At 36.3% G+C, this 119,946-nt stretch overlaps 21 protein-coding genes, 1 long non-coding RNA gene and 9 pseudogenes across 61 annotated transcripts; 17 read left to right on the forward strand and 14 right to left on the reverse strand.

The window, feature by feature from the left end:
* Positions 1-1,049: 1,049 nt before the first annotated feature.
* Positions 1,050-3,573, forward strand: LOC104773154 (putative serine/threonine-protein kinase PBL2). Its single transcript, XM_087508466.1, has 6 exons — positions 1,050-1,465; positions 1,730-2,076; positions 2,180-2,315; positions 2,397-2,533; positions 2,622-2,745; positions 2,960-3,573. Exons 1-6 carry the CDS (start codon positions 1,402-1,404, stop codon positions 3,427-3,429), a joined length of 1,278 nt encoding a protein of 425 aa, XP_087364592.1. The 5' UTR covers positions 1,050-1,401; the 3' UTR covers positions 3,430-3,573.
* LOC104773131 (protein IQ-DOMAIN 28) lies at positions 3,544-7,159 on the reverse strand. 4 transcript variants are annotated; one of them, XM_010497682.3, is made up of 7 exons: positions 6,950-7,159; positions 6,150-6,293; positions 5,830-6,057; positions 5,546-5,734; positions 5,369-5,449; positions 3,883-5,245; positions 3,544-3,789 (listed from the first exon to the last, which is right to left on the reverse strand). In XM_010497682.3, the coding sequence occupies exons 2-7, from the start codon at positions 6,237-6,239 to the stop codon at positions 3,758-3,760; spliced, it is 1,983 nt and encodes a 660-aa protein (XP_010495984.2). In that variant the 5' UTR covers positions 6,240-6,293; positions 6,950-7,159; the 3' UTR covers positions 3,544-3,757. The 4 variants fall into 4 exon arrangements, with proteins under 4 accessions (XP_010495984.2, XP_010495995.2, XP_010496004.2 ...); XM_010497693.3 differs by having other exon boundaries at positions 6,909-7,152; XM_010497702.3 differs by lacking the exon at positions 6,950-7,159 and adding an exon at positions 6,727-6,931.
* Positions 7,160-9,287: 2,128 nt separating this feature from the next.
* On the forward strand, positions 9,288-12,332 carry LOC104773161 (putative LRR receptor-like serine/threonine-protein kinase At1g14390). Of its 2 annotated transcripts, none has more exons than XM_010497744.3 (5): positions 9,288-10,904; positions 10,988-11,109; positions 11,188-11,434; positions 11,517-11,710; positions 11,801-12,332. In XM_010497744.3, the coding sequence occupies exons 1-5, from the start codon at positions 9,653-9,655 to the stop codon at positions 12,170-12,172; spliced, it is 2,187 nt and encodes a 728-aa protein (XP_010496046.2). In that variant the 5' UTR covers positions 9,288-9,652; the 3' UTR covers positions 12,173-12,332. The 2 variants fall into 2 exon arrangements, 1 of the variants encoding a protein (XP_010496046.2); XR_015595227.1 differs by having other exon boundaries at positions 9,426-10,904; positions 11,198-11,434.
* Positions 12,333-12,510: 178 nt separating this feature from the next.
* Positions 12,511-14,659, reverse strand: LOC104773170 (ubiquitin-conjugating enzyme E2 1). The gene is made up of 6 exons (XM_010497752.2): positions 14,118-14,659; positions 13,459-13,594; positions 13,334-13,359; positions 13,157-13,246; positions 12,973-13,061; positions 12,511-12,877 (listed from the first exon to the last, which is right to left on the reverse strand). The coding sequence occupies exons 2-6, from the start codon at positions 13,581-13,583 to the stop codon at positions 12,749-12,751; spliced, it is 459 nt and encodes a 152-aa protein (XP_010496054.1). The 5' UTR covers positions 13,584-13,594; positions 14,118-14,659; the 3' UTR covers positions 12,511-12,748.
* A 1,531-nt stretch (positions 14,660-16,190) lies between these two features.
* LOC104773176 (single-stranded DNA-binding protein WHY1, chloroplastic) lies at positions 16,191-18,072 on the reverse strand. The gene is made up of 7 exons (XM_010497756.3): positions 17,717-18,072; positions 17,395-17,495; positions 17,189-17,281; positions 16,940-17,034; positions 16,787-16,860; positions 16,617-16,705; positions 16,191-16,524 (listed from the first exon to the last, which is right to left on the reverse strand). Exons 1-7 carry the CDS (start codon positions 17,955-17,957, stop codon positions 16,405-16,407), a joined length of 813 nt encoding a protein of 270 aa, XP_010496058.2. The 5' UTR covers positions 17,958-18,072; the 3' UTR covers positions 16,191-16,404.
* Positions 18,073-18,264: 192 nt separating this feature from the next.
* LOC104778718 (F-box/LRR-repeat/kelch-repeat protein At1g09650 pseudogene) lies at positions 18,265-19,397 on the forward strand (annotated as a pseudogene).
* Positions 19,398-27,376: 7,979 nt separating this feature from the next.
* LOC104778719 (F-box/LRR-repeat/kelch-repeat protein At1g09650-like) lies at positions 27,377-28,763 on the forward strand (annotated as a pseudogene). The gene is made up of 2 exons (XR_015595230.1): positions 27,377-28,032; positions 28,113-28,763. The product of XR_015595230.1 is annotated as an F-box/LRR-repeat/kelch-repeat protein At1g09650-like (transcript).
* LOC104773181 (putative pectate lyase 3) lies at positions 28,663-30,694 on the reverse strand. Its single transcript, XM_010497761.3, has 3 exons — positions 30,379-30,694; positions 29,601-30,288; positions 28,663-29,464 (listed from the first exon to the last, which is right to left on the reverse strand). The coding sequence occupies exons 1-3, from the start codon at positions 30,573-30,575 to the stop codon at positions 28,982-28,984; spliced, it is 1,368 nt and encodes a 455-aa protein (XP_010496063.1). The 5' UTR covers positions 30,576-30,694; the 3' UTR covers positions 28,663-28,981.
* A 99-nt stretch (positions 30,695-30,793) lies between these two features.
* Positions 30,794-33,502, forward strand: LOC104773190 (aldehyde oxidase GLOX pseudogene; annotated as a pseudogene). The gene has a single exon (XR_015595229.1). The product of XR_015595229.1 is annotated as an aldehyde oxidase GLOX pseudogene (transcript).
* Positions 33,503-37,379: 3,877 nt separating this feature from the next.
* On the reverse strand, positions 37,380-39,736 carry LOC104773199 (zinc-finger homeodomain protein 4 pseudogene; annotated as a pseudogene). Its single transcript, XR_015589114.1, has 2 exons — positions 39,093-39,736; positions 37,380-38,558 (listed from the first exon to the last, which is right to left on the reverse strand). The product of XR_015589114.1 is annotated as a zinc-finger homeodomain protein 4 pseudogene (transcript).
* Positions 39,737-45,483: 5,747 nt separating this feature from the next.
* Positions 45,484-46,816, reverse strand: LOC104773205 (NADH dehydrogenase [ubiquinone] 1 beta subcomplex subunit 3-B). Its single transcript, XM_019243445.2, has 2 exons — positions 46,519-46,816; positions 45,484-45,684 (listed from the first exon to the last, which is right to left on the reverse strand). Exon 1 carries the CDS (start codon positions 46,768-46,770, stop codon positions 46,549-46,551), a length of 222 nt encoding a protein of 73 aa, XP_019098990.1. The 5' UTR covers positions 46,771-46,816; the 3' UTR covers positions 45,484-45,684; positions 46,519-46,548.
* A 271-nt stretch (positions 46,817-47,087) lies between these two features.
* Positions 47,088-51,960, reverse strand: LOC104773207 (protein STICHEL-like 1). The gene is made up of 6 exons (XM_010497793.3): positions 49,300-51,960; positions 48,980-49,199; positions 48,247-48,759; positions 47,696-48,170; positions 47,531-47,612; positions 47,088-47,445 (listed from the first exon to the last, which is right to left on the reverse strand). The coding sequence occupies exons 1-6, from the start codon at positions 51,367-51,369 to the stop codon at positions 47,362-47,364; spliced, it is 3,444 nt and encodes a 1,147-aa protein (XP_010496095.2). The 5' UTR covers positions 51,370-51,960; the 3' UTR covers positions 47,088-47,361.
* A 3,382-nt stretch (positions 51,961-55,342) lies between these two features.
* On the reverse strand, positions 55,343-57,875 carry LOC147946621 (uncharacterized). Of its 3 annotated transcripts, none has more exons than XM_087508469.1 (3): positions 57,864-57,875; positions 55,594-56,626; positions 55,343-55,539 (listed from the first exon to the last, which is right to left on the reverse strand). In XM_087508469.1, the coding sequence occupies exons 1-3, from the start codon at positions 57,873-57,875 to the stop codon at positions 55,367-55,369; spliced, it is 1,218 nt and encodes a 405-aa protein (XP_087364595.1). In that variant the 3' UTR covers positions 55,343-55,366. The 3 variants fall into 3 exon arrangements, with proteins under 3 accessions (XP_087364595.1, XP_087364596.1, XP_087364594.1); XM_087508470.1 differs by having other exon boundaries at positions 55,343-55,506; positions 55,576-56,626; XM_087508468.1 differs by having other exon boundaries at positions 55,343-56,626.
* Positions 57,876-59,194: 1,319 nt separating this feature from the next.
* On the forward strand, positions 59,195-62,626 carry LOC104773212 (pentatricopeptide repeat-containing protein At1g14470 pseudogene; annotated as a pseudogene). Its single transcript, XR_015595232.1, has 2 exons — positions 59,195-60,949; positions 61,944-62,626. The product of XR_015595232.1 is annotated as a pentatricopeptide repeat-containing protein At1g14470 pseudogene (transcript).
* LOC104773256 (ankyrin repeat-containing protein BDA1) lies at positions 61,758-63,685 on the forward strand. 3 transcript variants are annotated; one of them, XR_015595233.1, is made up of 3 exons: positions 61,851-62,535; positions 62,684-63,548; positions 63,640-63,685. XR_015595233.1 is itself a non-coding variant. In XM_010497835.3 (2 exons), the coding sequence occupies exons 1-2, from the start codon at positions 61,935-61,937 to the stop codon at positions 63,460-63,462; spliced, it is 1,380 nt and encodes a 459-aa protein (XP_010496137.2). In that variant the 5' UTR covers positions 61,758-61,934; the 3' UTR covers positions 63,463-63,614. The 3 variants fall into 3 exon arrangements, 2 of the variants coding, with proteins under 2 accessions (XP_010496137.2, XP_087364593.1); XM_010497835.3 differs by lacking the exon at positions 63,640-63,685 and having other exon boundaries at positions 61,758-62,531; positions 62,680-63,614; XM_087508467.1 differs by lacking the exon at positions 63,640-63,685 and having other exon boundaries at positions 62,684-63,614.
* A 172-nt stretch (positions 63,686-63,857) lies between these two features.
* On the forward strand, positions 63,858-65,741 carry LOC104773245 (ankyrin repeat-containing protein BDA1-like; annotated as a pseudogene). The gene is made up of 3 exons (XR_015595234.1): positions 63,858-64,008; positions 64,189-64,795; positions 64,880-65,741. The product of XR_015595234.1 is annotated as an ankyrin repeat-containing protein BDA1-like (transcript).
* Positions 65,742-65,859: 118 nt separating this feature from the next.
* Positions 65,860-66,953, reverse strand: LOC104773237 (AT-hook motif nuclear-localized protein 28). The gene has a single exon (XM_010497819.3). The coding sequence runs from the start codon at positions 66,756-66,758 to the stop codon at positions 66,066-66,068; it is 693 nt and encodes a 230-aa protein (XP_010496121.1). The 5' UTR covers positions 66,759-66,953; the 3' UTR covers positions 65,860-66,065.
* An 872-nt stretch (positions 66,954-67,825) lies between these two features.
* Positions 67,826-69,221, forward strand: LOC104773231 (ankyrin repeat-containing protein BDA1 pseudogene; annotated as a pseudogene). The gene is made up of 2 exons (XR_015595236.1): positions 67,826-68,422; positions 68,524-69,221. The product of XR_015595236.1 is annotated as an ankyrin repeat-containing protein BDA1 pseudogene (transcript).
* Positions 68,388-69,221, forward strand: LOC147946622 (ankyrin repeat-containing protein BDA1-like). Its single transcript, XM_087508474.1, has one exon. It carries the CDS (start codon positions 68,518-68,520, stop codon positions 69,196-69,198), a length of 681 nt encoding a protein of 226 aa, XP_087364600.1. The 5' UTR covers positions 68,388-68,517; the 3' UTR covers positions 69,199-69,221.
* Positions 69,222-69,336: 115 nt separating this feature from the next.
* On the reverse strand, positions 69,337-71,852 carry LOC104773220 (PHD finger protein ALFIN-LIKE 7-like). Of its 4 annotated transcripts, XM_019243447.2 has the most exons (6): positions 71,690-71,852; positions 71,431-71,540; positions 71,198-71,230; positions 70,516-70,744; positions 69,989-70,115; positions 69,337-69,881 (listed from the first exon to the last, which is right to left on the reverse strand). In XM_019243447.2, the coding sequence occupies exons 2-6, from the start codon at positions 71,519-71,521 to the stop codon at positions 69,615-69,617; spliced, it is 747 nt and encodes a 248-aa protein (XP_019098992.1). In that variant the 5' UTR covers positions 71,522-71,540; positions 71,690-71,852; the 3' UTR covers positions 69,337-69,614. The 4 variants fall into 4 exon arrangements, with proteins under 4 accessions (XP_019098992.1, XP_087364598.1, XP_087364599.1 ...); XM_087508472.1 differs by having other exon boundaries at positions 69,337-70,115; positions 71,690-71,806; XM_087508473.1 differs by lacking the exon at positions 71,690-71,852 and having other exon boundaries at positions 71,431-71,662.
* A 1,330-nt stretch (positions 71,853-73,182) lies between these two features.
* On the forward strand, positions 73,183-75,761 carry LOC147946623 (E3 ubiquitin-protein ligase SP1-like; annotated as a pseudogene). The gene is made up of 9 exons (XR_015594646.1): positions 73,183-73,206; positions 74,063-74,136; positions 74,225-74,277; positions 74,360-74,469; positions 74,564-74,659; positions 74,773-74,910; positions 75,005-75,070; positions 75,182-75,300; positions 75,384-75,761. The product of XR_015594646.1 is annotated as an E3 ubiquitin-protein ligase SP1-like (transcript).
* On the reverse strand, positions 75,646-78,149 carry LOC104773285 (phytosulfokine receptor 1 pseudogene; annotated as a pseudogene). Its single transcript, XR_015595231.1, has one exon. The product of XR_015595231.1 is annotated as a phytosulfokine receptor 1 pseudogene (transcript).
* Positions 78,150-81,553: 3,404 nt separating this feature from the next.
* Positions 81,554-83,676, reverse strand: LOC104773301 (inositol oxygenase 1-like). 2 transcript variants are annotated; one of them, XM_010497884.3, is made up of 9 exons: positions 83,398-83,676; positions 83,072-83,192; positions 82,706-82,992; positions 82,552-82,611; positions 82,426-82,478; positions 82,227-82,349; positions 82,073-82,142; positions 81,808-81,968; positions 81,554-81,692 (listed from the first exon to the last, which is right to left on the reverse strand). In XM_010497884.3, exons 1-9 carry the CDS (start codon positions 83,432-83,434, stop codon positions 81,666-81,668), a joined length of 939 nt encoding a protein of 312 aa, XP_010496186.2. In that variant the 5' UTR covers positions 83,435-83,676; the 3' UTR covers positions 81,554-81,665. The 2 variants fall into 2 exon arrangements, with proteins under 2 accessions (XP_010496186.2, XP_010496191.2); XM_010497889.3 differs by having other exon boundaries at positions 83,072-83,186; positions 83,398-83,610.
* On the forward strand, positions 83,549-86,794 carry LOC147946624 (uncharacterized). The gene is made up of 5 exons (XM_087507192.1): positions 83,549-83,630; positions 84,667-84,737; positions 85,784-85,986; positions 86,164-86,357; positions 86,679-86,794. The coding sequence occupies exons 1-5, from the start codon at positions 83,549-83,551 to the stop codon at positions 86,792-86,794; spliced, it is 666 nt and encodes a 221-aa protein (XP_087363318.1).
* A 4,382-nt stretch (positions 86,795-91,176) lies between these two features.
* LOC104773315 (protein TOM THREE HOMOLOG 1) lies at positions 91,177-94,066 on the reverse strand. 6 transcript variants are annotated; one of them, XM_010497902.3, is made up of 12 exons: positions 93,682-94,064; positions 93,420-93,510; positions 93,281-93,333; positions 93,086-93,178; positions 92,938-93,009; positions 92,703-92,775; positions 92,565-92,610; positions 92,253-92,316; positions 92,110-92,163; positions 91,942-92,019; positions 91,665-91,784; positions 91,177-91,388 (listed from the first exon to the last, which is right to left on the reverse strand). In XM_010497902.3, the coding sequence occupies exons 1-11, from the start codon at positions 93,874-93,876 to the stop codon at positions 91,692-91,694; spliced, it is 912 nt and encodes a 303-aa protein (XP_010496204.2). In that variant the 5' UTR covers positions 93,877-94,064; the 3' UTR covers positions 91,177-91,388; positions 91,665-91,691. The 6 variants fall into 6 exon arrangements, with proteins under 6 accessions (XP_010496204.2, XP_087364603.1, XP_010496200.2 ...); XM_010497898.3 differs by having other exon boundaries at positions 91,296-91,532; positions 93,682-94,066; XM_087508477.1 differs by lacking the exon at positions 92,938-93,009.
* Positions 94,067-94,290: 224 nt separating this feature from the next.
* LOC104773325 (peroxidase 4) lies at positions 94,291-95,928 on the reverse strand. Its single transcript, XM_010497907.2, has 4 exons — positions 95,581-95,928; positions 95,276-95,467; positions 94,956-95,124; positions 94,291-94,859 (listed from the first exon to the last, which is right to left on the reverse strand). The coding sequence occupies exons 1-4, from the start codon at positions 95,779-95,781 to the stop codon at positions 94,468-94,470; spliced, it is 954 nt and encodes a 317-aa protein (XP_010496209.1). The 5' UTR covers positions 95,782-95,928; the 3' UTR covers positions 94,291-94,467.
* On the forward strand, positions 94,710-95,245 carry LOC147946625 (uncharacterized). Its single transcript, XR_015595237.1, has 2 exons — positions 94,710-94,849; positions 94,946-95,245. It is a non-coding gene; the product is annotated as an uncharacterized LOC147946625 (long non-coding RNA).
* A 2,483-nt stretch (positions 95,929-98,411) lies between the features above and the next one.
* Positions 98,412-99,980, forward strand: LOC104773326 (peroxidase 5-like). Its single transcript, XM_010497911.2, has 4 exons — positions 98,412-98,691; positions 98,772-98,963; positions 99,086-99,254; positions 99,436-99,980. Exons 1-4 carry the CDS (start codon positions 98,479-98,481, stop codon positions 99,825-99,827), a joined length of 966 nt encoding a protein of 321 aa, XP_010496213.2. The 5' UTR covers positions 98,412-98,478; the 3' UTR covers positions 99,828-99,980.
* A 1,936-nt stretch (positions 99,981-101,916) lies between these two features.
* Positions 101,917-104,471, forward strand: LOC104773340 (mitochondrial carrier protein CoAc1). 6 transcript variants are annotated; one of them, XM_087499680.1, is made up of 8 exons: positions 101,917-102,758; positions 102,928-103,013; positions 103,101-103,157; positions 103,241-103,308; positions 103,408-103,531; positions 103,706-103,890; positions 103,982-104,116; positions 104,202-104,471. In XM_087499680.1, the coding sequence occupies exons 5-8, from the start codon at positions 103,486-103,488 to the stop codon at positions 104,292-104,294; spliced, it is 459 nt and encodes a 152-aa protein (XP_087355806.1). In that variant the 5' UTR covers positions 101,917-102,758; positions 102,928-103,013; positions 103,101-103,157; positions 103,241-103,308; positions 103,408-103,485; the 3' UTR covers positions 104,295-104,471. The 6 variants fall into 6 exon arrangements, with proteins under 6 accessions (XP_087355806.1, XP_087355808.1, XP_010496229.1 ...); XM_087499682.1 differs by having other exon boundaries at positions 103,247-103,308; XM_087499688.1 differs by having other exon boundaries at positions 101,942-102,758; positions 102,933-103,013; positions 103,247-103,308.
* A 669-nt stretch (positions 104,472-105,140) lies between these two features.
* On the forward strand, positions 105,141-109,158 carry LOC109124448 (plant UBX domain-containing protein 7). 2 transcript variants are annotated; one of them, XM_010497939.2, is made up of 10 exons: positions 105,141-105,322; positions 105,439-105,587; positions 106,070-106,194; positions 106,323-106,430; positions 107,238-107,454; positions 107,535-107,612; positions 107,981-108,049; positions 108,155-108,404; positions 108,484-108,758; positions 108,846-109,158. In XM_010497939.2, exons 2-10 carry the CDS (start codon positions 105,486-105,488, stop codon positions 109,011-109,013), a joined length of 1,392 nt encoding a protein of 463 aa, XP_010496241.1. In that variant the 5' UTR covers positions 105,141-105,322; positions 105,439-105,485; the 3' UTR covers positions 109,014-109,158. The 2 variants fall into 2 exon arrangements, with proteins under 2 accessions (XP_010496241.1, XP_010496249.1); XM_010497947.3 differs by having other exon boundaries at positions 105,218-105,326.
* Positions 109,159-111,584: 2,426 nt separating this feature from the next.
* Positions 111,585-115,094, forward strand: LOC104755756 (protein indeterminate-domain 6, chloroplastic). Of its 9 annotated transcripts, none has more exons than XM_087508479.1 (5): positions 111,626-111,776; positions 112,230-112,475; positions 112,781-113,177; positions 113,657-113,719; positions 114,071-115,094. In XM_087508479.1, the coding sequence occupies exons 2-5, from the start codon at positions 112,256-112,258 to the stop codon at positions 114,897-114,899; spliced, it is 1,509 nt and encodes a 502-aa protein (XP_087364605.1). In that variant the 5' UTR covers positions 111,626-111,776; positions 112,230-112,255; the 3' UTR covers positions 114,900-115,094. The 9 variants fall into 9 exon arrangements, with proteins under 9 accessions (XP_087364609.1, XP_087364605.1, XP_087364604.1 ...); XM_087508478.1 differs by having other exon boundaries at positions 111,639-111,776; positions 112,227-112,475; XM_087508481.1 differs by having other exon boundaries at positions 111,742-111,970.
* The last annotated feature ends 4,852 nt before the right edge of the window (positions 115,095-119,946 follow it).

Genomic DNA, 119,946 nt, shown 5'->3' on the forward strand with positions numbered 1-119,946 from the left:
TTTGAAAGTTGAATCTCTCTATTTGTATGTGATATTAACTTCTATCATTCATCATCTGGCCAACTACAAGACGAAAATACCACAATATTTGTTATCAATATGATGGATTTGTTAAATACTGTGTATCAGTGTATGTATAAACGCTGTCGGCACAAGTTTTTAAATTGGAGATCGGTTTTTTTAGTGTTTAAACTTCAGCTCCAAGCACACTATCTTAATTTCTTCGCTGTTTTTCATTTGATTTGATAAAAGAAAAAAAAAAAGTTTTTCATCTGATATTGTGAGTCTATATATGACTCTTCGCATCGCAGGTACATACTTCTGCCCAAATCTGAAGAATATAGTTTTGGTATTCGGCGTCAAATGATATACTGAATTTTTAATCTTCACCAACAACAAAAAACTGATATCCCTCGATCGCTATTAAATACCTTTGCTATACTGAATGATGGCTTGATTAAAAGGGTACGTTATCTACTAAAAATTGTGAACGATATATAGCAAGTATTATTGCCAAAATAGCCATCAAAATTTCAACGATGTGGGCGATCCAGAGACCCACCACTCTTTTGTCCCTTAACAGACGTCAACGACGACCATCACTGGAATTGGAATAAAACAACAAACCAATACCATATAATTTTATTTTTTTTGTTCCATACTGGAACTATATTATAGATTTATCAAAACGTGTTCTAACAAAATAGTAATAAACTATTTTAATATGAATTTAATTGTAACCTGAGTTAGTTAATTATGATTATGAATTAATATATTCATATCTGAAGAATTTGAATATCTTCGTATAATAAAATCTGAGTGACACAAGATAATATCTGACGATAATAGATGTGAATACGACTTTTTCCATAGTAATTATCACTCGAGATTACTGAATGAATCCATCGGCAAAGCTGTCGCATAATTTTAATATAATCCGACATTCATTGGCGTGAGCATGACGTTACCGTACTTATAACATAAAAATTACAAAACTATCCTCATAATAGTCTCTCTACTTGAGGGCATTTTTGTCATTTTCATAAACTATTATGAGAATTGAGAATCAAAACAAGAAGGACACGACGACTTTGTATCATTTATGTACTTTGGCTTCTGATCCCATGTTCTTCACCTTCCTTGTTCCTTCTTCTCTCCTTTTTTTAGATTTTCCTCTCATGTTGTAATATTTTTCATTCTATTTGCGTGTACATATATTCAGCTAGGCAGACACTGCGCCGCCGTTAAGACTATAAAAGATAAAAACTATTGTACAAGAAAACAAAGCTTGTTTTGTGTTGTTGGTTTCTTCGAGACTCTGTTCTTTTGTCTTAAATCATCTGTTTCCATTGTTCCAAGAGAACAGTAGCTTTGTCTCTCCATATTGGGGTCTTATCTGAAATGGGTAATTGCTTAGGTTCATCAGCTAAAGTGGATAGCAACCATAGCTCCCATGCTAATTCCGGTAATTAGTTCATCTCCTACTTATTTTGGTTTCTATGTTAAGTTTCTCGGAGATTTCTTCTTTAATTCTCAAAATGGTTTTTTTAAGAATAGTTTTGCGGGTCAGAGTTAAAATCTTTGTAACTTTTTAAGTTATTTGTTCATCATCTCTGGATCATCATCAAAAAGTCAAACTTTTCGAATTCCTCTGTTTTATTACTTGTGTCTGTCAACGTTTATATCCGTATTAGTGTTCGTATGTTTGATTGATCATTTTTGGGTGTAGCTGCTTCATCCACTAAAGTTTCGAGCAAGACAAGCCGTTCAACGGCACCTTCAGGACTAAGCACAGCTTCTTACAGCACAGATAGTAGTTTAGGACCATTACCAGCACTTAGGACAGAAGGAGAGATACTTTCATCGCCAAACCTAAAAGCTTTTACTTTTAACGAGCTGAAGAACGCAACTAAGAACTTTCGTCCTGATAGTGTACTTGGGGAAGGAGGTTTTGGTTGTGTATTCAAAGGATGGATTGATCAATCAACTCTCACTGCTTCACGACCTGGTTCTGGAATCGTTGTTGCTGTTAAGAAGCTTAAGCCTGAAGGCTTTCAAGGTCATAAAGAGTGGTTGGTAAGTACCGTTTCTTCTCCCTTTTTCTGTTCACCATGATTGATCTGTGTGTGTGGTTGTTTTGCTGACACTGAGATGTTGTTTTGGTTTTTTTTTCTTTCAGACTGAAGTAAACTATCTTGGTCAACTTAGTCACCCTAATCTTGTATTACTAATTGGGTATTGCGCTGAAGGAGAAAACAGGCTTCTTGTATATGAGTTCATGCCCAAAGGAAGCTTGGAGAATCATCTTTTTAGACGTATGTGTTTTCTACAATTCAACAATGTTCTTGAATTCATGGTTGAAGCTTGGCAGTTTCTTAGTTTCATGGTCCTTGCAGGTGGTGCGCAGCCACTTACATGGGCGATAAGGATGAAAGTAGCAGTAGGTGCAGCTAAAGGGCTAACTTTTCTTCATGAAGCGAAGTCACAAGTGATATACAGAGACTTCAAAGCTGCTAACATTCTACTCGACTCTGTAATAAACCCTAGCAAAAAACTCTCTTTCAACAGCTTTTGGGATTCGCTTATGATTCTTAACGGTTAGGAACTGTGTCTTAATGCAGGACTTCAATGCTAAACTTTCGGATTTCGGTTTGGCGAAAGCAGGTCCAACTGGTGATAATACACATGTGTCAACAAAGGTCATGGGTACTCATGGCTATGCAGCTCCTGAATACGTCGCCACAGGTTTGTTCCATATACGCGGCAATAAACTATTGACAAAACCACGAAAATAGGTTTTATCAGTTTCTGTGTGAGAACACTTCACAAGCTTTTTTTCCAAGAATGTTTCAAAGCTTTGACTTACTGATCTTGAAAAGCTTAACCAAATATCTTTGACTTTTAGATTGTTTCGGTTTCATTGACACTTTCTGAAAGCTCATCTTCATCCTCCATATAGGTAGATTGACTGCAAAGAGTGATGTGTACAGCTTCGGGGTTGTACTACTGGAACTAATATCAGGACGACGTGCCATGGACAGTTCAAACGGGGGAAGCGAATATAGTCTTGTGGATTGGGCAACACCGTACCTTGGTGATAAGAGGAAGCTTTTTCGCATAATGGACACGAAACTAGGGGGTCAATATCCACAAAAGGGAGCTTTCACAGCTGCTAATCTCGCGTTGCAATGCTTAAATCCCGATGCAAAGCTCAGGCCGAAAATGTCAGAGGTTTTAGTCACATTAGAACAGCTAGAATCTGTTGCTAAACCTGGAACCAAACACACCCATATGGAATCTCCAAGGTCTCATCATGCCTCTCCTGTGCAGAAATCTCCGGTAAGATATTCTCAGGATCGGCCGCTGCACAACGTAACTCCCAGTGCATCGCCTTTACCTTCTTACAACAAACCTCCTCGGGTAAGATGAAAGCACTGATCGAAGGAATGCTCTTGCTCATAAGTTTGTATGTATAATATATGTAAAATGGAGTGGTTGAGATTTAGGTATATCTGTGTAATTAGAGAGGAGTGAATGAATAGATGTATACAAAGATGAAACTATTTACTCAAACCTTTTTGTGTCTTCAAACATATCAGAGTAAACTGAAGCAACATATATGAAAAGGATGTTATTAACATGAACACTGACCACACTCTAAACTCACCAAACCAAACCAAAAAGCAGAGGAAACACACTAAGTAATTGAATTCGACCATGTAAGATGATGAGATGACACTCTCTTTTGCCTGAGCCTTCACCGTTTCCAGTCACTTCTTGTTGACTTGTCTGATACAATACAGAAAAATGGGTTATGAGGTTAATTATTTAAGTAAAGCTTAAAACTTTTAAAAGAATCGTGTAAATTTGAGTCTTGCTTACGAGTTATGTCCTTGGAAGAAGTAAGAGATTTGTCACCATTCATAGATCCTTTGGCTGAGGCTAGGAGAAGTTTGTGAGCCCTTGGAGACATGGTAGTAGTACTCAGCTGACCATTGGCTGGAGATGACAGTGAATGGCGTCGCACTGACCCATTTATCTCAGTCTTCTCAAGGGAAAACCTCGGAGAGCTTTCTCCTTTGACTCTGGCTTTTGCAGATGCAGTTGGGGCCATGTAGCTAGGGATTTTTCGTCCGCTATGCGTAAGTCCGTGATCTTGATTGTCAATTTTTGCAGGCAGCAATGCTCTTCTTTCAGTAGGTTTTGTGTTATCAGAACAAACATTACTGTTCTCAGAGCTTATCTCAACCTCTGAACATTTGAGGTCATCACCTTTATCATTGGTCTCTGCAGTTTTGGGTTCATCTTCCTCCAGTTTATCCAAAACCGGTGAGTTCTCATCTTGTACAACATCAAGCTCCACCGGAACTGCATCAGTGTTATCTTTCTCCTTTTCAGTCAACACAATATTATCTCCTCCTACAAGAACCTTCCCTTCAGGCTCTATCCGCACAGAATCTGTGATATCTTTTTCCTTTTCAGCAACCTCAATATTACCTCCTTCTTCAAGAACCTTCCCTGAAACCTTTCCTTCAGGCTCTATCTGCACAGTATCTGCAGTATCTTTCTCTATTTCAGCAATCTCAATATTGTCTCCTCCTTCAAGAACCTTCCCTTCAGGCTCTATCTGCACAGAATCTAGAGTACTTTTCTCCGTTTCAGCCAACTCAATATTGTCTCCTCCTTCAAGAACCTTCTCTGAAACTTTCTCTTCATGCTCAATCTGCACAGAATCAGCAGTATCTTTCTTCTTCTTCTCAGCAGATCTAAGGGTGGCTTTCTTTGATCCGTTTGAAAGAGAAGACCTTTTGAGACTAGGACTGGGCTTCTCATCTTTAATTTCCAAAGGAGATACCTCCTTCTTTGAAACGCCTCTACTTTTTCTAGAATGGGGCTTAGCTTTGTTACTCTCAGTTCTCACGGCATCTTTACTAAGCGTGGAAGCCTTCCTCACATTTCGTTTAGGTTTATCACTTTCAGCTGAAGAACGGATGGCACCAGTTCCACTATTTGGACCAGATGGTTTCTTGATACCTCGCTTTGGCCTTGCCTTATCTGCTTCAACCACAGCTTCATAATTTCGCTTCTTTGACTGAGATTTTGGAATCTCAACCCTAGCTACTCGTGAGCCAGATGACCAAACTTGCAATTGTGTCCAGCGTACAAGCCAAACCTTGGCTGAGTTAGGTTCCTCAGGACCATATTGGATCTTCAGAGGCAATGCAGTTGCTGAAGAAGCTAGAAGCTGAAAAATCAGAGAAACAGATAACACACGTTATGTTGCAGGATTGGTAAATGCAGGTTTATCAAGCAGGAGTTATGAAACTTATTATTCCACCAAGCACCTTGAAACATAAGTTAAAAATACCTGATTAACAAAGACGAACTTTGTGGGATTGTCCATCCAACTATACGTGTTCGATTGCAAAGCTTCCGAATCACCGGCTACCTAAAAGAAGAAAGAAAATTACAGCTTAATAAAAAACATGACACGCCTACAAAATCAGCCAACTATGTAAATCAAGGCGTGACAAAGAAATCCTACCATATGTGTTTTCTGAAATACAATCCCATTATCTGAAGATCTAGCTTTCTGGCCACGAACAAGAGCCTGAAACTTCACAATTCCAAATATACACGAATATGTTGCAATGGCTTGTCTTCTGACCAGGTGACCACGGATAAATGCCTGGAGCCTGATGATACCTTTAAGGGTCCGAAATGCTCTACGCGCCTTCAGTAGAAGAACCAAAACATCATTACCAGAATCTTATATGTTTCAAAACTATTCAGGTAGATTTGTCTTTACTACGGCAAAAGAATAAGTACCTGATGAGCTCTGAAAGTAGCTTGAACCTTAATTGCAGCTCGTTCAAGCTCGATTTCTCCCAAGTCATTCCCTGACTCGAGATTATCCTTCGACTCATCGCCATTGTTTGCCACATTTTGAGCAGAAGAAGCCGGAACTGGTTGTGATGAAACCACTGGTGGATCAACCGTTAAGTTTGACAAATCTTCTGTCACCGATACTACCAGCTCTTCTTTCTTAGCAGATCCCTTAGTACATAACGAATAGCACGTTCTTGGTTAGAAGTATCCACATATGTTTAAAGGGAAACAAATAAACTAAAAATTCCCATATTCTTTACCAGTTTCTGGCTTCGGTTCTCTAAACTCGACTTGGGAGACTTCTTCCCGAGAAGCAAAGTCTTGATCCATTTACCAGGAGTCTTTCCCATCCTTAACAGAGCAAGATGGCGTTTGAAAATAGAAAGTTGCTAAACTGAAGAAACCTGCCGAAGAAGAAGTCAAGTCTGTGAATTTTCACAAGCAAAAGAAACATGCTAAATCTCTAAAATTCACATCATCACAAGCAAAGTTACAAGCTAAAAGTCAGTGAATTTCAAGTAAAACAAAGCACCATAGACAAAGAGCATTGAACATGAGGTGGTGTAACATTCAACAAGTTATAATTCCCAAAACCCAAAAGCAAAAACCAGTAAAAAAGATCATCAAGAATATATAAACCCTAAAAACACACAGTAGCTAGCACAGTCCATCAGCTAAAGCCATTGGGTTCAGTGAATCAGTGATATAACATAAAAGTAGAACGAATCCACCGACGCATTAAATAAAGTGAAGAATAAAAGTAGAGATCTTGAAGACAGCAGAGCAAAAATCCTGATGATTCAGATATTAAAATAAAACAAAAATAGAAACAAAAACCTAAAAAATTAGTTGCAGGGAGCTCTGTAAGATTTCCAATTGAGCAAATAACCAAAATAAAAATCAAATCTTTCTAACAAATTCAGAGAGAAATAAATCAGATCTGGGTAGAGAAATCAAAAGGCAAAGACAAAAAAAAAAAAATCTTATTGCAAAATAGTGTTAAAAAAAAAAACGTCAACCTCAGAAGAATTGAATGCAAGCTAAAATGATTGATCAGTACCAAACTCTTTTTTAAAACACAGCTTGTTCTTCGAATGTTGTCCTTAAAAGTCGCCAGAACAAAGATCGATCAATGACCTAAAAAGGCTATAAGAAGCATAGTAGCTCTCTCTCTCTCTCACACAGTGAAGTCTCTCCCAACGGTTCCACTGATAGCGAAAGAAGAAGATGACAGAGAGTTCATTTAATTAATTAATTTATTTTATTAATTAGAACAAAATAAAGGAATGGACGAAATTAATTTCGGTCCAAAAGTGACGTCGTTTTTGGAATGATGTGTTGGCAGCAAAGTCTTAAAACTAGGCCTTTTCTGGGCCCAAATTAAAGGAGTCAAATAACGTTGATTTTACGTAACTGCCCTCACTTTTTTTTATTTGGATCATAACGTTGGATGATGATGATTGATTGCTTTGAAAAGAAAATAAGAATCAACAATTTTAAGGGTGTCATTATCCAAGTGGTTAGTCCGCTAAATCCAAACGTCTTGTACTTTAACAATTTTTTTAAAGTCGTAAACAGCTCTTGATGATATTGTATTGTATTCTAACTATCTAGATAAAATTTCATTTGTCCGTTACAACAACTAAAATTTTACTTTATCACACAACAGACAAACAGATTTAAATGTGATCATATATTGTTTCAAATCCTTTTAGTACAAATGGTTGGTGATACCATTTTTGTATATTTTTAAGTATGTGATTTCGACTCCTAGTTGGAAAAAACGTAAGTGAATGATGACAAAAAAAAAAAAAAAAGAGCTTGATTCTACTAGATATTGAATTCAATTCAGACTTTTTAACAAGTGTAAGTGTTTGGTAAAATATTAAATGTTCTGAATTATATAACAGACATAAGTATATGGATTGACTTAAAATGCATGCATGTGTTTGGGCCTAAAGTGTGAGTTTGATACATATGGATGGGGGTTTGAACTTTAACAAGCCTGTAAGCCCAAAGATAAATAATGCTTAGTAGTAAGTTATTTGAGAAGATATTTTAGAAGAAGAAATGCATGTTGTACACTAATATTAATTGATGTATTGGCAGTGCCGCTTATTACAAAGGCAGATGCATGTGCTGTGCCTGCTAACTAGCATTTTATCTACCCTTGCCTTTTTTTTTTTTTTTTTTTAAGTATACATCTTTCAATCATGACTACTTGGAAACTTTGGCAAAATATGGTTTAATTTTGAGTCTCATCATCAGCTTTTTTTTTTGTATGTTTTCGAGTGCTTCTGATAAAAACCTTAGGGGTTTTGAACTTCAAACTTTTGTGTACACCAAATTTTAACTTCGATGAATATTTGCTGTTTGGTGTTAGCTTATATAACCGAACTTTTTGGTTGCTACAACCAAACTTCTTTTAATTAGGAATCTAAGATCGTAAGTCAGGCCACTTAAAGAAGAACATTAAGAGTTAGATGTATAAAGAATAAAAAGAAGAAAAGGTAATGGACAGTTCATCACACCAAAAAGAAACACGGCGGAACATTTTGTTAGAATCTCTTAACACTTTCTAAAACACACAAAAACAAAACGACACCTCAATTCCTAATTAAACTTACTCACCGACAAATAATTAAACATCTCAATATATAATCAATAATAGTGCGATGATTACAAAATATATTGGTCAAATTAGTTTGCAGTATTATTTTTGTTTGGTTGGTTTGATGATCATGCAAAAAAAAAGTACGATGTAGTATTAAATAATCTATAAGATGATCATATATATTCATATATATGGTGTAAAGATTTGGATAATTAGGACATGTAATTCTTTTACATGAGGTTTGTATAGCCACGGTGACTTTGGTAATGATCGGCGTGATCTGATCAAAACGTCGACCATTACGTTGACCGAGAGGTATTTTAGTTAGCAAGTGAGACTGCTTCAACCCGCGACGTGGAACTTCGTGGTCAACTGTAAAAAAACAAAGCTTGCTCCCTAGTTGACTTTGACTACATAATAGTACTTCATTACAAATTAGTCATTTACACTGGTCGCTAATTTATTAGAAGAAACGCTTCTCCATAAATATTTGTTGATCCTTGATCTGTAAAGATGGAAGAATTTTTAACTTTGGGGAAGAGATCGAGAGAAGTACAACTAGAAACATTTATTCGTCAAACATGTATGTATTGTATAGGTTGGTGCATGTCTATGCATCTATCCAATGAATGCATCGTTATAGTAATAAATATAAAGGTCTGAACATTACAGAGAAATTAGTTATAATAACAAGTTGAAGTAAATATAAATAATAAAATCTAATTGTGGCAATTTTGGATCAAAGAAAGTAGATAAATAGTCCGATATGTCATGTGGATTTTACGTATTTTAAGGATCTCTAATTCATCACTTTCTTCGAAGCAGTAAAACAGTCTGTCAATGTGAAACAATCAACAAAAGATGATGAACACTAAAAAAAATTTGTATTTATTAATGTCTTCTTCTCTCCACTTAAAAACTTGTTTTTCCTTTCTTGCTCTGTCCCAGAACATTGTTTTTATTATACTTTCTTTGCCATTTTCCCGAGAAAATCTGCCTCTGATCTAAAAAAGATCTCAAGAATTTATGTACAAAACACCTCTTTTTTTTTTTTTTTAATACTACCACTAATCAACTCACACTAATAATCTCTCTGTTCCTCTAATCTTTCTTTCTTTCTTTCTTTCTCTGTAATCGTTTCCAGAGAAAATGCATAATTCTTCTAATAGCCAAACCTTTACTTTCACTTTCCTTATCCTTCTTCTTCTTCTGCCATCACTCTCAGAATCACAGCTAACGTCAAGTGAATCAAGAACTCTATTAGAAATCCAAAAGCATTTACAGTATCCACCGGTTCTTCGATCATGGACCAACTTGACCAGTTTCTGCTACCTTCCTCCTTCTCCTTCTTTCAAAATCCTCTGTTTCAACGGTCACGTAACCGAATTAACCGTCACAGGAAACAGAACCGTTAAGCTCCCTGGGAGATTCTCCAGTGACTCGCTCTTCACTGTTGTTACAAAACTCTCAAACTTAAAGACTTTGTCTCTTGTCTCTCTTGGCATCTCTGGTCCTCTCCCTTCGAAAATCATCAGGTTATCTTCGTCTCTTCAATCTCTCAATCTTAGTTCCAATTTCATCACTGGGAAAATTCCTAAAGAGATCTCGTCGTTGAAGAATCTGAGAAGTCTTGTTCTAGCCAATAATCTGTTTAATGGAAGTGTTCCTGATCTCAGAGGATTGTCGAATCTTCAAGAGCTGAATTTAGGCGGTAATAAACTCGGTCCTGAAGTTGTTACTTCACTAGCAAGTAATTTGATCACTGTTTCATTAAGGAACAACTCTTTTGGATCTAAGATTCCAGAACAGATCAAGAAGCTGAATATGCTTCAAAGCCTGGATCTTTCCTCCAACAAGTTCGTTGGTTCAATCCCAAGACTCCTGTTTTCGCTTCCTTCGCTTCAGAATCTAAGTTTGTCACAGAACTTGTTGAGTGGATCACTTCCAAGTTCATCGTTATGCAGCTCCAAGCTTAGAATATTAGATGTTTCTCGGAATCTTCTGACTGGGAAGCTTCCATCTTGCTTATCTTCCAAGAGTTTTCATAACCAGACAGTGCTCTTCACATTTAATTGCTTGTCTGTAAATGGTTCTCCTTCTGCAAAATATCAGCGTCCAGTAACCTTCTGCGAAAACGAAGCAAAGCAAGCAGTGGCTGCTGTGAAGTCTGACACTAAGGATCAAGAAAAGAAAGAAGAAGATACAGGAATAGAACTTGGATTGGTGATTGGCATTGTCATTGGTGTGATCCTCGTTTCAGCGGTTTTGGCTGGCTTGGTTTTGTTTAGGATGAGAAAATCAGGATCAAAGGAAGAGCCATTTGAAGCAAACAATGTCGATAAGGTCTCTGTTTGCAGCACCAACACCAGGTCCACCACATCAAAGACAGTACCAGATGCAAGTAATGCAACGTTATTACTTTGAAATCTTGAATCAAGTTTTCACCACCCATTAACTTAACTAGCTTGAGTATTTCAAATGTAGGACGAGTACCGCAAACAATGAGATCCGCGGTGATTGGTCTATCACCGTACCGAGTTTTCTCTTTGGAGGAACTGGAAGAAGCAACCAACAATTTTGATGCAGCGAATCTCTGTGGAGAACAGGTAAATGAAAATTGTTAATACGACATGATATAAACTTGCTCTGAGTCTATTTAATCAGTATATCTAATTTCTAAACAGCTGTATAAAGGTTGCCTTAGAGAAGGCATAGCAGTGACAGTGAGGTGTATTAAGCTAAAACAGAAGACTTCAACACAAAATTTGGCTCAACAAATGGAAGTTTTATCAAAGCTAAGGCATATGCATTTGGTCAGTGTTCTTGGACACTGTATTGGTACTTATCAAGATCATCATCCATACGCCGGGAGCACCATTTTCATCGTCCAAGAATACATCTCTAACGGGTCTTTGAGGGATTACCTCACCGGTACTACCTGAAAAAGATAATTCGATTTGAAGATATTTGACTTTTGATGGAAAACTAATAGTTTGAATTATTTTTTTGACAGATTGGAGAAAGAAAGAGGTGTTTAAATGGCCTCAGAGAATGTCTACAGCCATTGGAGTAGCTCGAGGAATACAGTTCTTGCACACAGGAGTGGCACCAGGAATATATGGGAACAATTTGGATGTAGAGAATATTTTACTTGATGAAACACTCACTGTAAAACTCAGTAATTATACTATTCCTTTACCATCCAAGGTACAAATATGCAAACCAGAGATAACCAAGACTTAGCTTACTATTATTGATTTTAATCTCATGATATAGAATCATTTGGGGGCTTTACAGGTTGGAGCGGAGAGCCCTAGTAATGAAGATGGAGAGAAAGAAGATGTGTACCAGTTTGGAGTGATACTACTTCAGATCATCACAGGCAAAGTACTAGCGGCTGCATCTTCAGAGTTAGGAAGTTTGAAGCTTCAGCTGGAGAATGGTTTAAGAGACGAACCATCGGTGTTGCGAAGCTTGGCAGATCCGTGTGTGAGAGGAACATATGCATATGAGTCATTGAGAACCACAGTTGAGTTTGCAATTAACTGTCTTTGTGAAGATCAAGGGAAGCGGCCATCGATAGAGGATGTTGTATGGAATCTGCAATACACGATTCAAGTGCAACAAGGATGGACAAGCAGTGGGAACCTCGGGCTTGGTGGTTCGTAATCGTAGATGTAAAAGAAATACTGTATGTAAAATCATCATCACTGAAGGAAGCAAAGAAACGGTTAATAACCATATAACAAGATGAATGTAATTCTCATCGAAAGAGACGAGACTTTTATAACAACTCAAAAAGAAGCAAACATTATATTGGAACTACTAATACTTGTGGTTACCAATCTCATCATGTCAAGCATCAGTTTTTGGGGTAGAAATGGGATTATCGTCACAAAGAAAGCAAAGCAATGAATGAGCAATAGAACGAGAAGACCAAAGCCCTTAAAAACTTTCATAGCACAACAGTTTTGAACTTGAATACAAAGTTGTTTTTCGTACCTAGCAAGAAAAACGTAATACATATATATATACACAAAAGTGAATAATTTAGTTGGTTTGGTACATAGTTGTTTTTTTCAAGGATGTTGGGTTACATAGAACCAGCCATCAAAGCATCGAATCACTTAAAGAGTTTTGGAAACACAAGACATAATTGAAAAGAGAAGGAAGCTGTTGCTGAATGGTGACATTGAGTGAAACAGAGAAAGGAGAGAGAGCTACAAAGCTCACGACTGACTACTACTAGTCAGCAGTCCAGCTTTGCTCAACAACATCACGCACTCTTCTGTTGTACTCACGCTTGCTTTCGCTGTACATCCGAGCAGCTTCCGAGTTTGCAGGAGAATTCGGATTAGGGTCGCAGAGCAAGGACTGCAATAGCAAAGGGAAAAACAGATTAGAAAAGAAGAGAGTAATTCCAATATTTAAGGGCATTGTAAGATATCAGTAGGGCATTTTGAATTTACTTGGATGGAGGTAAGTATAGCAGCAACATCATATATTGGACTCCACTGGTTTTGTAGAATGTCCAAGCAAATACTCCCATCTGCATAAACTGCACAACAGATATAGAAAAAAGAAGGTTAATTGGAGCAAAAAGTTAAACATCAACCAGATGGAGAGAAGAAATGTTGTATCTCTATGACTTACTATTTGGATGGAACATCCGTGAAACAAACCGAACTGTTGGTGGTTTATTTGGATAATCTTCAGAGAACTGCAGTGAGAGTTTGAAAGTACCTGCCAGCATCAAGAAAGAGACATAAGAACACACCACTTTTCACGTTCCCAAAATTTCAAATTGCAACAACATAAACATAACCTTACCTCCATCCCATGGTGTGTCATCAGGCCTGCAAAATTTAGAAACAAACAGAGTCTAAGTAAGTACAGAAACGACAATGTTTTCAGAATATTTATTAACTCAGTATCTAAGATCCTTGTTACATTACCCAAATATGACAGCATTCCAGAGCATAATGTTGTTGTCTTGTGGAGCACCACTAATACCCGCAGGTGGGTCTTGCTGCAACCTCTTGAAATCCCTCATCAACCTCTTCCTTGCTGGAGTCGACATCCTCCTTTAGTCTAAATAAGAAATCAACCCAAATATTCATCATTCTGAGGTCTCAAAAACGTCTATGAATCTTGGAATTACTACTGAACATGGTCAAATAAACTAACTTTTCACATGTTCAGGTATGCTAAAACCTAAAACTGCTAAATATGTACTAGATTCAAATCTCCCAAAGAAGTCCACGACCTACATAAAAGCTAACTAGCCTAGAAACAAACATCAACTGCAAAATATGGGAGAAACTTGTATTAAAGACTAAGACTTGAGCCTAGAAAAACTAACTTTTCACAGGTACAGGTATGCGATGCTAAAACTGCTAAATATGTACTAGATTCGAATCTACCTAAGAAGTCCACGACCTATATAACACCTAACAAGCCTAGAAACAAACATTAAAGACTAAGACTTTAGTCTAGAAAGAGCTTAAGATCGAATCAATTCACCAAAAAATGACAAGAAACAGCTCAAATGAAAGTAAAATCCACGGATCCAGCAAAGAGACAACGAGGATTGAAGATCAGATGAAAAGGGTACCGTGGAAACAGATCTCGCTGTCGGGTAAAAAAGCCGGAGGAGAGGCTAAGATCGCGGCGAGAAGAGGTTTCTTCAAGCAAACATCTGTGTCCGCGGCATTGACCGCCGGTGATCAGAGAAGCTTCCCGATCGAATCAAAGATCGGCGATTTCTCGATTTCACCGTGCGATGAGAGAAATGGAGGTAAGAACTAGAATGTACGCAGTGAAGGGGGGGGGGGGGGGGGGGGGGAATGATCTTCTAGAAACTTGGCTCCTCTGAGTTGGATTTGCTTTGCCCTTTGGACGACCGAGCGAGTGAGTTTCTCCTAACCGGATTTAACCGTTAGGGCGAACTGTACCCATTAACCGGACACTTAAACACAGAGATTAGAGTTAGTTAACCAGAGATTAGAGTTAGTTAACCAGAGATTAGAGTTAGTTAACCAGAGATTAGTGCTTATTGCTCATTGCTTTAAACCCAGAGATTAGAGTTCGTTAAACTCAAGGAAGTCAAGAGTTTACTCTCTATCTATAATGTAAACTTCTTCTTTATTGTTTGTTAATTTCTCGTGGTCTATCCATTTCATTTTAAGTATTAGATTCGAGTTGTCTAACTTCGTAGCTTTTTCATTATTTATATATACATATATTTTTAAGAACAAATTTGATTCCCTTTGTAATAATTGAAAGGAAACAATTCTTCAATTTTGCATGCAAAATCTAACTTCTCAGACAAGGCACTACATAAAGCTCTTTTAAAACCCTTATTAATTATTTGCTTGTTCATGATTAATAGGCGGACAAACCTATATCATGTTTTGAAGATTCGTGCATGTAAATTTATGATTTGATGGAAATCCCTATAAGATCGTCTTGATAATATGGATTTTTGAAAACAAAAGGGAAGTGTTCGAAATATTCTTCACATTTTTACCAAAAAAAAGAACGAAGGAAAAGTGTTAAATTTCTACAAAAAAAAAAAAAAAAAAAAAAAAGAGCTCGGTGAGATACATGGTTTATGTCTGGCTTTTCTTCCCAAGGGCTCCGTGAGATATGTTAGTTCACACACGACGGTTAGTTATTTTTATATAATGACTAAAATAAGATAAACAAAAATTGTATCTTTCGATCCCCACACCGAAGCATTTCAAGTCATCTCTAAAGTTCCCTTTGCCAATTCCAATCCTTCAGAGATCGTCATGTGCAAGTGCAACCTTGACAACCGCTTGTGCGTATCCCTATCCCAGTATACTATGGACTACCATTACCAAGTGATATGGTCGTTCAATTCAAGCAACAATACTTGGGACAAAATTTGTTCCATCGATCTGCATATATGTGAAATGTTCTTTGATGTCTCAACACGATGCGTCCTCCATCCACTAGCATTTTTAGATGGAGAGAACAAGAATAATAAGAAGAAGTTGTTGTTTAGTGATCATGTGTCTCGTCGAGCACTGTTGACATTTGACCCCAAAACCAAGTCAGAGAATCTGGTTTCTGATGCTTTTTGGGAAAAGTCCATCGGATTTTCTGTCTGTTTTTTTTCCGAGTTTGTTCTCTATTCAATAAATTAATTTGCTTATTGTCAATGCATAAATGTGATCTTATTGCTTCTTCAATAGATTAATTTGCTAATTATTTTTCAATGCACAATGTGATCTTATTGCTTCTTCCATCAACTGTGTTATTTTCCTTAGTTTGCTCTCTATTCCATAAATTTGATTATTGTCAATGCGTAATGTGATATTTGTATTGACTTAACTTAACTTGTTGGATAAATGTGATTCTTTAAATTGTAAAGATGACATGAAGAGAACATTATTTTATTTATCCATATTTTTCTAATTATCATACTTTATGATGAGATGCACCCAAAATAAACCATTGCTAACCGGACAAAAACCCAGACCCAAACCAAAGGAGTAGTCGAGTAGAGTGATAGTTACTAAAGAGAGAGGTTTGTGCTTTGCTCGTCTTGCACTCTCGCTTTCTCCAATATCTTTAGACAAACCCTTCAAGCCTCACCTCCAAGCCTGAGCATTTGGATCACTCGGACTCCCAATGCTATGACATTTGCTCTCAAATCAAATAACAGCTAAAATAAAGATATCAATTGACTATTGTTTTGAGGTACAACCGAGAGAGACAACACAAATGCACTTCCACGTTTGGTCAAAAAAGACTGGAAAAACCAAAAAAATACTAGTTTAGTCTCTTCTGCTACCTACGATTCTACGAACAGAGATCAACGCTATCAGCGAACCAAAAAAAAGTAGTATGATCTCTGATATCCCTAAGATTCCTTATCTATTCCATTCATAGTCTCCTCCATAGTTGGGCGAAGCGTTGTTCATCTTGTTTGCGTCTTCTGGTTTGATGGGGTTTGCAAATGCATGCCAGCCTATAAGGTAAGGCAAGACAAACTTGCGATACAGGAGAAATACAAGTTTAGTTAAAGATGTTTATTCACAAGTGCACGCATGTAATGTGAAAACGAGAGATTTTATGATCTTACATTGAAAGCAGAGATGAGAACAGCAAACTCTGCTCTAGTGATTGGTATGTAAATGTTATCATCAACATTCAAAAGCTTGTTTTGTACACCTAATACATAGACGAATCTCCAAAATCGTTAGATACCAAGTTTAAAGACAAGAAACAAAAAGAAGATTTCTATCGACTTACTTAGGTTGAAGAAGTGACCAGAACCATCTGGGAGAGGCTCAACTTTCAACACTTTCCTCACTTTTCCTTCATCACTACATACAACAAACACACCGATCAAAAACAAGCAAATAAGAATGCATCTACTACTATCATTACTGTAATGACGTTTACCTTTTTCCCTTGAATGGATCATGGAAGAATTCACATGATTCTGTCGGGCCTAAGCTAACCAGAGTTCCGATTTCTGTAACAGACAATGAGAACACCTGCAACATTTTGACATGAAGCTTTACCAAATTCATGATAGAGAAAAAGACTGCCTTCATAACATCAAATCCAGTGAGATGGTCTTAACAAAGTTTAAGGAATACAGCTCAATGGATCATCTGAAGAAGTTAAGAGATAAAAAACCAATCACACCTGTTTCTTGCTCCAATCGTATTGTCGAACACCAGCTGAAGGAGCAAACTGGAGCAGTAGAAAACCATCTTTTGACAACTTGAAAGCTCCAGACTACAAAAAAAAAAAAAAAAAAAAAAAGCATTAAATCAGATGGGAAATCAAAAGTCAAAACCATAGTTATACAATTAGAGGCTATTTGATCTTTGGGGGAGAGAGAGACTTACGTCTAAAGCCACAAACTCTGGTGCTCTTGGATCTACTGTTAACGCAGCTTTCCCTTTGTATATCGAATGACCAACATAAAATCTAGCTGGCGATCCTTCAGCTATCAATTCGAAACCAAAGAACACAAGTAAACATCAACTACTGAGGAGTTTCACACACGAGCTCCATCTCTAGATATAGAAAAGACTTCTCTTTTTTGGATTCCAAGCTTCCAAGCTTACAAATTTCTCATAACTAAGAGTACCCTTTTGGATTCAAGCTTCCGATTTCCAAATTAAACAAAGCTAAAACCCTAAAGTAACCAAAATTGAGATGACTCACCGTTTTGTGAGGAGTATGAAAGCGAAGAAGAAGAAGAAGAAGAAGAGTCACCGAACCTCTGCTTCTCGAAGTAATCCGTCTGACGGGACTTAACCGAGAGCTCCACCGTCTTCGTCGTCGGTTTCAAGGCGACCCCATGCCGTTTCACTCCAACACCGCCGGCAACGAGTACTGAAGACGAAGAGAGAAAGCGAAGATTGGAGCTGGCCGCCGTTGGAGGAGAAGATAAGAGCTGCGACATCGCTTTTTGTTTGTGTTCCTCTCTCTCAGTGTAGTGTCTTCTCTGCGAATTACGAAGAAGACAAAAGGTGCTTCCTTTAACACACTCTCTGTGAGACGACGACGAGACAAAGAAAAGTTATTAACTTTTCGTTAATTTGTTTTCTACTCTTAAGTTCTTAAAAATTACAAATAGGCCCCCAAAAGTTATAAATGTAAAGTTTCCTTTTTTATTTTCTGATTCGACCAGGAGTTTTTCGTATAAATAAAGTCTTTCTCTGTTTCTCCTCATCATTTATCAACAACACACTCCTAAAATCCTAATAATAATGTCGAAAAAACGATGCTCGAGGTCTGAATCTCTGTACCACGACGTCATTGAGCACATCATCGAGAGACTTCCTCTGAAACCTCTGGTGAGATTCAAAACTGTATCGAAGCAATGGAAATCAACGATCGAATCACGTAACTTCCACGAAAGAGTTTGGAAGCACCACCGTCGTCAGCAATCAGGAGATACAGATGTGCTCTTCGTGTCCGCGTGTAGTGACCCTCCGCACACAGAACTTTTAAGAACACTAGTGTTGGGTTCATCATCATTGGTCGATATCCCTACCCCTTGGGAGACGCAGAACACACAGTACTTGGTTTCCAGTAATAGCTGTGACGGTCTCGTTTGTCTCTACCATCACACAGAATACGGTTATGTGGTCAACCCAACCACTAGATGGTATCGGGCTCTTCCTCTCAGTCGGTTGCAACAACGCATTATCGACTTGGGAGAAAGTTACTCCAAGCTCGGACACAAAGTCTTTAAGCTTGGATTCGGTAAAGACATATTCACGGGCACTTACAAGGTCGTTTGGCTATACAACTCTTCAGAATTGGGCCTAGAAAACGCTACCACGTGCGAAGTTTTCGACTTTAGCACCGGCTCTTGGAGGTATGTCACTCCCGCTTCTCCTTATCGTGTTGTAGGTTCAACCGATCCTGTGTTTGTAGATGGGTCGCTTCATTGGTTCACAGAGTGCGAAGAAACCAAGGTTGTATCTTTCGATCTCCACACCGAAGCTTTTCAAGTCATCTCTAAAGCTCCATTTGCCAATTCCAATCCTTCCGAGATCGTCATGTGCAACCTTGACAACCGCTTGTGCGTATCCCTATCCCACATTGAAATGGACTACCAAGTGATATGGTAGTTCAATTCAAGCAACAAGACTTGGGACAACATTTGTTCCATCGATCTGCATATATGTGCAATGTTCTTTGATGTCTCAACAAGAAGAAGAAGAAGACGAAGAAGTTGTTGTTTAGTGATCATGTGCATCGTCGAGCACTGTTGACATTTGACCCCAAAACCAAGTCAGAGGATCCTATTTTGGAAGGGATTTCTGAAGCTTTTTGGGAAAAGTCCATCCGATTTCCTGTCTGTTATTTCCCTAGTTTGTTCTCTATTCAATAAATTTATCTGCTTATTCTATTTCAATGCATGCACAATGTGACATCTCAATAGTGTGATCTTGTCACTTCCATCCACTATCTGTTATTGTCTCCTCTTCAAGGTATGGTTTTGGTCTCAACTGCATTTGCGAAAGCCAGAATCAAAAGAGAAGGCTCCATCTCCAAGGTTTCCCCTAGAGAAGACTGAGATAAATGAGGCACTGCAGCGCATTCGCTGCCCTGTCCAGCCAATGAAAAGCTGATTATTACAACCATGTCTCCAAGGGGCTCTCAAACTTCTCCTAGCATCATCCAAAAGGATCTATGATTGGTGAAAAAATCTTTTACTTCTTCCAAAGGACATAATCCGTAAGTAAGCAAGACTCTTATTTACACCATTTTTTTAGAAAGTTTCAAGCTCTTTTACTCAGAACAATAACCTTTTTAACCCTTTTTTTTTTCTTGATTGTTTCATCATCTTACATGGTTGAACTCAATTACTTGGCGTGTTTCCTCTGCTTTCTGCTATGGTTTAGAGAGTGTTTTTATATCAGTGTTCATGTTTATAATATCCTATTCATATGTTGCTTCTGATTTGTTTGAAGAATCAGTAAATAATCCATCTCTGTATACTACGTCTTTTCACTCACTCCTCTCTAAGGGCATCTCCAATGGGGGGAGATAAAAAAGAATGCTTAAGTGGGGTTAGGAATAGTTTAATATTAACTTTTGAAAATTGTTTGGTTAAACTTGTTTTAAGAACTGTAAAATTGTATGCCTCCAATGGTAGATCCTAATTTTGGATTTTTCAAGAAGCAACAAAAAAAAACAAAAATGGGATTCTGATGAACAATCCATCACTACATACAACAAACACACAGATCACATACCATAAACAAATGATGTCAAATGATATTCAACAAAACATAAACAATCTATGAATCTCTACAATCCAACAAAAAATTGTATCTCTCAAGGCTTAAGGTTTCTTGTGTTTTCTAGAAAAGCAAGACTGAAACCGAAGAGTGATGCAGAACAGAAATGAGAGGAGCACATAAAACCAATCTATTCATTTTGGCCAAAACCTTCACTTCCATTGTCCGTTTGTTGCAAAACTTTTGAGACTTGTAGTCCCAAAAGCTTGAGTCTTTGATTTTGTCTTGTCACCATATTCTTACTCATCTTCACAAATCTCCACCTGAGGCAAAGATGATCAAGCCAAAGAGCACACACTTTCAGATAGATAATACCTTGAAAATCAATCCTCTGTTTGATTCCAAATCCAGTTTAGACTTTCGCCAAACTTCAGCGTTTCAAAGTAACGTCATGGTAAAAATCCTTCAGCTATACGGTTCTTGTTTCACCACAAAGAGGACACAAAACTCCACCTTGGTTTGAACGTACAAACCAAACTTGATTCCTTTTTTGAGAATCTGAACAAAAGCAGCACTTAAGAATCTTTTAACACCAGCTCAAAAACCTGCAACTTCAATGTCTCTGCATAAATTACAAAATGCAGACCAAAAAATACTCAGCAACTGATCCATACACAAGACTATAATCACCAACACATGATATTTGTGTATATCATGCATATGCAAAGAGAGATTGTACAAATCCAAAGTCTCACTAACACATATTGTACATGTACTTTATTGATACTTTGATTTTTGGCCACAGGATGATACACTACAAATATCACACACAAACATATTCTAATTATTGTCATATGTACAGATTGCACATCGCCAAAGCTCTTGCTTAGCAATTTCTTCCTTTGGTTCAACAACCTCTTTCTCGGCAATTTAGGAAAACATGAAAATTCAACAAAGAAAACCCAACATGACTCTCGCACATTTCAAACAAACCAGTCTAAGACTGTACCTCTGTTCAATCACAACCTAGCTACTTTCTTCCTAGAAGAACATTACATTTGGTTACCTTATCTGCATCTTGTAGAACAGGCGTAATCAAGTCGCCATTAACAGCAACAAACACAACAATGTTAATGTTACTATTGTAACTAAAACTCTTCCCATCTTTGCAGCTTGCATTCCACCCACAGGATGTTGAGCCAGAGCCATTTCTGTAAACAAAAGCAATGATTTAAGCTACAATACAACATACAGAACAATGTGTGTCCGTCTATGTTTCATTCAATTCAATCCCACCTTCTCGTATAGTGCATCAAGAGCATCAATGTTCACAGGGTAACCAACACGGAAGGTAGAAACAAAGAGACTCTCAATCATATTCTTCAATACTGCAGATTGAATCATGCAATAGAGGAGGCAAATTGGTGGTCGTGGTAGCTTTTCCCTCCGCCGCCGCAGCAGGAGGAGGAGGTGGTGGTGCCACGGAGGATTTGGACGGAGCAATTCCAGCCGCTGCAGCATAAGGTGTCGTTACGGTCTTCCTCGGACCATCTACGAAAGCCATCACCGGAGTTGTTTGAGCGATCGTAGGAGCAGGAGTTGGTGAACGACGGACAAAGATTGATCGGCGTTGGAGAAGTGGAGAGAGAACAGAAGCATTTTTTTTCCCTTAGCCAATCGCAGCTTGACAGACACTCAGCCCTGATTGGTAACGTCTGTTATTTATGGCTGTAAGGACTTTGACTTAAAAAATTTAGTTGCAGAGAATTTGGTTGTTGATGCTTTAAACTGTTAAAATCTGATTGTTTACCAATAACTTTTAAAGTTGTAGCTGTTATTTTTATTATTATTATAAGTATTAATAATAAATATATATTATGTCAGAAATCTGATTGTTATTGAATGTTTTCTTTTTCTATTGAGTAGTTATATGAGGCTATGAGCAGTCAAAAATCCATTAAGCACTAATCAATACATTGTTTGAATGTTATTTTCTTATTAATGATGTATTTCATAAACTTTTTTATAGTATTATTAGTGATGATGATGTAAAAATAAAATTTATTATTAAAATGGATCTTTAAAAAAAGAGAAAAAAAAGAGAATAATTAATTTATAAAAATAAAATATATAAAATATTTATATATACTTTTGGATAGCTTTTTAAATATAAAAGAGTGAAAAAAGAAGACTTTAAAAATTATTTAATTTTAAAGTCTGGGTTTTGACGCTTAAAAAAAAGTGAAAACAAAGAAGAGAAAAAGAAAAGTGACTTTTAAAACTTAAAAAAAAATAAAACCCAAAAAAGCCTGATTGGCAAAAAATTGGCTGTCAAGTCTTTAAACATTTTTAAAGTCTTAAAAGTGGGTCACGAATCAGGGGCTCAATCTTTATAGTTTCTAAAATAGTTGGGTTCCATTGTTATTACATTACAAGACATTTTTTATGTTGTTTGTTAGTGTATGCAACTTATAATAATACTCAAACAAGTCACTAGTTATAAGTTACCACACTACATAGCAATTTCATAGATAAAGAAGTTAAACATAATATAAAGTCTATCCAAATCACACCAATCATGTTTCTACCAAAAAAATAAGGAAAAAAATATAAATTAGATTTCAACGAGAAATGAAACTATTTTGTATCTCTCGTAGATCAAAACCAAAAAAAAACATTTTTTTTTTTAAAAACCTTTCAATATCTCAATAAAACGTAAAGAAACGTGGTATATATACACAATGGACCCGTAGAAGTATAAAACCGTCTCTAAGAACTAGGTTAAATACTTAAGCAAGCAACTTGGCTTTAGTTGGCCCGCGGTTTAGCCAGCTTGACAGCCACAATTTACCTCTTTACTACATTATCCATTGAATTTAATAACAAAATTACTAGTTAATATCATTATTTTTTCTATTTTTTTTAGATATATAAAACTTTATATTTTTTTCATCTATCTGTAAAACTCTATATTCTTTTCAATGCACAATGTGATATCTCAATAAAAATTTGCTTTTTGGGACCACTTCTCACATGCGTATTAGCTCTCGCCTTGTATTAGATTCCGAGGCATCCACAACTCTGTTAAGAAGAAAAAGATTTGTGCTATTAGATTAATTACTTGTTTAACAAGCCAGGTGTGAAAACAATATATATAGCCTAGCAAAGACAAGAACTCACAAATTGACATGGTAATTTAAGTGGCTGCATAGGTGACGTTAAGTGGATTAGGATCTTAAGATCATTTGCCTCGGTGATACTCAATAAATTGAGTTCTCTAATTTTGTTTATTAATATTTTAATGTTATCATATAATTCAATTAAATTTTATTTTATTTTTTGAAAACAAACCTATCAAATTATGACAAATAGATATGAGAGAGTGTAAAAGTATCTTAAACAGAGACACTATTTTTCTCTCTCTTCAGTTTTTTATTTGTTTTTTATTTTTTATTTAATAGATTCTCATCCTCATCTCACCAATGGGAATGCCTTAAGTGACAGCAACATTGGCTCGAACCTGTAGAGCCACAATGGCGTTGAATGAAGAAAGTATATCAGGCAAAGCACATCAAATGGTTCAAACAGATCAAGCAGAATAGAAGTATATCAAATATTTGGCTGTTCAAGTGCAGATCAAGGGTGAATAGCATCAAAAAAGCTGTAGACCAGATCTGCATGTATTTCTCCTGCATTTATCATAAAAAAACAAAAAAATATAAACTGCATCCAGTTCATCTGCAATAACTTTTAAAAGTAACAAAAATTCTTGAATGGTAACTTAGTCGTAGAAAGACTACATTAACGGGTGATCTGCTATTTTTATGTCTTTCCATTCAAAGCCTATAGCTAATAACGATAAGAAGAAGCTGCCAAAATTCGAAAACGCTACTGCATTTCGAATATTTTGCAAAATGCTGCCATTTCAAAGAACCATTTTTTTTTTAAATTTCTTTGTCCAATTTCTTTTTTCGACTCTATATATATATATATATATATATATATATATTACTTTGGCGGAGTTTTTAATGGGTTGGTTGTTTTTTTTTTGGACTTTCGTATTTAATTTTCAACCCAAAGCTACATATGGGAATTTCTAGTTTTTGTTTTTCTTTGCCCTTTAAACATATATGTGGATAATTTTTACCTTTTTTTTTTTTTAACAACTGTGGATAATTCTTACCATAATGCGCTGTTTGTATGCACAAAGAGATCTGCTAAGAAATAAGAGCTGGTGGTATGTTTTGCACCCAAAAAAAACACATGAAAAAGAAAAAAAGAAAAAGAGCTGGTGGTATCAATGAAAGAAGATTATTCAAAACTTAACGGTTGAGCATCCAGTTGTGGTTTCATCACAACCAGTTCCAGCTTCTACGTACTGCTCAAAATGTGGTCAATATCGATGAGTGCAAGGATAATCTAAAGTGAAAAGAATGATTTAGGAGACCTATAAACATAAATGAAAATAATATTATATAATATGAGAAGGTTTTTTTCAACTTCTTCTAATAACATGACATTTGGGTTCTTATGTAGCTGACACATATCCTCATTCTCAATTTAATTCAAAACTATGGGTTAAAGAAACTTAAATAGATCCATCTCAATTTTCTAGCCAACAAAACATAAACTCATTTCAATTTTATTTCAAAACTATGAAGCAAAGAAACCAAAAAAAAGGCCCGTTCTCTAGCCAACATGACTAAATATATTTTATTTCTTGTCCACGCCTCTCTGCCTCTACGAACTTGACATCATTTCGTAGCATCAACTACATAATCTAAGAAGGTATTAATGTTTTACTTATGGTTGGTTGTCTCTCATTTCTCACATCATCATCAATTCTATCACCTGCTTTATTCCTCTTTCATGACTTAATTGGTTAAAAATCACATTATTTATTATATAAGTACTCATATTTATCTTCCTCTACTAAATCTTTAATTATTTTTGGTTGGTATTAATTAATATTATTTCATAGCAAGATTCTATTTAGTTTACTTTGGTAAAAACAAAAAAAATCGTTTTACAAGAGTATATTTTGTCTAATTTAATTTATACGATTTGTAAATTCCTCACTATTGTTCCTTTAAATTTCTTTACTCTTCGTCTACCAAATCTTTAATTATTTTTGGTTATTTAATTTAGTATCATTTCATAGCAAAAATCTCTATAGTTTTTATAAAATATATTTATTCTATATAAATTTGTCACTTATTTTTTTATCACAACCGGAACTTTATTACTTAACTATTTTTATCGGTTTCACATGTCAATATTTATTATATATTAAACTATAATAAAATAAAGTTGAGAGAAATTGTCATTTGGCACCCCTCTATTTTTTTTTAACATGTGTCATTTTTTCAATTTTATTGAAATAAAAGACACATTATTGCTAATCTAAAACTAAATTGTCTACACACATTTTTTTAATTTGGGATATTTTATTTGTTCAGTTTCTTTAGATTACATTAATTCTCTCAATCAATTACATTTATGACATTATGGATGGACGTTTTCTTTTGTTCAAACTGTTCATGTTGCAATAATGCATATGACCAAATTAATTACAATTAATATGCTTTATAACTGTATTTATTGTCATGAATGTGATTACTCAGAATAATATGTCAATGGAATTCCTTACAAACTTCAAACAATGTTTAGTATTATATAAGATCCAATGATCACATGACTAATAATGAAGAAAACAATCACTCACTATATGTCTTTCTTTTCCCCATCATTTTCCATGGTATTTTTTTAAAATATTTTTTCTTATGAAGTTTTTTTTTTAAAACATGATGTCTTGCAATATGATGATTAACATATTAATTTCTCTAAGACTATTTGAAGAAATCGTTTACAAAGCCATGTCAATGTTTTTTTTTTTTTGGTATCAGTGTCTTGTCAATATTTATTAGCATCTTTCAAGGATTATGTTTTATGATAGTTATGATTTAATGTTTTTGCATTGTTTTGTAATGTGATTTTTTAAACTTTCAAACTATAGTTAGAAGTCTTAAGTGATGAAGATGGGCCTAATGCTTGAGTCCTAAAACACAATCTTTTTGGCTTTGAACATTCACTCATAATATTATAGTTGTAAGTCCCTTAGATTTCTCCTCTTAAATCCTTTGATCTACAACTACAATATATTTCTAAGTTTATGTTTTGTAAATTTGCTTTGTTTTCCATTTTTAAAAGTTCTTTATCCCATTACCAATTTTTTTTTTACTTTGCATATTGATAAAAAGATTGAGCCTAAATTTACCGTGTAATGCATATAAACATGATCAAAAGATCACATATTTCTTTATTGCCTCTTTGGAATCACTCCCAAGCTTTACAACATCCTTTCGCATCACGGAAAAACATTACAGAGACCTATTGTAAAATATTTAATATATGTATATATATACATATTGTAACCTCAATACTTTCATCATAGACATATGTCAATCATTAAAAGTGGTATAAATTATAGTAGATTAACCTGTACAAAAGCAAAACTACTTTTATATCGCATTGGTATTGTTTGAGTTGTCAATCATACCTCATGTCTATTTTCCTATAACCCTTACTCCATCTGTCATTATGCTGTAAAAAGCTTACACTATTTACAATGGTTATCTATATTTTTTTAGTTTGAATTTTATGTTTTACATTTAGGGTATAATTTTTAAGAGATATGGTTTAGTATTTAGAGTATAAGATTAAAAGCAAGATGCTATTTTAGTATTTTTAGAATTTAGAAATGATTTGCTAAATTTAAAACCAAAACTTATTTTTATGCAATATGTGAAAATTGTCCTTCTTTTAACACACTTCATAATTATAAGCTTATAAATATATATATTTAAATTGTTTTCAAGGCATATATAAATAATATCATAAACATTTCATATATAGTTTAATGAAATTTTATTTTACATACGAATATTTAATTTTATGGTGGGTAATTTTCTAGTATTATATACTGAGAGATAATGTTAGGTTTCCTAAATTACAAATATTGTGTAATCTATTAGATCTTCCTTTCCTTAATTTTCTATATATTTTTTTTGTTTTTTGTTTTTCCATAATTTTGAGCTTTGCGTTCTCCATCTCTCAATAGGTTTCTCCTATTTACCTTGTCAGAGTATTATTTATAAGTGCGTATGTGACTATAAAAAGCAACGGCGACTGGAATGGTGTCGAAAAACGCTGCTCGAGGATGGAATCGCTGCCCCACCATGTCGTAGAGGGCATACTCGAGAGACTAGCGGTGAAACATCTACTGAGGTTCAAGGTTGTATCGAAGCAATGGAAATCAACGATGGAATCACGATTCTTCCAAGGAAGACAGTTGAAGCGGCGACAGAAATCTGGAGATCCAGATGTTCTCATGGTGTCCGAGCCCCCGGACACAGAACTTTTAAGAACTCTAGTGTTGGGTTCATCATCACTGGTCAAAATCCCTACCCCTTGGGGGACGCTCTTGGTTTCCGGTAATAGCTGCGACGGTCTCGTTTGTCTCTACCATCCCACAGAATCCTGTTTTGTGGTCAACCCCACCACTAGATGGTATTGACCTCTTCCTCTCTGTGGATTACAACAACGCATTATCGACTTAGGAGAAAGTTACTTCAAGCTTGGACACAAACTCTTTAATCTTGGATTCGGTAAAGACATAATCACGGGCACATACAAAGCAGTTTGGCTGTACAACTCTTCGGAGATAGGCCTAAAAAACGCTACCACATGCGAAGTTTTCGACTTTAGCACCAGCTCTTGGAGGTATGTCACTCCCGCTTGTCCTTATCGTGTTGTAGGTTCAAATAATCCTGTGTTAGGTTCAATTGATCCTGTGTTTGTAGATGGGTCGCTTCATTGGTTCACAGAGTGCGAAGAAACCAAAGTTGTATCTTTCGATCTCCACACCGAAGCTTTTCAAGTCATCTCTAAAGCTCCCTTTGCCAATTCCAATCCTTGCGAGATCGTCATGTGCAACCTTGACAACCGCTTGTGCGTATCCCTATACCAGATTAATAAGGCCTACCAAGTGATATGGTCATTCAGTTCAAGCAACAAGACTTGGGACAAAATTTGTTCCATAGATCTGCATATATGTGCAATGTTCTTTGATGTCTCAACAGGATGGGTGCTCCATCCACTAGCACTTTTGGATAGAGAGAACAAGAATAAGAAGAAGTTGCTGTTTAGTGATCATGTGTCTCTTCGAACACTGACACTTGACCCCAAAACCAAATCAGAGGATCCGGTTACTGAAGGGATTTCTGAAGCTTTTTGGGAATATTCCTTCCGATTTCCTGTCTGTTTAATAAACTTTGCTTATTGTCAATGCATAAATGTGATCTTATTGCTTCTTCCATCAACTCTGTGTTATTTTCCTTAGTTTGCTCTCTATTCCATAAATTTGATTATTGTCAATGCGTAATGTGATATTTGTAAGGACACACGAGACAAGACAAGTAGCTAATGAAAATGTGTATAAAGTATTTTGCGTTTCTCATTTTTTCCACAAAAAAGGAACCTGAATCCTATTAAGAATAATATAATCCGAACATTATATATGCAGTATTTGTTACAAAACACCGTTCATAGAAAAACAATTTGCTTTAAGCTTTCTCTCCTCTCATTATATTGTTTTCCTTGATCAACAAGCTAAAATAGAGCAAAAGCTTCGTCTGTTTTGTTGGAAGGTGGAAAAATGGTATTGTTGTAATCAGCATGCTTTACCGTGTTTGCAACCAAGCACTCCTGCTTCCATGGTGAGTTTCCGGACCATCATTCCCGGTTTAGGTCGAATTGCAAACTTGTTTGGAATCGGGTTATGCAGTTTAGCGCTCCACGCATTTGCTTTTCCTGACTGCACAAAGTAAGCTCCGTTGAGGAAGTAATCTCCTTCTGATTGCCAGTTCCATGATTTCCATTCAACGAATGGCGTGTACTCTCTCTTTGTTATCTGTTTGGCTTGTTCGTTAGGAGGAGCAATGAAACGGTTTCCTTGACTAATGATTGTAGGGTCCATGTTTCCACCAATTGCATACATTTCCCAATGTGTGTAGTCATTGTTCACCACATGGATCGTTCCGAATCTGCAACGAGGCATTCTCTGTTCCAATCTCTTACCGAAGTGGTTAAACGCAACCGTTATCTGCATTTTCTTGTCTATCACGTGTTCGTCCCTCGCCCCAAACAGCATCACCTGTTCATTTGCAAGATTAGGAGGCCTTTTTATATTCTATTGAATCTAGTGATATATCTTGAATGTTTCAAACGCAACTAGACATGGTATTTGTGTTTTGCATGAGTAATAAAACAGAGTATTTGTTTTTTTTTACCTCTTGGTGGTCGGTGAAATGACTATTGGAGATAGTTACGGCGGTGGAGCCGTCAATTGCATCGATCATACCATCTTCACATCTTGTCATTGAGACATGATCGATCCAAATATTCGTTGCTCCAAACAAGCTGATTCCATCACCATCACTTTTTGTCCTAAGCCCTATGTGCTGCTCTGAGTCTCTGATCAACCCACCGTTACCAGTAACGATGTGCTTGACGTAAATATTGTGTATGATCACATTATTCACAAATTGCAGCGTTAGTCCAGCACCTTCCATGATGTAAACCCTCGCTCCTCTTCCATCGATTGTTTTGTCGCTCGTTATCATCAATTCTTGTTGCAGTTTTATGATCATGCTTCTTGCAAATATGATCCAAAGGGGTCCGTCTCTAGTTACTGCATACCTTAACGTTCCTGGTTTAGGGTTGATAAGATCGTTGTCAGACGCGTCGGTGACAACGTAGATCGGTCCGTCTTTTCCTCCGGTGGTTTTCCGGCCGAATCCGAGAGCACAATCCGCTAGTTTCTTCCGGTTATTTGCCCAGTTACGGTCGCATCGCCAGCATTTGTCTATGGGGTTATAAGCTACGCATTTTCCGCCGTGTTTTTGCAATTTTCGACGACTTCTGACCTGTGTAAGCTCTCTCCTTGTATCGTTTATTGATTCCGTGGCATCCACAGCTCTGTTTAGAAGAAGAAGATTGTTTTTATTAGATTACTTGTTTGAGAAGCCAAGTTAAAAAAAATATGACCTAAGGAAGACGAGAACTCACAAATTGACATGGTAATTAAAGTGGTTGGTGACGTTAAGTGGATTAGGATCGTAAGAGCCAAATGTTTGTTTCAATGCATCGCTTTTACGTTGCATCCAGTAGCTATCAAAGACAGCCACATGCGCTCCAACCTGTGGAGCCACTATAGCTAATAACGATAAAAAGAAGCCGCCAAGAGTCAAAAACGCTGCTGCCATTTCGAATATTTTGTAAATGCTGCGATCAAAGCCGTTGAGATTTTTTATTTTGTTTTTTGTTTTTTTATCTCCCGGCAGAACCTCAAGCGGATGTTGTGGTTTCAGATAATTGGCCTGCCGGGATTAAAAGATTTCAGATATGAATCACGGATTTGCTTTAATAACAAGAGGGACTGGAGAGAGAGAGAAGAGTCAATGGAGGATTAAGAATAAACAGAGATTAGCCAACCATTAATTTTAAATCTCTATGGTCGTCATTTCTCCTAAACTCCAATTATAGCTTTTTATATCTTTGTTTCATCCTTCTATTCTGGAATATTTTCAGTTATTTTTGCCTTGACCTGATATTATTTTTAGTGAGATATAAATTACCCAATTTGAGGTAACTATTTTTGCTTTTGCTAACCATACATAGGTTTACATAATCAATACAGAGTTTAAAAATATTGAAAAGAAATAATTTGGGTTTCAGTTCAGAATTTTTTTTTTACTGTATGGATCAGTTATTAGAAAAAAAATTGTGCTTATTAAATTATATCAATAATTTCACTAATTTATTGGTCTTCAGTACAGCTACCCCATTGCGGTCAGAAGCTAACTAATGGCGGGACTCTCTGTTCCCTTAAAAGAATTTGGAGAAGACATAAATGAACAAATTTTATTTTGGAGTACTGATTTCTGAAACTGTTCATACATCAAATTGATAAAAAAAGAATCCAAAATGTTATCTGTGTGAATATGGTCCGTGATCAATAATAACACAGATCTAAAATTCACCCACTTATATGCAAATTGCAAAAGGCAACCATAAATAAAATCTTGACCCATATGATACAAATCTCGTTATGTACTAGCTATAGCACTATGAGTCTTGATCACACATTTCACCAGAAAGAAACAACACCATAAATGTTTCAAGAAACACACAAACCCTAGTAATTACCCCAAAAGACTGTAACTGTTAAAACCTCTTTCACCGGAAGAAAGCAGATTCAGAGCTGAAAATAAACAAGAACAATGAAACAAGAAAGGTTCAAGAAGAACCTTAACGCCGTCGTTTTATGTTTGTTCTCCTTCTTCTTCCTCTGTTCCACGTCGGATTTGCTCCTCCCACGTTCACCGTTAGCGATACTCACCGGCGGGAGGTGGGATCTCCTGCAGCCGAGTGTAGGTATATCCGCAATGCACATGCAGCTTCTACACAACAACAAAGTCGTCATCTTCGACCGTACCGACTACGGCCCTTCGAATCTCACTCTCCCTCCTCATCTCTGCCAAAACGCCACCGTTTTCGACTGCTCTGCTCATTCTATACTCTACGACGTCGCTTCGAACACTTTTCGCCCACTCACACTTCGGTACGACACGTGGTGCTCCTCCGGTTCTTTAAACGCTTCCGGTTCTTTAATCCAAACCGGTGGTTACGGCTCCGGCGAAAGAACTGTACGTGTCTTCACACCTTGCGACGGAGTTGGAAGCCTCTCGTGTGATTGGGTTGAGAACAGAGCGTATCTCTCCTCTCGCCGGTGGTATTCAACCAATCAGATTCTTCCCGATGGTCGGATCATCATCGTCGGCGGCAGAAGAGCCTTCACCTACGAGTTTTACTCCAAGAATCCGGGCAAATCCGTCTTCAATCTCAGATTCTTGGCCGAGACGAGAGATCCGAATCAAGAGAACAATCTTTATCCGTTTCTTCATCTCCTCCCCGACGGCAACCTCTTCATCTTCGCTAATCGGAGATCGATTCTGTTCGATTTCGTCAACCACCGGATCATCAAGGAGTTTCCGGTGATTCCCGGCGGCGATAAACGTAATTACCCAAGCACTGGCTCCTCCGTGCTCCTCCCTCTCTTACTCACCGGAGAAAGTAACCGATCGAAGATTGCGGCTGAGGTTATGGTATGCGGCGGTGCTCCCCCGGGAGCGTTCTTTAAAGCGGCGAGGACGATCCCTAAAATCTTCGTCGGAGGATCTCGCTCGTGCGGGAGATTGAAAGTGACCGACCCGAATCCGAGATGGATCATGGAGCAGATGCCATCGCCACGTGTCATGGGCGATATGTTGCTGTTACCAAACGGTGACGTTTTGATCATTAACGGTGCGGCTAACGGAACCGCTGGTTGGGAGGACGCTACGAACGCTGTTCTCAACCCGGTTTTGTATTTACCCGACGAGCCTGACCCGACCCGAAGATTCGAAATTCTCGCCCCGACTCGAATCCCTAGAATGTACCATTCCGCGTCTCTCCTTCTTTCCGACGGCAGAGTCTTAGTCGGAGGAAGCAATCCTCACCGGAATTACAATTTCACGGCGAGTCCGTACCCGACGGAGCTCAGCCTCGAGGCTTACCTCCCGCGTTACCTCGATCCGCAGTACGTGCGCGTGAGGCCGACGATTATCACGGTAGAGCTAGCCGGAAAAATGTTGAACGGTCAGGGTTTTGCGGTCACGTTCGTGATTCCGGCGTTCGGGATGTTCGACGGAGGAGTGTCGGTGCGGCTAGTGGCGCCGTCGTTCAGCACTCACTCGACGGCGATGAACCAGAGGATGTTGGTGTTGCGTGTGAGGCGCGTGAGTCAGTTATCTGTTTTCGCGTATAAAGCTGACGTGGAAGGACCAACGAACTCCTACGTGGCACCGCCTGGGTATTATATGATGTTCGTGGTTCACCGTGGAATCCCGAGTGTAGCGGTTTGGGTTAAGATTTAACGTGAGCCTCTGATACGTTGGACTCTGCTGCTTTTGACTCTATGTTTTCTTTTCTTCATGATTTTCATAGTTTTACTTTTTACGTAGATAGATTCATTAGTTTTTGATTTTTTTACCAACCGTAGTAAAACGTTTTGTTTAGTGACAGTGCTGAATTCAAACAAGACTCGGATGGTAAGCTATATTAAATGTTTACAGTCTTGAGTATTTATCAATGGTGAGAATATAGCAAATTTGAGACAAGACAATATCGAAAAAGCATTCTTCGGGTGTGGAATCGTTCACTAACGACGACGTCGTTGAGCTTATGATGGAGACACTAGCCGTGGAATCTTATTAGGTTCAAAATGCGTATCCAAGGAACAATGGAAATTCGAATATAATACTTCCAAGAAAGACGATTGAGCTATGCTCAGTAAACAACATACATAAGCACGTCAGTTTTCAAGTCATCAGTTTCGGTTAAGATCATCCCGACTCCGTTGATAGTGAATCGCGTATGTGGTTTCACGTTGCCTTTGCTTGGATTCATCAAAGACAAATTCAATTGGCTCTTTGGAAATAGGTCTAGCTAGTACATGTGAAGTTTTCGATTTTAGCACCAACGTTTGGAAGTAGTCCGTATATCTATTACCCCCTTCCTCTCTTTGCCCGGATCATTGCTTTACATGATTATGTGTACGTATATATAATATATTGGTCGCTTCTTTGGTTTACAGAAGGTATAAACGAAACCAAAGCTCTATCTGTAGATCTTATATACTTCATAGTTCACACCAAGACTTTATTGCAGATCGATCTCAGTACGAATTCGGGCTTGATCGATCAGTCTTTATTGAAGCATGCAGTAGGATTGTTTTGAAACAGATAATATGCGATCAAAAAGCTTAGAATAGGAAAAAGAGGGGACCTTATTATTTTCAGCAACATTAACTGAGTTTCCTTGGCAAAACATAATAAATATGGCTCAGAATAGCATATTTTTTTCTTATTTATTGACCCCAAATTAAATGTAATAGTGACGACTCTCCATCCTACACAATTTATTTAGTCCTTTCTTTTAGCTCGTTGAGTTGGTGACTTTTAGTTTTAGATTATAAGATTAATATTTTGCGTCAAACAATGAGTACACTATAGTCTCTATGTTCATATACATGGATTGTTTATAATTATGTTATCATTGTTGTTAGTACTTACAGTAGAACCTCTATGAATTAATAAGGTCGGGACCATGAAATTTTTTATTAATTTATAAAGGTCGATAAATAAGAAATTGCTGCTACTATTTTTCAAGGTAACGATGAAGTTGAAAAAGATATGACGATACCTTTAGAACCAGTTACACATAAGAAAGCAATTATCGCCTCAAGAACTCTCTACAATTTTTGGATGCGATTTGAGAAGACAACACTATAAGTTTTTGATGCAGTCAGAAAGATTAGAGATGCTCTCCAACAAGAATGCAAATTCAAGAACAAACAAACAAAAATGTATTCATATTTCACTAAATATTTTTAGATATATATATATATATATACTAGTTTATTTGATTATTAATTTATGATATTGATGGGACCATATTTTTACATGAGATTTTTTAAAAAATTATTAATTTATTATTTTATCGAATAATGTCCATAATTACATTAGTCCCAACTTGGGACCGGAAAAATTTATTAATTTATAGAAGTTATTAATTTACCGAGTATTAATTTATAAAGATTCTACTATATATCTTGTCTATCATATGTCGATAGCATGAATTCAGCATAATACTCGTGTTTCCTTTTTGGAGTTTTGACCGGACAAGATAAACCGATTTAAGTCCAATCAAAGATTCCAATTTATCACGGGTCGCCCTAATTTTCTCTCTAGCAGCCGCCAAGGAAAAAAAAAATCTCATATCTGAGGTCGGACTGCGGTGGCTTCTATAGCACCGGCTCCGGCCTCCGGTTTCTCTTCAGCTTTAGTTTCGTTTTGCTTCCTTGTTTTTCTTTTGATGGGGTTTTGATTGGAGTTTTGTCTTTCTGGGCTTGGTTGAGAGTTAAAATCAAGATGTATTTGCAGTGGTTAGGCTCGCTTTTGTGTAGTCTACAGCTTGCAACAGCCTCCTGATTTTCCCTTGGTGGCCATCGTTTCACGCCATTCACGAAGTTCGCAATGGTTCGGGTTCGTGTTCTGCATTTGTGGCTTCGTATCTGGTGATGGTGGCTTGGGGGCTTAACCACGCTTTGGACTCCTCCTCTCCGTTTATCTAGGTAAAATTGTTTTAATTTCAAGTGTAGGTTGCGGCAGTTTCAGTGATGTTTGTCGATTAGCATTTCATCTTCTACCACGGTTCGGGAGTTTGATCATGCAAGGTCCTTCCGGTTCTAGAAGACTAGCTTTCGTATTCTCCTGGCTGTTTTGGATACTTTGTTGGTTTTCCCCTTTACAAGGTGACTTTGATCTTTTGTTTGATAGTGGAGATGTTTAGGCCTGCTAACTCTTTGGAGATTCTCTGATTCACTGGTTCAGTCCGGTTCGATCTTTTACCCTTCTTGATCTTTCAAGATTGGTGTTACCCAGCTTGGATATTTCGCTCTTCGACTCTGCAATTTAGATCTGATCGAGATCTAGTCCTTTGGTGTGGCTTCTATCTAGGTGGTTATCTGTCGCCTTGAGTTCGACATCCCCATATCCGGAAGAAAGTGCGTGGAACTTGAAGTAGTTCTTCTTGCCGGGTTATGAAGCACAGTTTTAGGAGTTCTGTTACGGTTTCATTTAGGCAGTTTGGCTTCTCAAGAGGAGGTTTTGAGTGTCGATGGTTGGCCGAGGGCATCTTCGATACGTTCTATCAAAGAATCTCTGGAGTCCTGGTTTCCTTGGTTGGTTCGATATGTCTCCATCTTATCAGTTTCATGTGATCTTTGTCCTGTATTTGTTAGGGGTTTCCTCTGGTGTCATTGTAGCATTTAGCATGTTTGTTGCTTCCCTTTCATAGGGTTTTAGATTCTGGAGATATCTCCTTTTTCTTCCAGGTTTAGACTCAGGGGATATATCTTTCATCCGCCTGCATAAGTATATATTTCACAAGGTTTCACTTTGGCAATATTAATAACAACCGATGACAAAAAAAAAAAAAAAAGTCCAATCAAATATGAAAATTTTATTTTATAATTATATATTTTTCCGTATTTTGATATATTGTTGGTAAACCAAAACTTAAAACGGAATAAAATATCGAATTTGCATTCACATAAAACTCGGTTGAAAAAGGAAAAAAAGTGAATGAGTTTGATGAACGCACTAAATACTAACACATGCGACGCATGATAATTATTCTATACATAAACTAAAGGAAATTGAAACATGTGAATAAAAGAAGAACATAGCATTCTTAACCACAAATCCTATATAGGGTTTATACAAATTAATATTTACCTAAAAAGTAGAACTTCTAGTTAATTAATTAACATACGTAATAAACAAAGAGGGTTGTTAATAAATGTGATCGCTTGTGACACCAACTACATATTTACTCAACCTTATACGTCACACACGAGAGGACATGACTTGCAAACTCGTTAGTACACTCTTCAGATCTTCATTAGCAGAAATTTATTATTTTATTTTCTTTCTCTAAATATTTCTCCAATTTATTTCCCCCTAATCTTCTTCTTTACAAGTGATAAGCCTTTACTCAGGTGTTTGATGATCTAGATCTAGTATAAGCTAAGGCATGAAGATGAAGTTGTGGTCCTCCATAAATACAGTATACATCTTAGATATTTATACCGATCGATTTCAAAAGTCGTGTAGATTACGGAGATACGTATTGCCTACATTGCATGCAGATTTTGTGAGCACAATGATCACGAACTACTAAAAGTCTAATGATTCAATATGATATATATATATATATATATATAACCAAAGTAGCTTTACTTACATACCCAAAAGAAGAAGAAGAAAAATACGTCTGGTCATACATTTATTACAACAAGGCTGATATATATATATAACTTCCAAATATATAAAACACAACAAAGAGCAGAAATATATATATATATATATATATATATATATATATAAAATCGATGGATCAGCTGATAGCGAAATGAGTTTATGTATATAAATAAAACCAAACCAGCTAGGAAATAAAATTAGAACCCTAAATAGCTAAGATAACGATAGCTAAATAATAATTATATATAGATCATATTAAAATAACGTTATTTCTTAAATCATGGAACGATCTTAGTGATGATGTCGTTATTAGCGGACAGATCAACATTGTTCAGATTGTTGCTCTTTTCGTTGTCGTTGTATTCGAGGTTAATGTTGCTATTATTGTTCTTCTTGGAGAAATGTAGCTTGTTGTTGTGCATCCAAACCTTAAGGACTCTTCTCTTTACTCCAATCTCTTCACAAAACCTTTGAACAACACAATCTTCTTGCCTTTGTATCTTCCAGCCAACTTTCTCAGCAAAATTCAGCATCTTCTCCTTCTGTTCCGGCGTGAACTTCGTCCTAAACCTCTTCTTCTGGTTGTATGGCGGGTGTGGTAGCGATCTAGATGCGGTGGTTATGCCATCTTCCTCCATAAAGTCCTCGGACTCGGAGTTGTTATGCATGTACCGGTAGTTAGAAACTCCAATTGGCATGATCATTTGGTGCGGCATGGCTGATCTGATCTTATGGTGGTTGAGCATGAGTTTTCTCGGTGGAGGCGGTTGGTGGTAAGGAGACATGTCTGTGGCTGCAGGTTCGCCTTCCACTTCTTTTCTATGGAAGTTTCTGTGGCAATTGCAAGCTGAGCAAGTAAGAGTTTCAATGGAGCCATCTTCACCACTTGGCATAAACTCTCCACACCCATCAGTAGCATTGCCTCCCATAGCTGCTGCATGGTTCTTGAGACACTCCTTGTACTTTATCATAGGCTTCTTGATGATGGCGTTGTAACTCACATGATGAGGATCTTGTTGATGATGATGATGATCATAGTTGTTGACATGACCATTGCCATGTAGCGGCATTTGTGGTGGTTGAGTAGTAGTGTTGTTGTGAGTTGGAGGAGCAGAATTAGGAGCATGAAGCTCATGATGATGATGAATCATATGACCATGACTACCATTACCACCACCACCAAATGTAGTGTTTAATGGGATGGGCATATCATGATCTTCTTGACTTGCAATTTCCATCTTGTTTTTAATTGGGTCTTCTTCAAAAACCTTTTTGCTTTTCTTTTTTTTCTGCAATCTGTTTCTTGGTTTGGAGACAGAGAAACTAGCAAAGAAGAAAACAAGACAATTGGTGGCAAATTATTAGTGACTAAGACCAAAATGATTAAACTATGAAAGGTGTGGACACTTGCTTGATTAAAGTCTTAAGGAGTTTCTACTTTTTTTAGAAACAACTCACGGAAAGCAATTTAAATTATCTTACTCTTTTTAAAGAAAAATTGGAAACCCCAAAATCATAAGACAAATCGGAAGAATACAAAAAAAAAAAAAAAAAAAAGGGAAATAAAACTCTTTATTGCAAGCCTGCTCAAACAAAAGCTGACAAACGCACTTCAAAAGAAGTCTTCTACTTCAATTTAAGTGAGAAATTTATGATGACCAGTAAGTAAAAAAGAAAAAAAAATTGGGTCATGAAAACAACTGTTCGTTCTTTGATTACTAGTGTCCTCTTCTCTCCTAATTTTGATGAGAGATTTAACACAAAAGAGGGAGAGAGAGAAGTCAAGCAAGACTGGTTATGCAAGAAATGCGAATCAGGTTGTTGATGAATGAACTGGATTAGGAGCTGAACACGTACCTTCACAACTAAAAGCAGCAAACCTTGATCTTACTATATGCTTCAAAAGTTCAGAAATTCTGTTAAAGCTATAGTCATGAGCATCAACCAAATAGAAACCCTTAAAGAGAAGCAAGAGATCAGATTAGAGATATTAGGGTTTTGTAATGAAAGACTTTGAAGGGAGAGAGGAGACAGATTTGCATTTGTGTTTTGGATGTGAAGGCAATGTCTTAAACTAAACGAGCTTACAGTATTAGTAGTGAAAGTCTAAAGCCTAAAAGCAAGAGTGAGAGAGAAAACCAAACTAGATATTTTTTAACATTTCACTCTCTCTCTCTCTGTCTCTCTTTCTCTCTCCTACCTTCCCTCCCATTTTTTTACACAGACAAAAAGAAAACAACACCATTTAATAATGCCAGGTTAATTTGTTAGTATATTAATATCGTTTAAACAAATAAATATAATCAATCAAATTATTTTAATTAGATATGGGTTGTCAAAATAGTACGTCTTACTGGTAGTAAATGACTAATATTATAAGAAATATAACCTAGCTAGAATTCTTGTTTTATCATGTATATGATAAATAATTTTTGTTTTTTAAACTAAAGAAAAGAAGATCAGAGAAGGGGAGAAACAAAGAAAACTAAAAGGTTATGGGTGATTGCTTTGCTTGCACTATCAGACATCAAATTTACACAATATTTAGAGAGAGAGATGTGTCAGAGAGTGGTGGGGGAGACTAAGCAGTGAAACAAGCATAAAAGTACGAATAAATAAAAATAATTTAACTTTCATGAGTTAACAAAGTTCATTACAAAAATAATATATATATTTAAAATATTGTGTATAAATCTTAGTATAAATTACAGTATAGTAGTTTGATACCTAAATCTATATAATACCCGTGCAATCTGAAAAACAATGTTTTAAGCAACGACTTTTTTTTTTTGCACAAACTAAAAGATGATAAAGAAGTTTATTTGATACAATTTTATGGTTGATACTTGATACTATTACTAGGGAATTACATCTTTTGTTTTTCTAATTTTATTTGAAAAAGAATATTAAAGATAATTCATACGTCGTCGAACTTGTAAGACTTTGGACTCTCGAGGTTGTCATGTCATGCATGTGAATTATATTATTAACCAGAAGTTAGGGTCCTACAATATTTCGTGTATTTATTATAAATTTTGCTATATATATATATATATATATATAAAAAATATAACCCCGGAGTTAATATTCAAAATATTTTTATAAACGAATAACATTGTCTTTTTATTGTATGGTACTATAAATGATTTATTTTATATCAGTATATAAGACTAGTAAAAAGTATCAATATTTGGATAATAATATTGCAGTTAATAATTTATATTAATTAAAATATATAAATAAGTGCATTTTCTCTAAGTACGTAGACGATATATATAAGATGCACCAAACGTCATTCGACATCAACATGAACTATTCAATTCCTATCGCAAACTATATACCTATATTAGTGTTTTCCCTAATTTGTAAAAATATTACTGTAAATCTTTATATATACTCTGGAGTTTACAATCATATATCCACCCACTAAACCAACTAAAACTGTACCATACAAGAAAACAGCAGTAACCATGTAAAAAGCCAGTGTATTTACATCTAATTATAATGATGTACCCTCATAATTTTTGGTAGTGTACATTAGGAAGCATGGGCAAAAAGTATCGAAAGTCAAGTGTGATCGATTCACTAAAAATAGGAAATCGTGGTAAAATGGAGAATATTGCTTAATATTTCAGACTTACTGCTCTTAGCAGTAGTAATCATGTCATAGCCATTACAATTTAAAATTACATTCGTTTAGTGAACCAACTCTTTTTAAAAAATAATTTAACAATGGCATGAATCACTTTGTTCTTTACTTATCCCTATTGTCTTTATCCTTTACTACATCAGATCACATATTTGAGATACTTTATCTTTAAATTTTTTACTTGTTTCTGTTTTGTTGTGTCTTCTTCTGGTAAATTCTTGTAATTCCTCTTTTGTCTTTTCCATCCATATATTTATCATTGTTACTTTCGTTTCTAAATTATGGGTGACTGCTGACTAGTAAAGTTTAAACTCTTGTGTTTAAACTATATGATAATCACTCGGTCCTGCATATAAATATATATTGTTTGGTCTGAGGCGTTGAGCCCAAAACTTTGGATAATTTACGGTATTACTAGTATATTTTTAGTCCTTTTCACCTATTTTTTTTTTATCTATCAAGTAACAAAATAAAAAAAGGGTCCACAAGAATAAATGACGTTAGGTCGATGGTCCAAAATTTTTCACAATCTTCAAGATGTTCGTATTTACTCGTTCCCCTTTTATATTATGACGCTTTAATTTGTGTATATATCTCTTTTATTATTTGCTAAAGAGTTTGTATATCTCTAAGTTCTATATTTATCGCTTATTTATTTATTTTCCTATATATCAAAATAAAATCAAGATTCTATACGTATTCATTCTTAGGGCAATAAAGATTTATTCCACTGCAAGACGAGTGCAATTTTTTGTATTAAAATACTTCAAGATCAATTAATAATTCTTTTTTTGAGTCCCATTAATGATATATGTATAGTATATATCACGTTATCACATTTCTATCTTTTAGTGACGTTCTTGAAATTCGCACATGAAAGTTCTCTAAATTACAGCTAGCTATTTTTATGCTGTGAATAAGCAAATACTCTAATAATAATTAAAGTTAAAAATTACAAACCCATCGTATTAGTTAAAAGACAGTTATAGTATAGAACGCAATCATAATACTAGTTTTTAAGTGACAAGCGTGCAAAGGCAGACGATTTGTTTCTCTTTTTAGATGGAACCATCAATTTTTGGTCAACCAAAGATTGTATCCTTCAAAAATAACACAAACTTCTTTTAAGATGCCGACTCTCTTTTAACAATCTTTATCAGGGAAAGAAATTCAAATAAAATTCATTATTGATCTTTATATATATAATTAAGATTTCAATCATTTTTGTGTTAGCTAATCAGAATAAAGATTCAAGTCACATCCACCTTGACATATATATCATGATGAAGTAATTTTAGGGTTGGTTAGATTAAAATATGTATGATAACAACATCATTTGCTATAGTTTTATTAGATTGAAAAGGTATTGATTATATCTCTTAATTTATGATTTTTAGATTTAACAATCTCATGCATGAATAATTCCTGACTCTATATCTATATATATAGTTTTGGTTTTGGACAAATGAATCGAAATGACTAAACCTTATACGCATTTGATCATATATATTAAACATGGTTGACTTCTATGAATATATAAAAACGTATTTTTGTAAGTTCCATCATTATATATACATCAACAAGCATTTAATTTGTAAGCAACACCAACAAAAAATGAATCTTACATTTCACATTTTAGTCATTCTCTTCCGCATTCTTATTATGCATGTGTGCTGTCCTTTGCTTTTCTCACACATCATTTTGATTAATCTCAAAGTTTTGGGAAATAACAATTTTGATGCATTTTTTTGTTATGTATGTATGCCGCCACTACTATATATTTCATTTAATTATATATATAACACTTTAAAGAGAATGATTTATCTGTCGACATATGAATTCAATCATAAAACTTCTCCAGTAATACGTGTAACCAAAGAGTAATTAAAAAACCGACACTATGAGCGAGCCTTATATAAGACAAAAACTAAGAGGAAAGGATAAAAAAATTCAGCCGTTGGGAACATTCTCACTCTTTATTTTTTTTTAATTTTTTTTGTTTAATTAATTCCTTTTGGCATGAGATTCAAAAAGCCCCACACCACCACGATCCAAAGAAAAGTAAAAATGTTTGATTAAGTTTTATTTGTTTCTCGGGATTTCCGACATCTAATCATATGGTTATATCAGTAATACACAGAATACCACGAACTTTAAAAACCCAATGTAACATTCTTATACCAATATGTGTGTGTACATTAGTTACATACTACTATATAAACTGCATTCATGTCCAGCTAGCATCATATCTTGATAAGTTGAAAAAGATCATATAAATTGGAATTGTTTTAAAGTAACCTCGCTTTGAATCTTGACATTCCCTGCTTTTTCCTATTTTTATCATTTATTTATTCTCCTGCAATTCCAAAGACCTCATAATATTTGTAATATATAATCATGTGACATACTTATACGTTGTTAAGGATATTTTAATTACAAGTTATCTGATCTGACATTTTATCTAAATAAGATAGATAAATGTACAATAGAGTAATTAACTTAATAATCCAAAAGAAAAAGAAAACTAATTATTAGATAATGAAGATATTGATTACTGGCTATTGTCTTTGAACCTTCTTTTGGTAATACTGATTCAGCGTTAAAAAAAAAAGATAATGAATGTCAAAATTCAAAATCTAAAGTAAAATACGTAGGACTAAAGGGAAAGAAAAAAAGAATATTTAAAATGACTTAATTACTTCATCTACAATACGTACTACGTACACATCATGTTGTAAATTTAGTGTGTGTGTATATTTTATCAACTATATATATAAACGTCAGTAATTAGTAATACATATACAAAAATTATTATAAATTAGCGCACATATATACACATTTAAATTTGACCAAAAAAAAATATATATATATACACATTTAATTATGTATACTAGAAACGGTGCAACAGACGAACCGGGGACCAATTCCATGGACCAGCTCATATCCCATTTGCTTTAAATGATCTAATTAAGAAATGAATAAATGGTTCTTGATGTATATATATAGTGGAGGAATATTGCTTATCTTTGTAAAAAACAAAAAAAAAAATTCAATGTTATCTACTTTATTCCTAAATCCTAAATTACCCACCAAACAAAATATAACAGCAATTCAAATGGAATTTACAAAGAATCTTCATCTTTTTTTTTTCTAGACAATTACAAGACTTTAGTTTGAAAAAGCATTACCTTTGAAATGAACATACCTGACGACGACGTATTGTAAGATATCTATACCCGTTCGTTTCTATTAATTATTGTAGCATTGACGAAAAAGAAAAGTCATTTGTTTTGATTACGATGGATTTACGTATGTGGTATTCCGTCGCTGACCCGACCAGTCGAGATCATCATAAATTTGTTTTTCTATATTTGAAATTTATTTTACTCTGTTTTTTTGGTTTTTTTTTTTTTTTTAAAAAAAAATTGTTTCTCTGAGTAATGTGAAATTTTCATGTAAGCTTTTTTTTGAATTTGAGTAAGAATAACAAAAAGAGTAATAAATATTATAACGTTTCAGTCTAGTGGTTGGTCAAATTCTTTTTAAAAACATTTCTATCAGAAAACCTCGATTTGAATTTTTAAAATATGACTGCAGATACAAGATTCAAGAAGTTACAAAAAATTTGGTATACTGTTGGAGTCGTCCGTCAAAACCAATTAGATGGATTCTAATTACCAATGGGATTAAGATTTATAATTAACCATGCATACTGTCTGTTGTGAGGATATATAAATCATTGTTTCTGTTTAACAAAATAAATCATTGTTTGTAACAGTTACATTGCCATATTGGTTAAAGACTTAAAGTACTGCTTAATAATAATAAAAAGACTTAAAGTACTACTTATTTATGTTGTTGTTCATTTTTTTTTGTTAAAAATTAAAAAGTATTTGAGAATTTACATTCAGAGAAAATTTCTGGTTACTTTAAGAAAGAAAAAAATATAATTTTCCCAAGTATCGAAAAACTTTCTTACGAAGCAAACGCACGAGTTCTGGGGTTATTTTAACACTATTATGGGGTTTTTACGTGCAATCAGTTTTCTGACATCTGAATTCCTAATCTCATACATCTATTATTATTATTATTATACTATCTTTGTTTCACTTTTTTCTATTTGTTAAAAATTATATATTCGCAAGGTACAGTTTCATGGCAGATGAAATGGACGTAGCGTGTAAGAAAATACAAACCCGTACCTCATAATTTAGTAAACAAAAGGATAAAGTTATAAAAAAAAAAAACATTATAATTATCGTCTAAAATAGTTACATACTCCATTATTTTCTGACTATACTTACTGCAACGACGACACTCACCTTACTTGGTTTTTGTTTTTGTTTTTTTCCCAACATGATAATTGATATACTGTATAGTGCCACCAATTCAGAATTGTACATACCCCCCTTTTCTAATTCGACTTGTAAAAGAAAAACACAACTATAGCAATGCTTAATAAATTGGGCCTCTTAGGCCCATTTTGAAAACCACACAGAAGACTACGAATCTATAGTACTGGTAAAGAACCTGAAAGCTACTATCTCCACAAACGACGCAGTTTTAGCCAAGTATCAACTTAGAGCAGACAAAATCAAGTACGAATATGCAATCTCTTAACTTGATAAGGACCAAAGACAACCTTTTTTGAGCCAACAAGCTTTTACAATTCAACATAGAAATCAAATTCATTGTGTTCAATTAAAATATGAGATTATTAAGACAATCCAATGGAAGCTAGTAAGTAACCGAGAAGAAGCCTGGATGGAGTTCACAGCCTTGTGCCACTCTTTCAAGCATCTGCAACCAGACAACAATTTTTCCGTGTAAGAGATCTGATACAAACTGAAAACTAGTCATTGGACATTGCTCTTACCAGCAAAACTAAAAACTAGTAAAATTTTAGTTATTTTGAATTGTTCTGATTAATCTACTCAACCTTAACTCCTAAATTTTGTTTCAGATTTGCTTATCCAAGAACATAGTAGCTACATTCTTAAGAATTACAGAGTTAAAGAAATCATATGAAGAGAGCACTGAACTTAGGGGTAAGAACTATAAACTTTGATCTAAGGCCATTGATTCCTTCAGGCATTTCAAAAGCTAAAAAAAAACAAATGATGCAAAGGAGTTTTACGTATGATTGAAACAATTCGCCAATGTTATATAAACAGCCTGAAACCAAACTTTTCTAAGACATAGTTCCCGACAAATATGGTATTGCGGCAAAACTCGTTATTCATTTGTCAATCTTAATTCTCTCAGCTGAGCTCTCAAATGTACTTTTCTATCTCCACAATAGTACTCATGCAAAAGCTAAGTAAGATCAAGATTCACAACAAATTTCACCAACTTAAGCTGATAGAGATAACAAATGATAAAAAAACATTTCCAGGTTCAAACCAAAAAGAATCAATTTTGTTTTGCTTATCCTTCAACAAGATTGGAAGAAAAAAAAAAAAATCAAAACTTTACCAGAGAATCTCAAGAACTAAGATTAATTTAACAAAGACGAGAAACATATGATTCAAAAACTAATCAAGATAAAACTACCTCTCTCTCTCTCTCTCTATGCGTTCCAATCAAACTAATCAAGATAGAACCAATCAATCAATCATCAACGATTTTATATACCTCATATAATTAAGAAGAGGCGATTGCTCTTCAGTGAGACGTAGCAGGCTGTTCCTGGTGGTGGTGAGCTGATTTGGAAGGAACCAAAGCTTTGCTGTAGATCTGCTCACCGACGAGGTAGACGCAGAAGGCAGCCACGCCGATGCCAAGTCCTGGAAGAGCGTGTCTCATCTGGTTCGATAGCATCGGATGCTTCCTCCATTCATCTCTTCGCCGGAAAAATTCGCCGGTGGTTCCCAAAGGCTTCGCCATTTTTCTCAGGTTGTTGTTCGTCTATTCGATTGATCTCCTGCGACCGTACTACAACACTACGTTCTCTTTCATCATGGGCTTCTTTGATTTTTATGGGCTTTATTTTTAATGCTTGGGCTCTTTTATTTAAGATCCAGAATATAATAATGTCAGAAAATAGTATTTTACTTTCATTATTTTCAAAAGTTTTCATATTTATATTAAGTTTTATAATATTGCATATATTAAGTTCATGACTTCTTGTTGCTGTTTGTGTCGTATTGTACAGTATTTGTAATTGTAGCCTTGTGATTGATCTTTGCGTTGGTGAGTTCATGTGAGTAAGAGATGGACATATTATTAATTACACATAAACAGTAAATTAGACATACATATCATTTTAAGATATTTTTCGTAAATGTGTCGAACTGAATCCAATATATCCACTAAAGGCAATAAACAGTAACTTTCCTATCAAATTTGAGTACTCTAGAAACATACATATCTTATCATTTACTTATTTGCTATCAAATTCAATTTTATCATTTGAATTACTTTCAACTTTCCTATTTTCTTTACTAAACAGTAAATATCACACAGTAACCTTATTTTTCACTTCCTTGGTCTAGCACACCCACTGAACAAGGAGAAACGTCTCTCTCGACTTCTTCGTGATCGCACAGCATTCCCTTTGATCTATAAATCAAGTCACCAAAAACGTGAGATAAATTAATAAATTGGTGTTTGTTTTATTTCACCATTAAAGGTACAATTAACTCACTTTGCTTCTTCTTGGAGACTTTTGTGTGTTCCAACAGAAAAGCAGACTGCAAACTCCTCTCCCTGATTCTGATTCATATCCTCTACACAAGCCAAACAAGACATTCTTTGTTAGGACCATCTTACTTCTATTCGGTTTTCTCTTTGCTGAATCAAGATTACTTACAGATTGTCGTTGTTGTTTGTGAATTTGCTGTTGTGAAGTAAGCTTGGTGAAACAGGACAATGCTCCATTCTTTTGCCAGTCTGATTCTCCTGAAACTCACCCATTTCACAGATCTTCAAAACTTTAACTCCATTCGTGTCTTCTTGCGGTAGAACTTGATTCCTTTCTGGTTTTAACCGGCCTTGTGAACCAGGAGTCTTTTGTAACCACTCAGTTTCTAATCTCTGTTCTTGAATGATTGCTTCAATCCTTTTCATTGGAATATCATTCCCACTTTCAGTATCTGAACTTGTTGTAACTGCTATTTGTCTGGTTTGCTTGGAGTTGAGTAACTCAGTTTCAGACAAGAGAATTATCCTGACCTCTACGTTTCGCCGTAGTACCATTTCAATCGAGTTTGTGACACTACTTAAGAACCTCTCAGCTCTCGCTTTGATCTCTCTTTCTCCAAATGCAATATAAGCAACTAGAATACCTGCAAACAAGATTATATTAGTATGCAATTGCTTGAGGTTTTTTCCTTAAGTGATTAGGAGAAGTTTTAGGCTTACCTTCAACTTCACTGATAGATAAAAGCTTCCCATGAGCATATAGAAGCTGCTGCAGTGTCTTCGAATGACATTTGTCTACACATTTTATCCAGATATCATTTAGTTTCTCTGAATTTTTGCAAGTAAGTATCATGGTGCTTGCGGTTGTATCGTCATGAGAGTCAGTGTCACTCTCTAGAACTTCGCTAGACGAGGAAGACAATTTCACTTCATGAACGAGATTTCCGTTTTTTCTCATAGAAGTTGGGGATGCTGAATTATTACATTGAAGGCCTGATCTCTGTTTGTAAGCAGTAACTTCTCTTGAAATGCTTGACGGGGGATCTTCAGTTCCCCTAGTGCTTTGCCTTCTACTGCTACCGGTATGTGTGGTTCCAGGAGAAGGCATTGAACCAAGCTGTAGCAAGGTAGCTATGAACCATGTTGAACGATCAGTAGAAACTCTTAGCTGCTTCTCAGCCTCAGAAAGAAGTTTCAAAGCATGCTTTAGTCTCTCCATATCAGCTTCCGTCACTACAAAAAGAAGAATAAGATTGGCCAAATACAAAGAGGGTCAAGAAAAAAATCTAGAAGAGCTTACAAACATCAATAAGCCAAATTTTGTATTTTAAAAAAAACCATTCTAGTGCAAGAGAACATATATGATCATTATGTCTCGCTTGTGGATTCAAATACTTATCAGTTTCATTCAAGAAAATTCAGAACTAACGACTTTGAATTTCCAGAAACTCACAGTTCCGTCCATCAAGGAAGGCTTCACTGTATTTTTCGTCCAAGGCCTTGTATGCTCCAGCAATGATATCCATGATAAGGCTGGCTAGTTGAGACATCATGAGTATTGGGTCAGCTCCTACGTCCAATAACTCTCTAGCTTTCTTAACTGTCTCTGCCGTGTCAGATGACAATGCTAATTCCAAAAGTTCCAGTAAATTGTCATCTGAAACAACACCCACCTGCAAAAACACCAGCAGTCACATTTTACAGTACTCATTGGTCTCACTTTTACCTAATGCAAAAAGGAAAGGAAACATAGTATAAAACACCAAAACTTACAAGCTCATTTACAACATCGACTGTGATTCGTTTTCCCATCAAGCTCAACTGATCCAACATAGTTTCAGCATCTCGAAGCGAGCCATCAGCATTCAAAGCAATCAGGTCCAACGCCTGAGACTCCACATCTAGATTTTCATCTGAAGCAATCTTCCTTAGTCTCACAACAATGTCACCATCTCTGACTTTGTTGAAGAGGTAACTCTGGCACCTTGACTGAATGGTCCGGGGAACGTTGTCAAGGTCGGTCGTTACACATATGAAGACAACTTTCTGCAGAGGGTTCTCAAGAAATTTGAGCAAAGACAGCCACGTCTTAGATGGTAATAAATGACACTCATCTATCACAAAAACCTTGAATCTTGGGGAACTCTGTGGAGCTAATGTCAGCAGTTTTTTCAAAAGATAAGTAACTTTCTTAGCTCCATTCTTCTTACCAGCGTCAAGTTCCAATAGATCCCTACTTTTCTCCAACATGTAATCACTGCACTCTTTGCAATACCCACAAGGTTTCATGTCTTGAGTAGCCAGATCACAGTTTAGGGCAGCCGAAAGGATTCTCGCAGTAGATGTCTTACCAGTTCCTCTAGGACCTTGGAAAAGATAAACATGAGCAATGCTACCCTTTTTCACTGCGTTCATTAGAGATTGAACAACTAAACCTTGTCCAATCAACTCATCAAAGAACATAGGCTTGTACTTATGGCTCAAGCTCTGGATACTTCCCGATGTACTTCCTTCTTCTTCCTCTCCTCCTTCATCCTGACTCCTGCAACTAGTAGACCATCTCCTCCCATCTAATCTACTTTGAGCCTCTAAATCAAGCTCTCCGAAATCAGTTGAAAGATCATCATCACTATACCCAAATCCAATAGATGACCCTCCTCTACTATTACCACCATATTTGAGCAAAGGCAAAACACCCTTTGCACTTCTTAAAGCAAGTTTCTGTTTATTATATCCCCCAGAGGAATGTCTATGTCTACGATACGCTGACTGACTCCCGCATAACATACTAGTACCAGTCTTTCTAAGTGTATCCGAAAAGGAAGGTGAGCAACAACTCCTACACCCACCTCTATGTTTCAGATTCTTCTTGGTCCAGTAAAAAGGAATCCCACAACCTTGTCTCCCTGTAAAATCCAAGTTGTCATCATCCAAGTCATCATCATCATCATCATCCTCCCAAGATCCAACTGTGCTAGGATTACGAACAGCATACATGTTATACGAGCTAGTCGACAATGGAGGTGTACTGTTACACGTATGAGAAGAATCCTCTCTCTTACTAGTAGCTCTCAAGAACTTAGAAGAAGAATGTGACCAGTTGTTCTTGTGCTTAAGCTTCAAAAGCAGAGGAGATGACACTTTAGTGACCTTCCGAGGATTCTCCGAGTTGCTAAAATCCTTTGTTTCGTCCGATAACTCAAGAGATGCATCTCGCACAACACTTAAACCTGACGCAGCGTGAAGATGACGACTCTGAAATTGCCTAGTTTTGGCAGAGCTTTTTCTTCTTCCGAGAATAGCTTCTTTAGGTTGATGATGATAACTCTTCTTCTTTCTAATTTTTGCAAAACCAGGTGACAAAAGATTCGTGTCTCTGCATCCGAAACCCAACGAAGCAGATCGAGTTTTCCCAAGATACGAATCACCAACGTTCCTCGCATCACTCACATCATCATCATCATCATCATCGTTGAGACTACGATGGATCCACGAAGTTGCATCTTCACCTTCACTGTTTTTAGAAAAGCCACTCTTCTCGCTTGAAGTCTTGTGAGCCTTCCAATTGTACAAAAACACCTTCTCCTCCTCCTTGTCTTTCCCTTTCACAAAACCTCGACTACTCGGAAACTGAGAATCCAACTGATTGTTACAGAGAATCCCAAGGTTACTGCTCTCCAGCGGCGGCGGCGGCTCAGGGACGGATCTAGAGGAAGTAAGAGGAGATTTCCAGGAGGAAGTGGTTCCGGGATCGGGTAAACCCTTGGCAACTTTCCTGATTTGAGTAAGCTCCTTCTTCATCAGATGCAATTTGCTCGGATCCAAAATCTTTAGACCCGACATTTTTTTTCTTCTTCTTCGTCTTCTCAATGATAAAGAACAAAAGGAATCACTCTTTCGACTTCTTCCTCCTCTCTCAAGTTTTCAGACACATTTCAATCGAAATGCCGAAAACGATAAATGAGAATTGAACTCTTCTCCGTCGATTTTATAGCAACAAAAATTTGAGCCGGGAACGTTCACCTGAGTTATCAATTTTTTTTCAAAAGAAGACGAAGAATCTTTTGTTTCCAGAAACTGAAGCCTATATGACTATGTGAGAGCGAAAGCGACAATATGAGTGATAGAGATGAAGAAAAGGATTTGTTGGGAAATTCAAAATTTTCACAGGTCTTGCTGTTTTTTTCTTAACTCCCTATTTTTTTTTAATTTTAAAAAACGAACGAATAATATAAAAGTAAAAAAAAAAAAAAAAAAAAAGACACGAAAAGAAAATGTGAAAAGGTGAAAAAAGAAATAAATAGGGTCGGTCGGGAAGGAGCGGTGACGCTCGGGGATTCTCCTTTATTCTACTACTGGTCTCTCTCTCTCTCTTGTATTGTGTCAGATCTAAAAAAACACCAGTCCTCCTCCTCCTCCTCACTCTTCTCTTGTGTCGTGTCTTTTTGTGTTTTAGTATGTTTTTGTACTTCTCTTCTTCACCCATGACCCAACTTTCACATTATCAACATATTTTCTTCAATTTATATTTATTTATTTACTAAAGTTTACATACAACAAAAATTATATAATCGAGTTATCGAGACAAAGTAGAAAAAGAAAACGACTTTGGAATATTATTTCAAAGAAAAATTTAGATATTTATTTTTTTTTAATTATTTTTTACTTCTCCAAAATAAGTCATATTTTTATTTCGAGACGCGAGGAGAAGTACCCAAAGGCTTTAAAAAGCCAAATATTATTTGTTTTTTTAGCCAATATAATGTCTAAAAATTCTCTAAAGATGATTAAGGGCATTATTATAAAGGGAACAGTTTTGGGTGTTTTTAGAGTAAAAATATTATAAAAATAATGTAAGATCATTAGTTTAGATCTTAACACTTTTGTTAAAAAGTTAGTTATTGGGAGAATATGTTTAAGATTATAAGATTTAATAATATAATATTCTTAAACATATTATAATTATAAAAACTTATAAATTAATATTTAAATTGCATACTTATATAAAAGCAATGTATACTTATAAATTAATATAATATTCTTAAACAAATTATAATTATAAAAACTTATAAATTAATATTTAAATTGCATACTTATATAAAAGCAATTGTATACTTATAAATTAATATAATATTCTTAAACATATTACAATTATAAAAACTTATAAATTAACATTTAAATTGAATACTTATATAAAAGCAATTGTATACTTATAAATTAATATAATATTCTTAAACATATTACAATTATAAAAACTTATAAATTAACATTTAAATTGCATACTTATATAAAAGCAATTGTATACTTATAAATTAATATAATATTCTTAAACATATTACAATTATAAAAACTTATAAATTAACATTTAATTGCATACTTATATAAAAGTAATTGTATACTTATAAATTAATATAATATTCTTAAACATATTACAATTATAAAAACTTATAAATTAACATTTAAATTGCATACTTATATAAAAGCAATTGTATACTTATAAATTAATATAATATTCTTAAACATATTACAATTATAAAAACTTATAACATAATATTCTTAAACACTCTTTTAATTTGTGAAAAATTATTTGCAAAAAATTGTATCCATTCACAGCTTGCCCCGTCAGCTTAGAACTGAGCCAAAATCAATTCTACATCAAGAACTAAAAAAAGTGTTCTAAGCCACTATTCATTATTTTTCTAATTTTTTGGGCTTAGAACACCAAGGATGTTCTTCTTATAATGATGGCCTAAGTATATGACAAGTTCTCACATTTTGCATGTCTATAAATCTGAGACCAATACTTTATATATATTTTAAATCATGTATGTTGTGATCCTTGTACAAAACCTACTTATAAGTATCATCATCCAAACCACATATCTTTTTTAATATTTTAGTTGCATTTTCATAACAAAACAAATTGATCTTTATAAAGATTGATGTTTATAAGTTTTTACACATTTTAAAAAAACAATGATTACTTAGTTTAAATATATTTTTTCATTTAACTAAAGATATATTATTTAATTTTATACCAATAACAATTCAAACTTTTAAATATTTTCAATGATTACATTTTGAAGTTTACAAAACATTAATCTTTGTGAGACAAAAAAAATATCCCAAAACATTAATCTTTATGAGACAGATGGAATATATAATATTTTCGGTGACAAAATGTCTTCTTCACTTTTTCGATTGTACGTACTTATTAGCTGTTTTATTGTTGGGTCCGTTTGAAATGTCTGTCTTACAAAAAGACGTATTTAAACATCACATGATTTTTTTCCATCTATAAGATCGCGTTAATAATGTACAGTAAAACCTCTATAAATTAATAATGTTGGGACCAAGATATTTTATTAATTTATAGTGATATTAATTTATAGGTATATTTTTAATTGTTTAATTTTTAAAAATTATGAATTGAGACAATCTTTGCAAAATAAGATTATGAAATTACAAATATTATAGAAAATTTTTAAAAATAAATTACAAATATTATAAATTAAAGAATATTCTAAATTTATGGTATTGGAATTGAATTTCAAATAATAAAAAATTATTATAGAAAATAAATTACAAATATTATAGACAAATTCACTTGTACATATGACATAAATATTCATATTTATGAATAAAATTATCAATTATTGTATTTTAATAGTCTATCAAACTATCAAAATGTAAATGATGCATATGTAGAAATTGAAAACTTTAAAATGTTTTAGCTGTTTTATGAAATGTTATAGAATATTTTATACTAGTATAGTTTGAAGATACAATATAACTATTATTTTATAGATATGAGGTTTAAGAGAAACATATTTTACTATATCAACATATATATATATGTAAATTTACATGATTATTAATTTATGATATTATTGGAACCATATTTTATACGGGGATTTCAAAAAAATTATTATCTTATTATCTTATCAAATTTAGTTATTTTTTACACTGTCCCGACTTGGAACTATTAAAATTTATTAATTTATAGTGTTTATTAATTTATAGAGTATTAATTTATAGAGGATTTACTCCATATATATACAACTATGTATTTTAAACGCATATGAACAAGCTCCTGGGTCCTTTTATACTTTGTGTTCTTTGACTAATATGCATTGTAAAATCATTCATATATGCAAAAACAAATTAACGACGGAATGCAGCACGTGCCACTATTTTGTTCCTTTTGTGAAATTTAATGTGGCCCTCTCAAATTAATTTTTATTTATTAGTCTTCTAACTTAATTAGTAAACGTTGTCTACTTGTCTCCAGTTGTAGTAGACAACCTTATATGTAATGGTCCTGCTCGTTTCGTTGTCACAGGCGGCAGCGGCAGCGACAACGTCAAACATTACCGTAAGTTATTGTTCGTTTAGTCGTCGCTATCTCTGCGGCTGACGCTACCGCTGTCACACGTATTCTGTTCGTTTTATTAACATTGTCGCTGCCGCTACCGCAACCGCAGGTTTTGTGTTCGTTTTGCTGACGCTACGGCAATTTTACACTCAATTCTTATTTTATTTTTATAAATTTGTATCATTATATTTTAAATCAAAAAATTGTAATTTAAATCTTTTACAACCAGAAAATATTTTTAATTTTAGCTGGTAATAATTTTCAGTTAGATATATAGTTATAACAACATATTTTTGTGATAAATCATGAGCTAAATTAAAACAAAAATAATAAACCAAAACATTGGACGAAAAGTAATAAAAAAAAGTTATAAAAAAGGATAGACGAAGTCTTTATAACTGAAATAATAAACGAAGTCATAAACAAAAAGAATAGCCGAAGTCATAAAAATATAAGTAAAAATTTCTAATAAGGTAAACGGCCTTGACCATATTCATTCGTGATGTTTTGACGCAGAGCTTCCATCGCTCTATCACCGGTCGGCTCATATGCAATATGTTCTTCTTCTTCTTCTTCTTCTTCTTCTTCTCCTTCTCCTTCTCCTTCTCCTTCTCCTTCTCTTTCTCCTTCTCCTTCTCCTTCTTCTTCTCTTTCTTCTCCTTCTCCTTCATCACCATGATATGCTTTTGTACTTTGCCAATGTACAAAATCATGATCTTCCCTATGTGAATCCCGTATGAAGTTGTGTAGTGCCATCGTTGCCGTTACGAGTTTAATCCACTTAGTGAGACCATATTTTGGATGCTTACGATCCAAAATCCTCCATTTTGCTTTCCACACTCCAAATGTCCTCTCAATCACAGATCGCATACCTGAATGCTTTCTGTTGAACAACTCTCGTGCACTTACTGGTGGTCCTCCTCTAGCAAATTGACCAGGAAGATATCGCAAACCACGATGTGGACCAAGATACCCTGTCTTTGTGGGATACCCAGTGTCAACAAGATAGTACTTCCCACTAGGCGGATGTGGGAAAAAAGGTTCATACCTCGCACAATGAATCAAGACCTTTGTATCATGTGCTCTACCAGGTACACCGACATATGCGTATATGAACTTCATATCGAAGTTACATATAGCAAGAACATTTATTGTAGGTTCTTGCTTTCTACCTTTATATGCTTCTGCAGATCGACTTGGAGGACGAACCGGGATATGAGTTCCATCAAGTGCTCCAACACAATCTTTAAAAAATGGCCAATATCGATCATCATTCCTCAAAACAGGGTTTACTCTGGTAAATTCACCTTCTTGTGGCTTTAGTGTATCTGCTGCAAACTTGATGAGAGCACTCAAAACATCATCAACCTTCCTTTTCACTGTATCCAATGACCGCTGATATCTTGCAGCTATATCTCGGATAGTTTTATCCTGACCAACGACCTCAAGAAACATGGCAACAGGTTCCTCAATGTAGACATTTTCAGACTCTAGTAATCCATATCGTGTAGCTAGCATCTTACATAAAGCCTCAAAAGTTCTTTGGTTCATTCGAAGAATGTCATAACATTGTGTATCTGATCCATGCATAAGTTGTTGGACATGACACCATCCTGCTCCTCGATCTGTTCTATGACTTAACCTCTCTGCAGTAAGTGAATCAATCAAACCAAGTTCATCATCATCATCACCATCATCATCACCCAACATCCATCTTCTAATCATCTACAAAACCATAGAATAGTTGCCATAAATAAACTAATTGCCAAACACAACCAAAACTCGTTAATCGTTCATAACACAACAATGTTCATAACACAACCAAAACCAAAACTCGTTCATAACACAACCAAAACCAAAACTCGTTCATAACACAACAAAACCAAAACTATAACACATGCAATGTCATGATCTGCTTCATAAACACTACAAATCATCAAGTTTCCTTCTAGTCATAAGCTCCAAAAAACTAATCTTATCTTTAGCACTAGTAAAAGCTATAAAACCCCGCCTGGTTGCTTCATCTGCTATAAGATGTTGAACTGCTGCTTTGTAAAATGAAGACCACTTCATAATTCCAGGCAATCCATTAAGTGTTGTAATACACTCTCAACACTTGATGCATACTCACGCTCCAACATCTGTTCCGCTATTTTATTCTTCTTCTCAAGAGCTTCGGTCCGTTTTATAACAGCTTCAACAACCATATCTTTCTCCCTACGCCTTTTTTTTGCTCTTGAACTTCCAACTTGGGTTTGTGTTTGAGTCTGTTTCTCTACCGGTGCTGGCATATCTTTGTCAACATAACCAACTTCATCATCATCATCTCCATCCACTGTAGAATTTAAACTAGCTTCTCCAGTTTGAGCGCTCCAACCTTCAGCTCCAGTAACTACTACCAAACGGAATTCTTCTTCAAACACATCCATATTAGCAATCATTTTGCTTCTAAATTTTCTTGCTGCAGGCCATTCCTATAAAGCATAAACAAAGGAGTGTTATATACTACTAAACTTAGGCAGAGTAACTACATTAAGAAGAGACTGTGATCAAAAGAACAAGCATATATAGCACAAGCAAGTACCTCTATTCGTTTCTTCCACCAATCATCTGATATCTCCAACCTTCCCATATCATCATACCGAGCCTCAGGCCTATTATGAGTTAACGTTCTAAAGGTGGCGTACTTTTCCTTACACGAATCATACTTATTCTTAAAATGAGGGATCCATTTGTTAAATCCCCTCTTAAATTTCTCTTCAAACTTCTTCATGATAGTATCTTTCCCAGTTTGATTCATTCCTACACTTGTTCTATTTCCTTTTTTTCTCTCATCCGCATAAAGTTGAAAGAATAATCGAGTTTCATCATCCGTCCAACTCTAAAACGATGCATAAAAAAATATGAAACCACAACCACTAAGATCCAAACCAAATACTAAGATAAAAGCCAAAACAATTACATCTTTAGACATCTTCTTTCTCAAAACACTTGAGTTTTAACCTGAGAAATCATTAAAAGCCAAACAAACAAGTGTTAAACACATCAGCCATTGCCAATAACATTAACAAGGGACTTAAGTTAAGCTACAAAGAAAGTGCCAAAACAACTCAGAAATTTATGAAACTTGGTGAAAACATTTACCACAGACATATAAAGCCACAGGAAATAACAGATCTTTATTTGGATTAACGATTTAAAAGTTATGACAAAATTAATTTCGGAACCAATTTGTTCATCATGGGTACTAAAATTAAAGAGCATATCGATCGTTCACAAGTTATGTATCTACAACATTTGGAATGTGAACTAAGAATTCAAAAAAAAACCCCAAAATTATTCAAATGTTCAAATGTTCAAAAACCCAGAATTATTCAAATGTTCTAATGTTCAAAAACCAGTGAAGATAGAGAGAGTTAGAGAGAGAGTGAAGATAGAAATTGTACCTTTGCAGATTGAACAGGGCCACGAAGAGAGAAGAGGATGAAATAGAGAAGCTGTTCACCGAGCTTTGGATTGAAATGACATGGAGGCGACGAAGCAGATGACGAAGCTTAGAGAAGATATAGATGACGAAGCTTAGAGAAGAAGAAGTCGAACCATGGAAGCGACGAAGAAGATGAGATATTTAGGATTAGTTGTTTTGTAATTTTTTGAAGATAACAAGGGTGTTTCTGTCATTTACCACACATATCGCAACTTTTAAGTCGCTGACGTTGAATTTATTCGGCGTCCAAAATTTTTAACCGCAGGATGTTGCGTCTGCCGCTGCGTCATGCCACAGCTATCGGCGTCGACCAAACGAACAGCTAAACTTGTGTCTGCCGTAGCCGCAACTACTTGCGGCGACCAAACGAACAGCCCCAATACCTAATGAGGAATATAGACGACAAGCGAGTGATTAATCTGGTCGGTGTAGATCCTCCTTAATTAGATGGTCCTTTTTGTGTAATTACAAGGTCCCCAAACTCCGTCAGTTTACAGTCATCATTGCGGTGAATTTTCGCCAAAAGAGATTAATGATCGAATTGAATTACATTAGTAACTTATGATTAAAATTATTACTATAAAGTAGTACCAAATCCAATCATTTTTTAAAAATGATTAACCAATTGATGAAAGCTTTAATGCTGTGATGCATTCATAAATTTATTATTATTATGACTATGAAATTTGTGGAAAAACCTCCAAAGGCCCTCATTGTATTACATATATAATGGGCCTACAATTCTAATAATGGGCCTAAACGAGGTTATAGAAGCTATTCAAATAATTTAACTCTTCCCTCCCCGTATACGAAAAGCAAACGCGAAAGAGAGAGAGTGAAGCTGTCTCTATATATGTCTCGAGAGCTCACTGTATCTCTTGCCGCCATAGCTTCACAAGCTCTAACATTTACTCAGTTAAACCAAATCCATGCTCAGCTCGTCGTCTTCAACTCCCTCCACCGACAAAGCTACTGGGCTTCGCGTTTAATCAACTGTTGCACGCGCCTCCGTGCGCCACCTTGCTACACGCGGCTCGTTTTCAATTCAGTGGCGTTTCCCAATGTCTTCGTCGTCACTTCGATGTATAGATACTTCTCGCATATGGACATGGCGAATGATGCTCTTCGTCTCTACGAACAAAGATCCCGTCGCGGGATGATGCCTGACGCTTGGTCTTTCCCTGTTGTGATCAAATCAGCTGGGAAGTTCGCGGTTTTGTTTCAGGCTGTTGTAGAGAAATTGGGTTTTTTTAAGGACCCTTATGTGAGGAATGTGATAATGGATATGCATGTGAAGCATAAGTCAGTGGAGAGTGCACGCAAAGTGTTCGATCAAATTACTCAGAGAACGGGTTCTGACTGGAATGTGATGATCTCTGGGTATTGGAAATGTGGAAATAAGAAGGAAGCTTGTAAATTGTTTAATATGATGCCAGAGAATGAGATTGATGTGGTTTCTTGGACGGTGATGATTACTGGTTTTGCAAAGCTTAAGGATTTGGAAAATGCGAGGAGGTATTTTGATATGATGCCGGAGAAGAGCGTTGTTTCTTGGAATGCTATGCTTTCAGGTTATGCACAAAATGGGTTTACAGAGGAAACTATTAGATTGTTTGATGAGATGTTGCGACTTGGAGTTGGAGTTAAGCCAAATGAGACCACATGGGTTATTGTTATTTCTGCTTGTTCTATCCGTGGTGATCCTTCCCTCGCTCATTCACTTGTTAAACTGATTGATGAGCAGAGAGTTCGGTTGAATTGCTTTGTGAAGACGGCATTGCTTGATATGCATGCTAAGTGTAGAGATATTCTATCTGCTAGGAGAATTTTTAACGAGTTTGGTACGCAGAAGAATCTTGTTACTTGGAATGCTATGATTTCTGGATATACTAGAATCGGTGATTTGAGTTCCGCTAGGGAGCTTTTTGATACAATGCCTGAGCGGAATGTTGTTTCTTGGAACTCGATGATAGCTGGGTATGCGCACAACGGACAACCTGCTCTAGCCATAGAGTTTTTTGAAGAGATGATTGATTACGGAGATTCCAAACCGGATGAAGTAACAATGATTAGTGTTCTCTCGGCTTGTGGACATTTGGGTGATCTAGAATTGGGTAATTGCATTGTAGATTATATTGGGAAGAACCAAATCAAGCTGAACGTTTCAGGATACAGGGCTTTGATCTTCATGTATGCAAGGTGTGGAAACCTGTGGGAAGCAAAACGGGTGTTTGACGAAATGAAGGAAAGAGATCTTGTCTCTTATAACACGGTATTCTCAGCTTTTGCAGCTAACGGAGATGGGGTTGAAACGCTGAATTTATTCTCAAAGATGAAAGGAGAAGGCATTGAGCCGGACCATACGACTTACAGTAGTGTCTTGACGGCTTGCAACCGTGCAGGATTACACGAAGAAGGCCAGAAAATATTTGAATCAATAACAAATCCATCGATGGATCATTATGCTTGTATGGATGATTTGTTGGGTTGAGTTGGTAATCACAGAGATTAATTGAGAAAATGTCAATGGATACACGCTCTTCAATGCCAGCCTAAACTCGGTGAGTTATATTCCTTAATTCTCTGATTCAATATAAAAGTTTAAACCTTTTTCCTTAAAACATCTACTAGAATCTTTAATCCAAGCTAATGATAGAACCCAAAATTCAAACTAACTTGCAATGTAAAATGGTCGTCATGTTATGTCCCACCTTTTGCCTTTTTTTTTTTGTTTTTCCTTTAGTTGTTTTGTCTCATATGCACTGTCGTGTGGGAATAGGATATCCGATATCCTCAAAGTGATAATACCAATAGGTTTCTTTATTATTTCTTACATGTGAGTGCATCCTGGTATCCGACTGCACATATCTCCAATTTGGGAAGGGTTTTGCCCGGAATACACAAAAACTCCAAGGTGCTGTCACCGTCGGTTTAGAGAGAGAGAGCTAGGAACTTGTACAACATAATCTAACCGCAAAATCAATATGTAGTTACATTTATTTTTCAAATAAATTATGATATCTAAAGGTCACACGCATATCCCTTACAAGTTTCAATAATTATGATTTGTGGCAGTCTACTAACGTAGATTATGTAGGTTTATATAATCTATAGTCGGTTGAATTTTTTGTCATTCCAAACAAATAATCTTATCATTTATTGGTAAAATGGGAGTGGTTGAAAACTCTTTAGGACCTACCTCGTGTTAGTATGGATATAAGTCATGCATTATAAGGTGCGATGGGTCTTGGCTTCTTGCTATGAAACTTCCTGGTAAAATGCCAAAGTTAGTCGCATTCTTTAGATTTTACGAGTATTCTATGTGAAAAGTACCTAACATGTTTTGTCAACTCATTCCGTGTGGGGTTCACTTATTCATTGGTTTTTGCTTCGAAGTTTCCTCCTGAAAATGCTCAAGCTCAACAGTTTCTTTTGTTTTAAGAATGTATATAACCTGAATTTTGGATAACGAGGCCACAATAGAAAACCAACATCTGCAAAACCTTTGTCTTATATCACTTAGTTTCTCCCTAAAACTCTTTTTCTATGGATCAGAGACTTCAACAAGCTGCTGAATCTGGAAGCATCGATGAGTTGTATGCTCTTATTGATGAGAATCCATACATACTTGATCACTTTGATGCGGTGCCATTTGTGAACACTCCCCTCCACGTAGCTGCAGCTGCCGGGAAGAAACAATTTGCCATGGAGATGCTGAATCTTAAACCCTCTTTTGCCAGAAAGCTGAACACAAGCGGCTACAGTCCATTGCATCTCGCTGTGGATAATGATCAAAGAGGCTTTGTCTCCAGGATGCTTTGGCTTGATCACAGCCTTGCCCGTGTTAAAGGGAGAAATGGCATCACACCGTTTCTTTCCCTAGTTTTAAGAGGAAACGCAGATCTTGTGGCAGAGTGCCTCCTAACTTCCCCTGAATGTATCGAAGATGTGAATGTGAATGGCCAAAATGCACTGCATCTAGCTGTGATATATGAAAGATTTGAAGTTCTCCAAGTCCTCACGGGATGGATCCAGAGAATGAGCCAAAAAAATGCTGACTCGATCGAGATTCTTGTTCTGAATAAAAGGGATTTCGGCTACAACACAGCCTTGCACTTTGCAGCTTATAAGAATGATCATCAGGCATGTTTTCTTTTCGTTCAGTTCTATTTTTTGTATGTCAGATATAAAAGCTCTACCAAGTGACAATGAGTCGAGTGAAATATGATTATTCTAAATTGAAGAATCTTTCTGATATGAGATTACTTATCGAATGATCTATTTTGTGTAGGTAGTTAAACTTTTACTAGAATGCCGGTTGGTGCAGCGGAACAAAGTCAATGGTGCCGGTTTAACATTCCTTGATATCTTAAGAAATCAGGGACAGAGAACTGCAGGGGCAGAGTTGAGAAGCCAGGGACAGAGAGCCGCAGGTGGAGAGTTAAGAAGCCAGGGACAGAGACCCGTAGCCGTGGGTGTGGACTTGGATTTGGAACAAGTTGTTGTAAAAACCGGGTGTAAAGAGGCAGCTTCAGTGCGAAAATCCAAAGCAAGGTCTGAATTTTTGAAATCACCATTCACTTTCGTGACATACTGCTCCACGAGCATGAGACGCCTAAGGTCTAAAACTTCTGATGAAGCTCGGGGAGTGTTCCTGATTGTATGCGCTTTGATAACAACAGCCACTTATCAGACTGCCCTCCAGCCTCCCGGAGGTGTACACCAATCTGAGGACGCGAATGCGGGTTCTGTGGTGATGAAACATGCATTCTTCATCCTTCTTTGGGTTTCCAACACCGTAGGTTTCTGCTGCGCTTTATTCTACACCTTTTGTCTCATACCACTTGGTAGTATGTTTGCTACGTGGTTCTTTTGGACTGGGACATCTCTGTGCATTTCTTATGCACTAGCAATGGCAGTAATCTCACCACATCCTCTAGTGTTTCTTTCAGCCACCGTTGCCTTCTTCGTGCTTTTTGCTCTCTTTCTCTTGTTGGATGCTTTCGTAACTGGTTGGCGGAACCATGAGACGGTGGCACCTAAGCCCAGATTGAGCTGGTTTTGGAAGGTTTGATACAACACTACTATAACAGAGGAGAAGGCTTTGAGAATGCAAACGATTTAAACCTTCAACACATGACACATCTCTCTTATGTTTATGTAAAATCTTGTATTTTAATGAGTTTCATTAGGTTCTCGGAGTTAATAAATAAGCTTGATACCAAAGCGTTGTATTTGGTGAGTATTGCAGCTGATACTTAAAATCGATCCAGACGTTGACTGAATGAGGATATATAGAGAACGAGAAAACATGAAGCAGCTTACAAGCAGCCGGCCAAAGGTATGTTCTGAGGAATCTCAAGGAAGATAAAAAAATATGGACAACTTATTCAAAATATCTGTTTGTATATGGGGTAAAGGTATAAGATAGGTGGATGGAGTAATTTTGTTATCAATTAGAGAGCTCCTGTTGACATTGTTGGCAAATATCATATATTGGTAAAATGTCGAGTGGTTGGAAACTCTTTAGGACCCACCTCGTGTGATATGAAATCAACCTCCCATGAGAAAGTTCAAATTAAGGTTCCTGCATCCAAGCTTTTGCTGCTAAAACTCCCAAGTTAGTCACTTTACTTTTTGTTAAGAGCATATCTAATCTAAATTGTGAGGAACCACAATAGGAACCAAACAAAAAAGTGTTCCTGCGTAGTTCTGCTGCACCCTTACAGTCTTACTTTACTGTATTGATCTTACTGAATGCTATTCTAAACATTTTTCTTGTTTACTTTTCTGCCAAAAGCTCCCTCTCTATGGATCCAAGACTTCAACAGGCTGCTGAATCTGGTAGCATCAGTGACTTGTATGCTTTGATTGATGAGAACCCGTACCTTCTGGAGAGCATCGATACCGTGCCATTTGTGAACACTCCCCTTCACATAGCTGCCGCTTCTGGAAAAAGAGCATTTGCCGCAGAGATACTGAATCTTAAGCCGTCCTTTGCGAGAAAGCTGAACACAAATGGATACAGTCCGTTACACCTTGCTGTGGAAAAGGACCAACAAGAGTTTGTCACGTGGCTGCTCAGGCTTGATCCCGGCCTTTCTCGCGTTAGAGGGAGAGAAGGCATCACGCTGTTCCATCTCCTAGTGATAAGAGGGAACGTCGATCTTGTGGTAGAGTGCCTCATAACTTTCCCTGAATGTATTAAAGATGTGAGCGTGAATGGGCAAAATGCTCTGCATCTTGCTGTGATGAACGATAGGTTTGAAGTTCTCCAAGTCCTTACCGGGTGCATCCAGAGAAGGAGCCAAAGAAACGCTCTCCCTACCGAGTATGCTTTTCTGAATAAATCGGATCTAACCCACAACACGGCTTTGCACCTTGCAGCATATAAGAATGATAATCAGGCATGCTTCATTTTCTACAATTAATATCAGCATTTTCTAGATCATTAGAGAAACAAAGCCAAAGCTTTGACATTTTTCATGCAGGCGGTGAGATTGTTGCTAGAATGTAGGATGGTGCAACGGAACGAAGTGAATGGTGATGGTTTAACATTCCTTGATATCTTAAGAAGACAGGGACATATTGATGAAGGTGGAGACTTGGAACAAGTTGCTCTAAAAACCGGCTGCAAGGAAGCATCTTCTCTGCCAAAATCAATGAAAACGTATGACTTGTTCAAATCACCAATCACATTTTTGGCCTACTGCTCCACTCACACAAGGCGCATAAGTTCTGACACTTCAGAGGAAGCTCGAGGAGTCTTCTTGATTATATGCACTTTGCTAATCACAGCCACTTACCAAACCGCTCTCCAGCCTCCAGGAGGTGTAGACCAGTCCGAGGGTCATGCGGTGATGAAACATACATTCTTCATCGTCCTATGGGTTTCTAACACTATAGGCTTCTGCTGCGCTATATTCTACACCTTTTGTCTTTTACCAGCTAGAGGCTTGTTGACACTATGGTTCTTTTATATAGGAGCGTCTCTATGCGTCTCTTACGCCCTTGCAATGGCTGTAATCTCGCCCCACCCTTTACTGTTTCTCTCCGCGTGCTTTGCCTTGTACCTGCTTTTTTCCTTTCTATGTCTTGATGGAAGTTTTTGTAAGGCAATGGCGTAGTCATCAGACGGTAACACCTGATCCCCTGTTTAGCTGGTTTTGGAAGGTTTGATACAGCAGTTTGTCACCTTACTGCAGCAGAAGGACTTTGAGAATGCAAATATGCAATCTGTAAACGTATGTAATGTCCATTTTGATTAGTTCCATGTAATAATAAATCGGCTTGTATATGCATGTTAGTAATGTCATAAGGTTCCAGGAAGAAAAAAAGAGTGTGTTTGTGATATATCTCGAGTCTTTTCACACTTTATTTATTGTTTCTTACAATTGTTGGTTGGTTAAACCGTTAGTGAGATGTTTGAGAAATCAATTAAGCCATATTAGCCAACCTCTGGAGAATCCAATAAACAATGCAATAATATTATAAAATTGAAAAATAAACAATCACTAACTTGGAAGCTTTTGACACTGCAGAAAAAAACTAAAGAAGAAGAGTGAAGGCTTGATTTAAAAATCTAAGAAGATTAATAAAAAAAAAAAAAGCAAACTTTAGTTGATTCTTGATGATCAAAAGAAGAAGAAACCCTAGTTAGGAAAGAGATGGATTTGGTCAGTACGGCGGTGGAGCTTTGGCGTGTACATCAGAGCCACCCATCTGGCAACTGTACATCGACTCTCCTCCACTTCCCTCCGCCACATGTCCAGATACCGGAGGTGATTGGCCCTCCCCTTCCCCTGACACAGCGTTCTCTTCCTCCGCCGCGGGTATCCGGTGATACGAAGGGTTACTGAAACTAGCGGCGACGACGTAGAAAGTTCCGGCGGAAACGAGAGGACCAGCGACGAATCCACCAATGACCTGTCCCTGATGCCCGGCGAGAGAGACGGTGAAGAAATTGGAGACAGGAGGAGACAAGGGGGTGCTAGGCGGAAAGAAAGTGGCGGAGATGGAGAGGAGATCGAACTTGCCGTGGAAAGTAATGGTTGAGCCAGGAGCTGCCGGAGAAGGCTGACGCAAAGTGACGTCAGTGACGGAGCCTGAGCCACTGAGGACGCAAAAGCCGATGCCCTTTTGGTGGCAGAAGCGGTTAATGGCTTCAACGACGTCGACACCAGAGGGTATTTGGAGGATGTAAGGACTCATAGGAGGCTCGGAGGTGACAAAGATTGGTGCTTTTGGTTTGTTCTTCGAACCTCGAGGTCTGCCACGTGAACACCGGACCATTTCCATGGAGGAGGAGGAGGAGGAGGAGGAGGAAGGGGAGAGCTGCAAGTGTTGTTTTTGAGAAACCTTCGACAACATTTTGTTTTTATCTTTTGGAGTTTTGTGTTATATGATAAAATACAAAAGATGCAGAGAGGTTTGGTATGGTATTGTGATTTATAAAGACGACGACTAGTCTAATCTTTTTGGGATATGGCCAAAAAAGAAAATAATGTTTTTTTTATAAAAAGAGGAGAATGAGAGAATAGGGAAGAAGGAATATGAGATTTGAAAGCAACAAACTTTAGCCTTTAAGACATAACCCATCCGTCCATTACATAGAAATGAGTAGTACTTCTGTTTGATCTTTACTGAGTGTTCACTCTCTATGGATCCAAGGCTTCAACAGGCTGCTGAATCCGGTAGCATCGGTGACTTTGTATGCCTGGATTGGTGAGAATACGTGCATACTGGATACTGCTCCATCTCCTTGTGGTGTCGAGTGCCTCATAACTTGCCTTGAATGTTTCCAAGATGTGAGTGTTAATGGCGAGGATGCTCTGTATTTTGGCTGTGATGAATGATAGATTGTAACTTCTCCATTTTCCTTATCGGATGGATCCAGAGAATGAGCCAAAGAGATGCCTTATCTAGTACTGGGTATGCTTTACTGTTTTCTCTCTGCTCTTGTATCTGCTTAGAGACAAAGATAATCTCCTCTCTATGATGACTCTATATGTCTTGGTAAGGCAATGTGCAGAACCATCAGATAATGGCAGCACCTGATCCCTGCTTCTGGTTTTGGTAGGTTTGATACAACTCTTGAGAGGACTTTGAGGATGCAAAGATACAACAACCTTTGAACATATGCCATAAATGACTTATGGAGCCAAAATTGTGAAACGTCCAATAAAATGAATTTCATCCTAGGGGGGAGAAATCCAGATGCCAGAGAGTCCCACTTGTTTTTAAATTGTTTCTTCTTCCACATGTACATGTGGTTTCTTGGGGTCTTCAACTCTTTCTTTATTGTTTCTTGCATTGGTTCGTTGGTCCTTGGTTCTTGGTAAAGGCAATTTCTGCCATTATTGTCTTCTTGTTAAACTGTAATCAATCTTGCTGAATTTAGATCACAAACAGCTCTCTCTCTCTGTCTCTTTCTCTCCATGGATCCGAGAGTACTACATGCTGCTGAAACTGGAAGCATCAACAACTTTTATGATCTTATTGATGAGAATCCTTACATTCTTGATAACATCAATGCCGTGCCATTTGTCAACACTCCGCTCCACGTAGCTGCAGCATATGGGAACATACCATTCGCCATGGAAATGCTGAATCTTAAGCCATCGTTTGCCAGAAAGCTGAACACAAGTGGGTATAGTCCATTGCATCTTGCTGTGGAAAAAGATCACAGAAAGTTCATAACATGGCTGCTCTGGCTTGATCCTGGACTTGCTCGAGTTAAAGGGAGAGAAGGAATCACACCTTTTCATCTCATTGTCGTAAAAGTAGATGTAAATCTTGTGGTAGACTGTCTTATGTCTTGCCCTGATTGTATCCAAGATGTGAGTGTGAATGGCCATAACGTTCTTCACCTTGCTGTGCTGAATAATAGATTTGAAGTTCTCCAAATTCTCACAGGTTGGATCCAAAGAATGAGTCAAAGAGATGCTGCTGTCACTGAATCTGATATCTTGAATAAATAAGATTTATCTTCCAACACGCCTCTACATCTTGCAGCATATAAGGAAGATCATCAGGCATGGTTCTTAAACCTTCAATTTTTCTTTACTCATGTATGATTTTTCCAATTATCCGTTTTGTTTCATAATTAGACCGACTGTAGAATATATGTATGCAGGCTGCAAAACTATTACTAGAACGTCAGCTGGTGAAACCGAACGAAGTAAATGGTGATGGTTTGACATTCCTTGCTATTGTAAGAAACCAAGAACAGAGTAGAGACTTGGATTTGGAACTAGTTGTTGTAAAAACCGGGTGCAAGGAGACTGCTTCTCTTCCAAAACTCGAGAAACCTTCCGATCACTTTAAGTCACCAGTCACTTTCTGGACTCATATTTCCATTGGCCTCAGACGCCTAAGGTCCGACACTTCAGAAGAAGGCCGTGCAGTCTTCTTGATTATATGTACTTTGATAATCACATCCACTTATCAAACCGCACTGCAGCCTCCGGGAGGTGTACACCAATCCGAGGGTGGAGGTACAGCGGTGATGAAGCAGACAGTCTTCATCGTCCTATGGGTTTCCAACACTATAGGCTTCTGTTGCGCTCTACTCTACACGTTTTGTCTCCTGCCAATTGGTAGCTTGTTTACCACATGGTTCTTTTGGATTGGAGCGTCTCTCGGAGTTTCTTATGCACTCGCTATGGCTGTAATCTCACCTAATCCTCTATTGTTTCTCTGTGCCGCCTTCACCTTGTACCTGCTCTTTCCTATGTATCTCTTGATGGAAATTTTCATATCCCTGAGGCTGAGCCATCTTAAGGCTGCAGTAAATCGAATCTTTATCTGACATAAATGAAACAGAGGGTACTTTGAAAATCCAAAGATATTAACCTTCTAAAACATATTGTGTTTAACTGTTAAGTTCTACGAGGTAATCAACTCAATTAGTTTCATCAGGCTTTAGAAGCCAAAGCTGTAAAACAACTAAACAGGAAGAAGAAACTCGTTGACACAAACTAGAGAGTGCTTAAAGACAGAATTTTCTCAGAAACATAAGACAAATTAGTCATAACATTAACAGCAAAAAAAAAAGAAAAAAAAAAAGAGACATTACTAACTGTAAGCTGTCTCAATCCCATTAAAACTACGCAATCAGAAGCCTTTTGTTTCTTCTTCTTCCCACAGCTAAACTCTTGTTCTGTTGTTTTCTTCAACTGTGAAAACTTTCGTCTCTTTCACAGCATCTAATGTTATTGTCACCTTTCAAGCTTTGATTTTCTTGCTGGTACTGCAACTCGGGCATTTGTAATGTTTGATGTTCTCAGCCTTAGCTGGTGTGATCTTCACACATTTTCCATGGAACCATTTCTCACAAGCATCGCAGCATATCCAGAACTCATCTCCTCCATAGTTATCTCCACACGCACCACAAACTGCACCTTGTTCGTCATCTTCCTCCTCACTCTCATCATCTTCTTTTGGTGGTGGGGACATCTTTGAAGCCTTAGTGTGAGATTCAGAATGACGAGGCTACATGAGGAAACAAAGGAGTAAATAAAGTTAAGAACCCAACAACGATAGTTGGACAGTGAGAGAAAAGAAAAAAAAGAATGGAGTAAAGAGACAGAGGCTTCTACCTTGGTACCACTAGATTTGCTTCTGCTACTGTTGTGGTTAGCAGATTGATCCTTGGATTGCTTTGCATTGCCAGTCACAACCTCAAAAATGGTTGGGAGATCATTTATCATCTGGAAGAGCCTCTTCCTGAGAACAATTAACGAGGTCAGAGGCAAGAAAACTAAACGATTTGACTCTACAATGTCAGAGAATAAAAACACGGTTCCACAAATTTGGGGAACTAGCGGCTCACATAAACATTGAACTTGATATAACTCAATAAAATCCTGGTTTGATTCACAACACTTCTGGGTACACTTCTCTCTACTGAAGTTACTGATACAAAATGATAATCACTTCTACAGAGTTTTTTCACAGAACAAGATATCTCGAGTTTAGAGGAGAACCAGAGATTGTAACAACTAACAAGAGTTAATGAGGTGATAAATGCTAGAATGTTGCAGCTACCATAATGGTCATTGTAACTTAAACAAACATGTGTACAAGGGAAATTAACATAGAACACTGAGCAGAAAAGGATTCTTACCTCTCATTCTTACCAAATCCAAAACGTGCACCAAAGTAGAATGCAACAGAGATAAGCCACGAATCACTGTGAACTGCAACCAAAGATATCCAATCTTTCTCTAGCATACCATCTCTTGCGAAATTGATGCCTAAAGCTGGTTCAGGAAGCTCGGGGGGAACCTCCTCGACGGGGAGATTAACCTCCCATGTCTCATTTGGAAGTCCATAAAGACACAAGTTTTCCTTCTCTGCATTAGTAAAAAAATAATTACCCTAAGATGAGAAAGTCACACAGAAAACTAGCTTCATCATAGTTACGTATATGCTGAAACACAAAAACATTTAAAGTCTCAATCTGTTACCATGAAACCAACAAACTGTTGAGACAGACAGACAACAACTCTGACAGGAAGGTAAAACTACTAATAGAGGAGACAACTAGACAAAAGATCAAGACAACAAATCTACTGCAGATGGGATCTAATAAGGAAGAAGATATCTCAAGTAATCTAACAAAAAAATGCAATTTCCATCACAAACTCTTCCCTAATCCAAACCCAAAAGGAACTCTCTTGCACTTAAAAATCTTAACTTTAGTAATAAAAAAAACAACTCTAGAAAACAAACTAAACAAGCAAAGAATCAATGCGTTACGAAGCTATACAAAGACTTAAAACATGGGTAATGAAAAAAAAACTCACCAGGGTCACACTGATGGTAAAACTTCTGAACATCTGCAAAACAAAAACATAAATCGTCAAATCCAAGCAGATTAAATTAAACCAAGAACATGAAAGGAGAACAAAGCTGAAATCTTTTGAGCTTTTTCCAATAAACGAAGAAAACCCAATTGAAAAAAATAAAAATAAAATAAAAGATTTGTCGAGAGCAGAAGAAAACAGAGTATTAGGAGAGAAAGGGATCGAGAGCTGACCAGTAGAGAGAGCCTTGATGAGACCAGCTCTACGGCCACGAAAGTCGCTAAAGACCTCTTCGACAGTGCGAGGTATAGGATGCCCTTCCATATTGCTTTCAAGCCAAAGACTTCAACAACAGATGAGAACGAAATCAGCCTCACACACCCAACCCAAGTATCGAGATGCAAAAGAAACAAAAAAACAAAAAAAAAAGCCAAGATCGGCTTATTGTAAACTTTGATAGAAATCGTATTCGGGGAGAGTGAAATCTATAACCTTTCAGAGGAATTTATTTTGGGGAAATTGAGAAGAAGACAGAGAGAGAGAGAGAGAGAGAGAGAGACAGAGCAGAGCTAAAGAAGAAAAAAAAAACCCTAAAAACGAAAAGGAAAGGAGACAAAAGACAATTTGGGGGATTGGAAGCAACGGAACAGATTAAAGACAAAAGATTATTTTATTTATTATTTTTTAATATCTTTTATTATTATTTTTAATTTCTTTTTTGTCACACAATATTTATTTATCTTACGACGGAAAATATTTATACTCTTGTATTTCTTTTTTTTTTAATTGCCGTCAACATACTATGTATTTACAATCTTTAGTTAATGAGTTAAATCACACGAGTTAGTATAACCTCGTTAATTAATAAAATCAAGTATTTATATTAAATCATAATATGATATCTATTCTCCGACGTAAAAGAACTATGCAAAAAATTCATTCATGCATAAGTATGAGAGTATACATTACGATGGCATATTTTGTTCTATTTTACAGTTTTTTTTTTGTTAGTAATCAGTATTTCAACATATCTTACGATGAATTAAAAGATTTGTTGGGAAAATAAAGAATCTAATGAATTGATAATGCTACTAATAATTCAGAAAATTGGAAAAAAAATACAAATAAAGAATTTTTATATTATTTTCTCTTTCATAATTAACTTCTTATTTATCTTTTTAAAAGTGGTTGATGATTTTATTAAATTCATTTTTGGTTATATATACTATTTTATTAAAAAATTTTGGTTAATTGTCATGTTAATTATACTCAAATCAAACACTGGAAATCTCTAATATATAGAACCCTAAAAAAAACCATGTGGATGAACTAGACATTAGTTCTCCTATATTTTTCAATATAGGATTTGAGGTTACGTATAAACAAATGGACTTGACGAGTGCCGCTTTTGTGCAAATTCCATTAATCCAAGTGTAAGTTGATTTCATTATGTATTTGTTGTTATGAATGCCAAATACAAGTTCTAACATTGACAATTTTCTATACTGTTGATGTTAATTGGAAACAACATATTAGTTGGCAAACTAATTGCAATAAGGAATACAATTTTTTGGATAGGTTAAGTTAAAAGTGCATGCATCATTTTTTAGATGATTTTTTACTATTATTATAATTTAATATGACATATTTAGATCATAATTATTTATATATGAAGGTAAAGTCTACAAGAGTGATCATTTGCGCACCGATGGTTGATGACATACCGGAAGCTTATAGTTTAGGTTTTAGTCGGAACCAGCTGTGATTTTTCCTCGTTCTCGGTCATCTCTAACAAGCGAACATTTACGTGGTGGTTATGAATTTTGTGTGCATTTCAATAATCCAAGTGTAAATTGTTTTTTAACAATATACTGGTAAAACCTCTATAAAATAATACTTCATAAAGTAACCACCACGTAAGATGTAATGCAAATGTTAGTGAATGTCGATTCTAATGGTGTTTTTGCCGCTCACCTCGAAAAACAATGGGTTGGGGACTCTATCTTAAGGTACAAATTGATTGATTTGATTTCATGTTCTATACATCTATCTACAATAGAGTTGCAAACGCATGTGTTAGGATGTTGTATAGAACAAAAATTGGTTGATTTGGCTGTCTGCTTGTAATTGAAATTTGGTGCATCTAAAAATGTAGCACAAAGGTGGCATATATTAATAGAAAATATAATTACTGTCTTTGATAAATCTAAAACTCATACAGATATGAAGAAAGACTCGAGTGACAAGTCAAAATACTTTACATAACTTTGACTATAAGCTCAAAGGTTACTTATATAGGTGCCTGATGAGTAGCGGCGCGAGTACTAAAACTCTTTTGTCTCTGAAAATGGATTCTGATGTCACTACCATATATAGGTGCAGTATTTTTTTTCATGTGATACATCCTCGAATGTAATTTTCCAGGAACCACTAAATGTTTGGGAGTCCAGAGTTGTATTTTTTCTCAACACGTTCCTTAATGTGTCCCACGTGGACCCGTGATGACGTCTTCCTTTGTGCTTGGGTTTCGTTTTTTGGATTGGGCTTCATTCTGTTGGGCCTTAACCTATCACTTGTATGTTAGTATTTCACTTCAAATCAAACGTAGTCTTTTAAGAGAGGTTTTTTTCTTCAACCCTGCTCTCCTCTCCCTCTCTCTCGATTTTACTCGGCGATCCCTGCTCTTCTTCTCTCTGTCTCTCTCTGGATTCTTCTAAGCATAGACACAAGTAGACAACTCCAACCTCGCTCGATGGAACGTGTATGTTTCCCAATAACTTTGGTGTTTTTGAAGATCAATTTAGGGTTTTTTTCCTTAAGATTGTATCGTTTGATGCAAACTCTTTGTTTTAATTTGTTGTCTAGTTGTTGCTTGAAGTAGCTGTTTTTTTTTCATGCACTGGTGTAGGATATTATCTCTTCGGCCGTAAAATTAGAAGGTTAGTCTCTCATTCCCTATATCCTTGTGAATGTATCCCACCGCTTCATCAATCAACCAACTAATGTTGTGTGTTTGCCATGGCTCAGGAGAGCTGACTATTTGGACAGTATTACCCGTGTACGTGATCTAAATCGGTTAGGTATGTTTCTATTTGATAAATTCGAATTCTGGTTATTTTTACATCTGTATTGGTTTTGGATGATACGATTTTTTTTTTTCAGATGATGAGTTGCTTGCAAAAAACACCACGAGTCTCATTGTTGTGGTATCCGGAAGAGTTGGTTCTGCAGCGCCCCTTAACTGCAAGAATAATGGTCTCTTGGGTGTTCTTGTGAAGAACAGGTTAAAATAATAATGCTTTTGTAATGTGTTGGCCTTTGGCATCATGTGTGCTTATTACTCTTCTGATAACATATATACTTCAGGCCAGAGTGCATTGTGAGATCGAGTTAGAAGATGGTGGTTTGGTAAAGACGTCTCTAAACTTTCTGTTACGTCAAGAGGAGACTCCTTGGTATCTAGTAAGATAACATTCAAAAGCTTTTTATTTGCTATTATTTTTCTTCCTGCAATTTTAACCTTTCCCTCCTCTCCTTAATTGGTTATTTACTATCTCTCTCTCTCTCAAATTTAGGAAGATAATACGGGTCATCAGGTGAATGTACTGGGAGTTGAAGATGCCGTAGGATTTCATGGTATTTTTAATCGGTATCCCTTTGATATGCCAGCAAGTGAACTCTTCGAAGGGGTTGTTTTACCCCAAGGCACAAAGGTTCTTTTCGTATATTCATTGTATTGTTTTTCTCTGTTATATATAACACATCTTTTACTTGGATTGAAACAACAAGGTGATTGTTTTTCTTTAGGTGCTTGAACATAATTGTCATGGGCGTGCTCTTAATATTGGTACTTACTTGACTTTTGTCGGCAAGGTATGGGAACCCCATGTTTCTTTTGTTTGTGTTTTTTTTTCACGGGCTGTGCAAGTCAAGTTACATCTGATTTCGTGCCTGTATATATATATATATATATATATATGGTAGGCTGTAAAAGACAAAGCTGGGAATCTCGTGATTCAAGGACCCAAGGGACGATCTCTTCGGGTCTTCAAAGGAGAGGGCTCATTTGAAAGTATGGTTGATAAACTGAAGTCAAAGTCAGAGTAAGTAACACTCATTTTATAGAATATACTTAGGTGATGAATTAGATTTGCTGAAAGAATAATATTGTGTTATTTTTTTGCAGGGCTTGTATGATGATGGGGAAGATTTTTGGAACGGTTGCTGTGGCTTTATTCGTCATGTATGGTGTGGAATATCTAAGAAAGGCATTGCTAGAAGAGTTAGATAGAAGATCAAAGAAGAAGTCTAAATCATACAGCAGGACAACCCATCAGCGAAAAAATCAGACACCAGCCCTTTGCCCGTAGGATTAGCTTGCCTTCTGGTTGAAGATTGTTGAAACGCTTGGAGTGAGGAAATTTTTTTAGTTTGTAGCCCTGTATATATGTTAAATTTTAAGGATCTATTATGTACCTTGTGGTGAACAATAGGTTCATTAAACGAAAGCGTTAGTAGACATCGAGCTCTGTCACTATAATAAAAATGATAAACCCAAAAGCCACTCCATATGAAAAATGTAAGGCAAAGTCACCATCACTACTGGTTCATTATCAAGAACCTCTAGGCTTGTCATTTCTGAAAGCGAGCTACTGGTTCATGGTGCGTATGGTATGTAACATGAACCTTGATGCCGTGAAAATTAAATGCTGAACAGCTTGTGGCGAAAAGCAAAAACAACCAAGGATAAACCAAACCCAAGAGCCACTCCATATGAAAAATGTAAGGCAAAGTCACTCTCGCTGGTTCTTGGTAGCTTCTTGTCTGGTGCCTCTAGTTGACATTGAAGCAAGTAATCACCACATAGATGGTTTCCCTCGAAACTTGAGTTAGGGAATGTAAGAAATTGACCACCAGAAGGGATTGTCCCTGAGAGACTATTGTTAGCAACACTGAACTTGGACAGTAATGTTAGATTCTCCAGAGATTCTGGGATTGAACCAGTTAGACGGTTATTGGACAAATCAAGAACCTCTAGGCTTGTCATTTCCGAAAGCGAGCTAGGGATCGATCCTGATAATCTGTTGGCATTTAGATTAAATACATGGAGCTTCTTCAAGTTTCCAAACTCCTGCCATATGGGTCCAGAAAGATTGTTTTGGCTGAGGTCAAGCATTGGAGGGAACATCAAAATATGTTTGTACTGCAGATGTCTTGCACCCTCATTCACTCTATAGATGTATGTGAAATCTAGAGATGGGTCTTCTAATGAGACATCTCGAATTGTGAGGCTCTGGAGTCTGGTTAAGCTTTTTGGGATCTTTCTTGTCAATGAGTTATTCGACAAATCCAAGTAGAAAAGGTCGGTCAAACCATCAAACCAATTCGGGATAGCTCCAGTTAAATGGTTCCATGATAGATCCAACACCTTTAAATGGAAGCTCTTACTCAACCAGCTTGGGATTTGACCGGTAAGCCTACAGTTTGGAATAGCAAGTACCACCAGGTTCTCAAAATGAAGACTCGGGTCATCAGGTAACATCTCTCCACGAAAACTCAAGGTGAGAATCAGAGTCGTCAGGTTCTTGCAGTACTGAAGGGCGTGAAGTGTCGATGAAATGTTATTAAGAAGGCTGCAATTTGAAAGCGAGAAATAAGAAAGGCTTTCAAAGTCCTTGAAGCTTTGAGGCACCTGGCCATGGAAGAGGTTCCGGGCAAGATTAACGCTCCTCAGGTTTCTGCAAGCCGGTAGATTTTCAGGCAAAGAGCCATTGAATCTGTTGGATCCCAGATCAAGTGAGGTCAAGTTAGTCATCACAGAACAATTCTGACGCAAAGGACCACTCAATGAGTTGTTCCTCAAGTTAAGCAAGTTCAAAGTCTGTGAACTTGCCAACGACTTTGGGATTCCTCCTGTGAATCTATTAGAGCGAGCCATGAGAGACTTGAGCTTGAGCAATTTGTTGAACACATCAGGGACTTCAGGGGAGAGTCTATTCCAAGAGACATCGAGATGATCAAGGCTAGAGAGGTTACCAAGTGCAGGACTGAGCGAACCAGAGAGATGGTTCTCTTGAATCTCCAAAAGATTCAACCTTTGAAACCGAAACAGATCCTCGGGTATATTACCAGTGAGACTGTTCCCACCAAGGAAGAGCTGTTCGAGCAGAGCGCATTTCTCCAACCCAGATGGAAAGTCTCCGTAAAATCTGTTGGAATCGAGTCTTATCAGCGTAAGCTCGGTGGAGTTGTGGCAGACGTGCGCAGGAAGCGAACCATTCAACTCGTTTGAAGAAAGGTTGATACTTGTAAGCGAAGGAAGGTTTAAGCTATGTGGGATTTGGCCAATCAATCCGTTAGAGCTCAAATCTAGAGTTTCGAGGTTTACCAGATTGAAAACAGAGGGAGGGATCGAGCCTGAGATGAAATTGTTGGAGAGATTAAGGACTCTAATCTGATCCAGCAGGCCAAGAGATTCAGACAACGGACCGGACAATCTTCTGTTCACAAGCTCCAGTTTGGTGATTCTCGCTGTCTTGTTCTTCTGATTGTCACATGTGACCCCAACCAATTCACAGCAATTTGCAGAAGAAGAATTGAAATCCCAACCATTTGGCTTTGGCTCGAGCTCGTTGATGAAGTCACGCAAGGCCTCCAGGTCACGAGGATGGCACGTGAGGTGCTGAGAATGTGATGAGTAGAAGAAACAGCATAGCAGCTCTAGGACAAGAGCAACGAGCAGCATCACCCACCGATGATGGTAGTAAAGACCCATGTTAGAAAACAGGAAGAGAGCAAGTGAATCTTAATCTCCAAAAAAATCGCTACTTTTTTAACTCTGTACTTTTTTTTAATACCTCTGTCTCGGACTCGGAGGAGCAGATACACATACAGCAGACACATGAAGATGAAGCGAACGAGAGAAAGAAAAGGTCATCAAAGTTGACCGTTGATTCTCAAGTCTTTTTTTTCCTTGTCTGACTATTAATTTTTTTTGGGTTTTTTTTAATTTTACTTATTTTAAAAATATTTTTATTTTTATTTTTTAATAATTCAATCAGGCTGGTTTATCGAAAACGGAGTCCGAAGACTCGAAGAGATTCTACTAAGCCAGAAAACTGCCCCTTGGTTTCTGGTAATATATTGATATAGATAATGTTTTTTTTTGTTAGAAAACTTTTACTCTGCCTGATTGATTGTTTTGCTATCCGGTCCTATCTCTCTTATTTGTGTTTGAATTTAGGAAGACGATACTGGCCGGGTTCATGTAGTTGGATTGCATGGTACTTTTAAAAGAAATGTGTTTGATGAACCTTTGAATGAACTTTATTACCAAAGGGTGCTTCGTCGCAAAGAAGTCAAGGTATAAATATTCGCTAGCTTATTCAAACAACACCTCTGGTTGAAGCAATGATATGTTGCGTTTTTCTTTTTTTCTTCTTCTTTTCTAATTTTGTAGATTGTTGAACACACTTGCTCTAAGGATTTTCTTGAGATCGGTACGCCTTTGAGTATTATCGCTAAGGTTATATAAGCTCAATCGTTGTTGTTTTTTTTCTTTTTTTTCTTTGTCTACCATTTGTTCATGATTCATTTTCATTGACAGATTAGGAATATACATTCTGATTGTTTTTCTTCTTTGTACTAAAAGGCTTATAGAGGCGGAGATGGGGCTCCCACAATCCACGCACTACCCTCTCAGGTCTTCAATGGATATACATGCGTTGACAAAGAAGTTTACAACCTGGAATCACAGTCATCGTAAGAATAATCTCATGTTCCTTTACTTGTGAGGTGATAGAATCATTTTTGTTTTTTTCTTAAGAGAATTTGTTTTTGTTTCACTTTTCAGGGTTTATGAAAGTCTCTCCTTTATCTTAGCAACTACGGGTGTGTTGTTTCTCACCGTGCCACTCCTGTTCTTGAGATTCCGCTAGATATCAACGAGTGAAAAGGTCACTGAGTTTGTCTCTGATGTTAAATGTTTAATTCCCATACTTATCTGTTCAACAAACTGGATCTATTAATTAACCACTTGGATCTATCACTCTGTTTTGCCTCCATGATGGTGTTGTTGTGGTTAGTTTTATGGAATTTTTGCAATGTATATATATATATATGAATAGAAGAGCAAACACACTGAAAATATATATACATGATGAAGTAGTGGTAAGAGCATGATCATCTCATAGCCATATTCATTCTAGGCTGACACAAAGATGGGGATCTCATGATCAGAGCAGTGAGCACCTTTAAACGTCGGCCGAATCCATGCATTGTCGTCTCTCGTCTGGCATAAAACTGTCCAAGAACTTTAAAAAAAAAAAACACCCAACACAGTATCGCGACTGAAAGACTTAAAACATGTAGACCTAAAAAGTTCATTGTGGTATGGTATGTTTATGTTAAGTATTTTGATATATGGTATATTAATTTTTAACAAGTCTAAGATAATTCTGATCGAATAAAAGCGGATAACGGATCGAAGTGCATCTAACTAATACCCATTACTTCTAGGGTTCTAGCAAAACCCTAAAATTCAAGATCACTATACCTAGCTTTATGTTCAAACTCGAGTTAATTATTTAAGTATCATCAGGCGTAAGGTAATCTTCGATTATGTTCATATTCGAGTCGATCTTTTGTCAAATCACGTTCGATTTTTCCGTTTTAAAGCCGTATCTCTCGTCTTCTGCTCAAAAACAAAATAAAGGTTGATTGAAGTGGAGAAGATAATCGAATTTGTTTATTCTTCGCCGTTTGTTTATTCTTCTTTCGATTTTTCCAATTCGTCGTTTGTTTATTCTTTTTCTAGTGGAGATAGAAGATGATTGAAGTTGCTGCGATATGTTTAGGCCTTGGCTTCTTTCTCCACTTTTATAGCCGCAGCAATAAAACGTTAGTCAGTTCCTCAATCAATTTCTACTCTGCTCATAAAAACACACTTTTTTCATTTTGATCTTGATTTTGATTTCTTCTTTCCTTCAGTGACGCTGAGCTTCTTCAACACTTAACTACCCCGGTGGACAAAATTGAAAGGGTTAGGTAGGGTTGCCGTTTTGGCTTGTGTGTATATATATATGTGTTTGCTTTTTCTTGTTTCCATGATTGATAGGTCGATGATCCACAAAAAATTTCAGAGCAATTTCTTGAACTTAAGCCAGTGTTCCGCAACTTAGTTGTGGTATCTGGAACTGTTGGATCAACCTCAACCGTAGAGACCAACCGTTCTAAGGCTTTGGCCTCCTTAATTTCTAAGATTCAGCTTTATTTTTGTCAAAATTAAAGTAATGTGTTCCTTTGGTTTTTCTTTCCTTCAGGCCTCGATTAATTTCGACAAGTTGACCTCTGTTGGTTCATTACCGGAACATGCGGATATGCTCTTGAACCGTAGGAAGGTTCTTGGTATTTGGTAATGACAACATAATTTTATCATCCAAAAAAACTTTTTGAAAGCCCATGATTTAATTTGGTTGCATCCTTCTGTTTTTTTTTTCACATTAGGAGGACGACACTGCTCGGGTTAATGTAACGGATTAGCAAGATGCCAGAGGATTTTTTTATATTCTAAAGAAGTATCACTTTACTGATCCAGTGAGTAAACACTTCAAAAGCTTGCTTTCACAGAAAGATATCAAGGTACTATTTGTGTTTTTACTACCTTGTCTTTTCTTCTTTAATTCCTTTCTCTGTTTTATTCCACTGGCTAGCTTCAACAGCTGTGCTTATGATGTTTTTTTTTCTTTTCTTTTAGATTACGGATCCTAGCAGTTGCATGTCTTGTGAGAAAGTTCTTGAGATTGGTACACCTTTGACTTTTATTGCTCAAGTAAGTCAAACACTTAAAACCCCATTTTTGTTTTTTTATCTTCATGATGTCAGTTAGTTGTGGAGTGTGACATTTTACATTTTTGTACACTGTATATTCTAGGCTGTGAGAGATGAAGATGGGGCTCCCATGATCAATCGTGTCTATCAAGTCTTCAATGGACGTAAAGAACTCAAGGAATTGATTGGTACTCTGGAATCAGATTCAGTGTAAGAAACATCTCATGTAGTTTCTTTTTTATTGGCGAGTGAGAGAAGTCATATTGTTATTTTCTAAGATAAGTTTTTGCCGTCTCATTTCGCAGGTATTATGGGAATTGCTCCATTTGGTTGACAGCTTTGGGTATGGTTTTTCTCGCTGTAGGCCTTTTGCAGGATGACCACGCTTTAGAATAGCGTTTTCAGTTTTAATTTTGCTTTTGGGATTCTTCTGGTTTAAAACTCATCCCCTGTCATATCTACTAGTCACTGACTTTATATGTTATCAACCGTAATGCACATCTCTAAAACACCCGTTGGAAATGGAACTTAGCTCAAACGAAACAACAACACTCTGTTTTATTCTTCAAGGCATGTCCATTATAGCGTTTAGGTTCACAGTCACATTCAATTTTATTAGACAACTTTCTACTTCTGAGTTTCACCACTTCAACTTTGCCGGAAAATACTGCAAACAACAAAAGGCGATAGATTTAGCCGGTTAGGAACAAGAAAAGCTGAAGTATGCATCTAGATTTGACCATATCAAATGTGAAGATACAATTGTACATATATATATATACCTTGTTGATCAGGGAGAGATAATAAGGTTTCACTTCCTCCACGTTTATACGAACTTTGCTTTTGCTGTAGAGATCATACTTGTTGAACACTTTCTGCCACTTCATGTTCTCTGTGTCTTCATCGTTCATCAAATACTTGTATGCTTCTGATTTGTGAAGAGCTGCAAAACCAAATAACATGAACAGGAACCCGGTGACTTTTATAGTCATGACTCATCTGTATCACCCCGTAGATGTGAGTAAATGGGAATGTGTTTCAAAATACCGTAGAAAGAATGGTATCGGATGATGAAAAGACCGGCTGATGGTAATGTAGTTTGATTCTCTTTTGCAACCTGTGAGATTCAGCTTTTGTAGTCAAATAGAGATTCTCACATGTCGGTATAAGAAAACAAATGTTGAGATTGTCATTTACTTACCAGATACATATAATCATCATGTCCCCAAGACATTAACACGTTATCAAGCCCACAGCCTTCAGTGTAGATCCCGTACTTGGTGTTGTAACTCGGGTTATCATAGTCTTGATTCTCCTTGAAGTACTACATCAAGAACTCACAGTGGAATCAATATTAAGATGTTTTAAAACTCAAAACAATGTTAAAGTATCTTATATACCTTGTGGTGAACAATAGATTCATCAAACGCACACCCCACCGGATATGTATCACCTGTAAAAAGAGATATTAGTCATTCGAGAATAGAATAGAAGAAAACGATCGTCACCAAACACACAAAACTCACCAACAACAGCCCACTGAGGGAGCTCACCAAATGAAGAGTGAAGAAGAACTTTTCCAAGATCTGATTCACACAACACACACCAATACAAAAAAATCATTTAACCGGTAAACCATCTGTTAATGTAATCGAAACGAATCATCAAATAGAAATTTACCATGGATAAGACCGGTCAGATGGAGCCAGTCTTCATCAGGGTAATCTTTTCTGATGGCTTCAGCTGTCTGAAGCAAATGCTCAATCTGAGGTTCGTCCAAATCAGGATCACTCTCGTCGATGAACTCATTCAGAAGCTCACAGCATTCCCAAATGCTCATCTCGGTTCGGTTTAGCTTCCCGTATTCCTGCCTCATCTTCCTCACGAAATCAACGGTTTGGCCAATGTGATTCACCCTGTAAAATTCCTCCACACCTCTTCTCCTCTCACTCTCAGCATCATAATCCCTTTCATATGAAAACATCGAATAAAGTTTCGATCTTGCAATCTCTCTGGTGTGAATATGACTCGAAAAAAGATATTTACCTGAAGGTGTGACCAAAGGAGTTGGTGTGAGGAGCCTCAAAACCTGCATCTAACACCAACTCTGTTTCTTCTTCCTCTTTGGTAATCCCCTGATTCTTCTCTCCAATCTCATCTCCTGCATCTATTCAATCATCAAAATCAAAAGTTCCCGAGTTCAATTCGACAAACCCACTAAAGAAAAACTGAAACTGAATCCAAAAATCATGAGATCATCCAAGATATGCGAATCTAATGACCAGATCATCTTAAAACAGAACATGGACCCAATTTAATAACTTGAAGAAAACTCTAAACTAAACTCAGAAGAAGATAAATGGAAAACGAACCGTTCTGATCTGAGTGGTGATCGATGATAATCGTCATGGAGAGTCACAGATCCAGAACTCAAAGCAGCTAGGGTTTGTTGTTGGGGGAGAAAGGAAGATATATGTTGACTTATACATATATAGGTGAAAAGCGAGTCCTGAAGTGAAAATAATGGAAGAAGTGAGTCCTTGGCCATTATTTTTCAGAAGCAGGACTCTCAAAGTAGTGTCCTTGAATGGCAAAATATTCAAAAGTTTGGCCTACTTCACTGGATTTAGGGTTCATGCAGAGAAAAACATAAGAAAAAAACAAAGGAACACAGCTGTTATAGTTTGAGATGAGTTTAGACTTTAGATAACGACTTGGCGCGTCATTATGTTTTTAAAAATGTTATCGTTGCGCACGTGTCAAGCTTTTGAATCCACTAACACACACACAAGGAAGAAAAAATGAATTTCTTTTTCTGATCACTTTTATATTTTAGTGTAAACACAAACGTAACTGATCCAAAATCTATAACAAGGCATAAATCACTCATTATAGTCAAAGATAATTTAATTGTGATTCTGTAATCTCGTATCGGTCAAACGATAAAGCAGACGTAGAAGAAGAAAAAACAAGCTTAAAACTGATGTATGATGGCTTTAACGTTGGAAAATGTTACCATTTTTAATATGTTTTCTTAAAAAATGTTGTAAAACACTTAATGGACTCTATAGACCGGCCCGCTTACAGTTCATTAGGACATGGCTATTCGGCCCATATACCAGTCCGCACATGTACGGCCCATCGGCCATTGATTCACGGCCCATGGCCTATCTTATGTACTCGATTACTTTATGGGCTTTAGCCCTTGTACTCCTATATATATACTTGTAACCTCGACATTCATTAATAAGACTAAGAGATTTCACTTCCTAAATTCTCTAGTTTACAACACGTTATCAGCACGATAGCCTCTAACCCTAAAACCTAAAAACAGCCGCCGCTTCCCAAACCCTAAAACCCTAAGGCAGCCGCCGATCTTCTTCTCTCATCCTCAAACCCTAAACCATCGTCGTTCTTGCTTCCACCCGAGATCAAACACTTTTCTGTCCGAAGATCTCCTTGTTCACGAGCATACCTTAAGCTCGTGATCAAGCTTCTATCGACAGCTTGATCGAGATTTGTGGTCCGTGTTCGGGGGTGAGTTCGTGTGTTCGCGGTTCGTGATTCCGGACGAGAGAAGTACCAGGCGGTTCGTGGGAAGCTGTTCGTTGTTCTGTCCGTGGAATCTGTTCGTGATCCAGTTCGCGTTTCTGTTCGTGATCCAGTTCGCGTTTCTGTTCGTGATCCAGTTCGCGGTTCTGTTCGTGATCTAGTACGTAGTTCTGTTCGTGGTCCGTGAGCGAGGGAGAGATTAAAACCGAGGTCTGTTAGCTCCCGGTCCATATCCAGTCAGATCCAAATCGGTGAAAGGTAAAATACGGCCGAACCCTCTTAAAACCCTATGATCCGAATTTGGACTTAAACATACAGAACCCTAAGACAAACAAGTACACAACCAACAAAGTTTAAGATCTCTAAAACCTAAAAAAAAAAAAAACTTAAAATCGGTTGGTATTTAGGTTGTTAGATTCCTTGAGAATTAAAACCAATAATATTATGAAGTAAATTTGGTTGTTTGCTGCTTGTTGTGATGCATAAGAACCTAGAAATATTCTGTTGTTTAAACATGTTCTAGGATATTAAAAACCGGATCATTCATGCATCATATTGAAAAACGGATCATGTATAAAGATAGGATCTATCCAAGCATAAATTGTTCATGTAAATTTCGGCTGCATGAATCATGTTCTAGGATTGTTAAAACTCAAAACCGAATTTGATAAACTTGAGTTAAGGGTTGAAAATTCCGATTGAACTAAAAACTATTGTTAAGTTCCTATAAACTTTAAAACATGAAATCGGAAATTAAAACTATGGTTAGGATAAGTTCCTAATCGGTTATAGTAATTATCTAAAACCCTTTAAAACAATATTTACTAAATCCTAGACTAAAAAGGAAATTTAAGAAAAAGGAAATCCTATCTAGAAATAAGGAAATTAGTGCATGCATACATATTTGATTTTGTTGTCTTTGCATGCATGAATTTAAACCATACGAAATCTATAATAGGCAAGGGCATGTTTCGGTCTCAAATACCGCATGGCCCAAGGACATGTTTCGGTCTCAAATACCGCATGGCCCAAGGACATGTTTCGGTCTCAAATACCGCATGGTCCAAAGACATGTTTCGGTCTCAAATACCGCATGGTCCAAGGCATGTTTCGGTCTCAAATACCGCATGACCTGAATAAATATTTGTTGCATGATTCGATCTCAAATATCGCATGCTAACTACCGGATGTCTATATTATATGCAGATGACAAACCTCAAAAGCCTAGACTATCCCATCTTGCAAGCTTCTGGAAAGAACTACTTGGAATGGGTGAAAGACACCGAAATCCACCTAAGGTCAAACGGCCTAGCTGGTTGCATTGATGAGGAAGTTGAGAGCACTGATAAGAAAAAGAACAAGTGTCTCCAACATATGCACCATCACATTGCAGAGAGTCTCAAGAGCCAGTACCTCTTCATAGACAATCCACTCGCCCTTTGGACACAGCTTAAACGCCGTTACGGGCACCAAAAGACGGTGCTCCTTCCAAAGGCCGAGTTTGACTGGAAAAACCTAAGGATCCAGGATTACAAATCCGTGGAGGAGTATAACTCTGAGCTTTTTAGGATTGTCTCACTCCTTAGGTTATGTGGAAAAGAGGTGACTGAAAGGGAGCTGATAGAAAAGACTTTGTCTACTTTCAGCCCTAACAATAGAGTTCTTCAGCAACAGTATCGGCACCAAGGCTTTGCCGATTATGGGGCACTCATTGAATGTTTACTGCTAGCTGAGCAGAATGATGAGTTGCTGCTGATGAACAGTGCTATGAGACCTCCCGGTACAGCCCCATTACCGGAAGCAAATAAGGTTGATTTGGGAAAGAAAACTACAATGGAGTCTAAGGAGCCAAAAGCGCCCCATGAGACCAACTATGTCCACAGAGAAAGACACTACGGCCAAGGCCGTGGTGGCAGAGGACGTAGTGGCCGTGGCGGCCGTGGCGGACAGGCCGGCCGAGGAGGCCGCGGACGTGGTGGTAAGGGCCGTACGTCCTTTAAACCACGTACCAAGGTTAAATCGGTCTGCGACAGATGTGGTATGTCAAACCACTGGTCCAAGACTTGTAGAACTCCCAAACACCTCATTGATGCATACCAAGAAGTTCTAAAGAAAAATCCGGAAGCCAACTATGCGTACATCGATGATGAAGGAGACTTCGATCATGAGAATGACGACTTGCTAGAGACTTCCGATTGCCTTCAAGATGATGATTGATTTTCGTTTTAATGCGGTTTAATTTCAATGCTTTTATGCTTTGTTTTCCTTTATTGTATTGGATGATTATTTAATTTAAATGCAATGGTTCTTTTATTTTATAATTGTCCTATTAAAATACAAAATTATGTCCTATTTATAGAAATGGCCAAGGACATGAGTGAACTAGTGGTGGACAGTGGATCCAGCCACACTATACTAAGAGATAAAAGATATTTCATAGATCTCAAAATGAAAAGTGCAAATGTTAGTACAATTGCGGGTATGGCCAACATGATAGAAGGCTACGGCCAGGCTCACGTTTTGTTGCCTAACGGCACACATATTGAACTAAGTGATGCCCTATACTCACCCAGCTCTAAGAGAAACTTATTGAGCTTTAAAGATATAAGATTAAATGGTTATCATGTTGAAACCAAGGGTGAAGGAACTAAAGAATTCCTATACATTACTGAAAATGTAAATGGCCAAAAGAAGGTCCTAGAGACCATACCCGCACTAGACACTGGTTTATACCATGCTAGGATTAACATGATAGAAGCTAACATGGCTAAGCACAAAATGTTCACTGAACAATTCACTCTATGGCATGACCGGTTAGGCCACCCGGGTTCGAACATGATGCGTAAAGTAATTAAGAGTTCAAATGGGCACAACCTTAAAGAGAATAGAGTTTTCCCTAAAAATCTCACTTGTGTAGCACGTGCACAAGGGAAACTCATTACAAGACCATCACCAGTAAAAGTCACAAAAGAGACTTTGCATTTTCTGGAAAGGATACAAGGTGATATATGTGGACCAATACACCCACCTTGTGGGTCGTTTAGATATTTTATGGTTATGATCGATGCATCAACCAGATGGTCTCACGTTTGCTTGTTATCCACAAGGAACCTAGCATTTGCTAGGCTGTTGGCTCAAATCATAAGATTAAGAGCACACTTTCCAGACTTTCCACTAAAGACTATACGTCTAGATAATGCTGGTGAATTTACATCCCAAGCGTTTAATGATTATTGTATGTCCATGGGGGTGAGTGTAACATCCCGTGGCACATGTCCATACACAAAACGGATTAGCTGAATCCTTCATTAAACGTATACAATTAATAGCTCGACCATTGTTAATGTGATCGAAGCTTCCTGTGTCGGCTTGGGGACACGCGGTCTTACATGCAGTAGAACTCATACGCATCAGGCCATCTAGTGAACACATATATTCACCATCCCAACTATTATCGGGTCAAGAGCCAGACTTATCCCATCTCAAAATATTCGGCTGTGCCGTTTATACACCCGTTGCTCCACCACAGAGAACTAAGATTGGACCTCAAAGGAGGATGGGAATATATGTGGGATATGAGTCTCCCACCATAATAAAGTATCTTGAGCCATTGACAGGAGATTTATTTAAGGCCAGATACGCGGACTGTAAATTCGTTGAGTCCGAATTCCCTACGATAGGTGGTGAGACCGGCAAGCTGGTCAAAGAATTAAAATGGAATCAAACATCCTTAAATTGGCAAGATCCTCGAACTCTAGCATGTGATGCAGAGGTTCAAAAGATTATACATTTACAACAGCTAGCTAATCAATTGCCAGATTCCTTTGCTGACCCAAAGAGAGTAACAAAATCGTACATACCAGCTTGCAATGCACCAGTACGTATTGATGTTCAAAAGGAACACAATAAACAAGTTGCTACAGAGTCTAAACCACGTTTGAAACGAGGTAGACCGTTAGGTTCCAAAGATAAAAATCCTCGAAAGTCTAAAGGTGCAAAACAGACCGAGGTTCAGGGAATTACCGAAAAACCAGACATGGCCGCGGACATAATTAATGTACCAGGTGAAGTTCAGGACGCTGAACCTCAAGAACCTGAAGGAATTGATAACAATGAAGTATCAATCAATTACATAATATCTGGAATAAAATGGAACCGGAAAAATGTCGACATTGATGAAATATTTATAAACAAGGTAGCACTTGAGATAAATGAGGATCTAGAACCCACATCCATATTAGAGTGCACTCAAAGTAAAGATTGGCTTAAATGGAAAGAAGCCATTGATGTGGAGTTAAACTCTTTAAAGAAGAGAAGTGTGTTTGGTCCGATCTTAAGGACGACACCTACCATTAAACCAGTTGGACACAAATGGGTCTTTGTAAGAAAGAGAAATGAGAAAAATGAGATAATGAGATACAAAGCACGGCTTGTAGCACAAGGATTCTCTCAAAGACCCGGCATAGATTATGAGGAGACATACTCCCCTGTGATGGATGCAACGACTTTTAGATATCTAATAAGTCTGGCCATAAAAGAAAATTTGGATTTACGGTTAATGGATGTTGTAACCGCCTATTTATATGGTCCAGTGGATAATGAGATTTATATGAGATTACCAGAGGGTATAGAACATAAAGGTAAAAGTGGCACTCGAGACCAATACTGCATAAGGCTAGACAAATCGCTTTATGGACTGAAACAAAGTGGTCGAATGTGGTATAACCGACTAAGTGATTATTTAGCCAAGAAAGGCTATAAGAACGACCCAATCAGTCCATGTATATTCATAAAGAAGTTTGCAAACAAAGGATTTGTGATAATAGCAGTCTACGTGGATGATTTAAACATCCTCAGTACCTCTGGGGAAATCGCCCAAACTGTTGAATACCTCAAGAAAGAATTTGAGATAAAAGACCTAGGCAAAACAAAATTCTGTTTGGGATTGCAGCTTGAGTACAGAAATAATGGAATCCTTGTGCATCAAAAGGCATACATAGAAAAAGTACTCAAGAGATTTAATATGGAGCAAGCTCACCCATTGACTAGCCCAATGGTTGTTAGAAGCTTAGACTTGGATAAAGATCCATTTGCTCCTAAGAAGGCCAATGAAGAAATTCTTGGACCTGAAGTGCCTTACCTCAGTGCTATAGGAGCGTTAATGTTCCTGGCTAGCCACACTAGGCCGGACATATGCTTTGCCGTGAACCTCCTAGCAAGATATAGTTCTTGTCCAACTATACGGCACTGGAATGGTATTAAACACGTCCTAAGGTACCTGCGAGGGACGGTTGATTTGGTTTATTTTATACTAACCATAACCATGAAGGTCTAGTTGGTTTTGCTGATGCAGGTTACCTATCCGATCCACACAACGGTAAGTCACAAACAGGTTATGTGTTTACGCACGGCGGTACGGCGATCTCTTGGCGTTCAATGAAGCAGACTCTTGTGGCCACATCGTCAAATCACGCGGAGATCCTAGCCATCCATGAAGCCAGCCGTGAGTGTGTTTGGTTGCGGTCCATGACTCAGCATATTAGGACGGATAGCGGCCTAGAAGACAGCAAGGAAGCAACCGTCATCTACGAGGACAATACGGCTTGCATTGCACAGCTCAAGGAAGGGTACATCAAGGGAGATCGGACGAAGCACATACTGCCGAAGTTCTTCTTCACACATGAACTACAAAAGGCCGGAGAAGTTCAAGTGGTGCAAGTACAGTCCTGCGACAACTCAGCCGATCTCTTCACCAAAGCATTGCCGACATCGACGTTCAGGAAGCTCACGCACAAGATTGGAATGCGGAGACTTCTGGACTTGGAGTGATGTTTGGATCAGGGGGAGCAATGTGTGCTGTACTCTTTTTCCTTCACCAAGGTTTTGTCCCATTGGGTTTTCCTGGTAAGGTTTTAATGAGGCAGCATCCCCTAAGCACATTGCAGCGATCCTATCCAACATGGCACGGTCATCTCGTCTAAGGGGGAGTGTTGTAAAACACTTAGTGGACTCTATAGACCGGCCCGCTCACAGTCCATTAGGACATGGCCATTCGGCTCATATACCGGTCCGCACATGTACGGTCCATCGGCCATTAATTCACGGTCCATGGCCTATCTTATGTACTTAATTACTTTATGGGTTTTAACCCTTATACTCCTATATATATACTTGTAACCTCGACATTTATTAATAAGACTAAGAGATTTTACTTCCTAAATTCTCTAGTTTACAACAAAAAAGGATTTAATAAAATAATTATAATACGTTACTCGTGCGAAGAACATGAGCCGTCAAAAATATCACAAAAGAAGAAGATTCACGTAACTTAAACGGAAAGTTTTGTTTTCCTTTCTCTTATCCTCACCGTTTGTTTATTTCCTCGATGAACGAATTATTATGACTCTTGACTCCGCTGGGTCGGTGGTTTTTGTATTTTAATTGATCCACTGTGCTGTGCTTTGGACGACCAAAAATGAAAGAGGAAGATATCTCTCTGATCCTACAGTTTTTTTGTACGTTCTATGCTGGTTTTAAAATTCACTATTTTTGCCGATTGCGTCTTTGTCTCTCTCTCTCACATTCATATGACAACAAACTGATCTAAATACACATTCTGCAAAATTTATTTACAATTGAACAACATTTTGTACTTGGAAAGACAATAACACCATTATTAGTTCTTGGAAAATTTCACCTAACTTTCAGTAGACAGAGGTGGAAAAAGACCAGTAGAATAACACCAACCAGTCAAGACTACTTCGACTGGAATGACAAGCCAAGGTCCATATATCACCAAACTACTTTGGATCTGTATAAACAAGAGAGACTATACTTACTAATCAACCACATCGAATTAGTTAGAGAGACATCACAACCACATTGTTCTGCAACCCCCCTTACAATGTACATCTTTTTCTATGAAAGGAACAAGAACCCCTCGATTTACCGGTACCTACACGATATTAACTTCCGGTTTAAACCCAAAAAAAAAAAAAAGCAGATCATCTTTCGACCCTTCTTCTTCAGCTGTTTCTTAAGTTTTTCTCTGTTATTGTAGCATCCAGTAAAAAGGTACCGTAGTTACCTCAGTGTTTCGATTATCTGAACATGTTCAGTGGATTGGACTGTACTGTGTGATACCGCGTTTTGGTGGAAGCTTTCTTAGGATAAAGAGGACCAGAGACGAAGGTAATATCTCCACCAACTGTAAGTAAACACGACACATACTTTTGCTTAGACATTTTCAAAAGATGTTTCACATTTAGAGTCTAAGATCCACATAGTGTGTGTATATATATATATATATATATATATGCATATCTATGGTATGTATCTCAAATAGGTGTATAGAGAGAGCTTACCAGATAGTATATGAAGTTTAGGATTGGGTGATCTAAGACATCGAGATCTGCTGCATCGTCAAACGCATCAAAGCACATCTAGACCATTAAAAGATGATGAAATCTGATGAGTATATCAACAAGAAACAGTCTATTGATATTAATTAGTATGATGAGTATATCTTTTACCATGATGCATCTGATGAGGAAACATGTAAAGCATATGCTTGTCACGTATCCAACCTGCAATTCGCATAATACATAAAGGGGGTAAAGTTACAAAAACGGAAATAGAAGATCGGGGTAACTTTGGTTTAAAATCCAATGTTCACCTCTTGTAGCTTCTTGCGCCGCCCTTTAGATTCTACTGGAAATCGTTGAAGCATCAGGAAAAGCCTGCAAATAAATAGTCATCAACTACGTAAACCAAGGAAACTTCATGAGCATTTTCCTTCATATAAGTAGTGGTATATAGATAAAGCCTGATGGCACTAAAAGGATCTAATCTAGCCAGCCATCAGAGAAGGGTAGGAATCCTAGTTTTCATAATGATATCAACAACTCATTTGTGGCAGCAGGTAACAAGCATATAAACTAAGCTACCATCATGGTGGTATAGCATACGCAAGTGGCAACACACTTACCTTCCTCCATATAGTAAAAAGCCAAGTGCCGCGAACAATGAGACACCTGCAATATACATTCGCAAAAGATGAGACACAGAGCACATAAAACGAATATAATCAATAAACGTACAAGATGAATTATGCTTCAAGCTATACCTGCAAAGAACATCTTAGAAATGATTACCATAAGTTGAACAGGCTTCCACCACAATACCAACCAAAGAGCAATCTGGAATTAATAAATTCACATAAAAGATTAAAGCTGAGGAAGCCCACATCAATACAGATGGATAGTAAGAAAAATTAATAATAAGTTCAAGGTTAACTCTAAGACTTTGCAAATCTCTCAGATATTAGTTACTATAAAGGCCAGATAGAAATTTAGTTTCACCTGAATTACATATACAACTGCATTAATTGTGAAGAAACTTGGCCTCAGCCCATCAGTAGATACAGCACGTGCCTGACAGGACGGAGTTAACATCAACAACAATGCACCAGAAACAAATTTTTAAAGAATATACAGAACCATTTTTGACCTGGTAGTATATTTCTGCCCAAAAGAGCACCAGGAGCGCATATGTAGTGAAGAAAGCAAGACTTGGAATGTCAAGCAACATATGTTGCAGAATCTACAAGGAAAAACCAAGCGAGCCTTGCAAGTTTAGAAATTTCATATCGACCACCATCAATCAATGAGGTTAAATCACAAGGACACAATGGAGACACCAAACCTCTGGCTGCATCTTCTGTGCATCTCTCCGGAAGACAAAAACTAGAGCTCGAACTATAATGAAAAACACGAGGAAATCAACAAAAAAGATACACAGATAAACTTTGAAAAAAAGTAACAAGAGGGACAAGAAAACACACCTCCGTTCACCAGGAAATTGAGAAAATGAAAGACCTTTTGCGTCGTCCAGCCGTATTCAGGAACCCTCAATTGTATTCTTATCAATTGAACCTAGAACCAAAAAAAATGAAAACTTTCAATCAATTTTAGGGCTTTTCTTAACCAGCCCGCAACACATTCAACCTTGGAATCCCTAATCTTTTCAATTTTCAGATTAACCCATTTCCCCAAATTTCAATCTCAATTTCAAAAAAACGAGAAGGACAACAAAAGTAACGGTACCACAGCAATGACGGAAACAATCCCATAAAGAACAGCGAGGATATGAAAGATACGATCTTGCCACACCGGAGATTCATTCACATCCGACCACCAATTCGTAGCCTCCTTGAGATTAAGCGCTACGATTGCTGCCGCCGAAGAAGACGACAAAATCCCCGACGAAGATGACATCATTTCCAACCCGCCGCTTCTCATCTCCGGCAAATAAAAAACCCACACAATATTCCAGATTCCTTGTAAATTGAGAACTCCACGATTAGAGAATCGGTCGAATCACACTTCTCCTCTCTCCTTCTCCTTCCTTCTCTTTTTTTTTTTTTTTTTTTTTGGTTTAAAGATATTTATAGTATTACCCGAATTAAGATTTTGAGAAGGACTGTGACAGGGGAATTCAGAGAATGACGTGGAAGAAATAGAAGACGAGAGTGAAAAGTAACCGGAAATAACCGGTGGTTTTCTCCGTGGAGAGAACTTATGGTGACCGACACGCGACGTTGTTATTATAGCTCCACGTGTATGCATATGTGGATAATGTAGCTTTTTAGGCATGACATTTTTCAGGTTTCATTTTTCTAATTTCCGTGACTGTATAAGTTGGGGGACCTTATATACTCCAAATTATTTATTACCATATATTCAAATAACAAACGATTTATCTCAGGAAATTAGTTACACACGATTACAACAATAATGAATCAAATGGATATTACATGTAAACATATAATAAATTGAATTTCAATAGTCTCGAAACTTTTTTCGGAAAAGACTAGTAATAACCTTTTTTTTTTAATTAACAGCAGAGCATATCCTTCGGATTTGTCCATCTGAGCCAGTGAGTGCCTGAATATCTCCCATCTTGATCATTGCAGCTGCGAAGTCAGACGTGAATCTAGATGGGTTTCTGCTGTACTCCGTCACAATACTTTCTGTTGAAGCTCCGGTTCCGAACAAAACCTGATCGCTCGTCAAAAGTCCTTTCTTTTGCATCAAGTTTCTGTAGTAGTTATTGTCGAAGGAATTTGGTGTCACTTGATCTAGTGGTGCTAGAGTCGTATCTCCACCGTTTGCTGGACAGCGACGCTTACGTGTGCTGGAGAATCCTACGTCAATGTCACTAGAGTTGTCGTAAAGCCTATCCCTGAACGTGGAGCATTGAGCCTGCCCTAAGGTGTGAGCTCCTGTAAATAAACTTTACGTGTGTCAAAAGAAAGGTCGCAAAAGTTGAGAAATTATATTAGTGACTAATAAAAGTGTGATTTTCTAGGGTGACTGACCTGAAAGAGCGACGAGGTCTCTAGTGTTGAGTCCTTTTCGAAGAAAGAGATCAGAGAGTGTGTCGAGGCTTGCACTGAAGCTGGGGAGATCGCCGCTGTCTGCAATAGCTCTAAACGCGGCGGTGGAATCTCTCCGACCAACCTTCACTGCATATCTTGGACCTCCGACCTATTGATGATACCAAAATTTACATAGTTAGGAATTAGAATTATGATTTGTAACAAGAAAAAATACTATATTCTTCAAAATTTGTAAAATAGTAGTTTAGTATGATCATATGTTTTGAAGATATATGTATGAAGGGTGGAGGGAGACTAACGTATTCGGAAGCGTCTCTAGCAGCAACGGCAATAATATCAGCGCAAGAAACTACGCCGGGACATACACTCTCCACAGCGGATTTGGCTTGATCGATAACTTCGAATCCTCTTGCCGATTGAAAATTTGCCAATGAATCTCTCTCACTCTCCATGGTAGGAGTTGCCACGAGCATGACCGATGCATCACATCCCTACAATAAAAAAAATAAAATAAAAAAAAACATAAATTTTAGAGCGGTCCATGAAACACATATATGTATTATATATGTAAATACACACATGTTGTCAAATGTCAGTTACATACGCTAACGAAGCAGTCGTGAAAATGGAGACGGATGAGAGACGCAGCCATCCTACGTTCACGGCTGATTGCGGTTCGGATTGATGATCGGATGGTTGAGAGAGCGTTTGGACAAGTTTGGTCGTAGAAAGTAGGAGAAAGCTGTGCTTGACAGCAGTAACAAGACAAACTCAACAACAATACAAGAATCTTGAAGACCGCCATTTTGAATTTAGTGTTATAGCAAGAAGACACTCTTTTTTTGTTTTTTTTGTAATTTTGTAAGTAATAAAACAAATTTCTCGTAAGTGCTAACAGAGAAGTGATTGATGAATTGAAGTTGATTGGTGTGACTTTTGGAAATGAGACGAAATAAGACTTATTTATATAGGAGCGAAATAATCAAAATCGTGGTCACTTTTTTCTGCGGGAGCGCGTGAAAACGATCCGACGACCTTTTCCAGTAGTTGCCTTTTCTCCTTTAAGGCCTTGCAGCCTTGAACGGAACATCCTAAATATTTTTTTATATGTATATGATTATTGCAATCTTTCATTACGATTTAAGAGTGAAGTATTGAAAAGATGATTACATTCACGTAATGAATTTAGCAATCTGAAATTATAATTATACTTTTTCATGAATGTTAAACTGTAATAAGAACTAATTAAATATTATATTTCAACAAATTTTCTTTTATATTCTTTGGAATATTCGTTTTATAAGCAAAAGAGTGTGATTATCTTCCCTTTTCCACTCTTGCATTACTTATAGTATTAAAAGGAAACTGAAATAATCCGAATTAGGTTTAGATTTATGGAAAGCTGGCTTACGTTGACCAAAACAATAACTAAAACCGTATCGTATGGTTACACGAAATTGGAAAAATTGACCTTTGACTTTGGAAAAGTAGTGAAAGAATCTTTAGTAAGGATAATGTGATGTCTCATTGTCCATACTGTAACCGCAAGTATAGCTGAGGCTGATTCTTAGCTTGTTCGGCCTTTGCTTATTTTTTATTTTTTTTGGTTAAAAGCTTGTTCGGCTTTGCTCTCCTCTTAAGGTAACTTTGTTCATCAGGTTACTTAAAACCTTAGATAAATTTGGTTCGTTTCGATCTAGTTTTCTTAAAATCTCATCCCCTATTTCAGATGAAAATGATATAGAGAACAAATATCCTATCGTTATGTTACCTTTTTGTAGATTTCTGTTTGACTTTCGTATTACGCATTTCCGATGAAATCATGTATACGGTTTAAATATTATATTGAAGTGTTCCCCGCGTGTGACTAATCAATATATATGCTTAAAGACAACACCATTTGATTGCAAATACAATATCAGTTTAAGCTTTGTATCAACATTTTGCACACACACAAAAAAGTATCTATATTTGATAGGGTACGGTGAGTGTAATGTACATATGTAGTTACTAAGATTTATCATGAAAGTATTGATAATGTGTCCATATATAATATATATAGCGATACTAATAATTCTCGCTGAACTAATTAATGTCACACGGTAACAAAAACAAAGATATAATTTGCCTCAAATGTTGATGATGATATAGTTTCATTTTTTTTAAAGATTAAATAACAATATATATGCTCATTAGTTACAAACAAAGATTTCAATTTGATCATGTAATATTAATAAATATGTACAAACACGTCATTTGGTTTGAATTTATAATACAGTACAGCTTTTGTCTAATTGGATCATGCAAAACACAGTTTGGATCCATGCGCGCACTCGTCTAGTAACAGTCGAACATAGTTGAATTGACCTTTTCATCGAAAGAAGCACACATGACACATGCTCATCAATATTATTATATCAAACAATACGTATAACTGCATCTAGATTTGTGGTTGCTGAAGCTGGTGCATAGATGGGTGCATTTTCCAACATCCAGAGGAGAGCCATCACGTAATAAAATCAACTAAAAAAAAAATATTGTGGATGTTTTTTTTTTATAATCTGTAAATCATTACTACTAATATTATGTTCTATAGGAAGCAAATTAAGGGACCAATTGATTCGATTCTTAGGGGAAAAACTACGACGTACATGAGATGCAAAATTACACTACGAAACGGTGAAAAACGACTACGTACTACGGTTATGACCATCGATAGCGATGCTTAAAGATTCCTATCAAAGACTGGATCATATGATTTCTATCGCCATTGACCATGCATAGTTTTCTTTCATAGAGAATTGACATCGTAGGGACATTGCAAGTCGTCTAGTTAATCAATCTTTCCCGCAATATGTAGCTCAATTCCATTTTTATTTGCTAAAGATTTCACATCGATCAAATTTTGGCCAGCAACCAAATTCATAAGGTGTTTTAACGTACCATTCATCGGTTTTTAAACTAATTTGTTGGTTTGGTTTGGCTAGGAAACTAAATTTAATTAGTGCCTTTTGGCAAAAACTTCTGAGCATTAATTTATATTATAGCGTGTTTGACATTTTGCCTTTTATTTTCTGGTCGTCAATTATTGTTACTTTCATACTAATCGTACAAAATAATGGTTGGTTATAGTTAAACTAATTAAGCGCTTACTGATGAATGATGATGTTCCTATTCTTTTTCTTTTAATTTAACAATTTGACCAAAAAGTCAGATCCCAACAATTTATTTATTTTAATCCAAATCAATAAACATCACAGTCTCCAATTTTGAACAGTGACACCTCCTTTTAATATAAAAAATAGCGACACCGCGTGAAATCTCTCATGCACGTATATAAATGTATAAACCCCCTAGGGTTTGTAACATTCAACATCAATCTCATCAAATATCATTCTTAATCGACAATAATTTTCAAATAAGAAATATATTATTTCTTTACCATAAAAAAAGAAGATAGTTTACTATTTTGTCTGACGTACGAAATACACACCTCAAAAATATGAAGAGATTTTCACTAAGGTTTATGTTGATGACGGTGAGCATCATCCTCACGTTCTCGATCTATCAAGCACAACTTTCTCCAACATTCTATGATCAATCTTGTCCGAATGCTCTCTCCAAAATCCGATCCTCCATTAGAACCGCCATAGCTCGTGAACGACGAATGGCCGCATCGCTTATCCGCATGCATTTCCACGACTGTTTTGTTCATGTAAGTTTTCATTCTTCCTCATACTAGTTCCACAATTTTGGAAACACATTCATTTTTATACGACTTTTGTGAATGTTTAGGGTTACGACGCATCAATATTGCTCGAGGGAACATCAACAATAGAAAGCGAGCGAGATGCATTGCCAAACTTCAAATCTGTAAGAGGTTTTGAAGTCATAGATAAAGCCAAATCCGAAGTCGAGAAAGTTTGTCCCGGCATTGTTTCTTGCGCTGACATAATAGCGGTTGCGGCAAGAGACGCTTCTGAATATGTATGTAGCATGTTAGTGATTATTTATTTTTATTTTTTGTCAAAAGTTAGTGATTATTTATACATGTAAATATACCCAATCTCATTTTTATGACAATTCTGTTGTCCAACTCCAATGTTTAGGTGGGAGGTCCAAAATGGGCGGTAAAAGTCGGAAGGAGGGATTCAACAGCCGCGTTCAAGGCTCTGGCAAATAGTGGTGAACTTCCTGGCTTTAAAGATAACCTTGACCAACTCTCTGGCCTATTCAGCAAGAAAGGCCTTAACACAAGAGATCTTGTCGCTCTCTCAGGTCAGTGCAAAGCTATTCTTTAACATTAGTAACCAAAAAAACAAAATCTAGTCCATTAGATCTTAATTTTTTTTAATGTGTGATTTGCTATTCTAATTGCATTGGCTCTTTGTTACAGTATACCATGCATATGTGTTTCTAAATGATATTTATATGTTCGTGTATGCTATATATTGATCAGGAGCTCACACCATAGGGCAATCTCAATGCTTCTTGTTCCGGGACAGGCTTTACGAAAACTCAAGCGACATCGACGCAGGATTTGCCAGCACTCGCAAACGTCGATGCCCAACCGTGGGAAGTGATGGGAATCTTGCAGCCTTGGATCTTGTGACACCTAATTCTTTCGACAACAATTACTACAAGAACTTGATGCAAAAGAAAGGATTTTTAGTAACCGATCAAGTTTTGGTCGGATCTGGTGCATCAACCGATGCCATCGTGTCGGAATATAGCAGGAACCGATCGAAGTTTGCGGCAGATTTCGCCACAGCCATGATCAAGATGGGTGATATTGAACCCCTCACTGGCTCTACCGGAGAAATCAGAAGGATATGCAGCTTTGTTAATTAAATTAACACAATGCTTTTGTTAATCGTGTAACATGCATGCAAATATGCGATACATTTTATTGTTTGTTATATTTTATTTTATTGATTCTTTATTGTAACTGTTTGAAATTTAAATTTTTTTCATTTTAAGAAACTGAATTAAATGTCATATTGTTATGATTTTTTTATATAATACTAGTGTAATGGCCCGCGCTACGCGCGGAAAAATAAATTAGAAATTCTTTTTTTGTAATATTATCAAAATAATGCTTTTAACAAATTCTCTAATTCAAACCTTTGTAACACATATAACAAATGAATTAGAATAAAATATTGTGTAATATTATCAAAATAATGCTCTTAAGAAATTCTCTAATTCAAACCTTTGAAACACATTTACAAAAAAAAATTGGTTATCTATTAGAAGAGAGTAGCTTACATGTGAATATGTAATGTAAACTTTGTAATCCATGTGTCACTGCCATTCTAATAAACTAATAAATAAGTTTAGGGAGATGTGTATTTTATATGTAGTATATGATTATGGGTGTAAGTGCATAAATTCTGTTGCAAAGAAATTAAAGACTCTGGTTAACTCAATCAAAAAAAAAAAAAATTGGAAACGTCCATGTAGCGCCGTAAACCAAGTCATCAAATCGTGCAATGAGAAAAGATCGAAGAGCAATCAATTGAAATTATTTGAAAAGTAAAATGATAAATTATATGAATCTCTACTATAATTAAAGTTGGTATATTATTCGTGGTGATCCCTAGTACGGTAAGAGACTAAGAGAGATATCTTTTGTTTCAAGATAACCAAGGAGCTTTGAGCAGGAAGAGTATAGTTCGTGGTTGTGGTCATGGTGTTGTACTCTTCTTGAGTTTGAACTTTGAAGCTCTGAAGCTAGATGTATGTTTTGAGTCGTGTCTCTTGTGATCGTGAAACAAAATAGCAATGAAAAGAAAGATGGATGAGTTATTATAAATCAGTTTTTTCCAAGAGAACATCACTTGTAAGCAAAACAAAGCAAGATAATTTCCTTTGCAAAATAAAGTAAAAACAAAGACAAAAGTTATGTTTTAAACAAAGTCTTACAAAAAATACGTTCCTATTAACGTTTTTCAACCTTCATATTACTACTTGAAACACCACAATTAAAACTTGCAATTTATCTGAACACAACAAAAAAAAACGTCGAGAATAAATATTTATGTTGTTTGTTACTTTGCGAAGTTTCTCAAGTTTTAAAAGCTCTGCATCATATATATAGCATCAGACTAATAGATGGGATGGTAACAGTAAATATATCCTTATGGAGTTAAACCAACTAACGAATGGTTTGACAAATAAAAGGAAATATAATTGGATGAAACTAAATAGATCATAAATCAAAAAGACGATCTGCTATCTATAAGAACTGGTGTCTGGTTAGAGCAAAGCAATTCCCTTTGGATCATAAATAAGCTTCACATTATTTGCTACTAATTGAGATTAGATACCTGCAGATAAGAACATTTGTTTGGGGTCAGAGATTTCGAATGAAGAGACGACAGCTAATTAGAAACTGGAATCTGAAACCTGCAAATCCAAAAGAAAAAAATTTGAGAAATAAAGAATTTGATGATCAAAACGACGATGAGAAATACGAAACAAATTGTGAATTGCAAAGAAGAAGGTAAGTACATGTAATGATGTGAATCTAAAAGTAGAACAATGAAACGACAACTTCAATTTTTTTTTTACTTGATAGAAGGAAGAAAAGCAGAGGCTTCTTGTAGATAATCATGTTGCTGTTCTATTGTTAAAGAAAGAAGCGGAGTGGAGCATTTGAGATTATGGGAAAGAGTCAGTTGAAGCCTAAATCTATTTTTTACACTATTTTTGTATTTTTTTCTGTTAATTAAAAAAAATAAATCTGATGTACCTTAATTCTATTGGACAGGTGACTTGTACTACTATAAAGGATTTCGATTCGATCCGAGTAACAATTAAAAGTTCAACGTGATTTTTTTGGGTAACTACTAAACCAATGAATCTGTAGGTCCACCATAATTTAGGTGCACCGTGCCACATGGAATATAAACCTAAAAAGGTATCGCTCTGTTTCTTCGAGCATATGAAAATGCGCGACCAATGAGTAAACAGAGCAAAAAAGACTCGAATTTTGAATCAAAAGCCAACTCGTCTTCCTTATTTCTTCTCTGAGATTTTTACGGCGAGCCTCTAGTCGCACTTTCCTCGTCAGCTCCACAAAAAAATTTCCTGACTTTTCTCCGATAACTTATATTCTTCGCCCCAGAATTTTTCAGTTTCTGTTTTCGTGAATATAGCTGTAGGGTTACGTTTGTCTCTCCTCGACGAATTTTCCCATTGATTGATTCGTTTTGCGATCTGAAGAGGTATTGATTTAGATCAATCTCAAAAGGGTATTTGTTCGTTTGCTCAGTCGATCGAATTTGTTCGTGAGGTTGGTTCGGCTGTGGAATTGTATCTGGATCTGTCAGATTAGAAAGACTAGTTTTTTTGGGATTTGATCTTCAGGTGTGGTGTGGTGTGGGGTTGGATGATCATTCTAAGAGTGTTTCGTTGAGGCTGTTAATGAATATTGCTTTAAGAGAGGAGGAGAATCTGCTTTTTAGCTTCTCGTACTCTTTCTTGGGATTTCTCAGTTTCTCAGGTTTAACTTTCAATAAGAGATCTGCGGCGGTCGTAAACCCTAGATTTAGATGGGATAAGGCGTTTTTTTCAGATTAAAGGAGAGAACATTCCGAATTTGACTTAAGTTGTTGAATTGAGATGGGTTCTTCACAAGGCTCCACACTCTCGGCTGATGTGATGAGCCTTGTGGATACATTGCCTGTGCTTGCTAAAACCCTTATTGCTGGAGGAGCTGCTGGGGCCATTGCTAAGACTGCCGTTGCACCTTTGGAAAGGATCAAAATTCTTTTGCAGGTGATGATTCTCCCTCGTCTTGATCTTCTTATGTTTTCAATGGCTATGGTTTATATCTAAATTGTATTCAGATTTTATCTGTTTTTCTGAAAATTGGGGTATTGGTTTTATGGTTGCTGTTTATTTGGTTTACTAACTATTGATTGTATAACTGTGCTTTCAACACTAGACCAGAACAAACGATTTTAGGACCCTTGGCGTGTCCCAGTCGCTAAAGAAGGTGTTACAGTTTGATGGTCCTCTCGGATTTTACAAGTAAGTACCTAGTAGCTTTGACTCTTAATATTGTAAGCTTGGCTCAGTCACTTTACTAAATCCTTGTGATGTGCATAACTATTGCAGAGGAAACGGGGCGAGTGTTATTCGGATTATTCCTTATGCCGCCCTTCATTACATGACGTATGAAGTTTATCGTGACTGGATTTTGCAAAATAATCTTCCTTTAGGTTCTGGTCCAATTGTTGATCTTGTGGCCGGTTCAGCTGCAGGCGGAACAGCAGTTTTGTGCACATATCCCCTTGATTTAGCTCGCACTAAGCTAGCTTACCAGGTTTGTGATTTTGAATATCATTCTTTTACTGTTGCTTAACGGAAAATGAAGAAATATCGTTTTGTTTCTTCTCTTATGCCGTTGTTATTCCATTTTTAGGTGTCTGACACAAGACAAGTTGGTGCAAATGGATTTTACCGTCAACCTACATATTCAGGCATAAAAGAGGTGCTTGCAATGGCTTATAAAGAAGGGGGACCACGTGGGCTCTATCGAGGCATAGGTAAAGCACATAAATTTTGCTTGCATTAATGATTTTTCAAGCTATAAACGGTTGACATCAAACAAGTACCAACTCTATAAACTGACTCTTAAACCCCATTTGTGTGTGTGCACTGTTCCTAATTTGGATTTGTAAATGATGAACAAAGATTGGGGATTTCCTGTGTTTTTGCAGGGCCAACACTGATTGGCATCCTTCCTTACGCGGGCCTTAAGTTCTATATATATGAGGAATTGAAAAGACATGTTCCTGAAGAGCATCAAAACTCTGTAAGTATGCATCTACCTTGTGGAGCGTTAGCTGGTTTATTTGGCCAGACCATCACTTACCCATTGGATGTTGTTAGGAGACAAATGCAGGTATAAAAAACTAACAAACCAGAGACAAGATTCAAACTTTGCAACATTTCAGAACTCATAAACCTACATTTCGTGTTTTGTGTGACAACAGGTAGAGAATCTACAGCCTATGACGAGTGAAGGCAACAACAAGCGTTACAAGAACACATTTGATGGGCTCAACACGATTGTTCGAACTCAGGGTTGGAGACAGTTGTTTGCTGGTTTAAGCATCAACTACATTAAGGTAAATCCTAGATCATCTGAGTCTGGATTTCATTATTTTCTTCTCCCAAAATTTTATGATTCATTGATTTGTCTTCGTTTGCTAGATTGTTCCATCGGTTGCAATTGGATTCACTGTCTATGAGTCAATGAAGTCATGGATGCGGATTCCACCGCGAGAAAGATCAAAACCAGCATGAAGAGGGTCTTTGCTCATTCACTCACTCTGAAAGAGAGACAGACACAGAAGACAGAAGAACACAAAATTGTTAGACAGATTTTTTACTTATAATTTTTGTAACTTCCTCTGGCACATAAAAATCCTTGATAGTGATTTATCCTTTGAGAAGTTAATCAAAAAAAAAAAAGTTGATTGACGTGTGTCTGTTGTTGTACAGCAAGAATTTGAAAAATGTCAACTACTAACAATTAAGAAAAAATGCTTCTTATTAAGTAATCGAACTTAGATAATAATTAGTTGTGTTTAATAGTAATAGTCTGGGACAATAATATCTTGAAATGAACTCAATGATGATGGATGGACCAATTAATTTCACATGCGTATTTGTTTTTCGAAGGAAAATGTCATAATCAACCCCACTTTTTTTTTTTGGACAAACCCCACTTCTTTGCACGAATTTACTCGAACACAACTTACGGCTCGACATTTTTAAGTGATTTGTGTGAAATTTACAAATTGTATGTTATTCAATCATGAATTTTAAAAAGTCTATTAAAATCCTTTGTTATTGAACTGATGATTTAAAAATCTAATTTAAAATCTATTAAAATCCCTTGTTATTGAACTGATGATTTAAAAATCTATTGTTATTCAAAACAGTTTTGTGGATTAGGATTTTAATAATTTTTAAGACTATGGAGGATTTGTTTAGTTAAAAATACAAAAATCCAAATCTCATGGTTTTAGGTAGAATTTGAAAGAATTTTACAGAAAATCATATGAACTTCCCTAAAATCTATCAAAATTCTAAATTTCTTAAATCCCATCAAATTCTACAAAATCATGGTTTGAATAGACCCTCCTTAGGGTTATAATCGTCATCTCCGGGGTATAGTAGTCTTTTTGAATCCGGTGAAGAGCTCTACTAATATTTTTGGCAGTAAGATGAAAAAAAAGAAAACTTTCATTTTGTATGGGTAACTTCCTTCTTCTCTTCCTCCCGCAGGATTCGACTCTTCAGTTCCTAATTTAATTCTCATCTTCTGGGCAAGTCTGATTTGTTGCTATAATTTCTGGGCTCTTTTCCTTTTTTCTTTTTTTTTTTTTCACAGATCATTAGATTAATTTCTGTTTCTTTTTTTTTTTTTGTGTCTCTCTCTCAGGAATTCGAGTTTTTTTCTCTGAGGGTTTGTGTGGTCTTAGCAGAGCAATGGAGGGGATGTTGTCTTCCGGTGACCAGCAGAGATTGGTCTCTTCTTTCCTTGAAATCGCTGTCGGACAGACCGCTGAAACTGCTCGGCAGTTCTTACAGGTTTGTGCTTGGAAACTGGTAGATTTGTTTGTTCTATGAGGGTGGGTGCTTTGGTCAACTGATGGGTTAGTGTGAGTGAGCTTAACCTTGATTTGTTTTCTGATTTATGGGTATGAAGTGTATATGCTTTATGAACAATTTTGGATGTCGAGTTGAAACCCTAGATTGGGTCTCTCATTTTTTTTTCAGCTTATGGGTAAAATCTGATGAACACTTTTGAGTATTCGAGTTTAAAACCCCTAGATTGAGAGCTTTTTTTGGTAACTATTAGTTGATCTGGATTGAGATTAGTCTGAGATCTCTGTGATTTGGTTCCTGTGGGGTTACGATCTGCATTTTGATCGAGGGTTTATGTGATGACTGATGAGATTAGTTTGGTGTTTTATAATTTGTTTGTGATTAGCCACTCTTGTGTTGATACTTTGTTATGCTCTCTTCGCTTGTGTAAAATTACTGACATAGTAGACTTCTGCTATCAACAGGCGACAAGCTGGAAACTTGACGAAGCTATTCAGCTTTTTTACATTGGAAACGAAGGTGGTATGCTTCCATCTGGTACACACACTCTGCCTGAGTCCAACGATCCCATGGCTTCACAATCTTGGGGGTATGATTAGTGATAATGTTATAGACTCTTGATACTTTCTTTGATTTATTCTAATCCCCCTGCTCTCGAGGTTCTATTATCCATCTTTAGTTTGTTTGACCTGATGGTGTGCTGTTGTATTTTAATAGGGCCACTACAGACACAGGAAATCAAAGGGTGCAGAATGATGTAGATGAAGTCCGTGCTCCTTTGCCTGTTGTGAGAGAGACTCTTTATGGTGAAACAGTTTATTATGGGTTAGTCTCTTGTTCGCTCGCTTCTTTGTTTTCTCTTATATCCGGATGTGTGTCTAGGTTGAATATTTTTCCTCAATTTTGGAGCTGCCATCTTTAGTTTCTTGACTCTCAGGGGTTGGTTGATTGATTTCTCTGCTGGTCTTCTTCCTAGTGTAGTTTTTAAATTTACCATTGTTTCAATTAGCACTATTATAATCTAGGTTTTAGTTGATGCTGTTAACTCAAACCAGACCTGGTTGAATATCTAGTTGGGTCTGTTAAGTTGTTAGCAGAGTCAGGTTCTGGCTCTGTTGTTAGCAGAGTCATTACAATTACTTCTGCAGTTATATCACTCCAAGTTTCTAGTTTGGCAGCCAGCTGAACTCCCAGCATAGAGTTTAGTCTTTTATCCTCAAGTTGCTTCTTATGATCTTATAGTTTAGGTTGCTCTAGTTGACTATGTGTCAGACTGTCAACCTCATGTTGGTTCTGCTCCTTCCCTTGCCTCTACTAATTCAATAGACAATGCAGAAATACATGTAAAAGTTCTACGTTCCAGGGGTCTGAGATTAGCATTTGCAAAGAAACTTATCCAGGGAAGCTATGAATAAGTACACAAAACTATTTAAAACAGTAGGAGTATAGTCATGCGCCTCTAAAAGTTTTGTTTTCAACTTTCATAAGCCCATTAAAGTCAGCATCTCCGACATGTTTAATCATGCCCCATTCTATGTAGATATCGGTTTATTGTTTTTATGCTGATGATAAACTCATCTTAAATGTACATACGGGATGTAGCTCTCATAATTGACTTGTATTTGTGATTAGGGCTATGAGGGCGGGAAACTCTCAGCCTGAACCAACTTCTTTGATTGCTTTCCGTAACTTCAGTGAAGAGCCAAAAAGCCCGGGAATTTGGGAACCAGATGAGGGTGCTTCCTCTGCCTCAGCCTCTGCATCAGAGTCAGCATCCGCTCCTCGGGACAGCTTGGCATCGTTGTACCGTCCTCCTTTTCATCTGATGTTCCAGGGCTCCTTTGAACTGGTATTCTACTCAGTTAATTGTTTTGCTGATTGCTTGTCTGCTTTTTTATTCTAAACCTCGCTCTATGGTTTTTTGTTCAGGCAAAAGCTACTTCGTCTTCTCAGGATAAATGGCTTCTCGTCAACCTCCAATCTACCACGGAATTCAGCTCTCATATGGTTACTCTCTAATATTATTTTTTTCTTCTGGATTTCGTTCTTGCTCAATTTTTGACGATAGTCACATCTAGGGTGCCTAATCTATTGTTTTAGTTAGGTTTTAGTTCATATTTTTTCCATTTTTCAGATTTGTTTGTTTTCATTTCAGTTTGGGTTGAGATTTTGTTTCTTAGAGAATATACTTCAATTTGAAAGATTTCTTTAGAAACAGGCTTCCTTCTCGTTCGTTTTGGTTTTGGTTTGCTTGGATAGTAAACTGGATTGGTTTATCTTCTCTTCCGCATGGTTTTTATTTGTTTCAGTTTCGATCGGTTAAATGGTATTGTACACCCACTCACATCCCAGCTAATTGTGTTTCTTTCTCATAGCTAAATCGAGATACTTGGGCGAATGAAGCTGTTTCTCAGACTATCAAAGCCAACTTCATCTTCTGGCAGGTTTAATATAGAACTTCCCCCTTAAACTTTCGTTTGCTTTCCTAAATTCTCTTTAGTAAAGAGTCTGTACAGAATTGGTTTTAATCCCTCCTTTTTTGGTTCTAGGTCTATGATGATACCACGGAAGGAAGGAAGGTTTGCACATACTATAAGCTTGAATCTATTCCCGTGGTGCTTGTAATTGATCCAACCACTGGTCAAAGGATGAGAATGTGGAGTGGAATGGTCGAACCCGAGAATTTGCTAGAGGATTTAGTGCCGTTCATGGATGGTGGTCCTCGTGAACACTTTGCTTCTCTCTCAAAGAAGCGGCCAAGAGGCAGCTTCTCATTGACTCCTCATTCCAAACCCAAAGGTTAGTTTCAAAACTTTTCCACAACTTCATTGTCTAGTCTGTTGGGCAAAAAAAGATTGACCTTGACCTATTCCTGTAGAGGATGTTGCAAAAGATGAAGAAGAAGAGGAACTGCGACGAGCATTAGCTGCTTCCTTGGAAGATAATAACATGAAAGACTCATCAGATGATCAATCGACAATAACGCCTGAAGAAGTAGCGGTTGAAGCAGTTACATCTGCGGTATTGCCAACATTCCCACCACTACCGGAAGAACCAAAGGGAGGCGATCGCAACGCACAATGCAGAGTTGGGATCCGTTTACCCAACGGACAAAGACGCCAGAGAAATTTCCTCAAAACAGACACAATTCAGGTCTGCAAATCCTAAGAAACAACATTGATCATTGTTCTGTATTTTTGTCTGAGTTTTTTTCTGATCTTATTGTTGTTTCCATTGTAGCTTCTCTGGTCTTTCTGCTATTCTCAGCTTGAGGAATCAGAGAGGAAGAAGCCATTGAAGCTAACACAAGCGATTCCAGGTGAATCAAAGACATTGGAGTATGAATCTAACTTAACCTTGGAGCAGTCTGGTGTTGCCAATTCCATGATCTCTGCTACATGGGAATGAAAAATCATATCTATAAAAACTATCTATTATGCTGTTTCGTAATGTTTATCAGATTAGTTTATTTTGAACTCGAGTTTGAATAGAAAAAAAAAACACATTATGATATTTAATTTGCAATGAATGGAAAAATCATCTATTATGGATACTATAGGCTTCTTTAATGTCATTACTTAAGCTTTCTACTTCCTACTGATTGAATTGGACTAATTAATGGTTTAAAGACTAAAACACAAGCGATTCCAGGTGAATCAAAGACATTGGAGTATGAATCTAACTTAACCTTGGAGCAATCTAGTGTTGCCAATTCCATTATCTCTCTCGGCTACATGGGACTGGAAAGTCGTATATATAGAACTATCTATTATGCTGTAATTCCTAATGTTTAACAGATTTGTTATTTTGAACTCGAGTTTGAAAAGAAAACAAACACATTATGATATTTAATTTGCAATGAATGGAAAAATAATCTATTATGGATACTATAGGCCTTTTAATGTCATTACATGTTCATAATAGTTGAATTTCGACATTATTAAACTCATTACTCAATAAGCTTTCTACTTCCTACTGATTAAATTTGGACTAATTAATGGTTTAAAGACTAAACACAAGCGATTCCAGGTGAATCAAAGACATTGGAGTATGAATCTAACTTAACCTTGGCTACATGGGATTGAAAACTCGTGTCTATGAAACTTATCTATTATGCTCTTTCTTAAGGTTAATCAGATTGCTTATTTTAGACTCGAGTTATAAAAGAAAAACATTATGATATGTATTTGCAGTGAATGGGAAAGTCATCTCTATTATGGATACTATATGCTTTAAGAAAAAAAAAATTATACATGTGCATATTAGTTATATTTTGACATAACTAAAACTCTAAGCTTTTTTTACTCTCTACTGATTCACATAATTGGACTAATTAATGGTTTGTAGACTAAAACGGTCACTAAGAGCTATGATAGATTTAATAATCTCTACCAATTAAATGAAATTAATGATTTAAGACTAAAACTGTCACTATGCTTATATTTAGACAATAACCAACAAAGAAGCTGAGTTGTAAAGCTGGTCACAGTAAGAGCCCCACGCGCACTAGTAGCGAATGAACTCCACGATTCACACGGCGGAGGTAAGGCGCGCGTGCGGATAGATATTCACTGAAACCAAAATGTCCGTTTCACGTTTTGCACCACATTACTGACAAGTGGCAATCATAAGTAATTAACTGTGAAACCCAAATTTAGAATAAATACAACAATGCAATGTATAGTTAGTAAAAAATCTAAAACATTTATTGTAATAAGTATGATATGAGCTGTAATTTACCTTCTTTTTTCTTAATTAGTACTGAGACAAAATACATTGGTTTTGGGTCAATACATAATAATAAGTACCATACATATGACTTAAGACTTTTAAATAAATGGTAAATGTTGCAAATTTGGATTTCTATTACATTTTACTTTCTGAAAGAACTTTTATTTTAATATATTAGAATATTATTAGCTGTTCACTAATTAATTAAAAATTTAAAATAGTCAAATCTGTTTGCAATTGAATTAAAACACACAGCTTACTGGAGGACACATGTACAACTATAATTAACTGTTTTGACTGAAATGATTTGTATTTCTCTCTTTTAAAAAGTTAATTAATTATTTTATATTTTTGAAAAATTTAGTGTTTATCACTATTTTTAGTAAAGAATCTTTTATGAATGGTAACGCCAAAATATACTTTTTGTGTTTACAAAATGTCAAAATATGCTAATTATGACTTTTGTCGTTATAGTCATTTTTTTAAAAATAAAACACAAATAAAAGGGAATAACAATTTATTAATACACTTATTTTTTTATCAAAAATTTTGTTTAAAATTTTTAGTTAAAAACATAAAACATTATTTTTAAACAAAAATTTGACTGTTGAGATGATACTTAAAAAATAGAAATAAAATAATATAAGTTCAAATTAAATCCCTACTTTTTTTTTATCACAGTTGAAAGGATACAAGGTTTGATTAAGTTTTAAAGAGTAATATTTAGTATAGTCTCATGGTTAAGTAGGTACTAAAAACTATCAGTCGAGGTAAAAAGAAAAAAAACTAGCTAGAAGAAACATAGTGAAGGCTTTGGTTGTTTAGATACAAAAATCATGAGTTAAATGGAGAGAAAGAGAGAGGTTTTGTCATGAAGCCATCAGAAAGACACGAGAAAGACTCTGAGGTGGCCTCCTGACCACACCCGCATGTGCCCACATTTCACCGTTTTACAATGACGCCCAAACCGTAACCTTTCCTCAGCGCATTTGTTTTAAAATATATCAAAATCTACACTATTTTCATGTGTGTTTTTTTTTTTAAATTGACTTTATTCAGCAACGGTAAAAAAAACACACACATAAAATAATAATTATAATAATATTTAAAAAAGTTGATTTAAAAAATATATATATATATATATTAAAAATAAAAAATAAAATAATAGTTGAAATTTTTATAATTTTAAATAAAATATAAATATATTAAAGTTGTAGTTTTAAAAGGTTAAAAAATGCATGGGTTCTCAAAGATGTCAAGATGAATCTTTCAACCATTATACCACCATTAGTTGGTTTAGTACTCACTTTTAAAAAGTTAGATTTTTTTTTCCTTTATTTGGGCAAAGGAGATAGGGACTGTAGCTATATATATTGGACATCACAGAAGACCCAATTATTAAAACAGTAGAGCAACAAAGCAAGAGATATAGAGAGAGAGGTAGGGTTTTTTTTTTTTTTTTTTTTTTGAGAGGTGTGAGTATATTTATATATATTCAACTGTGGCTTCTTGTTCTTCCTCAAAACAATTATCATCATCATCTGCTTGGTTTCTTTCTTGTCTCTGAGTTTTTAGCTTTTTTTGTTGACCTTTTTCTTCTTGGTTTCTTTCTCTGAATCTCAAGACTAAAAGGGGTACAATAAAAAAACAACTTATACTATGTCTTCTTTCTAAAACTTACAAATTAAATCTAATTCTTTGGATTTATATTTGTTCTCTTTGTTCTCGTAAATGTCTTCTAGTGAATTTTTTTTTCCATGTCGTCAATCTCTATGGCTTCTTCCTGTTCTTATAATTCCTTGCTTTCGTTTTCTTCTGTATCATTTTTGATTTCTTATCTTCTCTCTCACTTTTTTTTTAATTATTATTTTTTTCTATGGATCTTTGTAGCAGCTTAAGCAGATTCAGAACCTGAGAAGATGTCTTCATCCTACAACAACTCGATTGCCTCATCCGCCGCTCAGTCCTTCCTCATCTCAGGTGCTCGTACTGGTGCTGGTCTCGGTGTTGGTGTTGGTGCTGGTGCTCGTGTCGGAGCAAACAACTTCAACCGTGATCACGAGCCGTCGATGACTCAACAACCCAACTCCTCCGTTGCTCCACCACCCAAGAGGCGCAGAAACCAACCCGGAAACCCAAGCAAGTACCTCGTACTTAATACTTTTTTTTTGGGTGAAGAATTTTCATTTCCAACGGAAAGAAAAACATCTCAACCCTATACCAATTCATGTATTCTCTATTATCATTTTTGATAATAGAGAATTTTGATTGGATCTTTTGATTAGATTATAATTTAAGTTCTTGTGGTGGATGCATCATTTTTTTTCTTACAAGAGGATAAGTATTATTTGATGTGTGGTTGTATATAATTGTTTCTTAACCGATGATATTAATTTGGTTCGACTGATTAATTTTTTTGTTTTTTTTTCCTTTTAATTGGACAGATCCAGATGCTGAAGTGATAGCGTTATCCCCAAAGACGATAATGGCGACCAACAGGTTCCTTTGTGAGGTATGCAACAAAGGGTTTCAAAGGGAACAGAATCTGCAGCTTCACAGGAGAGGACACAACCTTCCATGGAAGCTGAAGCAGAAGTCGAACAAAGAAGTGAGGAGGAAGGTGTATCTTTGCCCGGAGGCCTCGTGCGTCCACCATGACCCCGCACGTGCTCTCGGAGACCTCACCGGAATCAAGAAGCATTACTACCGGAAGCACGGTGAGAAGAAATTCAAGTGCGAGAAGTGCTCTAAGCGTTACGCTGTTCAATCCGATTGGAAAGCTCACTCTAAGACCTGTGGTACCAAAGAGTATCGATGTGACTGTGGTACCATCTTCTCTAGGTAAACTATCTTTCTTGATTCCATCCCGATAAAATTGGTCCTTTTTTTATATCATATTAATATAATCGATTATATTATAGTGTGAAATAACATATTATATATATTAAAATATATATTTTTAGCTAATCCATAAATCACAGTCAAGTGGTTAATCATTTTTTCGGGTCAAAACTTAACTCGTTTTTTTTTCTTACTGCGAATTTAACATGTCGGCTTTATATTTTTAAGGTTAGTACTCTAGGCTTCTGCTTGAGATTCAAGTAAAAAAAAATACATGTCGGTCAGTGAATAGTAAACTTCTAACTAATGAATGTGTGGTACCATCTTTATATATATATTGACTTGTGACTGAAATCTATGCATATAAATAAAATCTATATTAGCCACGGAACATCATATTTCCTACATAGGGACATGAACATATATGCATATATACACATAGGATCTATCAATGTATTTGTTTGGTTGCTGATGAGTAGTGAAAGAAAGAAGGACAGTGAAGGGGAAAAGAGAAAAATTAAAGATGCTAAATTTGGTCACATGTGAGTTGGATTTGTTTCCATGCATTCCCATTTTTGTTTTCTTCTTCTTCACCTTTGCAGGTTCCTCTTTCCATGTAACTCCTCTTCTTGTGGGCCCATTCCATTTCTCTCTCTCTTTCTCGCTCTTCATAATATATATATATATATATATATATATGATTTGATTTATATATGTGTTTTGTGTATAAGAGTGGTTGGTTTCTTTGTTTAATCAATGGAATATTGTGGTCCGCGTGAGATAGTAGGAGTAGTTGATGAACACTTTACATTTTTAGGGTTTTTATATTTCATTTTTGTTTTCATGGTGTTGGTCAAACATTTTTCTAATTGTTTATTGGGTTGTGATTGCAGGAGAGACAGCTACATCACGCACAGGGCCTTCTGCGATGCTTTGATTCAGGAGTCAGCAAGGAACCCTACCGTGAGCTTCACGGCTATGTCAGCTGCTGGTGGTGGTGGTGGTGGCAGACATGGCTTTTACGGCGGCGCTGCTTCTTCTCTCTCTCACAACCATTTCGGTAGCAGTTCAACTTCTGGGTTTACCCCTCTAGCTGCTGCAGGTTACAATCTGAACCGTTCATCTCCCAACAAGTTTGAAGAGTTCGTTCCTCAGTCCTCAAACCCTAATCCCGGCGGTCCTACCAACTTCCTCATGCAATGCGCTGCGAACCAAGGATTGCTGGCGCAGAACGACCAGAGTCTCATGAACCAGCACGGTCTGATCAACCTCGGTGATAACATCAACAGCAACAACAACCACCTGTTCAACCTCGGATACTTTCAAGACACTAAGAACCCTGACCAGACAAGTGTCCCTTCTCTTTTCACCAGTGGTGCTGATAACAACGATCCTTCTGCTTTGCTGAGAGGGTTAACTTCTTCATCTTCCTCAAGTGTCGTCGTTAATGACTTTGGAGATACTGATAATGGAAACCTTCAAGGTCTGATGAACTCTCTAGCTGCGACGACTGATCATCAAAGCCGCTCCGGTAGCATTTTTGACCTTCACTTCGGGAACAATCTTAGCATGGGAGGCTCGGATAGGTTGACTCTGGACTTTCTTGGAGTTAATGGAGGAATTGTGAGCAACGTCAATGGTCGTGGTGGTCGTCGTAATGGAGCTCCTCTGGACACTGAGATGAAGTTTTCACACCCAAATCATCCATTTGGGAAAGCTTGAGATGATCGTATATGTTTGTACAGATCATCCATATTATCTAGATATGGACTGCTGGGTCCCTTGGAGATTTTCTTTTAAAGCTTTAATTTCTTTCGTTTTCTGTTTTCGACTATATATTAAGGGTATGGGTTTAGCTTGGGGGTTTTATTAATAATGTAATGGGAGTCCTTAATGAAATTTATAATTCTTCAATCATTTGAGTCTATTCCATTTTTTTCTATTGCATGAAAGTAATTAATAAGTTCATAATATAATTAAGGGTTTCAATTATAAGATATAGAGATTTAAACAATGCCATCTACAAACACTAATTATATACGTTATAATCCATTTTTTAGAGTATTCTCGGAGTCGAACCTTCGATCGTTGTCAGTAGAAACAATGTATTTCTACCAACTGTTCTATCTTATCTGCGTGTTATAATAGTTTTTTGATATGATATATATTATTAGTTATAAATCCAGATTTTATTTATTTGGGTTCAAGATCGATGGCCTTATCTAATATATATTTAGGCCATGAATGGATGCAGTTTTTGATTCAGTTTTTCGATTTGGTTTTTGAAATTTAGTTTTTAGTTTTAGATTTTGTTATTAGGTTTTTGTTTGAAAAATCCCAAAAAAATAGTTTTTGGTTTTTGAGAGAAAAAAATGTAGAAAAAGTAAAAACTAGATTCCTTAAATTATAGGAGTACTAAAAATCTAAAATCGTGAATGGAAGAGTACAACGAAAAAGTTTTTCTAAATTCTAGGGAATCCAAAATTTTAAAATCTTGATTGGTTAAAAATGAGTTTTTGAAAAACAAAAACCAAAATCTCTTTTAAAATCTACAAAACATTCAAGGCCTTAGATTATACGTTAACCTGATTTAGGGCCGAGAATGGCCTTATCCAATTTATATTTGGATTGTATGATAATCTGATTTAAGGCCGTCGTCGGCCTTATCTAATATAATTTGGATTAAATATTACCATTATTTAGGGCCAAAGACGGCCTTGTTCAGAATAATTTTAGGTTTAATGTTAACATGATTTAGGGCGGACGACGGCCTTATCTATTCTAATATTAGTTTAAAACGTGAATAAGAAACAGATTTACAATAGATCCTATTGAACGTTACCAAATACATTTGCATGTATCATGTGAATTAACTTTCAGATTTTCTTTTAGTTATATATCTATATATATTTACAGATATTTGACAAAATTAATTAAAAACTCCCACATGTAGATACATTTATTTATTCTGGAATAACAAATGAATAAATTTCTTGATCAAATTTGATTCATATATAAATCATATATCCCACGTTGCACATGCAAGTTATGAGCAGATTTCAAGAGATATCTGTCTACAATAATACGTCAACGGATCGGATAATATTCCAACAAAAGCATAATACAAACAGAAGCATCCAACATTCCCAAATTATTCAAATTCGTGTCGTAATCCAATATTTATAGTATAGAAAAGGTCTTGTTATTATATAGATTTATGTTGTAATATGTATTACAATATACGATAAAAAATGTTCGGCCACCTAATACAAAATAACCGAGTAGGCAAGTAATACATATTAGGTAATTATTTTGAGCAAATTAATTAGTAACTTGAATGTCTAAATATGAGTTTTTACGTACGTACAATGTACCGTCAAACATTTTTGAGCTTATAAAGCAAAATGCTGTTGACATTCCGAAGACAACCCTTTTCTTTTTGTCGTCAAGGTAGTTATATATTTAAGTTCATTATAGAAATAGCTAGTCATACAAACACCGAAGACATAAGTTAAACTCTGTTTCTTTTGGTCTTTATTGTTACTTCCCGACGTTGACTCCACCTATGATTTTTTCTATGTTTCGATTCAACTTTTACGCACCACACATATTATATATATATATATATATATATATATATATTATAATGTCAAGATTCCATATCATAATCATATCTAACTTTAGTAATCAATCAACTGATACTTCATAATACCAAAGAGTTTGTATATATATATATATATATAGAGAGAGAGAGAGAGATAATAGTATAAGTGTAACCCTAATTAAGGACGCTAGAATAATATTTATTGATCCTATATATATTATGTAAACCAACACAACATTTTAGTTATATGCATACAAACTATAAAGACAGACTTAAATCATATTAAAGAAAATCGAATAAGAGAGAGAGAAAAAAGAAGATAAAGCATGTGCATGGTAGACTTGTCGTTGACGTGAAGGATTAAATATGCCCGTGAAGAAAATATTATCGAGAAAACTCAATGAATACTGCGAATGCTTTGGGATATCTTCTTCTCCTTTCTCGTTGGTCCACTTCATTTATGGGTAATCTCCAATTGGGCCCTATACGTATCTGCATACACACATATATATATATATATATATATATAATGTGCTGGGTATATATACGTTGAAAATGCAGTATGTACGTGCTTATTTTTACGTCGAAAATAAATAAAAAGACTTCCAAATTTTGAATTGTCAGTACAGGGTTAATTTATCTCGGTTTTCATTTTTTTCTAAAAAAAGGTAAAATCGTGTAAACCGTTGCCAGTTTAGCCAAATTTTATTCTTTCAAATAAAACGTCATTTGGTAATATCTATTTAAATGGTAACAGCATACTTTTTGGGTGTCGGAACAACACTGGTCATATACTCATATAACATATTATATATAGGGTTAAAAATAAAACTTTTTTTTTATTTTGTAAAACTAGCCATACAATGAAAAAGGTAAATTCATACATCATATGTTTTTATTTTTTAGTTTTTAATCATTGAATTTATTGAGTTGATTTAGTTAAGTATTAAATAATGTTGTTTTATGTATAGAAAAATGGTTTGTTTTCTATACTTTCTTAATATGCTTTTCACTAAATATTCTATTACTTAATGGAACGAAACTATATATATTTAGTGGAATTTCCTAAAATATAGATGAAATTTCGGGACAAGTGAAATTTATAGTGATACGGAAATGTAACTAATAAAATTTTGATAAGAAAAAATAATCATTGCATAACGTAACGTCGTAACCTAACATACTTTTGTTATCATGCATATATTCTGTTATAATGGTTTTTAGTATCCACACACACAAGCAAATTTCCTAATGTATAAAATTCCATGAAAGGAAAGCCACAATTATATACGCTTTTGGAACGTGGAGAGATGAAATATTACTTCTAGACCGTTAAATTTAAATTTGATGGGGACAAGACAACCTCGTGGATATGCTAGAACAGTTTTACAAAGACATCGATACATATACCAATATGTGCAATAACATTATATAAAATGATGAATATATATTAGAGAGGCATCACAGAACAAAGACAAACACTCGTGACATAGCCAGCTAGCGTCCGTAAATATGACAAATGAAAATAATATTTATAGCGAATAAGGAAAAGGTAAACAAAATAAATTAAATTCACACACACACGAACACACTAGAAAAGAGCGGCCTTTACTCTTTCTCTCTCAACTCATTCACTGCCTTAGGCAATGATATGACCATAAATGTGACAGGCCAAAAATGTTTTTTTCCTTCAAATATAATAGTTAGATTATTCCAAAAAGATCAATGACATTGGCGTTTCCCTAATCAATCGTTTTTCTGACTAACATAATAGTACGAGTTGTAACTTAATAATACGATTGTACGTCGTACAGGTTACTAATTAAAAAGTGATAATGAAACACACAAAATTATAGAACATTATCAGTTTGACAAAAAAAAAACAAAAACATAAAAATAAAAATATGAAAGAAAATAAGAACTCCGAGATAGTTTTTTTCTTCTTAAAATAGCATTTTTTATAAAAGGAAAGTTATGAATTAACAGAATCAAATTTGGGAAAAAAACTTGTTAACTCGGGAACTATAGTATAAGCTAATAATAATAAAAACAACCACTGAACTTTAAGTACTACTAATTTTTCGTGAAGGATATCATATTTTATGTGAACAAACACTACAAGTTTTGATATTAACTCAAATTTTCTAAATATATATATTGGTTAACGACAAACCTGAAGATTCATACACCTGCGATGATCTTCAACCTAGGAACTCGCGTGAAAAAATTCATCAAATCGTAGAGATTGCTCTCATTGTCGCCATAGATGCGGAAAAGCTTCTTACAATACAGCTTTCTGAAAAGTGAGGGGTAAATTTGGTACTTTCCTTGAAGAGCTAAGGAGGGAAAGCACTGAGTCACCTTCGCCGCCGGAATTAATTGATTCTCTCTGCGGAAGACGAAGATCGAGAGTCATCATCTTGTTGAGGATGAGAACACGTGCATATGATACTGTTGATGATGATTACAAAAAACTAGGGCTTCGCTCCTGCATCATGAAGAATCCAGGACGAACTAAAAACGAGTTCATATGAGGATCCAGAGACGACAAGTTTAACGTGTTCGAGGTTCTGTAGGGACCCCTATGTGGGATAGACCAATAATAACCATGTTGCAATTGTGTTGTAGTTGTGTCTGTAGGATAAGTGATGAGTCGCACTTTCTTAAACCAACGCGTCACGGAACTCTCTCTCTGTCTGTGATGTCACAATTATTATTTAAATTAATATAAAAGGGATCTATTTGTTAAATTGGCCTTCACTATATATACACAAGATGTAAAAGAAAAACGTCAAGACAAAAGCATACACAGTAGCAGAGAGACTCATCATTTCTCGTAGCTACAATTAAGATTCCATTGTCTTGAAATGACTAAAAAGTAGATTGATAGTTAACTCTATATAAAAATTTATCATTCTCCTCCTATATATGTAAACTTACTCGTTAACATGTCTTCTACACACACTCACATCACATGCATATGGTTTTGCTCATACATATTACATATATATGCAGACATCCATATGTAACTTTACATATCTTATTATAAATCTAGACTACGATCGGTGACAGCATAGAACGATGAATGATATCATATATACAATCTCTGAGTAGTATACGCTTTATATAATTATGAAATTGGTAGACTAATACAAAGGTGGGCGG

Source organism: Camelina sativa, chromosome 3 (assembly GCF_030686135.1).
Source record: "Camelina sativa cultivar CO46 ecotype springtype chromosome 3, ASM3068613v1".
Classification (NCBI taxonomy): Eukaryota; Viridiplantae; Streptophyta; class Magnoliopsida; order Brassicales; family Brassicaceae; genus Camelina; species Camelina sativa.

Coding starts and splice junctions, on each gene's coding strand:
- LOC104773154 (XM_087508466.1), top strand. CDS start 1,402: ATGGGTAATTGCTTAGGTTCATCAGCTAAAGTGGATAGCAACCATAGC. Junction 2,534..2,621: donor CTAACATTCTACTCGACTCT/GTAATAAACCCT, acceptor GTCTTAATGCAG/GACTTCAATGCTAAACTTTC. Junction 2,746..2,959: donor TCCTGAATACGTCGCCACAG/GTTTGTTCCATA, acceptor TCCTCCATATAG/GTAGATTGACTGCAAAGAGT.
- LOC104773207 (XM_010497793.3), bottom strand. CDS start 51,369: ATGTCGGGTCTAAAGATTTTGGATCCGAGCAAATTGCATCTGATGAAG. Junction 48,171..48,246: donor ATCTATCAGTGAAGTTGAAG/GTAAGCCTAAAA, acceptor TCTTGTTTGCAG/GTATTCTAGTTGCTTATATT. Junction 47,613..47,695: donor ACAAACAACAACGACAATCT/GTAAGTAATCTT, acceptor TGGCTTGTGTAG/AGGATATGAATCAGAATCAG.
- LOC104773205 (XM_019243445.2), bottom strand. CDS start 46,770: ATGGCGAAGCCTTTGGGAACCACCGGCGAATTTTTCCGGCGAAGAGAT.
- LOC104755756 (XM_087508479.1), top strand. CDS start 112,256: ATGTCTTCATCCTACAACAACTCGATTGCCTCATCCGCCGCTCAGTCC. Junction 112,476..112,780: donor AAACCAACCCGGAAACCCAA/GCAAGTACCTCG, acceptor TTAATTGGACAG/ATCCAGATGCTGAAGTGATA. Junction 113,720..114,070: donor GATGCTAAATTTGGTCACAT/GTGAGTTGGATT, acceptor TTGTGATTGCAG/GAGAGACAGCTACATCACGC.
- LOC104773170 (XM_010497752.2), bottom strand. CDS start 13,583: ATGTCGACTCCAGCAAGGAAGAGGTTGATGAGGGATTTCAAGAGGTTG. Junction 13,062..13,156: donor ACGGATGTTCCATCCAAATA/GTAAGTCATAGA, acceptor TCTGTTGTGCAG/TTTATGCAGATGGGAGTATT. Junction 12,878..12,972: donor CTATACTTACCTCCATCCAA/GTAAATTCAAAA, acceptor TTGCTATTGCAG/TCCTTGCTCTGCGACCCTAA.
- LOC104773176 (XM_010497756.3), bottom strand. CDS start 17,957: ATGTCGCAGCTCTTATCTTCTCCTCCAACGGCGGCCAGCTCCAATCTT. Junction 16,861..16,939: donor GATCCATTCAAGGGAAAAAG/GTAAACGTCATT, acceptor TGTTGTATGTAG/TGATGAAGGAAAAGTGAGGA. Junction 16,525..16,616: donor TTCTCATCTCTGCTTTCAAT/GTAAGATCATAA, acceptor CTGTATCGCAAG/TTTGTCTTGCCTTACCTTAT.
- LOC104773325 (XM_010497907.2), bottom strand. CDS start 95,781: ATGGCGGTCTTCAAGATTCTTGTATTGTTGTTGAGTTTGTCTTGTTAC. Junction 95,125..95,275: donor CTAGAGACGCTTCCGAATAC/GTTAGTCTCCCT, acceptor TATCATCAATAG/GTCGGAGGTCCAAGATATGC. Junction 94,860..94,955: donor AGACCTCGTCGCTCTTTCAG/GTCAGTCACCCT, acceptor GTTTATTTACAG/GAGCTCACACCTTAGGGCAG.
- LOC109124448 (XM_010497939.2), top strand. CDS start 105,486: ATGGAGGGGATGTTGTCTTCCGGTGACCAGCAGAGATTGGTCTCTTCT. Junction 106,195..106,322: donor ATGGCTTCACAATCTTGGGG/GTATGATTAGTG, acceptor GTATTTTAATAG/GGCCACTACAGACACAGGAA. Junction 107,613..107,980: donor CGGAATTCAGCTCTCATATG/GTTACTCTCTAA, acceptor TCTTTCTCATAG/CTAAATCGAGATACTTGGGC.
- LOC104773256 (XM_010497835.3), top strand. CDS start 61,935: ATGGATCAGAGACTTCAACAAGCTGCTGAATCTGGAAGCATCGATGAG. Junction 62,532..62,679: donor CTTATAAGAATGATCATCAG/GCATGTTTTCTT, acceptor TATTTTGTGTAG/GTAGTTAAACTTTTACTAGA.
- LOC147946622 (XM_087508474.1), top strand. CDS start 68,518: ATGCAGGCTGCAAAACTATTACTAGAACGTCAGCTGGTGAAACCGAAC.
- LOC104773237 (XM_010497819.3), bottom strand. CDS start 66,758: ATGTTGTCGAAGGTTTCTCAAAAACAACACTTGCAGCTCTCCCCTTCC.
- LOC104773340 (XM_010497927.3), top strand. CDS start 102,603: ATGGGTTCTTCACAAGGCTCCACACTCTCGGCTGATGTGATGAGCCTT. Junction 103,014..103,100: donor GGTCCTCTCGGATTTTACAA/GTAAGTACCTAG, acceptor TAACTATTGCAG/AGGAAACGGGGCGAGTGTTA. Junction 103,891..103,981: donor TTGTTAGGAGACAAATGCAG/GTATAAAAAACT, acceptor GTGTGACAACAG/GTAGAGAATCTACAGCCTAT.
- LOC104773161 (XM_010497744.3), top strand. CDS start 9,653: ATGCATAATTCTTCTAATAGCCAAACCTTTACTTTCACTTTCCTTATC. Junction 10,905..10,987: donor AAAGACAGTACCAGATGCAA/GTAATGCAACGT, acceptor TTTCAAATGTAG/GACGAGTACCGCAAACAATG. Junction 11,711..11,800: donor CTATTCCTTTACCATCCAAG/GTACAAATATGC, acceptor GGGGCTTTACAG/GTTGGAGCGGAGAGCCCTAG.
- LOC104773301 (XM_010497884.3), bottom strand. CDS start 83,434: ATGACGATTATCATCGATCACCACTCAGATCAGAACG. Junction 82,993..83,071: donor TCCTTTGGTCACACCTTCAG/GTAAATATCTTT, acceptor TTCATATGAAAG/GGATTATGATGCTGAGAGTG. Junction 81,693..81,807: donor ATCTCTCCCTGATCAACAAG/GTATATATATAT, acceptor TGTTGTTTGCAG/TATTTTCCGGCAAAGTTGAA.
- LOC147946624 (XM_087507192.1), top strand. CDS start 83,549: ATGGAAGAAGTGAGTCCTTGGCCATTATTTTTCAGAAGCAGGACTCTC. Junction 85,987..86,163: donor GCAGAGAGTCTCAAGAGCCA/GTACCTCTTCAT, acceptor CTCACTCCTTAG/GTTATGTGGAAAAGAGGTGA. Junction 86,358..86,678: donor CAGTGCTATGAGACCTCCCG/GTACAGCCCCAT, acceptor ATGCATACCAAG/AAGTTCTAAAGAAAAATCCG.
- LOC104773181 (XM_010497761.3), bottom strand. CDS start 30,575: ATGGCAGCAGCGTTTTTGACTCTTGGCGGCTTCTTTTTATCGTTATTA. Junction 30,289..30,378: donor TTTAATTACCATGTCAATTT/GTGAGTTCTCGT, acceptor TCTTCTAAACAG/AGCTGTGGATGCCACGGAAT. Junction 29,465..29,600: donor ATTTCACCGACCACCAAGAG/GTAAAAAAAAAC, acceptor GCAAATGAACAG/GTGATGCTGTTTGGGGCGAG.
- LOC104773315 (XM_010497902.3), bottom strand. CDS start 93,876: ATGAGAAGCGGCGGGTTGGAAATGATGTCATCTTCGTCGGGGATTTTG. Junction 92,776..92,937: donor CAGTTGTATATGTAATTCAG/GTGAAACTAAAT, acceptor TATTAATTCCAG/ATTGCTCTTTGGTTGGTATT. Junction 92,020..92,109: donor TCCTCATCAGATGCATCATG/GTAAAAGATATA, acceptor TTAATGGTCTAG/ATGTGCTTTGATGCGTTTGA.
- LOC104773326 (XM_010497911.2), top strand. CDS start 98,479: ATGAAGAGATTTTCACTAAGGTTTATGTTGATGACGGTGAGCATCATC. Junction 98,692..98,771: donor TCCACGACTGTTTTGTTCAT/GTAAGTTTTCAT, acceptor GTGAATGTTTAG/GGTTACGACGCATCAATATT. Junction 98,964..99,085: donor CAAGAGACGCTTCTGAATAT/GTATGTAGCATG, acceptor TCCAATGTTTAG/GTGGGAGGTCCAAAATGGGC.
- LOC104773220 (XM_087508472.1), bottom strand. CDS start 71,521: ATGGAAGGGCATCCTATACCTCGCACTGTCGAAGAGGTCTTTAGCGAC. Junction 71,231..71,430: donor CATCAAGGCTCTCTCTACTG/GTCAGCTCTCGA, acceptor TTTGTTTTGCAG/ATGTTCAGAAGTTTTACCAT. Junction 70,745..71,197: donor TTACCATCAGTGTGACCCTG/GTGAGTTTTTTT, acceptor TTACTAATGCAG/AGAAGGAAAACTTGTGTCTT.
- LOC104773131 (XM_010497682.3), bottom strand. CDS start 6,239: ATGGGAAAGACTCCTGGTAAATGGATCAAGACTTTGCTTCTCGGGAAG. Junction 5,450..5,545: donor TATTTCAGAAAACACATATG/GTAGGATTTCTT, acceptor TTCTTCTTTTAG/GTAGCCGGTGATTCGGAAGC. Junction 5,246..5,368: donor AGTTCGTCTTTGTTAATCAG/GTATTTTTAACT, acceptor CTGATTTTTCAG/CTTCTAGCTTCTTCAGCAAC.